The 140,672-nt window shown below is 49.4% G+C and overlaps 6 protein-coding genes across 12 annotated transcripts; 4 read left to right on the top strand and 2 right to left on the bottom strand.

The window, feature by feature from the left end:
• Positions 1-4,861: 4,861 nt before the first annotated feature.
• LOC102265089 (zinc finger protein 555) lies at positions 4,862-17,294 on the top strand. 2 transcript variants are annotated; one of them, XM_070373960.1, is made up of 4 exons: positions 4,862-5,003; positions 11,612-11,738; positions 12,281-12,341; positions 14,341-17,294. In XM_070373960.1, the coding sequence occupies exons 1-4, from the start codon at positions 5,001-5,003 to the stop codon at positions 15,899-15,901; spliced, it is 1,752 nt and encodes a 583-aa protein (XP_070230061.1). In that variant the 5' UTR covers positions 4,862-5,000; the 3' UTR covers positions 15,902-17,294. The 2 variants fall into 2 exon arrangements, with proteins under 2 accessions (XP_070230061.1, XP_005888397.1); XM_005888335.2 differs by having other exon boundaries at positions 12,158-12,341.
• A 1,992-nt stretch (positions 17,295-19,286) lies between these two features.
• LOC102264531 (zinc finger protein 77) lies at positions 19,287-35,523 on the top strand. Its single transcript, XM_005888333.2, has 4 exons — positions 19,287-19,422; positions 24,194-24,320; positions 25,349-25,508; positions 25,924-35,523. Exons 1-4 carry the CDS (start codon positions 19,420-19,422, stop codon positions 27,110-27,112), a joined length of 1,479 nt encoding a protein of 492 aa, XP_005888395.1. The 5' UTR covers positions 19,287-19,419; the 3' UTR covers positions 27,113-35,523.
• Positions 35,524-35,990: 467 nt separating this feature from the next.
• On the top strand, positions 35,991-54,164 carry LOC102278753 (zinc finger protein 77). The gene is made up of 4 exons (XM_005888384.3): positions 35,991-36,120; positions 49,608-49,734; positions 51,331-51,511; positions 51,929-54,164. The coding sequence occupies exons 1-4, from the start codon at positions 36,118-36,120 to the stop codon at positions 53,022-53,024; spliced, it is 1,407 nt and encodes a 468-aa protein (XP_005888446.2). The 5' UTR covers positions 35,991-36,117; the 3' UTR covers positions 53,025-54,164.
• An 18,671-nt stretch (positions 54,165-72,835) lies between these two features.
• Positions 72,836-91,305, top strand: TLE6 (TLE family member 6, subcortical maternal complex member). 6 transcript variants are annotated; one of them, XM_070373953.1, is made up of 17 exons: positions 72,836-72,935; positions 73,505-73,589; positions 74,103-74,176; positions 74,576-74,621; positions 76,358-76,399; positions 80,925-80,987; positions 81,078-81,372; positions 81,485-81,507; positions 81,787-81,847; positions 81,928-82,031; positions 82,122-82,159; positions 82,510-82,762; positions 82,852-83,102; positions 83,525-83,666; positions 84,076-84,226; positions 84,666-84,742; positions 91,148-91,305. In XM_070373953.1, exons 2-17 carry the CDS (start codon positions 73,587-73,589, stop codon positions 91,151-91,153), a joined length of 1,629 nt encoding a protein of 542 aa, XP_070230054.1. In that variant the 5' UTR covers positions 72,836-72,935; positions 73,505-73,586; the 3' UTR covers positions 91,154-91,305. The 6 variants fall into 6 exon arrangements, with proteins under 6 accessions (XP_070230054.1, XP_070230053.1, XP_070230057.1 ...); XM_070373952.1 differs by lacking the exon at positions 91,148-91,305 and adding an exon at positions 84,914-85,102; XM_070373956.1 differs by lacking the exons at positions 74,576-74,621; positions 91,148-91,305 and adding an exon at positions 84,914-85,101.
• Positions 85,916-115,320, bottom strand: TLE2 (TLE family member 2, transcriptional corepressor). The gene is given in 22 exon segments (XM_070373951.1): positions 85,916-86,206; positions 87,963-88,039; positions 89,571-89,681; positions 89,684-89,720; positions 91,313-91,460; positions 91,581-91,828; positions 92,204-92,453; positions 93,229-93,305; positions 94,387-94,547; positions 95,206-95,344; positions 96,808-96,957; positions 97,515-97,559; positions 97,929-98,036; positions 99,157-99,176; positions 99,841-100,024; positions 100,230-100,304; positions 102,560-102,622; positions 104,963-105,007; positions 105,469-105,532; positions 105,872-105,969; positions 106,047-106,117; positions 115,303-115,320. Coding segments are annotated over 21 exon segments (2,232 nt in total). The 5' UTR covers positions 106,071-106,117; positions 115,303-115,320; the 3' UTR covers positions 85,916-86,098.
• Positions 115,321-120,120: 4,800 nt separating this feature from the next.
• TLE5 (TLE family member 5, transcriptional modulator) lies at positions 120,121-128,423 on the bottom strand. Its single transcript, XM_070373958.1, has 7 exons — positions 128,254-128,423; positions 127,021-127,118; positions 124,656-124,719; positions 123,297-123,341; positions 122,610-122,672; positions 121,312-121,386; positions 120,121-121,229 (listed from the first exon to the last, which is right to left on the bottom strand). The coding sequence occupies exons 1-7, from the start codon at positions 128,278-128,280 to the stop codon at positions 121,008-121,010; spliced, it is 594 nt and encodes a 197-aa protein (XP_070230059.1). The 5' UTR covers positions 128,281-128,423; the 3' UTR covers positions 120,121-121,007.
• Positions 128,424-140,672: the final 12,249 nt, after the last annotated feature.

Below are 140,672 nucleotides of genomic sequence, written 5' to 3'. Positions count from 1 at the left end.
GGCTCTTTAGTTGTGGCATGTGAACTCTTATTTGCAGCCTGTGGAACTGTAGTTCCCCAACCAGGAATTGAACCCAGGCCTCCTCAATTGGGAGTGCAGAGTCTTAGCCACTGGACCACCAAGGAAGTTCAGTATAATGGTATTTTAATGAAATTTGAAAATGTTATATATAGTGAATGGATCTATGTGTATGGCATGGCAATAATAAACACCAAATTTGTGATGATGATTTTTCCTGGGAAGAATCAGAGTGTAATTGGGTCTAGGAGGTAATACACAGGGCATCTGAACTCTATCTGCAATGTTTTCTTTCTTTCAAGAAAGCTGATAGAAGGAGTTCCCTGGTGGTCCAGTGGTTAGAACTCTGTGCTTTCACTGCCAAGGGCTGGGATTCAGTCCCTAGTCAGAGAACTAATATCTTGCAAGTTACAGGGTTTGGCAAAAAAAAAAAAAAAAATCTAATAGAATATGTGGTAAGTGTGTAGGATTTAATAGAGCTTAACAGGAGATACATAAGCATTCAAAACATTATTCCCTGCCTATTCTGTATGATTCCATGCTCAATTGTGTCTGACTCTTTGCGACCCCATGGACTGTGGCCCACCAGGCTCCTCTGTCCATGGGATTCTTCAGGCAAGAATACTGGAGTGGGTTGCCACTTCCTTCTCCACTGTATTACTGAAATTTTTCAGAATAGCTTTTAAATGCTCCCCCTTCCCCCTATGTTGTAGTTATTATTAATATGTGCCTTCATGAGGAAGGCAGAAATCAACTATGGATACTTACGGTTTGGGATAAAATTTCTAGTCAGAACATCATCTCTGCAAAAAGTGCTACATTTCAAAAACAAATATGCAAAGATGTTCTCTGCACACTGGTCCCATGACTCAGAGGTACTGTCACGTTAGCAGAGCCACGTTGAAGGAGCACATGGAAGGTTCAAAAATACCTCAGGAAAGATAAACTTGGAAGAGGAGTTATTTGTGCCACTTACTAAGCTACTGTCTCTCCTTCAGACCCATTCTATGACTTACTTGTTGCTGCTGTAACAAATTACCACATAGTTAGTGACTTAAAACAGCCAGTTTATTCTTATCACAGTTCTGGAGGTCAGAAGTCCAAATTCAAAGCGCCAGCAGGGCTGATCCCTCCAGAGGCTCCAGGGGAGCACTGGCTCCTGCATTTTCCAGCTTCTAGAGGCACCGCATCCCTGGCTCATGGCCGGCCCTTCCCTCCATCCTCACAGTCAGCCGCACATCATCTCCAGTCTCTCTCTGCCTCTGACCCTCTCCCTCCCTCTTATAAAGACCCTATAATGACACTGGTGCCCCTGGGGAATCCAGGGTCATCCCCGTCTCAGGGGCCTTAACCTAATCTTTCCTGCAAATTTACAACCTAACATGACATTCACAAGTCCTAGTAGTTAGGATGTGGACATTGTTGGGGACCTTTATCCTGCTGGTTGCACCTACCCTTCAATGAAAGAGGAGAGTGAAAAAAGCTGGTTCAAAACTCAACATTCAAAAAGTAAGATCATAGCATCCGGTCCCATCACTTCATGGCATTAAATGGGGAAACAATGAAAACAGTGACAGACTTTATTTTCTTGGACTCCAAAATCAGTGCAGATGGTGACTGTAGCCACAAAATTAAGATGCTTGCTCCTTGAAAGGAAACCTATGATAAACCTAGACAGCATATAAAAAAGCAGAGACATCACTTTGCAGACCAAAATCCTTATAGTCAAAGCTATGGTTTTTCCAGTAGTCATGTACATACGTGAGAGTTGGACCATAAAGAAGGCTGAGTGCCAAAGAACTGATGCTTTCGAATTGTGGTGCTAAAGAAGGCCCTTGCGAGTTCCTTGGACTGCAAGAAGATCAAACCAGTCTATCCTAAAGCAAATCAAGCTTGAATATTCATTGGAAGGACAGATGCTGAAGCTGAAGCTCTAATACTTTGGCTACCTGATGAGAAGAGCTGACTCACTGGAAAAGACCCTGATGCTGGGAAAGATTGAGGCAGGGGAGAAAGGGAAGACAGAGGATGAGATGGTTGGATGGTATCACCAACTCAATGGATATGAGTCTGAGTAAACTCTGGGAGATAGTGAAGGACAGGGAAGCCTGGCATGCTGCAGTGCATGGGGTCGCAGAGTCAGACACAACTTAGCTGAACACCAAGAGCCCTTCAATTCTTAGCTTTGTGATGTGGGTGGAAATGCTGCAAAGCTGGTTCTGCTTTGCCAGCAGCTTCTGCCAACTGGAGGGAGGGTGGAAGGCTGGAGAGGGGAGAGGGATTTGTCTGCACTGCCCCTTTCACTTCTTGTGTGTTTGAGGAATAATACCTCAGCGTGGCCTGAATATAGCTTGCATCATCTCTAATTTTCCTCAGATAACCACACCTGTTATTTTTCTCTCTTGTGACAATGGGTGTTTTGTGAAGCATTCAGAAGACAGCCTCATTTTTTACCTTAACATGAAATGACATATTCTTTATGTGTGATGCTCACAGAATACATCTCTGAATATGTTATGGCAAACAGGAGTGCTTGAGGAGGGTCATGCCATCACCCATTCTTAAGTGTGTGCATGCTCAGTCATGTCTGACTCTTTGTGACCCGTGGACTGTAGCCCACCAGGCCCTTTTGTCCATGGGATTCTCTAGGTAAGAATACTGGAGTGGGTAGCCATTCCCTTCTCCAGGGGATCTTCCCCACCCAGGGATAGAAGCTGTGTCTCTTGCATTGACAAGATTCTTTACCACTTGAGCCCATTGGGAGGTAGGCTTCTAAATTCATGCCTATTTACTGAAACTCAGCATGCATCATTAATCCATATTTTTAAAAGTATATATTTGTAATAGTTTATAAATTCAGTATTTTTGCCTTGAAGCTTTTTTATGTTAATTTTCTTAACACTCATTTTTATGAAAGCATCTAAAACCTTTTTGAAAACCCTATAAAAAGGAATTTTAATTGTATTTATCTTTTGGCCATGCTGAGACTTACAGGATTTTTAGTTCTTCAACCAGGGAATGAATATGGGCCGGTGGCAATGAGAGTGCAGTCCTAACCACTGGGCTTCCAGGGAATTCCCTAAAAAGGAATTTTAAAAATTCTGTCTGTAAATTAAATGACAAGCAATATCAGAGTTTGGACATACACTTAACATCTAATGAGAGAATGTTTCTGAAAGAAGCAGGCATATTAAATGCATTAGATGTTTAGCACCCATCTAGTAAGGGTATTTAGAGTTTTCAGGTCCATCACAAATTTATAGAAGTATTTTTTATTGCTGGTTTATATTAGTTAAGGTAGGAATTCAATTGCCTCAGGGATATCATAGCCTTAAAAAACCTTTTAAAAAAATATTGTGGCAAAAACCACGTGGGTTTCCCCAGTGGCTCAGCAATAAAGAATAAGCCTGCAATGCAGGAGACAAGGGTTTGATCCCTGGGTCAGGAAGAGCCCCTGGAGGAATAAATGACAACCCACTTCAGTATTCTTGCAGGGAAAATCCCATGGACAGAGGAGCCTGGTCGGCTATAGTCCATAGGGTCACAAAGAGTTTGACAAGACTGAGCAACTGAGCATGCAGGAAGCAATACACACATAACATGAAATTTACCATCTTAACCATTTTAAAATGTCAGCTGCTAACAGAATTGCGTCTCACAGATAGTACATAAAGGTCCAAACAGAGCCAACCCTTCGCTCTTAAACACATGCGTTGTAAAGTTACTTGATGGATATTTATTGTAATTATTTATGGCTGCATTTAACAAACTTTTCATTCTGTTTGATGCTATTTACACTACTGTATAAAGGAAGCGAATGACAGGAAAAGTCCCACCAATAAATAAATAATCTTCATTTAATTGTGATTTACCTTAAGAATTATGTGATCATCCACTCTTCCTGAGAAGATTCAAAGGACAACGTGCTTTTTCGATGGCTCTGATACTTAAGGGTCGCCAAGAGGCTAGGAATGAAAAGTGTTTCTAATGATTAAAAAAAAAAATGTGGTATTAAGTACATTCACACTATTATATAATACCAGACCCTTTTCATTTTCAAAATTCTCTGGGGATACTCTAAAAACCCCATCAGACATAAATTTCCCTGCAGTGCAAAATGTACAGCTGAGAACTGTGATGTCTCACACCTGCGGATATGCTGAGATCAGTCCTGCACGGAGATGGGGCCTGGAAGTCTGACCTTCCACGGGGGATAGTGCCTGGGTTGCTGACCTCAAGGCCCAATAGTGAAGACAAGGATGAAGGGCGGGGCCTCCGCGTGTCAAAAGTCACACGTCAAAATCAAGCAAGACCCCCACTTGCAGAGTGTGATGTTATTTTACACTGAGCGTCTTTGTTCTTAAGTTAAAGGCATGTTTCCACGGTGACCTTAATCCCTACCCCACTTCCGGCCCCAGAGATCACCAGACTCCCTCCTCACCCACGCTGTCCAGTCCTCTCTAGTCCCGGTTCCGGACAGGGACGCCCCTTGTGAAAACTGAGTCAGGACTTCGGGTCCAGGAGGAGGACTTGGGAGGACCCGCCGGCACAGGAGCGAGCTCTGCTCAGAGCTCCGGGATAGTGGACGGTATCCCTAAACCTAATCCCTCTATAAATCAGAGGGCGGGAAAAATCGGAGGCGTTCGGGCGGGGCCGGAGAATTGTCCAATCAGGGGCACAAGGAGGCGGGTCTCGGGAAACCTTCCAGTCAGGAGCCCCGGCAGTAAAAATGTTAGAAGATTGCCCAATCAGACCGGTGAGGTGTGAAGCATCTCCCAATCATAATCCCGGACGAAGAGAGTGTCAGGAGCATCGTCCAATCAGGGCCGAGGGCGGGCACGCTTCCTGCCCGACAGAGTAGTTCTCTGGGGGCCTTGGCGCTGCTGCGCACCTGCCCCGGGGCCCCAGGTGTCAGGTCCCTGTGGCTCTCACCTGCCCGGGCCGCGGGGAGGACTCCCGGGAGAGCCCAGAGCGGGGAAGAGATGGTGAGTGAGCGGGGCCGGGCTCAACATCGGGAAGGGCTGATTTGAACCAGCTGGAAGCGGTCCCGGGGTAGGGTCCTGGCGTCCTGTCCGGTCCGCGCGTGTGTGTCAGCGGTCTCAGAACTACCCGGGTGACCCGATGCTCACAGGTGCCTTCCGCACGGGGCCCCGAGAACACCAGCCCCTGGTCGGTTCCTCCCAGCGGACAGTCTGCAGGGGCGGGCGGGGAGCTTGGGGAGACCTGCTTGGGGACTTTGGACTGGGAAGGGTCACCTGGTAGGTCCTCGGTCCTGAGTGACCCCAACTCCAGCCCTCATTTCTTGGAGGGACACTAGTTGTCAGCTGACCGAACGCCTGAGGGGAAAAGGCAAATAATTCCTGACCCGTGGGTTCTCACAAGGGAAGTGAGAAAAACTAACGCCAAGGTCAAGGAAAGCGCACTATCAGGTGGGGCAGCACCCCTCAAACCGCCACCCCCGCCCAAGCAAAATGCACAGTCGACACAGTGGGGACACTGCTGGTGTCCTTTGTTCAGAGAGCACTTCAGTGAACGATGGGGGAGGGGTGCCCCACGTGATGGCGTGGCTGCACTTGACCCTTGGGTCATCTTTGTCTGGGGACCAGTACAGCCCTGCCCCTCCCTGGGTTTGCTACCTTGAAAAGATGTGTTCGCTTACTGGAACCTCGGATTTTCGGCAACTGTAAAATACATCTAATAAATACAGCGGGAAACAGAAGATAAAATATTTTCAAAGGGGTGAGTTTCAGAAGAAAGGAAAAAAAAGGAAATATCTTGCATTCTGCTTGTTAAAAATAAATCACCTGTCTGTGGTAAGTTTCTGAGGTCTGTTTGAGTTAACAAATGGAATTCTGGGGCATAGCCTCGAAAGTTCTGGGGAAAAACATGTCAGAGTAATAGAGATTTCCCTTCCTGTACAGCTGCAGAGAAGTGAAAGAAATACCACATAGCATGATAGGTAAAGGTGGTGAAGATTCACCCCAAAATATCAGTTGTTTAATTTGTGACAGTTGATGCTACTGTTGTTTATTATTTGCAATATACTTTGCTTAAATCTGCAATAAATTGTTTATTATCCTTGAAACCTGTGGGTATACATGGATCTTACTTAGACACCAGTTTGTCCTGTCCTTTGTGCTGAAGTGTCTGTCATTTCTGCTTGGCTCTCCTTTTAGACACAGGTCTGCTTTGGACTCTGTTCCTCAAGGTAGATCTAATGGCCCATTCCTCTGCCAATTCATCCTTTCGGGAGTGCTGCTGCTTTAAAATCCTTGCAGTGTGCCAGTCAGATTTTCTTCTGGTTCTTCAGAATATTTTGACTGTTTAGGGGCATTTGTTCTCATTAGGTTGGAAAGTTAGTATTTGTTAAATCCTAAAAAAAAAAAAAAAAAAAAAATCTGTTTTGGGATTTCATGGGATTCTATAAAGATCCTAGGTCTGTCTTGGGTGGATCGATATTTTGGTTAAGAATGTGTGTCATCTTGTCATTTATTTCATTTTTCTTTGTTACTATCCTTGCTGCTGCTGCTGCTGCTAAGTCACTTCAGTCGTGTCCAACTCTGTGTGACCCCATAGACGGCAGCCCACCAGGCTCCCCCGTCCCTGGGATTCTCCAGGCAAGAATACTGGAGTGGGTTGCTATTTCCTTCTCCAGTGCTTGGTATTTTTAAATTTTTCTATTTCTTTTTTCTTTTTCTAATGCATTATTTATTTATTTGGCTCCACTGCATCTCAGTTGCAGCATTTGGGATATTTTAGTTGTGGCATGCGGGATCTAGTTCCGTGACCAGGAATTGAACCCAGGCTCCCTGCACTGGGAGCTCAAAGTCTTAGCCACTGGACCACCAGGGTAGTCTAGTTATTAGATTCTTTTTATAGCTTTTATTAAACTTACTTTGTACTACTTCAATTTGGTTTTTACCATGGTGTGTGTTATCTTTTCAAAGTGACCTTTCCTGGGTCTTCCCTGGTGGTCCATTGATTAAGATTCTGCGCTTTCAATGCAGGGGATTGGGTTTGATTCAGGGAAATGAGATCCCACATGTTGCATGGTGTGGTCAAAAAATAAAGCGACCTTTCCAATTTGCTGTTGCTTTTAATTAGAAAGGTAATGAAATTTATATTGAGTTTTTATCCTGAGATCTTGTTCAATATCTTATTCTATGATTATCAGTTTTTTTTTCTGTTGGTGTCATACATGTGCAGTTGTTTTAGTTAGGCACTGAGACAACCTCTTTTCTAGTACTGCACGTTTGTACTGGACTGGATTGCTAGTATAATGTTGACTAAGAGGTCAGCTGGCCACACGTCATTTGTATTTAATTGTCTTGGAGAAAACAGTTAACTTCATACAATTTATATGTTTTTTTCTTTCTTTTTTAGTTTTTGAATTTTTTTCTCATCTGTTTTCCTTTAATCATGCATATTACCATCTGTTTCCTACTGGTAAGAGTGTTTTTTTATGTATGACTGTTGAATATTATAAAATGGCTTTCAACAACACTAAGATGATTAGAAGTAATTCCTATGAGTTGGTAGTGTTTTCTGTTGTATAGATAACATCAGTGCAGGAAAATGTATATGACATATATAGTTGACAAAAATATTGAAAAAAAAAATCCTCTGTGAAATGAGACTCAGCCCTCAATGTAGAACCAGCTTTCATACCAGACTGCAAATGAACCCAAATGACAGGCCCCTCACTCTCCAAATTCAACCAATATGTTGAATATGTTGAATTATATCAAGATATATATGTGTGTGTGTGTGCTTGTGTGCTCAGTCATGTCCAACTCTTTGCGACCCCATGGACTGTAGCCTGCCAGGCTCCACTGTCCATTTCTAGGCAAGAAAACTGGAGTAGATTGCCATTTTCTTTTCCAGGGAATCTTCTGGACCCAGAGAGGGGGGAACCGAAGTCTCCTATGTCTCCTTTATTGTAGGCACTCTAGGGTTCTTTTTATAAGGGCACTAATCCCATCCCTGGTCAGCTCCATAAGGCTCCACCACCAAACACCATTAGGTTTCAACCTGAATTTGGTGGCGGAGGACACAGACCCTCAGCCCACGGTAGTCCCCAAGAGCACCCTGGCTTCACAGATTTACTTAGTGGCTCCCTGGCTTCAGTGTGTAGCCGTGCTCATGGCTCTGATTTCTGACCGCGGGAATAAAGCAGAGTCAGCAGGAGAAAGGTGCCCAGGCCAGTTCCTGAGGAGACTGAGTGCAGGATCCCAAGGGTTCCCCACTCCCCCCCTCAAAATCACACAGGGCAGTCTTCCTCCCTCCACCCCCCACTACTGTGGTGAGAACATGGTTGACATGCCATCCACCCGGAACACTAATGAGAGGCTCAGTTACCAGGATTGTGTTGGGCTGGTCATGTAGACACCTGTGATTAGTCTGAACTGAGATTCCAGACTCCCAGACGGAAAACTGTTCTTCAGCATAAACCATATTATTAGCATAAAAGGGCAGAGGAGCCATGCTGTCAGGGTGGTGAGAATGCCGCCCAGACCCAAGTTCCCACATGCCAGCAGAAGGCCAGCCCTGCATGCCAAGCTGAAGAAAGACTGGACAGCCCCTTGCCCTTCGCTTTGTCTAAACTTTTGCTTCAGCTCTAGGAACTGGTTTAACTTTTTTCCTTCTAATGCAGTACGGTCTTCTAACTCTTTTTTCCCCACCCAAAGCTCACTTTTGGGAACTTGAGGGGCGTTTCACCTCCTGCCCAGAAGAGAGCAAAAATCAGAGGTGTCCCCTGGGCTGGACTTTGATTGTCCTCTCACTTGGCCAGTATGGCCACTGGCAGCTGGTATATTCAGTGAGCTGGCCCTCCTGGAGTTGGATCGCTCATTTTCACCTTGATCAACTTTTAACCTCACAGCAGGCAGTTCAGTCGCCCTTTCATACCCCAGATGACCCCATCGTCATCCGCTCTTCCTTCTTCCTCCACTTCCCAGAGAGTGCTTTTCCCATATTTTAGTGAGTTTGGATTGTTTCAGCAAATCCCACTTCTGATGTGTCTAGTGGCCACAGGACCACCTGTGGTTCTGCAGGTAGGACTCACGTGACTCAGCACAGAGTTGTACTCATGACTAGAATGTATCACAACAAAAGGACAAAGCAGACTCAGCAAAGGGAAAAGGCCCATGAGGAGAAATCTGAAGAAAACCAGGTGCAGGCTTTTAAGAGTCCTTTCCCAGTGGTGTCACACATAACACACCTCACAGCCCAGGTTGTGACAGCACGTGAAATACTATTTCCTGGAGGCTCATTAGGGACTCAGTGCCCTGGGGTTTTTATTGACAGCTGATTGTGTAAGCATACTGTGCCCAGCACGGACCCAAAGCCCAGATGCCCAAACAAAAAGCAGGTGCTCAACATTAAATATCAGTTTAGAGACAGGGAGTAATAATTATGGTGGTGTGAAACTTTCAAATATTAAGTTCCCAGACGCCAGCCAAGGCTACCATTGCCTCCTTGCCAGCAATCATTGCCAGGGATCAATGGTTTGCATTAAGGTTTGCAGTGTCCACTCTTCGTGCATGTTCAGTAGAGGAAACACTACAGGCAACTCTATCACGAGCAACTCACCTGACTCAAGAAGCTCCTGTACAATAGGGATATTCCTGTTATGCTCTGTTGAATAGGTACTAAATTCTGGCATCAGAATTGTTGCAGAAGAGTGTTTTCTTTCCTCTGCTCATGGAATGTCACTGGGTTGATGAACTTTCAAAACAAAACAAAACGTGGCTTAAGGGAGGCATTCAGCTCAGTGGTTCTTGTGCTTAGGAATTGGCCCGACTTGCTCATGTGCCCACCAGGGAGAGGGACGTGGACAGAAGAGAAACTGAGAGTGCAGCCTCTAGGTTGGTTTGTGTGGAATCACTGTCTCCTGGAACTTGAGGCAAGGCAGTGTTTCCTTTGTAGGAAGGCACTGGAATCCTTTATGTATTTTATAGTCAAGGGTAAATTCACTGTCAAATGTTTCTGATGTTAAAGTCCTTTTCAAAGTAGGACTCTTAACCTTTTCCTTAAGGTCATCAAGGGTACTGTTTTATGACTCCTGTAGAAGAGCATCATGGAACATGTGTGTGTGTGTGTGTGTGTGTGTGTGAGAGAGAGAGAGAGCTCAGAACTGCTGAGGAGCAGCACTGGCTCAGGAGTGTAGAGAACGTATGGAGTTCTTACTTCCTATCATCATGAAAATAGAGAAAAAGAGTATAAACTGGGCTGTGATAACTGTTACACAGAAAAGTTAAAATTAATGCTTATTCAAAAGAAATATTTTATTCAGCCAGTTGGACTGTCCTTATGGCCTGGAGTTCTTTAAGACAATATGGCTAGCTGGCCCTTGCAGCACGTTGGGTTCCCACTGGCCATTGGCCTCTCATATTTGGTTGGGGGAAAAGAAGGAAAAATGTCCAGTCCTTCATTGTGCGTTTTCTTAAATTATTTATTTATTTATTTATTTTTGCCCACACCATGTGGCAGTGTGGGATCTTAGTTCCCTGACTAAAAGTCGAACCTGTGCTCTATGAATTGCAAGTGCAGAGTCCTAAGCACTGGACTAGGGAAGTCCCACCTTCATTGTGCTTTTATTCCTTTGAACCTCATTCAGGCTGACCTTGAGCTTCATGTGCTTATGAATGGTGTGCTGTAGGAAGAAGCTATAAAGTCTCTTGTGTCACAAGGGGGTTGACAGTTCTTAAAATGCAAATATTGTAATGGACACATGTATATGTATGGATGGGTCCCTTCACTGTTTACCTGAAATAATCCCACATTGTTAATTAGCTGTGCGTGCATGCTAAATTGCTTCAGTTGTGTCTGATTCTGCAACCCTACAAACTGTAGCCTGCCAGGCTTCTCTGTCCAGGAGATTCTCTAGGTAAGAATACTGGAGTGGGTTGCCATGCCCTCCTCCAGGGGATCTTCCTGACCCAGGGATTGAACCCATGTCTCTCATGTCTCCTGCATTAATAGGTGGGTTCTTTACCATTTGCAGCACCTGGGAAGCCCTTAATTGGCTATACTGCAATATAAAATGTTTTTGATGTTAAGAAGATAAAAGTTTTTAAAAATGGAAATATTGTTTCATTTGTATAGTACTTTCATTTCTCCAACATGATCTGAATCCTTTGGTTAGAGAAGAGTAAGACTTGAAGTGGTCACAGTAGAAATGTCGAGGTAAGTTGAGTGTGTTAGTGGTAGTGGTTTAGTTGCTAGTCGTGTCTGACTCTTGCAACCCCATGGTCTGTAGCCTGCCAGGCGCCTCTGTCCATGAAATTCCCCAGGCAAGAGTACTGGAATGGATTGCCATTTCTTTTTCCATGGGATCTTCCTGACCCAGGGATCAAACCCAGGTTTCCTGCATTGCAGGCAGTCTCCTGCTTTGCAGGCGGATTCTTTACCAACTGAATCACTAATCTATGAGGGCAGGAGTGTGGACATAAAGTTAGGAGGTGTGATGACTGAGTCACAGAGTGAGTATTTGGTGACCACAAAATCTTGTTTGAGCTTCCTGTGACTTGAGCCCAGTTGCTCAGTGTCGTGAATCACATCCAAGCTCCTGCACATTTTTTGGTTGTTTTAGGACTTGGTGGTCTTCGAGGATGTGGCTGTGAACTTCACCCTGGAGGAGTGGGCTTTGCTGGATTCTTCTCAGAAGGAGCTCTACAGAGACGTGATGCTGGAGACCTTCAGAAACCTAGCCTCAGTGGGTAAGAATGATGTCATTCTTTAACTTAGTTATTTAGAGACAAGCATATCTGGCACATCACTGTTCTGAGATGTAGAATGTAAAAAGGAATTATGTTAACTAATAAGATAGATGTGGTCACAACTATCATAGAATCTACCCACAAAAAATGTGAATCTATGTATTAAACTAAGTTTTTCTTTCTGTAAAGAAAGTTCCCTTAGTATCACTAGTAGATACAGGTTTCATGGGGCCTTGGAGGTCCCAGTAAGTTCTGTTTTAGAACCTTGAGAGAATTTTACTGTGTTTATTAAAGTGCTCACCATTTTGACCCCTTGTACTTGTTTTTGATGAAGTCTTGACACAGATAAATGCCTCAGTTTCTTTCTGGGCTAACAGGTACTTTCTTTCTTGTAAAATTTATTCCCTTTTTGCTTTCAGATGGTGAGACTCAATATAAGGCCAATGGGTCAGTTTCTCAGCAGGATATTTATAGGAATAAAATATCCAAAGAACATAAAATATCAAAGTTCACTGGAAATGATTCCTGGCCCTTTGTCTTAGGAAAAATTTGGGAAGAACTCAGCATTGAAGATCAGTACACATACCAGAGTAGACACGCAAGGTGAGTTGCACTCAGAGAACGCAGTATTTCAGGAGGGAATCTTAGCATGTCATGAAGTTTAAAAAGCAAACAAAGCACACATAAGCCTAGGTCAGATTTGTTTGTTCATAGAGATTTTCACGAAGATTTTTTTAAAAATTTGACATTGATGTGTTAGAAACAGTTGAAAACAATCAGCTGGAGAGATCATGTTTAAGAAACACTTGTTTCTGTAATGGTTGCAGTTGAGCCCCCTTTCGTGGCATTGAGTTCATTCCACTTTCAGTTCAGTTCAGTCGCTCAGTTGTGTCCGACTCTTTGCGACCCCATGAATTGCAGCACACCAGGCCTCCCTGTCCATCACCAACTCCTGGAGTTCACCCAGACTTACGTCCATCAAATCAGTGATGCCATCCAGCCATCTCATCCTCTGCCATCCCCTTCTCCTCCTGCCCCCAATCCCTCCCAGCATCAGAGTCTTTTCCAGTGAGTCAACTCTTCGCATGAGGTGGCCAAAGTACTGGAGTTTCAGCTTTAGCATCAGTCCTTCCAAAGAAATCCCAGGGCTGATCTCCTTCAGAATGGACTGGTTGGATCACCTTGTAGTCCAAGGGATTCTCAAGAGTCTTCTCCAACACCACAGTTCAAAGGCATCAATTCTTCGGTGCTCAGCCTTCTTCACAGTCCAACTCTCACATCCATACATGACCACAGGAAAAACCATAGCCTTGACTAGACAAACCTTTATTGGCAAAGTAATGTTTCTGCTTTTGAATATGCTATCTAGGTTGGTCATAACTTTCCTTCCAAGGAGTAAGCGTCTTTTAATTTCATGGCTGCAGTCACCATCTGCAGTGATTTTGGAGCCCAAAAAAATAAAGTCTGACACTGTTTCCACTGTTTCCCCATTTATTTCCCATGAAGTGATGGGACTAGATGCCATAATCTTCGTTTTCTGAATGTTGAGTTTTAAGCCAACTTTTTCACTCTCCTCTTTCACTTTCATCAAGAGGCTTTTTAGTTCCTCTTCACTTTCTGTCATAAGGGTGGTGTCATCTGCATATCTGAGGTTATTGTTATTTCTCCCAGCAATCTTGATTCCAGCTTGTGTTTCTTCCAGTCCAGCATTTCTCATGATGTACTCTGCATAAAAGTTAAATAAGCAGGGTGACAATATACAGCTTTGATGTACTCTTTTTCCTATTTGGAACCAGTCTGTTGTTCCACGTCCAGTTCTAACTGTTGCTTCCTGACCTGCATACAGATTTCTCAAGAGGCAGATCAGTTGGTCTGGTATTCCCATCTCTCTCAGAATTTTCCACAGTTTATTGTGATCCACACAGTCAAAGGCTTTGGCATAGTCAATAAAGCACAAATAGATGTTTTTCTGGAACTCTCTTGCTTTTTCCATGATCCAGTGGATATTGGCAATTTGATCTCTGGTTCCTCTGCCTTTTCTAAAACCAGCTTGAACATCAGGTAGTTCACGGTTCACATATTGCTGAAGCCTGGCTTGGAGAATTTTGAGCATTACTTTACTAGCGTGTGAGATGAGTGCAATTGTGCGGTAGTTTGAGCATTCTTTGGCATTGCCTTTCTTTGGGGTTGGAATGAAAACTGACCTTTTCCAGTCCTGTGGCCACTGCAGAGTTTTCCAAATTAAGAAGTCAAATCAGTGAGAAAATTTACCCATTCAGTGAAATCCGTGAAAGTGTAATCCTTGTATGTATGTGTGTGTGTGTGTGCTCAGTCATGTCTGACTCTTTGCAACCCCATGGACTATAGCCCACCAGGTTTCTCTGTCCATGAAAGTCTCTAGGAAAGAATACTGAAGTGAGTAGCCATTACCTCCTCTAGAGGGTCTTCCCGACCCAGGGATTGAACCCATGTCTCTTGCGTGTCCTGCATTGTCAGGGAAATTCTTTATCACTGCACCACCTGGGAAGCTCTGCAATCCTTGTACTTACTAATAAATCATTATTAGTCAAACCATTTATAACATGCTTCTCATGTTTAACAGAAATCATGTGGTGGAAAGACTCCAGGAAAGTAATGATCAGTATGGGGAAGGCTTCAGTCAGATTCCAAATCTTAACCTGTACCAGAAAACACTCACTGGAGTAAAACAGTATGAATACAGTCCATACAAAAAAGCCTTCATGCATCGTTCACTCAAGAATCACAGCACTGCTTGCACTGGACATAAACCGTATCAATGTCAGGAATGTGGGCAGGCCTACAGTTCTCATTCACACCTAAGGACGCATGTGAGGATCCATAATGGAGAAAGGCCCTTTGTGTGTAAATTATGTGGAAAAACCTTTCCGCGTACTTCTTCCCTCAACCGGCATATCAGGATTCATACTGCTGAGAAAACCTATGAATGTCAGCAATGTGGGAAAGCCTTCATTGATTTTTCAAGTCTTACTAGTCATGTGAGAACTCACACTGGAGAGAAACCATATCAATGTAAGGAGTGTGAGAAAGCTTTCAGCTACTCCTCAACTTTTCGAAGACACATGATAACACACACTGGAGAGAAGCCCTATAAGTGTATGGAATGTGGGGAAGCCTTCAGCTACTCCTCAACTTTTCGAAGACACATGATATCACATACTGGGGAGACACCACATAAATGTAAGGAATGTGGGGAAGCCTTTAGTTATTCCTCAGCTTTTCGAAGGCACATGATAACACACACGGGAGAGAAGCCCTATGAATGTAAACAGTGTGGGAAAACCTTCATTTATCTCCAGTCCTTTCGAAGGCATGAAAGGATTCACACTGGAGAGAAGCCTTACGAATGTAAGCAATGTGGAAAAACCTTCATCTATCCCCAGTCATTTCGAAGACATGAAAGGACGCACGGCGGAGAAAAACCCTATGAATGTGACCAGTGTGGAAAAGCATTCAGCCACCCATCCTCCTTTCGAGGACACATGAGGGTGCACACTGGAGAGAAACCTTACAAGTGCAGTCAGTGTGGGAAAACTTTCAACTGGCCCATATCCTTACGAAAACACTTGCGAACTCACACTAAAGAGAAACCATTTGAATGTAAACAGTGTGGAAAAGCCTTCAATTTGTCTGCTTGCTTTCGGGAGCATGTGAGAATGCATCCTGGAGACAAGTCTTATGAATGCAAGCTATGTGGGAAAGCCTTCTACTGTCACCTCTCCTTACAGAAACACATGAGAAGGCACACCGCTGAGAAGCTTTATGAATGTGAGCAATGCCAGAAAGCTTTCAGTTGGCCTGAACTTTTGCAACAGCATGTGAGAACGCATACTGCAGAGAAACCTTACAAATGCAAGGAGTGTGGTAAAGTTTTCAAGTGGCCCTCGTCCCTACCAATACATATGAGAATGCACACTGGAGAGAAACCATACGAATGTAAGCAGTGTGGGAAGGCCTTCAGTTGTTCCTCATCCTTAAGAAGACATGCGAGGATACATACTGTGGAGAAACACTACATATGTAATGGGGAAAATCCTGCAAATGAACTCATGCACAGTGCTTCAGAAAATTCACACGAGGAGAGAAATCTTATAAAAGTTGCAAATCTGGTATTGCCTTTATGAGTCCCACGTCATGGAAGTGGATCCATATGGAGTGTATTTCTAATTCTTTTTGATGAAAATTAACTGTTAAAGTAGTCTCTTAACTATAGTACATAAATTTTGTAGGTAGTGGGTTTTTTTTTATGTTTTAGGAAATAAAACATTTATCTTTCCAGTTGGACTCATGGTGATTTGCAGTGTATTTTTATATATATATATATATATATATATGTATATGTATATAGTTTAGAGCAACTACCCAATGTGGGGCTCGAACCCATGACCCTGGGATTAAGAGCCTGATGCTCTTCTGACTGAGCTAGCCAGGCAGTTAAATATATAGTTTAACATCTTAGTTGTTTAAATTGTCTTTTAAGGGGTCATTGGAACAATGACATTGTGGTATTTGTTGGAATTTTCCTACTGGCTTAGTGTGGCAGATACTGGATAATCAACCATTACATATTTTCCACCATGGTATTGAGACAGCCTTTATTTATTTAGGCCAGTGGAGCCTTATTCCATTTTTCTTAAACATAGTTGGTAGAAATTTGTAATTATGCAGAGTTCTTCAAAGTGTATAGTCTCATGTGAATTGTTACTTTGAACTTTTATGCTTTGCTTTGTCTTCACTTGTGATTGTAAATTAAAACTAGGTTTTTTATTTAAGAGACACTTGTGATGTGACCATGAGATATCAAGTTCTGGATTGTGTTACATTAGCATGAGTAGTGTTAGGACCTATAGTTCCCCAGATCCCTTCCCTTTATGATTCTGTGTCTAAATATACCAGAAGCCTATTGATGTGAGATTTGGAAGGCAGAAGTGAAGCCATTACTAAGGTCTTGCAGTTTGTTGTTGTTGTTTAGTCACTCAGTTATGTCTGACTTTTTTGCGACCCCATGGACTATAGCCCACCAGACTCCTCTGTCCATGGGATTCTCCAGGCAAGAATACTGGAATAGGTTGCCATTTCCTTCTCCAGGGGATCTTCTTGACCCAGGCCTGGAACCTATGTCTCCTTCATTGGCAGGTGGATTCCTTACACTGAGCAACCAGAGAATCTATAGATACATTTACTTATCACTAAAATAACCATTTTGGTTTCCTAAATATTTTGAGGTATATTGTTGGGGAAAGGTCAAAGAGCTGCTTCTAGAACTGTTCCTTAAGATAATAAGCCTGAGGCAACACTCACTCATGGAGGAATTTCAGAGATTATTGCTGCTTTCAAGTCCTGGGTGATACAAGGATTTTTTTTTTTTAACTAAACTTTTCTTTCAGTTTGGTTGTTATAAAAGCTATCAAAGGGGAGTTTGAAATATCACAATCCTTTTTAAGGTGCTTTTAAAAAACTTGTAGTTGATTTACAATGTTGTGTTAATTTCTGCTGTATAACAGTGATTCATTTATATATGTGTGTATATGTGTGTGTATTCTTTTCATTTTCTTTTCCATTATGGTTTATCACAGTAATCGAATATAGTTTCCTGTGCTCTATAGTAGGACCTGGTTGTTTGTTATTATTGATACATTATATTGACTGAAGTCCTTATAGGCCAGTGCTGAAGTTCCAACTTCAACCCCAGGTATTTTAATTGGCAAACAACCTGATACCCTATGAACCACATACACTCAAATCAGGTCATATGATTTAATTCTATTTGTGGACCTCCCTGACAGTGCAGTGATTAAGACTCTGCACTTCCACTGCAGGGGCACAGGTTCATTCCTGCTTGGGGAACTAAGATCCTTCATGCCACATGGCGCCCCTACACCACCCCCCCCACACACCCCCCCCCGCCCCCGCCAAAAAGTATTTGTAAGTCATGCTACTATGCCCACCTTTGTCTTCAGATTCTGCAAGTGGCTCAGCCTCTATGGCTGTGTCATAGAATCACAAAAATCTGATGCATAGCAACCCAGGTTGGTTTCCACTGGGGTATCACCCCAGGCCACATGGCCCTGAAATCAGGCCCTCCAGAAGCTGCAGGAGTCATCATTTAAGAAATGTATCTAGGGCTTCCCTGCTGGCTCAGTGGTTAAGAATCCACCTGCCAACGCAGGAGACATGGGTTTGCTCCCTGGTCCGGGAAGATCCCACATGCCAGGGAACAACTAAGCCCATGGGCAACAACTACTGAGCAGCAAGTGAAGCCGCTGCAATGAGAAGCCACTGCACTGCAACTGGAGAAAAGCCTGCTGCAGCAAGGAAGACCCAACACAGCCAAAAATAAAGAATTTTTTAAAATGAAAGTGTCTTATAAAAACAAGTATATCTGATTAAAAAAACAATCTATGGACTTATTAAAGAGGAATCTTATTCACAGAGTGCTGCCAGAGGACCGAGGCTCGGGCCTAAGATGGGCCAGCGTCTCCAACCACAGAGCAAAGGGCTTTTCCCATGTGTGTAAAGAGGGGAAGCAGGATGAAAGTTGGGCTAGTGAGGGGCTAAGCGGATTCTGAGACCACCAGGACTGGACAGGGGCCTCCTGGGTACCTTGTCTGGAGAAGCTGACCAGGGGCTTGTTCAGAACCTCACTGTTGCTCAGACAGAGGTAGAAGATGAGGGGCTGCGATCCAGCGTTGCCATTACCTGTAGGGAGGGAGCCTGATACCGTGGGCTATGAAATAGGACTCAAAAAGAATTTAGTCAAGCCCAGATTGGGAGCCGGGTCAGGAGAGCGGGGCCTCCTGGTACCAAAGGCCACACGTCAAACACGGTGGGATCCTGGCTTATACGCGGACGTGAATGTCTTTGTTTTTAAAGAAATGGCACAGACACACAATGACTTCACCCCCGGAGCATTGGCCCCTGAGGTCACCAGGCTCTCCTGTCCCATCTCATCCAGTCCCGACCCTGGACAGGGGGTCTCTCCGCGGGGCAAGTAAGTCAGGACTTCTCGGTACAGGTCCACCTGCCCGCAACAAGTTCTGCTAGGAACCCACGTCCCGGGCTAGCGAGTCCAGGTATCTAGAAGAAGGCCGGGCAAGGATGGGCTGAAGCCGAAAACCACACTTCCGCCCGGCATAAGCACCCGACGAAGGTTCAGACTAAACACTGAAGCCTGGAAGGACAGTAACACTGTCCAGTCAGGGGAGGCGGGGGCAAGCCCAGGAGAATAACCAGAACTGCTGGGAAGGTGTCAGGATAACAGGGTCTGAACAACTGTCCAATCAGGGCTCGGAATCTTGCCTGAGTATTATCCTTTCGGAGTCCTGGGTGAGTGTCAGGAGTACCATCCAATAAGATCGCCACTTCCCGGAGAACTAGTCAATCAAGGGCTGCGGGGGCGGGTGTTACGTACATAAGAAGCATCTGGCGGAGGAGTGCGTGGGACACCGTCCAATTAGACGGCGGAGGCCCAGAACTCCGTCCAATCAGGACCGGCGGCGGTCACCCTCTCATCCCGCGCAGGCGTCGCTCGCTTCAGACCTGAGTGCTCCCGCGTAACTGTGGGTTGCGGCCCCAGGTGTCCTGTTTCCGTGGGCTCGCGGGCTCCGGGAAGGATGCTCTGGAGATCCAGGAACTGGAAGATATGGTGAGTTCTCTGGCCGGAGCCGGAGACCAGCTGGGGCTGATTACGACCCGTTGGGAGCTGAGGCAGGCCCGGGTTCCGGCGCCCGCTCCTCTAGATAGCGACCCAAGTTTCCCCCTCGACCCCGTTGTCCTGTCCCTTCCCGTCCCCTCTTGAGTGGGAGTCTCGGCCTGAGAATGCGCCCCTTGGGGATCCCGGGGAGGACCGGATGACCCGGGCAGTGGTCAGGGGCTAGGGTGAGGGAACTCGTCCTGACCTGACAGATGCAGTCATAGCCCTACCAGGTAGGAAGGTGCTTTATTCCCATTAAAAAACAAAATTCAACGAAGTAAGTTTTCAAGCTCTTCCTGGTTTTATTCAGCCATTCATGAATCTGGCAGCTTCCCATACAGCACTGAAGGGCGCTGCGGGTTAAGTCTCCTGTAGGCAAAAGTGAGCGGGTCGAAGGAAGCAGCGAAAGTGGGTTTTGTCTGTGGCAGGTTCCTTTACCCTAGGGAGGGCGCGGGTCTGCCAGGCAGATCGTCTCCCTGTGCCGACCCGGTAATTCCTGATTGACTGCTTTCAAATTCCATTTCTGGGAGAGGCTGAAACTCTTAAGTTCAACCAGCTCGGTGTCTTGGGACTCAGCATAAGTGACTCCATTTGGGGCTGTGGGCTTGTTTTAATATTCCAGAGATTTGGAGTAGGGACAGGACTCCGATCTCAACATATGTCCCAGGGTCTCAGACGAAACAGAAAACGGCTTTTCTGTTCTGGTTGAGAAGGGTGAGAGCAAGGCTGTTTGATAGCCTGGGGGATTTCTGGGGTCAGTGCATTCTCAGCCCAGATGGGGAGAAGGGGAGCTTTATTCTGCATCTCAGTGCTTCTTGAGGATGGGCAGGGGGAGCTGGTAACCAAAAAGTCAGGGGAAAGTTTGGGTTACAAATGGGCAATTGTGAACACTTGGTCAAATGAAAACTTCAAAATTCCTAATCATGCACTTCCATACTTTCATTAAGGTGTGTTATTGCAGGGTGCGGGAAGGAGTCTGTAAGTGTCTCAAAAGGAGTTTATTTTACACAAAGGAGTAATTTGCTCTAGCAAAATAATGGAACCTGGGACTTCCCTGGTGGTCTAGTGGTTAAGAAACCTCCTTCCAATGCAGGGGATGTGGGTTTGATCCCTGGCCTGGGGATTAAATCCTACATGCCACAGAGCAACTAAGACCCAATTAAGCCAAAAATAATTAAGTTTTAAAAAATAATGGAACCCCAGGAGAGGGGTCATGGGAAACTGATCTACAGCCGGTAGGTTTGAAGAAGCGTAGGTGACAGTCTGATCCTGAGACTGGCATCTGAAGTGTGTGTGTGTGTCTGGGAGTTGGAGGCAGTCTTGAGGGACTGAGCCTTTAACCTGTGGAATCCAATGCCATATCCAGGTAGAGCGTGTCAGACCCCAGTTTCAAGGATAGGAAACCCAGATGGAGTCTCAGAGAATTGCCTGGTATGGGGAGAAACCACGACATACTGGGGACCGGGAGTCTCTGAAGTGATGTGGTCTCCATGAGGGTAAAGAGACACAGAGGGAAGAAACACACAGGAGGGAAAACTGAGTTTTCCCCAAACACGCAAGAAGGAAGAGCTAGTTTTCCCTTTACCAGGCTTCATCACATCACTGACCCAGCCCGTCCTCTGGGAGATTCTCCTTGCTGACTCCGTGTGTCTCCCAGCTCTCAATCTGGGGCTTTTAAAAGTTCTTTCTTATCTTTTTTCCTACTTGATGGGGCCATGTTGGGAGTTTCCACAAGAATGATATAGCTTATGGATGGTTCAGGATGGTGGGCAGACTCTTCTCCAGGCACTGTCCTTGGCTGATGCAAACAGTACACGGTGGTGATGGGTGAGCATGGCTGACCCACTGTGCTTTAAGCCAGCACCTCCATGGTGGAGTCGGGGGCCACGTTTCTATCCAGGAAACCTCTATTAAGGCATCTGTGGGATCGCCATTTTTACTCTGTAGTACTGAAAGCAAATCAGACTGAATTCCCAAAAACTTTCTTTGCATTCCCCTGATGACTCAGGTTGAACATCTTTTCATGAATGTTTGTTTTTTCTTTTTTTTGTTTTCCTTTTCCTGAGCTTATTGACCATTTATATTTCTTCTTTGGAAGAGTGTCTGTTCAAATGTTAGGTATCAGCATCTCCTGGATGCCCTTTAGCATTTCATTCCCTCTATTTCGAGTTTGCTGAGTATTTTTATTAAGAAAAGATGATGTGGGGTTGTTTTTCTTCCCTTTCTTAAAAAGCATTATGATGAGATATTTTGCATTTTTTTTTCAAAAATAATTTTATTTATTTACTTTTGACTGTGCTGGGTCTTCACTGCTGCTGTGACTTTTGTCTAGTTATGGCCAGCTGGGGCTACTCTCTAGTTGTGTGTGGGCTTATCATTGCAGTGGCTTCTCTTGTTGTGATACACAGGCTTATTTGCTCCACAGGATCGAACTAGTGTCTCCTGCATTGGCAAGTGGATTGTTTACCACTGAACCACTAAGGAAGCCATTTCTAATTCCTTTTTTTTTTTAATCTTTTTTTGCCTATCCACATGGCATGTGGGATCTTAGTTCCCCAACTAGGGATCGAACCTGTGCCCCCTGCATTGGCAAAGCAGTATTTTTTTTTTTCCCCTTTGGTTGTGCCGGATCTTTGTGGCTGCTCTTGGGCTTTTTCTAGTCGCGGCGAGCAGGGGCTGCTCTTCATTGCCCAGGCTTCGTATTGCAGTGGCTTTTCTCGTCGTGAAGCACAGGCTCTAGGTACTCAACCTTCAGTAGCTACAGCTCGTAGGCTCCAGAGTGCTGGCTCAGTAGTTGCCCATTGGCTTAGTTGCTTCACAGCATGTGGGATCTTCATGGACCAGGGATTGAACCTGTGTCCCCAGCATTGGCGTGCAGATTCTTTACCCCTGAGCCACCAGGAAAGTCCCAAAGGTGATGTGTTTTCACAGATACCTTTTCTGAGTCTGTTGAGGTGATCATGTGGTTTTTGTTCTTTATTAATAAGGTATATGATACCAGTTTCCTATGGATGGAGGAGCCTGGTAGGCTGCAGTCCATGGGGTTGCGAAGAGTCGGACACGACCGAGTGACTTCACTTTCACTTTTCACTTTCATGCATTGGAGAAGGAAATGGCAATCCATTCCAGTGTTCTTGCCTGGGGAATCCCAGGGATGGCAGAGCCTGGTGGGCTGCCATCTATGGGGTCGCACAGAGTCAGACACGACTGAAGTGACTTAGCAGCAGCACCAGCAGCTTTGTTTCTTTGAACCAAACTTTTTATTCCTGGAATAAATCCCACTTGGTCCTGGTGTTGAATCCTTTTTATATCTCTATGGATTTGGATTGCTAACATTATGTTGAGGAATTTTTTTGTTTGTGTTTATATGGGATACTGCTCTGTAACTTTATGTGTGATGTCTTTTTTTGGTTTTGGTATCAGCATAATGCTAGCCTCCTAGAAGGGGTTGGAAAGTGTCTCCCCACAATTCAATTTTGTATATGGATTCCCAATGATTAATACTAATGGTGTTTAACATGTTTTCGTGTGGTTATTGGCCATTTGTATATCTTCTTTGGAGAATTGTCTTTTCACATTTATTGCCCCATTATTGAGTTGTCTTATTTGTCTTTTATTTTTTATTGTTGTCATGTTGTTTAGTCACTAAGTCATGTCCAACTCTTGCAACCCCATGGACTGTATAGCCCATCAGGCTCCTCTGTTCATGGGATTTCCCAGGCAAGAATACTGGAGCAGGTTGCCATTTCCTTCTCCAGGATTGTTGTTATGGGCGTTCTTCACATATATTTCTGATACAGTGCTCTCATCAAGTATGTGACTAGCAAACTCAGTTGCAACCCTAGTCGAAGTAACTTTGCCTTCTTTGTAGCTGATGTTGTGGGATTTCTTTTTTCTTCACATCTTGAACCCATATTTTTTTTTGCTTAAAAAAACTCTACTTTTTAATTTTGTACTTGTTATCTTTTTATATCATCAATGTAGAGTAATCCCATATTTCTCTAAATATAATAATTAGGTTCTTCATTCTCCCTCTTTGGCTCAATCACCATCAGATTCTTCAACAATTCTTGTTTGCGAGACATCTTCCTTGAATTCCAAGCACTCTGTTATTTATCTGAGAGGCCCTGCTGGCTTGACAGCTTCCTGAGGAACCAGGCCCTTTCTTACCCAACAGATGTGCTGAGCCCTGCATCCTGGATGGCCTGTATACCCTCAGTGTCCACCTCATCACAGGAGGGGTTGGGTCTCTGCCTCTGTCGGATATGAGGGGACCAAACCAGACTGCTTGTTGCTGTTGCCTTCAGGTTCATGGTTATTCAGATCCAGCAGCACTGATGTTCTGATTCTAGTTCTTGAAGGTGACAAGACAGTGATAACTTTCAACCAAGCCAATGTTAATTTCCATGTTATCTGAATGATGGTTTCATTTATCAGTCTTTACCATGCTTCAGAATCTACTATCTCAGTAAGAACAGTTCTTTTTAGTCCTGTCTCCATTAGTCCATGTCTGCTGTTGCTGTCATATTTTGCTTCAGTGTCCAGCACTTTCCATCACTGAGGAACCTGCATTGGATTTGCTGGCGTATGGTCATTTCCCACAAGAGTGTGAGCTCAGGAGTCCTAGGAATTGAATCCAGTTCCCACCTGTTGGCCTCCCCATCCTCCCACACTCAAGGGTGAAAGGGGGGCCTCACTGACACAGAATATATGGCTGTTTCAGGACTCAGTAGTCTTTGAAGATGTGGCTGTGAACTTCACCCTGGAGGAGTGGGCCTTGCTGGACCCTGGTCAGAGGAAACTCTACAGAGATGTGATGCTGGAGACCTGCAGGAACCTGGCCTCTGTGGGTGAGGACAGCTTCCTCCCTGCACTAAGTCTTTAGGGAACAGTTATTTCTTATAATGTCCTTTCTTACGAGGGACAGGGATGGGAATATGTTGGAAAAAAGGCAGACATGGCCCCTGCCATTATAGAACCTACCTATAATCAGGTTGCTTTTCCATGAAAACAGTTTCATGCATTGATTGCCTTTTTGTCATTCTTGAGCAGAATCTCAAGGTTCCCTAATTTGGGGCGTGAGAGAAGCATAATGGTTTTCACCCTGTGAAACTTACACTTATCAATACACATTTGACACGGTGGTCTTGTTGCAGTTAAACCCACACTGACCCATCATCAGTGACATGAGGACTGGAGAATTGGCCCATCTCATGGACAGCTTGCTGTTCTCCACCCTCCCCATGAGGAACTTTCTCCACTAGCAGGAAGGCAGCCACACACTGTCCAACATCCCAAGGGCTGCTGGGTCTATGGACACAGACCATGTCCAGGGCCTCTGTACCTGAGATCACCAGGGAGCTCACCTCTTGGGAGGAGCAGGTTCTGGATCAGGCAGCGATGTTTGGACATACCCATTAGGAACATGACTAGGTCTCTGAGAAGGTGATGGGTATAATTAACCTGGCTTCCCTCTTGGAGTTTTCATCCATCCTTGCCCACTCAAGAAGTCTTTTTGTACCTCCCTGTACAAAGGAAGGATTTGGGAAAGTGTGTTTTGCCCCATTTCTTCCTACTTTCCTTCTTTGATAATATTGATCAGACATCAGCCTCCATTCTTTTTGAAATATCTCTTAGTGGACAAAGCTGCCACTTTGACTCATTTTTCCGGTGATGGCCAAAATTCCAAATAGTCAAGGTCATTTCTTTGTCCCCATGTCTATTTTTCCTTATAAAATTTGTTTACATTTTTGAATCTGTATATGGAAAGTAATCTACATATGATTTCTTTTCTTTCCTTTATCCCACTGTTTCTCTCCTGAGAATTTAGTTACACTACCAATTGTTATAATTGTTACCAATTGTTCTTGCCTTCAAGTTAAAACCAGATCAAGTACTCAGTGTGATATTTTGAAGAATGAACTGTGCAGTGAAGAGAAAAAAGTAAGATTCCCAAGAAATGATTCCTGGTCTGTTTTTGGAGAAAACTGGATGTTTCTTGACATCGGAGGTCACCAGACCCTAGAAAGGGATTGGAGGTGAGTGGCACTGCCATGCGGGCAGGGGGATACCTGCAGCCTGTTAGACTCACTTGAAACTAAAGGAAAGGTGTAAACCTAGCTAACCAAATTTGTACTTAGAAAAATTTCAAAAGAAAATACTTTCCTAAATATGATGTTGAGTATCTAAATCATAATGAGGTTGGAAACAAAATGACAATCAAGATACCCTGTATATAAGAAACACAGAAAATATTGACTCTGTTTTAGCCCTCAGCCATAGCATTAAACTTGTTGCACTTTGTCACAATGCAGAGAGTATAAAAAATATGCTCATTCATTGAAAATGGCAAGTATGTAGTCAAAATAATAATGAGCAATCATCAATAAATCATTAGTGAAGAAATCACTTATAATCATTCATCTCTAATATTGTGCTTCCCATTTTGAACAGAAATCATTTGGTGGAGAAGCTCTGCATAGATAATGAAGGTCATCACTGTCTGGAAGCCCTGAACCAAATTACAGATCTTACTCTGCATAAAGGATATTGGCCTGGAATTCAGCCCTGTAAATGCACTAAGTGTGGAAAAGCCTACAGGGGTTGTTCTTTCCAAAATCAGCAGAGATCTCTCCCTGGATACAGATATTATCCATGTGAGGAATGTGGGGAAGCCTGCAGCTGTGTCTCATGCCTAAGCCCTCCTAGGGGAACAGACATTGTAGAGGAACCCAATAAATGTCAGGATGCTGGGAGAACATGTAAGAGATGTGTGAAGAGTCATGGAAGTAAATGGTCTTCAGATTGTAAGAAATCTGGAAAAGCTCTCACTTTCCCCTCATCCTTTAAGGGACATGAGAGAGGTCAGCATGGACAGAAAACCCACATGTGTAAAGTTTGTGGGAAATCCTTTTCCTATCATTCGTACCTTGCACGGCACGTGAGAACTCACACTGAAGAAAAACACTGTGAGTGTGAGGAATGTGAGCAAGCCCTCCGATATTCCTTATCCCTGGTTGGACACATGACTATACACACCAGTGACAAAGCTTATATGTATAAGAAATGTGGAAAAGCCTTCAGTTGTCCCAAGTACTTCAGAAGACACATGAAAACACACAGCGGCATGAAACCCTACGAATGCACAGAATGCGGCAAAGCCTACAGCTCCTCCTTATCCCTCAGGGAACATGCAGGAACACACAGTCAGGAAAAGCCCTATGAATGCCAGCACTGCGGGAAAGCCTTCAGGCATCAGAGATATTTTAAAAAGCATGTGAAGATGCACAATGGAGCAAAGCCCTATAAATGCACAGAATGCGGCAAAGCCTACAGCTGCTCCATGTCCCTCCAGGAACATGAGAGAACACACACGGGGGAGAAGCCCTTTGGATGTCCATTCTGTGGGAAAGCCTTCATGCGCCAAGCCTCCCTTCGCGGACACCTGAGGACACACAGCAGGGAGAGAGCCTACACATGCACTCAGTGTCAGAAGGCTTTCCGTTGGCCCTCCTCCTTAAGGAAGCATGTGCGAATGCACAGTGAGGAGAAGCCTTACGCATGTCAGCAGTGTGGGAAAGCCTTTTGGTACCCCACAAACCTGCGAGGACATATGAGGACACACACCGGGGAGCAACGCTGAACACCAGGCCTCTGGGAGAGATTTCACTTTCACTTCAGACTTGGAATGTGAGCAGCGCCCTGGAGCAGAACCTTGTGAATGGGACACTGTGGGAAAACCTTCAGGTCTTCACTTATTTCATACACAAAAACTCAGGGCATGACAGAAATCTCTTAATGGATATAAATATGGTTTTCCCTTCCTAAGTGCCTCATCTTCGATAGGGATCCCAGGGTATTCATTTCTAGTTCATGTTGCTAATCTGAACACTTAAGGTAACTATCACACTGTCTCCTTCATCTGTACTAATTATATTTCATTACCTTTGATTTTACATCATCATGCAGTCATATAAAGTTTATCTCATTTCTGTTATAATGTCTTTTGGGTGGGAGGACTATGTCTCTTGGCTTGGGGGAATCTTAGTTTTCTAACTAAGTATGGTATCCATGCCTCTGCAGTGAAAGTGCAGGATCCTAACCATTGGACTGCCAGAGAATTCCTGTTACAATGTCTTTAAAATTTTTATTTATTTATTTATTACTGTTTTGGGTCTTCATTGCTGTGAGAGGGATTTCTCTGGTTGTGCTGAGTGGGGGCTACTCTCTCGTTGCCGAGCGTGGGCTCAGTAGTTGTGATGCACAGGCTTAGTTGCCCCGAGGCATGTAGGATCTTCCCAGACCAAGAAATGAACCCATGTCCCCTGCATTGTCAGCAGGACCCTTAACCATCAGACCACCAGGGAAGTCCCTACAAAGTCTTTTGAACCTAGGGGTGTAAGTTGTTTTCAATTTTCATTTTTTGTGTGTGTGCGCATGTGTGCAACTTGGTATGTTTAGGCGAAAAGTTTTTGATTCTTTCTTTGTTTTATATTCCCAGTATGCGATCATGATGTGAGGTCTGTATTGTTGAAAAGTATTTCCTGGTCCACTGTTAGAGATTTTCTGACTCAGATTTTCTGACAAGAATTTTCTGACTCAGTATTTACTTTCCTAGGGGAGAAGGCAATGGCACCCCACTCCAATACTCTTGCCTGGAAAATCCCACGGATGGAGGAGCCTGGTGGGCTGCAGTCCATTGGGTTGCTAGGAGTCAGACAAGACTGAGCAAATTCACTTTCACTTTTCACTTTCATGCACTGGAGAAGGAAATGGCAGCCCACTTCAGTGTTCTTGCCTGGAGAATCCCAGGGACGGGGGAGCCTGGTGGGCTGCCGTCTATGGGGTCACACAGAGTCGGACACGACTGAAGCAACTTAGCAGCAGCAGCAGCAGCAGAACCTTTATACTGAAAGATGTGTCTTCTATGTTTCTTTGTAGACAGTGGATACCATATCTGTATTCTTCACAGTAATTAGTAATTGTGGAAGGTCTTAAAGGACCTTCTGTCTTGCCTGGTAATGTTTGTAATTTGGCCTCTGCTCATTGTCCTTGACCTTGGTTAGAAATTGGACACAAAACACTGAGTTAAGAAGAATGACTTGTTGACATGGAGATGAAAGCTGCTGTCTAGATGATTCTACTGGACTGTGTTGTCATCTTGGGTAAGGTGGGAAACTATATCCAGAGTCCTTCTGTTAGTGATTCTGAGTTAAAATTTTTGAGAAGAGGAAGATGCATGAAGTCTGGCGCTGGAGTGAGGAAACCATGATTCTCAGCTCTTCTGTACCATCAGGAGACAGAGCTGCAGGGCAGCCTGGTGGCCTGAGCTCCAGCACTGCTTTCTCACTTCTGGCTCTGCCTGTGTGGAACAGCCCCAGTCAGACATATGTTTGATGTTAGTTACCTGCTGGGCAGCAGTGTGGACTCTGCTCAGAAGTGTGGACAAGGCCCCTCATCGTGGGTCCTCTTTGGTTTTCAAGTTCACACAATTCCCTGCATGTTCCTGTGGCTCTTTGAGGTCCATCAGGCCACTTCTTCAGGCTTCCGAAGATCCCTCAGTGATTTTCTCATATCCTGTGACCCTCTTCATGTCCAAGGATTCTCCTAATTACATGATTTCTGTGGGAAACATCTTGTTCTTCTAACAGTGAACGTTTCCTACCTCTACCCATTGCAGATGTAATATGGCAGCCACAGATGCAGGAAACCTGCTTCCCTAGTTGCATCATGAGAGGCTGTAATGACCCTGCATTTCTTGTTCCTCAATACTTCCAAGACTGAGATAAGCTCCTGTGAATACATGTAGCAGTTTGTGGCATTTTCTCTTACAGGGGTCTGCTCTCTAAATGATTAGCCCATAATGTTTAATTAGTCCATTTTTATATGTGATTTCCCATTGCTTTATATGTGATCACCCAGGATGTGATTTAAAACAATGTGCATTGAAAATTCAAGTTCAGGAACTTCTCTGGTGGGCCAGTGGCTGAGATTCTGAGCTCCCAATGCAGGGGGCCTGGGTTTGATCCCTAGTCAGGTAACTAGATCCCACATGTCACAATTAAAGATCCTGTGTGCTGAACTAAGACTTGACACAGCCAAATAAATAATTTTTTTTAAATAATCTGATTTAAAGTGTCAGAGGGGTACCTACTGAATGCTTATTTGGAGGCTGTGAATCTGTACCTGCTTGTTTGGAGGCTGTGAATCTGTACCTGTCTTGTGTGCTTTTAGGGGCTGGCCATGTGTGGCCACAAGAAGGGGATCCTGGAAGGCCCAGGAAAAGCTTACTGTACTCAGGGCCTAGTGACATAATCACTGTGCAACAAGACAGGGGTGTCACTCGGGGAGCACCAAGGCAGCTATCTCACTTGAGCCACAGGGGAGCAGAGCATACAAGGACCCATGGGCAAACATCTGTATTCGTCAGAGGCATAATTGCTTGTTTGAGCCTAGAGTGCATGGCGTAGGAGGGACATTCAATATCTAGCACCAGATTATGATTGTGGGAAATAAAGGCTTAATTGGAGTCAGGACCCTTAGAAAATGGAAGAGAAAAAATGGGTGTTTGGTTTGAGGACTTGCTTGATTGACTGACCAGTGAGGCTCTCAAGCTCCTCACTGGTTGCCCAACAAGCCTCTCTGCACTGGCCCGTCTGTGTGTGATGGCTCCAGACCCTGAGAGTAATTGGTTTCTTCACTCACTCCATGACCTCCATGAAGTTACTCAGTCATGTCCGACTCTTTGCGACCCCATGGACTGTAGCCCACCAGGCTCCCCCATCCGTGGGATTTTCTAGGCAAGAATACTGGAGTGGGTTGCCATTTCCTTCTCCAGGGGATCTTCCCGACCCAGGGATCGAACCCGGGTCTCCCACATTGTGGGCAGACGCTTTACCATCTGAGACACCAGGGAATCCCTCCCTTCCCTCACTAGTACCTTCCAAACATCATACAAGTTAGGCTGTTAGTGAATTCTAGCCTGAAATCATAGAGACGGGGATTCTGGGAAATATACCTCCCGGTCACATACACAATGAAAAAAAAACAATCCAGCACAAACATATCTACCTATTGGTTTCATTGACCTTTTACAATTGTACCAAGAAATGTAGCACAGTGATGGGGTTAGAGGACGTCCCTGGTGGCTCAGACAGTAAAGAATCTGCCTGCAATGCAGAGTTCGATCCCTGAGTCAGGAAGATCCCCTGGAGAAGGAAATGGCAACCCACTCCAGTATTCTTGCCTGGAGAATCCCATGGACAGAGGAACCTGGTGGGCTACAATCTGTGGGGTCACAAAGAGTTGGACATGACTGAGCAACTCAGCATGCACACATGAGGGGATGAGAGGGATATGGAGAAGATTTCACTCATTCATTCATTCAGTCTCTCCAGTGAATATTATAGCAGAAGAGTAAACTATTTCAGCTAACACTGGCAGTTATACCTAAATAGATTATTAAACTATATACAAGGACATGTATGTACTGTGGCCAGCACAGCAGATAGGGATCAAAAGTGGTTGACACAATTTGGAAAAAAGAAACTAGAGACAGAATTAAAGTTTTGAAGATGGGAGTGGGGGACTCAACCTCTAGGATCAAGAGCCTTATTCCTCAGAGCCACATCCCTTTTATTTAGTGTTTTGGCAAGCAGGAAATATCTGTTGTGCTATGATAAAATCAGCCTCCTGTGTCCCTGGTCACATCTCCCATTTTATTGATTACTTTGAACTACCTTTGTTATTTTTTTGTACAAGGGGTTTCACTCAGCTGGAGGTCATAGACCCACATATGTTTGGGAAAACATCTTGGTGTGTGCATAAGCAGCGTTCTGAACTTGCGCTGACCCAGCATTCCAAGGTCCACCCTGTTTTTCCTTAGCTTAGCAGGGCATGATGACTCCGACTAATCAACCCGATGTACTTTTGTTTGGATTATACTTAATTGTTGTATCTTGCTTTTATTCTTTTCCCATGGTGATTTTCTCATGGCTTAGCCAGAGCAACAGTGGCTGACTATTAACCCCTGCATGTATGCATATATACTGAATTCAGTAATGTCTCCTCTCCCCCCTCATCACCACCAATTTCATGTCCACCTGGAATCTCTCATACAACCTGTCAATTTAAAAGATATTCACAACCTAAAAGTTGTGAGTTATGTTTTACCCAGAGGGAATTTTAGGGACTTAAGCCCTGGAGGCAGCATCTCAAGTTAGCCTGAGAGAACTGCTCCAAGGAAGTGGGAGGAGGAGCCAGGTTATATAGAAGTATTGCAACAAAGGGCAGGTAGTCAGAACATCAAAAACTGACTGTTAATTGAAGAAAATAAAATATCCCAAGTTAAGAAATTTAGCACTCTTCTATGTACGGGAAGATGCAAAAGTCTGGGCTCACTGAAATCATTCCTTTGATATGCATCTCAGCTACCTGGGGCCAGTATCCTGTGTTTTCACATCCTGAGTTCCTCAGGGCTCACCGTGGGGAGTGGATGCAGTCTGATGGCTGATAGATGGCAGATACTCTTCTTCCTGATTTACTTCAGGTTCAGTGGCTCTCATAGGTGGGCTGTAATCACTGATGACTGACATCCTTGTTTACTGATATGGTGGGAAATATTCCTTTTCTCAAACCTGATTTGGAAATAAGGTCTGTGCAGATGTAATCAGGGTGTGGCCATAGGGATTGGAGTACGTTGTAATCCAGTGATGTGTATTGGGACACAGACACCTGCCCAGGAGACAGACATGTCTTAACCGTGTAAAATCAGAGCAGAGGTTGATGTGATCTTCCTTTTATTTATTTATTTATTTTTGGCAGCACTGGATCTTTGTTGCTTTTTGCACAGGCTTTCTCCGGTTGAGGTGAGCTGGGTCTGCTCTTCATTGTGGTGCTTGGGCTTCTCATTGCAGTGGCTTTTACTGTTCTGGAGAACACACTTTAGGACCACAGGCTCTAGGTACATGGGCCTCAGTAGTTGCAGCACATGGTCTCAGTAGTTACAGCTCTCAGGCTCTAGAGCATGGGCTCAGTAGCTGTGGCACTCTGGCTTAGTTACTCCAAGGCATGTGGGATCTTCCCAGACCAAGGATCGAACCCATGTCCCCTGCATTGGCAGGCGGATTCTTATACACTGCACCACCAGGGAAGTCCCTGGTGTGATCTCTCTACAAGCCAAGGCATGCAAAGGGTTGTCGGCAGTCTCCAGAAACCTGGAGACATGCCTGGAACAGGTTCCTCCTCAGAGCCTCCAGAAGATCCAGCCCTGCTGACAACTTCTTCGGGTAGGTCCAGCCTCCCAAACCCTGAGAAAATAAATTATTGTTGATTTCAGCCCTGCTGTCTCCAGTGCTTTTTTGGGTGGCCCAAGCAGAGTAATGCAGCTCCTAAGGCGGGAATGGGCCTTGGGTACTTGAGGGACAGGGAGATGCCAATGTTTCTAGAGGAGAGTGAGGTGGGGGTAAGAACAGCAGAGGCAAGAAGAGAGCACTGTGTGTGGGCAGGCACGTCATGCCCTGATGCCTGGCACCGAAGGCACTAACAACACAAGACAAAATAGATAAATTGGACTCCATGAAAATTAAAATGTTTTGTGCATCAAAGGACACTATCAAGAGAATGAAAAGACACCCTACAGAATGAGACAACCCATTTTTGAATCATGTATGTGACAAGGTTTTATTATCCAGAATACCTGAAACAACTTTGTATAACAAAATGCCAACGATTCAGTTTTTAAAAAAACAAAGCGGGAAAAGGAATCTACGTGAAAGTGAAAGTGATAGTCGCTCAGTCATGTCTGACTCTTTGCAACCACATGGACTGTGGCCCACCAGGTTGCTCTGACCATGGGATTCTCCAGGCAAGAATACTGGAGTGGGTTGCCATGCCCTCCTCCAGAGGATCTTCCTGACCCAGGAATCAAACCTACATCTCTCATGTCTCCTGCATTGGCAGGTGGGTTTTTTACCACTAGTGCCACCTGGGAAGTCCCCTACTCATACTACCAGGGAATTCCCAGACAGAATATATTTTAGTGGTGACCAGGAGGTAGGGTTACCAAGGCTACACTGGTCTTATCATTTGTTTTTAAATGAATATACAATTCACATTTTGTAACGGTTACCCTCTTAAGAGTGAAAGTCAGTGGCTTTTTGTACATGGCATAGCTGTACATCCATTGCTATACAATCTTAAAAAGGAAGTGCAGCTGTTCACATTTCAAAATTTACAGAGACTGACTAAACACTGATATGATATGAATTTCCCTGCAGTATAACACACACACCTGAGGATTGTGATATCTCAGTGACACAAGGTTGATAACCTTACATTGGACATACAGCAATTACAAGCCAAAATTATTGGCATGCAACATGCATCTTTAAGCTGTAACCCCAAACCAAAACCTTACAAGGTATAGCTGATGGACTAAAAGCACTGAATCCTTTGGACTGGATAAAACGCATAGGTGGAGGGCTTATAGGCACTCATATATTTTTGCTGCTTTTAAATAATCTTGTGTTTAGTCTTCAGATGCACAAGAAAAGCCCTCAGAAAATTAATGAAGAAAGAAGTGGCCCAGTCAGCCTAACTACTGTTACAAAAACAAAAAGGGGGAAATGTGGGAAACATTCTCCAGATGTCTTCGAAAAACCATGAGAAAAAATAACAGGAAACAGCAATAAAAAATAACCAGAGTACATGGGCTGATTGGCTGGGGTCAGAGTGACCTGCTTGAGCAGATGGAGAGAGAGGAGTGCGGACTTAGCAATGCCCGGTCAGCGCAAGTCAGAAAGCTGCTTGCACACGCACTGATTGTTTCTCTGATGTTCCTGCGGGGATCTTTGCTCCCAGCCATATGGTGGCCTTTGTACAGAAAATAACATCGAAGTTCAAAAGAAAAACATTAACTGGGGACCTGACTGGGAACGTGCGAAACTTATGTTATCTTAAAAAAACAGATACTTTCTGCAAACCAAGAAGTTCGAAAAAAGTGACGCGGCATTGAATGTCGGGGCTCTTGATCCTCAAAGTCTTGAGTTCCCCACTCCCATCTTTCCTTCTATTCTGTCTTTGTGTTTTCTTATGTTCTGTGGCACCCGTCTCTCACCCTATGTTGCTAAGCTGGACTCAGGAATGGTGACCTTAGTCCACGCCGTGTCCTGACACTGAAGGTCGCCAAATTGATGAAACAGATTTTCACCTATTGAGGTCTGGGGAAGTCATTCTGATGCATACCTGATTCAAGTCGAAAATGAAAGTGTTAATTGCTCAGTCCTGTCCAACTCCCTGCGACCCCGTGGACTATAGTCCACCAGGCTTCTGCCTCTGGAATTCTGGATTGGGTAGCCTTTCCCTGCTCTAGGGATCGAACTCTGATCTCCGGTTTTGCAGGTGGATTCTTTACCATCTGAGCCATCAGGGAAGCCCGATTTATGTCGAATTTTATGCTACAACAATCTGTTTGTGGCCTATTGAACATGCATTGTCCATCTACTTTAAATTATTAAAGCACCCACTGACCAAAAGTAAAATGTGTTTTAAAAATAAAGATTAGGGGCTTCCCTGGTGGTCCAGTGGTTAAGACTCTGCCTTGTAATGCAGAGGACACAGGTTCAGTCCCCTGTCTGGGAAGATCCGGCATGCCCAGGGGCAACTAAGCCCAGGGGCCATAATTAATAAGCCAGAGTGCCCTAGAACCCACACTAAACAAGAGATGCCACTGCAATGAGAAGCCCTCGAACTGCAACTCGAGAGTAGACTTCACTCGCGGCAACTAGAGAAAACCTGCAAACTCCAAGGAAGACCTAGCACAAAAATAAAAATACAACAATATTTTTTTTTTTTTTTAAATGAAGATTAGCTGCCTCCCTTCCTGAGGCATCAATGCTGGTCCTCCTTCAATGATAAGACTATTTGCTTTTTGAAATCTTGTAAGAATGTTGCCCTGACTTGTTTGATGTATTATGTTCTGACAAGAGAGGAATCTGTGCAAAAAACCGTGCTTCTGAGCAATTCCTCTGAGATCTGAGAGGCTGTCTTAAGCGCTATGGTCTTCAGTTTGGCTTAAATAAATGTGTTTATTCATTTAATTTTATTTCCATCAACAAAGCGCTATGACCCGTATTTTCTCGTCCACATTCCGTGAACGGAGCAATCTGCAGGGAACCTGAGTCTGGACTTCCAGATGCAGGAGAAGGACACAGGGGAACCGCGGAGCGGACATCATGGGGTTCGCCTTCCCCCAGAACTGGCTGTGCGCGCAGCCCAAGTCCCAGGTGGGCAGATCAGCCAAACGTGTCTCTGTGGCCTGTCACTCGGGGCAAGGGAGGGGTCTGGTTGAACTGCCCAATTAGCAGCGGCTGGGCGGAGTCCAGACAACCAGAATCAGGATAGGATGGGACCAGGAGAACTGTCCATCAAGGCGGGGGCGGGGAAAAATTAACGCCCAATCAGAGCGCGGGCCCTGGAAAGCCGTCCAATCAGGGCACGCTACGGGTGCGCTTCCAGCCCCGGGAAGTTTCTCTCAACCTTTCTAGCACTGGTGTGATCTAGTCCCGGCATTATCTGGTGTCCTGTCTCAGTCGCTCTCACTAACCGAGGTCGCAGGGCACTCTTTAGAGAACCCGGAACGAGGAGAAGATGGTGAGTGCATGGCTCAGGGCCCTAAGAGAGAAAAGTTCCTGTTTGGACGGACCGGAACTTGCCGAAAATGACGGCTGGCCAGGGTCTCCCCGCGTCACACCCACGGGGTTCCAGCCCGAGTTCCCTCCTCGGCCGCGGGTGGGGACCCAGAGTCCTGTCCCGGGGTCTCGACCCTAGTCTCTTTCTCGGCTTCAAGGTGGGGTCCTGACGTCCTGTTGCGCGTCCCGACACAAGTTCTTCCTTGGTTGCGGGGTGGGGACCCAGCGTCCTGTCCAGGGGTCCCGCAAGGAAGGAACCCGACGTCCTGTTCTGGGTCCCGACCCATTTCCCCCTTCGGAGTGGGGGTCGGCGGGGACCTGGCATCTTATCCCGGGGTCCCGACCAGAGTTCCCCATCTCTACCGTGGGTTGGGGACATGGCCCTTTGTCCTGTTATTGCGCGGGGTCCAGGGCGTCCGGACACAGCCTGTGGTCCCGTGGGCGTCGGAGGGAGGACAGAACGGCTTCCAACGGGCCGTTAGACTCAAAGGGAGGCGGGAGCGGGGGTGATCCTCCCTGAACCTCACAGATAAAGTCAAGTCCAGACTAGTCGAGGAGACTGTATGATAAAGAAACACTGTTGCAATGGGGCAGAAGCTCCAACCACACCGCAAAGGGCTTTCGTCTTCAATGAGAGGAGGGGGACCAGGAGGGAAGTTGGGCGAGTGAGGCGCATGGATTACGAGACCAGCGTGGCTGTGCTGAGTCCAGCTCAGCAACATAGAGCGAGAGACGGGTGCCCGCAGGGCATAAGAAAACACAGACAGAATAGAAAGAAAGATGGCACCGGAGAACTCAAGATCTCGAGGATCAAGAGCCCGACATTCAATGCTGCATCACTTTTATCGAGCGTCTTGGTATGCAGAAAGTATCTGTTTTTTTAAGATAACATAAGTTTCGCATGTTCCCAGTCATGTCCCCAGTTAATGTTTTTCTTTTGAACTTCGATGTTATTTTCTGTACAAAGGCCACCATATGGCTGGGAGCAAAGATCCCCGCAGGAACATCAGAGAAACAATCAGTGCGTGTGCAAGCAGCTTTCTGACTTGCGCTGACCGGGCATTGCTAAGTCCGCACTCCTCTCTCTCCATCTGCTCAAGCAGGTCACTCTGACCCCAGCCAATCAGCCCATGTACTCTGGTTATTTTTTATTGCTGTTTCCTGTTATTTTTTCTCATGGTTTTGCAAAGACATCTGGAGAATGTTTTCCCACATGGCTGGACTGGATAGGGCTCCTGTTCTCTGAAGAAGCTGACTAGGGACTTGTTCTGAACCTCAGTGTTGCTCAGATATGGGGGCGACCCAACATTCAGGGACCTGTGGGGAGGAGTGTCCTAATGTGGGGTAAGAAATGGGACACAGAGAACTTGGTCAAGCCCAAATGTGTGGGACTACGGACCTTCTAGTGCCAAAGGTAAAATGTCAAAGTGGGGCTGGCCTCTGCATACCTGCAGGGAGCATCACAGAGTATCTTGTACTCTGGGAACTGATCCACAGTGACTTTCCCCACAAGTTGATTTCTGCCTCAGGAGGTCCTAATGCCCTCCTGTCTCGTGTAGAACAGCAATCAGTATTGAGTCTGCAAAGAAAAAAGAGTTTTATTTGGGGTCTTAAGAATTGCAGTTCGGGGGGACATGGATTTGAGTTGATGGAATACTATTTATGTTTTTGAGGCAAAACAAGAAAATGTAAGCATATTGGGCTCTTCCTAGTGTTGATTTGTGTGGCTCCATTAACCAGCAGACCTTCTCAAAGGCAGGAGTGTCTGTTCCACAAGAAAGATTTTTTAAAAGTATTCCTCCTTCTCCCACCAGCAGTGTAACTCCAAGATAATATTCCTTTCCTAATCCTGTCAGGGGTCAGGCTGATCTCCTGCAGATTTAGACTGTGTATTTCTGGTGAACTTTATGAGAAATGTCATTGTGTCATTTTGATGTATGTTCCTTTGTCTCAGAAATGTATATGACTTAGTGTTCTTGCCTGGAGAATCCCAGGGACGGGGGAGCCCGGTGGGCTGCAGTCTACGGGGTCGCACAGAGTCGGACACGACTGAAGTGACTTAGCAGCAGCAGTAGCAGTAGGCCTTCTTTGGAAGTCCAGTGGTTAATAATCCACCTTTTAATGCAGGGCACTCAGGTTCATCCCTGGTTTGGGGAACCTAAGGTCCCATAAGCAGCAGAGAGCGACCAGAAAAAAAAAGGTATATGACTGCCTTAGACTTTTAGTAAGTGGGACAGTCCTCAGAGTTTTATAAGAAACTTATCTCCTGGGTTATAATCCTCAGGTTGGCTTAAATAAAATTCTCTTTATCTTCTCTATTCGATTCACTGTTAATTTTTCATCAACAGTGTAAAACTGAAAGAGTGTTGTAGAGAGGAGAAAGAGTATCAGGCTTATTAAAGGAAAAGCCACAGGGCTGTTAAAGTTGCCTGGAATGAATTATGGTAGACACTGACACAGGATACCAAATATTTGTCCTTGAGAGACAAGCTGTCATGAGTTATTTAAGGGAAGGGTCCGTTTAAGTATCTTGACTTTCTGAACCACTGGGCAAATGTTCTGGATGCCTGCATTAAAGCAGTAAGTAGTGAAAAGTTCACATTCCATCTGGACTGATTCCTGCCTAAACCCCAGTTCTTCAGTGGCCTCCTGGCTCCAGTTTATAGCGCTACCTTAGTAATACTGACTCCATTTTATTTTTCCTTTCACACCTGTCTCGTCCTGTCCTGGCTCCCGGACTTTGGGGATAGCCCTGGACAGGGAGCACTGAAAGGAACTGAGTGGCACTTTTATGTTCTGGAAAAGGGGACTGCAACCTGTGAACTGCTGCTGTGTCCGTCTGGCCAAGGGTAGATTCGGCTTGGAGTTCACCGGCGCTGCCAAGTCTCCTGGAACATAATTAAGCCAGGCAGTAAAGGGCTGAAGCCGACTACCGGTACTTCCGCCCTGCTTGGCCACGTGGCCTCCAGCCGGCCTGTCCCTCACAATCTAGTCCTTCACCAGTTGTCAATCAAGGCCCGGGAGGGGGTGTTCCCAGAGGCACATCCAATCAGGGACGGGGGAGGGCACGTTCGCTGACGTGTGACGTCGCTGTCAGCTGCCAGGGCGTCCCATCGCACCTACCTCGCGGGACACTTGGTGTCCCCTCCCTGTCGCTCTGACCTGCCTGAGCCATTGGGCTGCAGGGTCACGGAGAGAGCCACCTGAATGCGGGGTGAGAGGCTCAAATGGTGAGTGCGTGGGGCTGGCGCTGAGACTGGCTGGGGCTGGTTCGAACTGGCCGGACGGTAGTCTCCACCGTCCACTTCGTTTCGCGTGCCGGCCTCCTGTCCGGTGCTCGTGGGGCTCCCGGGTCCCAATTCGAGTCTCCGGCCCCCGACCGCGATGTGGAGTCTCGTGAGTTCCGACCGCGTCCTTGGCCTGTTGGATGTCTGGCTGAGGACGAGGCAACGTCCGGAGCGGGTGGTCGGGTTCTGGGGTCCTTCCCGGGACCTGACAGATGAAGTCAAGTCCACAGTTGGTCAGAGAGACTCTATTGCAAATTCTGTTGCCAGAGCGCCGAGGCTCGGATCTCAGGGATGTGCCAGCGTCGCCAACCACACGGAAAAGTACTTTTCTGTGTGAGGAAGGCTCATTGACAGAATCAGAGGTCCTGTGGTCAGGGCATCCTCGGCCCAGGTCAGGGGGGACTTGTTCTGCCGCTCAGTGATCCTCAGTTTGGTAGTTGTAGTGGGGAGTAATCCAGAGTCAGGGGCATTTGGGAAGAGAAGCTTGGAGTAAAGTTTGGGTAAAAAAAATGGATGTTGATCTTAAAAATAACAATTACTTACTAGGAAAAATGGATTTATTGGGGAACAACAAAAAATTGCAATTAGGGACAGACGAGGTATAGCAAAAGCTATAAGCATGTCCAACAAACTTATGTATTGTGGAGAAAGGAGGGAATTGGGAGGGGTTGTATTGATGTAATAAAATCCATGGAGAAAATGGAGAATTCAATTTTTCTCATTGGCTAGTTGCTGAGGTAGCCAGTTTCTTGAGAAGATGCAGTGCATGTACATGTTTTTCTGTTGGGTGCTGTAATTGATGATTCTTGTTTTCCATTTTTCTCTTGGGGTCCGCAGTCCACATTTCTTCCTCTAACTGATGTCAAGTGGTACTGGGTGAGGCTCTCCCTGCTGGCTCCACTCTTGATTCTTTTTAGGTAATTTTCACAGGAGCCATTGAGAACACTTGGTCAAGACTGTGGCATTGAAACAACCCTAACCTTCTAACAAGAGACCTTTATTCAAATGAGTTATTCCAGAGGGAGAAGGATCTGTTCCACCAGACACAGGGGGCCCTGCAGGAGAGAGGACACGTGACCCTAAGATCCGCAAGTGTCTCAAGAGCTGGGCAAGGAGAGTTTTCCTTTTACAGAGAGGAGTGACCAGAACCAGGAAGGGCCAGGCGTGGTGCTTGGACCATAGATCCCTGAGGCCAGCCTGTCACTGGGGATCTGTGTGCTGGCTGGGGTGAAGCAGGCCAAAGTTCAGGGAGAAGTCGAGGGGTTGAACCACAGTTTGGCCAACAAGCACCTGTTCTGCGTGGTCATTGGGGCAAGCAGGTCCCCTAATCACAATGAGGCGGAAATGGGGCTTTGGGGTTGGGGGGCAGTATCTGGCCTTGCCCTGAATAAACAAAGGGTCTCCATGTGAGTCTTTTCTGAATCAAGTGGGGCAGTTTCTTGCAGCTTCCAATTTTCCAGAACACCGAAGTGTGAGGGGTCCTTTCACCTTCCATACATGTTTCCAGGAGCACAGAGCTCACAGAGGGTTCAGCATTGTCCCCTGACATGGGGGAGCAGCCTCCTCTGGTCCAGCTCAGCACGAGTAACTTCCCTTCCTCCAGCTTCTGGTTTCAGCAGGTGTAGAATACTGAATTCTTCTTGCCTGGCTTCTCCTCAGTGACGGTGGTAACATCTCAGGTCTCTGCTCTTTCCTGAAGGCTCAGGTTCTCCTGGGTCTTTGGGACTTAATTAGAGATGCCTCTGGGGAGAAGGGAATGTTCTGTCCTCCATTAGAATTGCCGGAAATGCAGGCATTCCCACCCCTTCATGTAAAGTGGGTGGAGATGTGAATGAAAAAGATTCTTAAGAATCTTAGCAACTCTTCTGTGAAGGGTGTCTGATGCTGGTCCACTTCCTGTTATTAGTCAGCAGACACAGAAATTCTGGAAACAGTGACCTGTGCTATGGGGACTTGCTCACTTCTTTTTAGATGAGTCACAGCTTGTTGTTACGAGGAGTTAGTGAACTGAGGCCTGTCTTCTCAAAGGGATGAGCAGTAACCAGTTTCTTGAACCAGAAACCTGCCCTAAAATTTCCTCCCCTGCGTTATCCAGGAACACAGGAGGAAGCAGCAATTTTGCAGATCCTCATTCACACACGGAGATGGGGCATCATGTCTCCTGTAAATGACCCAAAACCGGTGCATCCCCTGGGGTTGGGGACAAGCTGAGCCTGGGAACGAGGGGAAGGAAGGTGCCCTGGGGTCTTGCTGGTGCCCTTCCCCACATGCGTGGCCTTGAACCATAGAACCACCACAGAAGGAGCTGTTAATGGCAGGAGAGTGGGGGAGGGGATCTACCTGCAGAAGTGCTGGGGGTGATGTGTCCCCTAAGGCTGGCTGTTTCCTGACCTTTGCTTTGGGCCTCATCCAGGGAGTTGGTGGATTGTGAGGTGTGCGCCCTGAGTGAGTGTGATGGTCGGACATGGTGAAGTCTCCTTGGATTCAACTGTTGCTGAGAGACGGTGGATGAACTTGAGGGTTTCCTCCTGGTGAAAATTGAAGCTCAGAGGAGGGGGCTTGTTTTACCTCCATGGGAAAGCTCAGTCCCTCCCTCTGCCCTGGGGGCACCCCTTGATCCCCAGTTCACATAGCTTTGACCTTCTGACTTGGGGTCTCCTGTGCACCATGGGCAGCAGGCTGCTGATCTGAGCGACTCACACTTGGCTGCTCTTCCCTTTTGTTTCCTTGATAGGAGTCTTCTGCCCTGTGGCTCATTGTACAAGTATGTTAAGATATTTTTCTTCCATTATGTGAAGGTGTAGGGTTTTGTTTTTTTCAGATACACTTGCTTATGTGTGTGTACAGTTTTTTTTTAAGAACTATTTACTTATTTTGGAGCTGTGCTGAGTCTTCATTGCTATGTTTGGGCTTTCTCTAGTTGCAGTGAGCAGAGGCTTCTCTTGTGGTTCCCAGACTCTAGAGTGCAGGCTCAGTCATTGTGGCTCACGGGTATAGTTGCCCCTCGGCTTGTGGGATCTTCCCAGACCAGGGATCAAACCCATGTCCCCTTCATTGGCAAATGGATTCTTAACCTCTGGACCACCAGGGAAGTCCTTTAAATCTATTGTTAATTTCCTATTGTATCCTCTTTTCCTTTCTTTCTGGGACTCCAGTGATACTAATGTTTTGTGTTTGTCCCACGGGTCTCTAAGACACTTGTCATTTATTTTTTGTCTATTTTCTCTCTGCTGTTCAGATTGTTGTTGTTGTTCAGTTGCTCGGTCATGTCCGACTCTTTGTGACCCCATGGACTGCAGCACACCAGGGTTCCCTGTCCTTCACCATCTCCTGGAGTTTGCTCAAACTCATGATTATTGAGTAGGTGATGCCATCCAACCATCCCATCCTCTGTCATCCCCTTCTCCTCCTGCCTTCAGTCTTTCCCAGCATCAGAGTCTTCCAGTGAGTCAACTCTTTGCATCAGGTGGCCAAAGTATTGGAGCTTCAGCTTTAGCATTAGTCCTTCCAATGGATATTCAGATTTGATTTCCTTTAGGATTGACTCGTTTGATCTCCTTGCAGCCCAAGGGGACTCTCAAAAGCCTTCTCCAACACCACAGTTCAAAAGCCTCTGTTCTTTAGCGCTCAACCTTATTTATGGTCCAACTCACATCTGTACATGACTACTGGGAAAACCTTAGCTTTGACTAGAAGGACTTTTGTTGGCAAAGTAATGTCTCTGCTTTTTAATACACTGTATAGGTTTGTTGTAGCTTTTCTCCCAAGGAGCAAGGGTCTTTTAATTTCGTGGTGGCAATCACCATCTGCAGTGATTTTGGAGCCCAAGAAAATAAAGCCTGTCACTGTTTCCATTGTCTTCCTATCTATTTGCCATGAAGTGATGGGACCAGATGCCATGATCTTAGTTTTTTGAATGTTGTTTTAAGTCAGCTTTTTCATTTTCCTCTTTCATCTTCATTGAGAGGCTCTTTAGTTCCTCTTCACTTCCTGCTATAAGGGTGGTGTCATCTGCATATCTGAAGTTATTGATATTTCTCCCGGCAATCTTGATTCCAGCTTGTGCTTCATGCAGCCTGGCACTTGGTGTGATGTACTCTGTATGTAAGTTAAATAAAAGGGTGACAATATACAGCTTTTGACATACACCTTTCCCAATTTTGAACCAGTCTGTTGTTCCATGTCTGGTTCTGTTGCTTCTTGACCTGCATACAGGTTTCTCAGGAGGCAGGTAAGGTGGTCTGGTATTCCCATCTCTTTAAGAATTTTCCAGTTTGTTGTGATCCACACAATCAAAGGCTTTGGTGTAGTCAGTGAAACAGAAGTAGATGTGTTTTTGGAACTCTCTTGCTTTTTCTATGATCCAGCAGATATTGGCAATTTGATCTCTGGTTCCTCTGCCTTTTCTAAATCCAGCTTGTATATCTGGAGGTTCTTGGTTCACATACTGTTGAAGCCAGCCTAGCTTAAAGGATTTTGAGCATGACCTTGCTAGCTTGTGAAATGAGTACAACTGTGCAGTAGTTTGAACATTCTTTGGCATTCCCTCCTTTGGGATTGGAATGAAAACTGACCTTCTCCAGTCCTGTGGCCCCTGTTGAGTTTTCCGAATTTGCTGGCATATTGAGTTCAGCACTTTAACAGCATCATCTTTTAGGATTTGAAATAGCTCAGCTGGAATTCCATCACCTCCACTAGCTTTGTTTGTAGTGATGCTTCCTAAGGCCCACTTGACTTCACATTCCAGGATGTCTGGCTCTGGGTGAGTAATCACACCATTATGATTATCCCGGTCATTAAGATCTTTTTTGTATAGTTCTTCTGTGTATTCTTGGCTCCTCTTCTTAATATCTTCTGCTTCTGTTAGGTCTGTACCGTTTCTGTCCTTAATGGTGCCCATCTTTGCATGAAATATTCTTTGGTATCTCTTTTTCTTGAAGAGATCTCTAGTCTTTCCCATTCTGTTGTTTTCCTCTGTTTCTTTGCATTGTTCACTTAGGAAGACTTTCTCCTTGCTATTCTTTGGTACTCTGCATTCTGATGGGTATATCTTTTCTTTTCTTCTTTGCCTTTCGCTGCTCTTTTCTCAGCTATTTCTAAGGCCTCCTAAGACAACCATGCTGCCTCTTTGCCTTTCTTTTTCTTGGGGATGGTTTTGATCACTGCCTCCTGTACTGTGTTATCCTTAGTTCTTCAGGTACTCTATCATATTTAATCCCTTAAATCAGATTGGTTGAATTCTGATGTCCTACCTTCAAGTTGATTGATTCTTTTCTCTGTCATATTCATGCTGAATTTTAAACCATCCAGTTTTTTAGTTCAGTTACTGTATTTCAGTTCTAAATTTTCCATTTGGTTCTTCTTTGTAGCTTTTATTTCTTTGCTGAGACTTTCAATTTTTTATTTGTTTCAAGTGTGTTTGTAATTACTCATTGAAGTATTTTCTATAGCTTTAAAATCCTTGCCAGATAATTCCCTGTGTGATTTTGCTGTTGGTGTCTGTTGGTTGTATTTGAGGTGTAGGTTTTTATTCATTGGTTGGTTGATAGCACCTCCCAGCAGTCAGCCCCCTGGATGACGATTGTCCTGATCTTTTTTTATTCTTTGCAGCTTTGCAGGTGTCCCTCATCATCAGCGGTGTTTTATTTGGTTTTGCTTCTGCTGCATTTGTAGTAAGTGAAGGTGACCAGTTCCACACCAGTAGCGGCACACAGAAGGCTTATCTGTGGTTCTCAGTCCGTTTGTTTCAAACGTGCTCATGTCAGAGGAAGGGCTTCCCCATTTAACTCCTCCATCCAGTCCTCGTGGGGCTTGGGTTGTCTCACATTAAAAAAAAAAAAAACTTATTTGGCAGCTCATGGGGTCTTTAGTTGCAGCATGTGAACTCCTAGTTGCGGTACATGGGACCTAGTTCCCTGACCAGGGCTCGAACCCAGGTCCCCTGCATTGAGAGCATGGAGTTTTAGCCACTACCCCACCAGGGAAGTCCCTCACATTTATTTTTGGTTTGTCAGCAGTGCTGTTATTCTCCTTTTTGTCTCCCAACTCTAAGTGCAAGGTATAAATATTTTATATCTAGGAGAAAAATTGTGGGATTGTAGATTATGGATAAGTTAGAAATACTAGGAAGTGCAGAGGGGTGACTGGAGTTGAGTGTTTATTCCATGCCATTCCTAGTACTTGGAGAATCCAACTTAATTTCGTTCATCTTTTGTGTCCATTTGTGTGAAATGGGGTCTGCTTGTGATTGTAAATTGGTTTTTACTGATAACCGTTGGTGGTGAGCATTTATTTCAATGGGTAATTCATCTTCTGTGAAATAGTTTCCTCACCTTGAACTCATTTGTATGTCTACTGATTTCTTATGTTTTATTTACATACTGTGGACATTCATCTTTTTTCATTTCTAGGTATGGCAAATATGTTCTCCTAGATTGTGAGTTATCATTTCTTTCGATTTTGTACTTTTTTAAATTCATTGTTAATTGGAGAATAATTGCTTTACAATGTTGTGTTGCTTTCTGCCTTACAAGAAAGTGGATCAGCCATAAATATACATATATTCCCTCCCTCTTGAACCTCCCTCCCAGCCCCACCCCAATTCTGGGTAATTCTTAACTTTAATAGACTTGGATTGAATTTATCCATCTTGTCTTTTGTAGCTTACTCTTTTTTCCATATATAAGAAAACTCATCCTACGCTCAAGTCATAAATGTGTTTCCCTGTAGTGTCTCACAGAGTGTCCTACTTTGTTCTTTCACAGTTAAGTCCACAGTGAATTGGTTATTGTACATGTAGTCATAAGAGAAAAGATTTCTTACTCCCCTGGAGATAGCCAGTGGCTGCTGCCCCATGTATCAGTAGCCCCCTCCCAGCAGCACGTGTCCTGGCATAGATCCAGCTGGGCCTGTTTCTGTGCATTGTGATTTTTTCCATAGGTATATCTATTCATCCCTCTGTTAACGCCATCCTGTCATAATCGCTGTAGTTTAAAATGTTTTAATGTGCATTAGGAAACATCCCACCACCTTACTCCATAGAAAATCTTGGTTGTCTTTAGAAATTCGTCTTTTATTTCAGTTTTTAGAAGTGGTTTTTAAGTCAAACAAAGCAGAACAAACCAATCCTAAGAGAAACCTTGTTGTGCACTGGAATGGTACCTTCATAAAATTCTTAAATGTTTGGGAGAAGGTGACATCATAGTCTCTCTGTGGATATGGCTCATCTCTCCATTTCTTTCTTTCTACTATTGTCATTAAATGTTTTGGAATTTATCCACTAAAACATTTTTATAGACATAATTGAGAAAGAAAACTAGTATTAGTAACAATCAGTTTTTAGTTTTAATTAAAAAAAATTTTTTCCCCCTGTGGCATGAGTCTAGCCCTGTTGTTTTAGGTTATTACCCCAGTGCCATTTTGACAGTCTCTAGCCTTCTACCCATTACACTACCAGTGGTAGCCCTGATGCAGTGCTGGGTGGGGTAAGGAGGGGGCCAAGTGAGACTGAGATGTGGGGAAGGCAAGGGTGTCTGGGCTGGGTGGCATTGAGAGAATGGGCTGGATGGCTCATGCTGGGACTCTCACTCATTTGGGGAGCTCATGGGGCAGTGGGGAGGGCTGCCTGGGATGGAGGTGCCAAGTAGGGCACATGGATGTCGGGGGGACACTTGGGCTGAGGGCCAGATGGCAGCCTTCTGCTCCTGGGACACACATACACTCAGACACCACTCTCAGATGAACACTTGGACACACATACCAATACGCTTCTTAACCTGCACCCTGCCCCCAGCTCTCTGTCTCTCACCCTGCTCTCCTTTTCTATCCCATTTATCCAGCATAGCCAGATAACATTTATAGTGTTGTTTATGGTCTGTCTTCCTGCCGGAAGGCAAGCTCCAGGAAGGCAGGGTGCTTGGCCTGCCTTGTCCACTTCTATATGTCCAGCTCCTTAGGCTTAAGTGCTCAGTAGGTAAGAACCTGGTGGCTCAGGTGGTAAAGAATCTGTTTGCAATGCAGGAGAATTGGGTTTGATTCCTGGGTCAGGAAGATTCCTTGGAGAAGGGAATGGCAACCCACTCCAGTATTCATGCCTGGAGAATTCCATGGGTAGGGGAGTCTGGCGGGCTACAGTCCATGGAGTTGCAAAGAATCAAACACCACTGAGCACAGATGCATGCAGATAAGAACTGAGCGAACAAGTGAACCCTGCAAATCACAATCAGGTGTGTGCCACCTGATGCCTACGCAAACACGCCCAGTGGCCCACAATACTGCCACAGATGTTCTCAGACACTGATGTTCTCAGTCAAATGCATGCAGGTGCTTGCTCACCCCCAGACCCACATATCCATGCAACACACAGGTACACGGACCTTGCTGCCACTCACAGGTTCTTTCAGATTCACACCCAGCTGTCCAGGTTCCAAGGCTTGTACTCCTGCAGACACACACACCAACATGTCCCTGCTCCCCACCCTCTCAGCTTTTAAAAGTTGATTATATTTTTAAAGGATCTGTTTAAACATTTACATTTCATTTGCTTGTTTCGCTTGATCAAAATACATTGAGATTTGTTTTTGTGAGTTTGCAGTCTGCAATGATATGATACTGCCAGTGGGCATTTGTGAATTCTGATAATGTTTTTAAAGTTCATTGATTTTTTTGCTATGGATCAGTATTTCCTTCCTCTTGTTGCCAGTAATATTCCATTGTGAGATTAGACTGAATGTGTTTATCCAAGTCAGTTGATGACCTTCTGAGTTATTCCCACATTTTGGCTGTCACAACTCATGTTTGTGGGTGTCTGTGTGTATTCGTTTTTGGGTTGGTGTTTTCCTTTTGCCTCTCTTGGGTAGTTAGATAGCTAGAGTGCAATTGCTGTTATATGGTGCTGTGTTAATAATCTTCAGGATTTGCTGGACTGTTTTCAAAGTGGCTTCGCTATTTTACCTTCTCTCCAGCAGTGGTTGAGGGTTCCAAGTTCCTCACATCCTCACCAACACTTGCTTGTCTGTCTTACAGCTCTCCTAGTGGGTATGAAGAAGTATCTGTGGTTTTTATTTGCATTTCCTTGATGACTAATGTCCCTTTTTTTTTTTCCTTTGGCCACACTGCACAGCTTGTGGGATCTTAGTTTCCTGACTAGGGAGCCAACTGGGCAACCAGGCAGTGAAAGCGCTGAGTCCTAACCCTAGGACCGCTAACAAACTCCCAAGTAGTCCACATTTTCAGGAGTTTGATTAGCAAACCCCAGTTGCAGCCCAAGGTGAGGTAGCCTTGTGTTTGTAGCTGATATAGTAGGAATTTTATCATTTAGATTTCCAGAATATATCTTTGATTAAAATTCTAATTTATAAAAATAATCATTTGCTTTGTATTTCAGGGGTGTGGTGTCAGCCTATGTTGTCCTAAAGACAATAATTAGGTGGTTTTTTTTTCTTTCTGTTCAAGTTACCTTCAACTCTGTTGCCATCAGATCTTCTGCAGCTCTTCTTTGTGGGGCATCTTCCTTGTACTCTGGGCACTTGGTTATTTATCAGACAGACCCTGCTGGCTTGACCAATCCCTCAGGAGCCAGGCCTTCTCTTAACCCGACATTAACTCCACGGGTGTCCCAGGCCCTGGACCCTGACCTGTGTCTGTGCCCTTGGTGTCCACTTCATCCTGGCAGAGCGTTGTGTGTATGTTTCTGTCAGATGTGAGGGGACCAGACCAGGCTTTTATATGCTGTTTCAGTCAAATTGAAAGTTGTTCAGATGCAGCAGTCCTGGAAAATCTGTCCACAACCTCCTGACAGTATGCTCCTATTCTTGGAGAATCAAGGAAATAACTTACAAGCAGGCCCCATATCCATTTCCAAGTCATCTGAATAATGATTTCATTTTCAGTACTTGTCCAGCCTCATGATCTGCTCTGTTTCATTAAAAACAGTTCTTTTTCATTATGTGTGTGTTTATCAGTTACACTTTGCTTCAGTGTCCAGCACTCACCAACACTGAGGAACCTGCATTAGATTTGCTGGCATGTGATCACTGCCTGCAAGAGTATGAGCTCAGGAGTCCTAGGAACTGAGTCCAGTTCCCGCTTGTTGGCCTCCCCATCCTTCCCACTTGGGGGTGAAGGAGGAGTCTCGCTGACACAGAACATGTGGCTGTTTCAGGACTCAGTGGTCTTTGAAGACGTGGCTGTGAACTTCACCCTGGAGGAGTGGGAACTGTTGGACCCTGCTCAGAGGAAGCTCTACAGAGATGTGATGCTGGAGACCTGCAGGAACCTGGCCACTGTGGGTGAGGACGGCTTCCTCCCTGCACTAAGTCTTTAGCGAACAATTACTTCTTACAATGTCCTTTCTTATGAGTGATGAGGATGGGAGTATTTTGAAAAAAATGGCAAACATGGTCCCCACCTTTTTAAAACCTACCTAAAGTAGATAGCTTTTCCATGACAGTGTTACTATACTGAATTGATTTTTATTACTCTTGATCAGAATCCTGAGGCTCCCTAATTTCACAACTGTGAGCATGGTCTCCATTGTCACCTTGGGCCAATGAGAGAAGCATAATGGATTTCACCCTGTGAAAATTATCCTGTGATCAGTACACATTTGAGATGATCTTGCTGCAGTTAAACCTACACTTAACCTGTCCTCCACCCTCCCCATGAGGAGCATTCTCTAGGAGCATTTTGGCAGCTGCACTCTGTCCCACCTCCCAGGGGAGCTGGGTCCATAGACTTCATCCAGGGCCTCTGTACCTGTGATCACCAGGGAGCACACCTGCTCGGGAGGAGCATGCTCTGGGTCAGGGAGGGATATTTGGATGTACCCGTTAGGAGCACAACTCAGGTCTCTGAGAAGGTGATGGGTGTCATTAACTTGGCTTCCTTCTTGGAGTTTTCATCCATTCTTGTTCACTTGAAGTCTTTTTGGAGCTCCTCTGACAAAGGGATCATTTGGGAAAGTGCATTTTGCCCAGTTCCTTTCTACTTTACTTCTGTGAGGTACTTATTAGTGAACAGACTGCCATTTTGACTCATTTTCCCTATGATGGCCATCACTCTCTCCTTGGGTTCAGTTAATATATTAATATAGCTCACAGAACTCAGAGAAACATGCTTCTTACTAGATCACAGGTTCATTATTAAAGGATATAATTCAGGAACAGCTAGATGTAAGAAATGCATCTAGATTTGAAAAGGAGTTTCCCTGCTTCTCCAGGTGCCAGTCTCACCATATCTCTATGTGTTCACCAACCCAGAAGCTCTCCAAACCTTTTTTTCATACCTTCATTACATAGGCATGGTTGATGAAGTCACCAGCCATTGCCAGTTGATTTGATCTCTAGCTGCTCCCCCACCCCCAGAGGTTTTGGGGGTGTTGAGGGATATGGGTGGGACTGAAAGTTTCAAGTATTTAATCACGTGGTTATCTTTATTGGCAATTAGTCCCCATACTCAGGTTCTTTGCAACACTTTCTTTCATTAATATAAACTCAATTGGGATGGAAAAGGCTTGTTATGAATCATAGGAAACCTATTTCACCTTTCTTATCCTGAAGCATTTTCTGGAAATGAGCACAAGAGACCACATATTATTCTGTTGTTTGTATTGCTCAGGAAATTCCAAGGGTTTTGAGATCCCTGAGCAGGAAACTGTGAATAAGGACCCAGTTTGAAAAGTACATGTTGGTCATCTCAGTAACCAAATGTGTGTGTGTGTGTGTGTGTGTGTCTGATAGATCACAATATCACACATCTCCTTTCTTCCTTTATACAATTATTTTACATTTTTGAATGAGTCTATGGAAAGAAATCTAGATATGGTCTCTTTCCTTTCCCCCACCATTTCTTTCCCAATGATTTAATTATGCTTCCAATTATTGCAGGTTCTTGCCCTCAAGTTAAGGTCAGTGTATCAAGTCCTCAGTGGGATATCTTGGAGACTGGACTATGCATTGAACGGGAAGTTGTAAGATTCACAAGAAATGATTCTAGGTCTGTTTTGGGAGAAAACTGGGCATTTCATAACCTGCGAGATCAGCATCTAACTCAGGAGAGGCGTGTGAGGTGAGTGGCACTCCCACAGGGAGAAGGGGGATGAGGGATCTCAGCAGAGTGTTAGACTCATGTGATGGTAAAGAAAGGTGTAAACTTAGCTAAACAATTGTAAAGTTAGCTAATAAACAATTGTGTACTCAGAAATTTTACAAACAATACTTTTATAAGTGTGCTATAGATACTGAGCATCAGAAACTTAATTCAGTAGGAAATGATGATTAGAAAACCTCATGTAAAAAACACTGAAAGTTATGGCTGTCTTTGAGCCCTCAGCCAGAGCATTAACCTTTGTTGCACTTCGTCATGTTGCAGAGAGTGCTGAAAACATGCCCATTCATTGAAAATCACAGATATATAGTCAAAATAATAATGAATAACCATAAACAAATCATTAATCCCTAATAATTCACTTCCTGTTTTGACCAGAAATCATTTGGTGGAAAGTCTCTGTGAAGGTAAAGAAGATCATCAATCTCTAAAAACGCCGAACAGGATTATAGATCTTACTGTGCATGAGAGTTATCAGACTAAAATTCAGCCTCATCAATGCATTACATGTGGAAAAGCCTTCAGGGATCATTCTTTGAAGAAGAATCAGCAAAAGTCCCACATTGGGCAAAAACCTTATACATGTGAGGAATGTGGACAAACCTGCAGTTGTGTCTTGTGCCTCAGCCCTGCTGGGGAAACAGACTTTGTAGAGAAACCTGATAAATGTCAAGATGATGGGCGAGCATCTAAGAGATCCGTGAAGAGTCACAGTAGTAAACATTCCTTAGACTGTAAAAAATCTGGAAAAGCTCTCACTTTTCAGGGACATAAGAGAGGTCAATATGGCCAGAAAATCTATGTGTGTGATGTGTGTGGGAAATCTTTCAGTTATTATTGCCAACTTAAACGGCACGTGAGAACTCACACTGGAGAGAAACCCTATAAGTGCAAAGAATGTGGGAAAGCTTTTACTGGCATCTCACACTTCCGAGAACATGTCCGAATGCACACTGGAGAGAAGCCCTATGAGTGTAAGCAGTGTGGCAAGGCTTTCAGCTGGTGCACTTACCTTCGGGAACACATGCGAACACACAGTGGAGAAAAGCCCTATGAATGTAAGCAGTGTGGCAAAGCTTTTCCCTATCTCAAATCCCTGCAAGGACACGTGAGGATACACACAGGAGAGAAGCCTTATGTGTGTAATGATTGTGGGAAATCCTACAGTTGTCCTAAGTACTTCAGAAAACACGTGAAAACACACAGTGGAGTAAAACCCTATGAATGTACAGAATGCAGGAAAGCATTCATCACTTCTTCGTCCCTTCGAGAACACATGAAAACACACAGTGAAGAGAAGCCTTATCAGTGCCAGCAGTGTGGGAAAGCCTTCAGGTATCCAAGATCTTTGCAAGGACACATGATAACTCACAGTGAAGAGAAACCGTACGAATGTCAGCAGTGTGAAAAAGCCTACAGGTGTCTCATATCCCTGCAGAGACACATGAAGACACATACTGGCGAGAAATTCTGAGTACAAAGATTGGTGGGAAAGCCTTCTCCCTTAAAACCTTATAAATGAAGCAGTCAAGGGGGAGAAACATTATGAATGGAAAGAATGCAGGGAAAGCCTTCAGCACTTCATTTATTTTGTACTTGAAAACTCAGGGTAGGATGAATTTTTTTAATGGAAATAAATATAGTTTTTCCTTAAAAGTGCCTCATCCTGAATAGGGATCCCAGTGTGTTAATTTCTAGTTCATGTTGCTGATCTGAACACTTAAGATAGTAATCATCCCTCTATGTTCTCATCATCTTTACTACTTGTGTTTTGTTACCTTGGACATTAAATACACAATTATATACTACATGTCTCAATGTCATTACAATAGACCCAGAATGAAAGTTTTTTTTTTTTTTGATTTGTGTTTTTTTTAATGTATCAGTTTAGAAGAAAATATTTTTGATCTTTACTTTGCCAAATGTTCATAGTATGTGATCATAATATGATCATAATATCGTTGAAAAGTCTTTTCTCATCCACTGTTATAGGTACTGGAATTTCCTGACTCAGTATTTACCCTCCTCTGGAGTCTTTATACTGAAAGGTATATTTTCCATGTTTCTTTTTGGCTGCTGCTGCTGCTTCTGCTAAGTTGCTTCAGTCGTGTCCGACTCCGTGCAACCCCATAGACGGCAACCCACCAGGCTTCCCCATCCCTGGGATTCTCCAGGCAAGAACACTGGAGTGGGTTGCCATTTCCTTCTCCAATGCATGAAAGTGAAAAGTGAAAGTGAAGTCACTTTCTTTTTTGCTAGTGGATACTATATCTGTGTTCCTCACAGTAGTCAGTAATTGTGGAAGGTCTTGAAAGACCTTTTGTCTTGCCTGGTAATGTTTGTAATTTGGCCTCTGCTCATTGTCCTTGACCTTGGTTAGAAATTGGACACAAAACACAGAGTTAAGAAGAATGACTTGTTCGCATGGAGATGAAAGCTGTTGTCTAGATGATTCTACTGAACTGTGTTGTCATCTTGGGTAAGGTTCAGTTCAGTTTAGTTCAGTCGCTCAGTCGTATCCGACTCTGTGACCCCATGAATTGCAGCACGCCAGGCCTCCCTGTCCATCACCAACTCCCGGAGTTCACTCAAACTCACGTCCATCAAGTCGGTGATGCCATCCAGCCATCTCATCCTTTGTCATCCCCTTCTCTGCCTGCCCCCAATCCCTCCCAGCATCAGAGTCTTTTCCAATGAGTCAACTCTTCGCATGAGGTGGCCAAAGTACTGGAGTTTCAGCTTTAGCATCATTCCTTCCAAAGAACACCCAGGACTGATCTCCTTTAGAATGGACTGGTTGGATCTCCTTGCAGTCCAAGGGACTCTCAAGAGTCTTCTCCAACATTACAGTCCAAAAGCATCAATTCTTCAGCACTCAGCTTTCTTCACAGTCCAACTCTCACATCCATACATGACCACTGGAAAAACCATAGCCTTGACTAGACAGACCTTTGTTGGCAAAGTAATGTCTCTGCTTTTGAATATGCTATCTAGGTTGGTCATAACTTTCCTTCCAAGGAGTAAGTGTCTTTTAATTTCATGGTGGGAAACTGTATATCCAGAGTCCTTCTGTTAGTGATTCTGAGTTAAAGTTCTTGAGAAGAGGAAGATGCATGAAGTCTGGAGCAGAAGTGAGGAAGCCATGATTCTCAGCTCTTCTGTACCATCAGGAGACAGAGCTGCAGGGCAGCCTGGTGGCCTGAGCTCCAGCACTGCTTTCTCACTTCTGGCTCTGCCTGTGTGGAACAGCCCCAGTCAGACACATGTTTGATGTTAGTTACCTGCTGGGCAGCAGTGTGGACTCTGCTCAGCAGTGTGGACAAGGCCCCTTATCCTGGGTCCTCTTTGGTTTTCAGGATCACACAATTCCCTGCATGTTCCTGTGGCTCTTTGGGGTCCATCAGGCCACTTCTTCAGGCTTCAGAAGATCCCTCAGTAATTTTTTTCATATCATGTGGCCCTCTTCATGTCCAAGGAGTCTCCTAATTACATGATTTCTGTGGGAAGCATCTTGTTCCTCTAATAGGGGATGTTTCCTTCCTCCATCATGGCAGATGTAATACAGCAGCCACAGATGTGGGAAACCTCTTCCCTGGTTGCACTATTGAGAGGCTGTAATGACACTGCATTTGTTGTTTTGAATACTTCCATAATTGAGATAAGTACTTTTGCATATATTTGGCCCCTGTAAACGTTTTCTCTTACAGCTGGCTGCTCTAAATGATAAACCTACTATGTTTAATAGCTTTACATTTTTATATGAACTCTGCTATTTTCTGTTGTCACATGTTTTCTTCACGTGTATCCTGCTGAGAAACTGACTCACTAGTTTTAGCCATGTCTCAATTTGAAACAAATGAAAAGGGGAATTTATTCCCAATTATAGATTGAGAAAGGTTTGGACCTGGGCCCCTTTGCTGCAGTGCTTTCACCTGAACAGACATCTCTCTGGAACAACAGGTTACAGAGAAACTATATGGGAAACTAAAAATAACTGCACACATGAGCAGTTGGGGCAAATGACCAACAAGATACAAAATGAACAAAAACTCAGCTGCCACTTCTGAGGTGTTGGGGTCAAAAGCAAGGTCCTATGCATGATCCCTGCCCAGGATCCACAGGAGAGACCCACTAAGCCACTCTTAGGGCTGAACTCATGGACCCGCCCCCACCCTGACCCCTTTTAAGGGACCAGCCCACCACCCCTCCAAGATCCATCAAGGGCACCTGTTACTTGTCTTCACTCCCTCCTTCTGCAGCTGGAGTCCCAGTAATTCAGTCCCTTGCCTGAATTCTTCATCTGGCCTAGCAACTTCTGTTGAAGAGTCCAAGGACCTGAATCAGTAACAAAAATAAAAACATTGAGAAAATTGGTCAGAAAGAATATGGTTAAATATAGCACATACAAAGCAGATGTCAGCAACTAATTACATCTTCAAATATAAACTGGTTCTCCACTAGGAGTAATTCTGCCCCTGGGGGGTGGGGGGGACCTTGGCAGTGTCTAGAGACAATTTTGAACATCATGACTGACTGGGGAGGGGCTGCTACTGGAGCGTGACTAGGGGCTGGGATTGCTGCTCCACACCCTACAGTGCACAGGACACTCCCACCAAAAAGCAATCTGGTACCAAATGTTGAATCTAAGAAACCCTGGTGTATAAAAACTGAATCTTAAAAATAACATTGCAAATACTTTCTTGGCAGTCCAGTGGTTAAGACTCCCCACTTACAGCACTTCCAGTGCAGGGGAATGGGTTTAATACCTGGTTCAGGAACTGAGATCCCACATGCCCCATGCTGCAGAAGAATTTTAAAAAAGCATTGCAGGAAGAGAGGGGGGGAAAGCTGGAGGTGAATATGCACAGTAGGATTGTTAACAGCAGTTTTTAAACACATTTAAAAAGAAATCCTATGTACACATAGACTACAAGACAACATGTCAAATTAGAAATGGTCACCTCTAGGCAGGGAGGAGGAGGAATTATCTGTACTGTTTTACAAATGTGTGTGACAAATATGGCTGAAAGATAAAATGTGTAATACTTCTCTGCACTTCTTTGAGTTGTTTCATTAAAAAGCAAATATGTAAATGGTGTTTCATTGAGATTAAAGAATTACTTTGGATCTGAAAGAAAATCATTTCTCTGAAAATTCACAATAATAAGGGGACTCTCCTGGCGGTCCGACTCCACGCGTCCACTGCAGGTGGCACAAGTTCGATCGCTGGTATGGAAAATAAGGTCCCACGTGCTGTCCGGTGTGGCCACAAGAAAAAATAATATGATACCTAATGAATATCTGGGGTTTTTCTAGCGAGTCAATGGTAAAGAATCCACCTGCCAACGCAGGAGACCTGGATTCGATCCCTGGCTTGGGAAGATGCCCTGGAGAAGGAAATGGCAACCCACTCCAGTAGTCTTGCCTGGAGTATCCCGTGGACAGAGGAGTCTGGTGGGCTACAGTCCAAGGGGTCTCAAAGGGGAGGGACACGACTTAGTGACTAAACAATGAATGTCTGCTCCACATCGTGCATTACTTAAACAGGGTGTCTTGGTATCTGCTGTACTAAGCACTGGGGATAATTCTGAGTGGTAAATGCAGCCCCATTCAGTATAGAGTGTTGAGAAGCACCCCTGGCTTCCACCCACTAGATGGGTGTAGTTAGATGCCAGTAACACCCCACCCCCACCTGTCACGTGGGAGAAAATGTCTCCAGATAGTGTCAAGCCTGTGGGTGCAATGGGAAAAAATTGCCCCAGGGATGAGAAGTCACTGCTCTAGACCATTCATTTGATACTACTCTTTTCTCCAAAATACATGGTCAAAACTGCTGTCCTGCTGCCTGCACTTAAGGGGGTCTAAGACTTTAATATGAGGATGACCACCACGATGACGAACTGACACTATAAAGTGTTATACTTTACATCACACTCAGTACTTCCTAAATGCTGGTACTGTTATGTACGTTAGGCATACAAACTACAAGCATCTTATCTTTGTGGTTCCCAAGGAAATAGGACCTGAGTCCACGATGCCCTCCAGAGCCGACGTTAACACGTTTGCACGTGGCTTGCTTTGCTCTGAGCCAACGGAAACTACGCTGTATTTGCATCTCATCTACACGCACTCCTCCGAAATCCTAAAGTAGGTCCGATCCGGGTCCTACAGAGGATTAAACAGTCTCGCTCCCCCAACCAAAACCACGGGGGTCCACTCCCGTGCTACCAGCCTCCTACCGACCAGGACTCGGCAATTCTAACTTCTAACAACAGTTCTGTCCTTTGAACTGTGCCCCGCCCTTTGACGCATTCCCGGCGCAGCCTGCCATTCTTCCAGACTCGGCCGGAGCAGACACAGGGCCAGCTGGCCGGCGAAATTAAAAGCAGTAGCCGCCGCCGCCGAGTCCCAGAACCTGGCTCCTGCTTCCGGCTCCGGGGCTGCTGGTAGCGGGAAAAAAGGCCAGGCCCAGGGCTTGGGATAGGTGGAGCCTCAAGGGTGGGCGGGCTAACCTCGTCCTCCAATCGCCAAGCAGAGAAACTTGACTTGTGGGCAGTTCCTGACTGTGAGCTGTCATCTCAAATCACAGCTCACTGGGACGCGATAGGGCCCAGTGCCCGGCCCCGCCCCTCTCCGCCGCTGTGGGCGTGGTTATTACCGGAACGGTGCAGGGCGTCCTGCATTATCCCTGAGCGCACAGGTTACTCTGATAAGGAACGGTCACTAACAAAAGCAATAAATGTGTATTTCTCCGAACACTTTCTTCATGCTAACACACCCCTATAGAAAACATTCCCATTGTTGGAATGTTTCTTCCCCGAAAATCTATTTCTTCCAGACATGGGGTCATATTTTATTCGTTTCTCTACCTTTTCAGTTCAGTTCAGTTCAGTCGCTCAGTCGTGTCCAACCGCATGAATCGCAGCACGCCAGGCCTCCCTGTCCATCACCATCTCCCAGAGTTCACTCACACTCACGTCCATCGAGTTGGTGATGCCATCCAGCCATCTCATCCTCTGTTGTCCCCTTTTCCTCCTGCCCCCAATCCCTCCCAGCATCAGAGTCTTTTCCAATAAGTCAACTCTTCGCGTGAGGTAGCCAAAACACTGGAGTTTCAGCTTTAGCATCAATTCCTCCAGGGCTGATCTCCTTTAGAATGGACTGGTTGGATCTCCTTGCAGTCTAAGGGACTCTCAAGAGTCTTCTCCAACACCACAGTTCAAAAGCATCAGTTCTTCTGCGCTCAGCTTTCTTCACAGTCCAACTCTCACATCCATACATTACCACTGGAAAAACCATCAGATCAGATCAGATCAGATCAGTTGCTCAGTCGTGTCCGACTCTTTGCGACCCCATGAATCGCAGCACGCCAGGCCTCCCTGTCCATCACCAACTCCCGGAGTTCACCCAGACTCACGTCCATCGAGTCAGTGATGCCATCCAGCCATCTCATCCTCTGTTGTCCCCTTCTCCTCCTGCCCCCAATCCCTCCCAGCATCAGAGTCTTTTCCAATAAGTCAACTCTTCACATGAGGTGGCCAAAGTACTGGAGTTTCAGCTTTAGCATCATTCCTTCCAAAGAAATCCCAGGGCTGATCTCCTTCAGAATGAACTGGTTGGATCTCCTTGCCTTGACTAAACGGACCTTTGTTGGCAAAGTAATGTCTCTGCTTTTCAATATGCTATCTAGGTTGGTCATAACTTTTCTTCCAAGGAGTAAGCGTCTTTTAATTTCATGGCTGCAGTCACCATCTGTAGTGATTTTGAAGCCCCCCAAAATAAAGTCTGACACTGTTTCCACTGTTTCCCCATGTATTTCCCATGAAGTGATGGGGCCAGATGCCATGATCTTCATTTTCTGAATGTTGAGCTTTAAGCCAACTTTTTCACTCTCCTCTTTCACTTTCATCAAGAGGCTCTTTAGTTCCTCTTCACTTTCTGCCATGAGGGTGGTATCATCTGCATATCTGAGGTTATTGATATTTCTCCCAGCAATCTTGATTCCAGCTTGTGCTTCTTCCAGCCCAGCGTTCCTCATGATGTACTCTGCATAGAAGTTAAATATGCAGGGTGACAATATACAGCCTTGATGTACTCCTTTTCCTATTTGGAACCAGTCTGTTGTTCCATGTCCACTTCTAACTGTTGCCTCCTGACCTGTATATAAGTTTCTCAAGAGGCAGGTCAGGTGGTCTGGTATTCCCATCTCTTTCAGAATCTTCCGCAGTTTACTGTGATCCACACAGTCAAAGGCTTTGGCATAGTCAATAAAGCACAAATAGATGTTTTTCTGGAACTTTCTTGCTTTTTCCATGATTCAGCGGATGTTGGCAATTTGATCTCTGGTTCCTCTGCCTTTTCTGAATCCAGCTTGAACATCTGGAAGTTCACAGTTCATGTATTGCTGAAGCCTGGCTTGGAGAATTTTGAGCATTACTTTACTAGCGTGTGAGATGAGTGCAATTGTGCAGTAGTTTGAACATTCTTTGGCATTGCCTTTCTTTGGGATTGGAATGAAAACTGACCTTTTCCAGTCCTGTGGCCACTGCTGAGTTTTCCAAATGTTCTGGCATATTGAGTGCAGCACTTTCACAGCATCATCTTTTAGGATTTGAAATAGCTCAACTGGAATTCTATCACCTCCACTAGCTTTGTTCGTAGTGATGCTTTCTAAGGCCCACTTGACTTCACATTCCAGGATGTCTGGCTCTAGGTCAGTGATCATACCATCGTGATTATCTTGGTCCTGAAGATCTTTTTTGTACAGTTCTTCTGTATATTCTTGCCACCTCTTCTTAATATCTTCTGCTTCTGTTAGGTCCATAGCATTTCTGTCCTTTATCGAGCCCATCTTTGCATGAAATGTTCCCTTGGTATCTCTAATTTTCTTGAAGAGATCTCTAGTCGTCCCCATTTTGTTGTTTTCCTCTATTTCTTTGCATTGATCACTGAGGAAGGCTTTCTTATCTCTTCTTGCTATTCTTTGGAACTCTACATTCAGATGCTTATATCTTTCCTTTTCTCCTTTACTTTTCGCTTCTTTTCTTTTCACAGCTATTTGTAAGGCCTCCCCAGACAGCCATTTTGCTTTTTGCATTTCTTTTCCATGGGGATGGTCTTGATCCCTGTCTCCTGTACAATGTCACGAACCTCAGTCCATAGTTCATCAGGCACTCTATCTATCAGATCTAGGCCCTTAAATCTATTTCTCACTTCCACTGTACAATCATAAGGGATTTGATTTAGGTCATACCTGAATGGTCTAGTGGTTTTCCCTACTTTCTTCAATTTAAGTCTGAATTTGGCAATAAGGAGCTCATGATCTGAGCCACAGTCAGCTCCTGGTCTTGTTTTTGCTGACTGTATAGAGCGTCTCCATCTTTGGCTGAAAAGAATATAATCAATCTGATTTCGGTGTTGACCATCTGGTGATGTCCATGTGTAGAGTCTTCTCTTGTGTTGTTGGAAGAAGGTGTTTGCTATGACTAGTGCGTTCTCTTGGCAAAATTCTATTAGCCTTTGCCCTGCTTCATTCCGTATTCCAAGGCCAAATTTGCCTGTTACTCCAGGTGTTTCTTGACTTCCTACTTTTGCATTCCAGTCCCCTATAATGACAAGGACATCTTTTTTGGGTGTTAGTTCTAAAAGGTCTTGTAGGTCTTCATACACACACACACTGACAGAAGTCGTTCAGTCGTGTCCGACTCTTTGTGACCCCATGGATTATAGCCTACCAGGATCCTCGTTCCATGGGATTTTCCAGGCATGAATACTGGAGTGGGTTGCCGTTTCCTTCTCCAGGGCATCTTCCTGACCCAGGGATCGAAACTGGGTCTCCCGCATTGTAGGCAGACGCTTTACCGTCTGAGCTACCAGGAAAGTCCTTCAACTTCAGCTTCTTCAGCGTTACTGGTTGGGGCATAGACTTGGATTACTATGATATTGAATGATTTGCCTTGAAACCAACAGAGATCATTCTGTTGTTTTTAAGATTGCATCCAAGTACTGCATTTCTGACTCTTTTGTTGACCATGATGGCTACTCCAGTTCTTCTAAGGGATTCTTGCCCACAGTAGTAGATATAATGGTCATCTGAGTTAAATTCACCCATTCCAGTCCATTTTAGTTAGCTGATTCCTAGAATATCGACATTCACTCTTGCCATCTCCTGTTTGACCACTTCCAATTTGCCTTGATTCATGGACCTGACATTCCAGGTTCCTATGCAATATTGCTCTTTACAGCATCGGACCTTGCTTCTATCACCAGTCACATCCACAACTGGGTGTTGTTTTTGCTTTGGCTCCATCCCTTCATTCTTTCCAGAGTTATTTCTCCAATGATCTCCAGTAGCATATTGGGCATTTACCGACCTGGGGAGTTACTCTTTCAGTATCCTATCATTTTGCCTTTTCATACTGTTCATGGGGTTCTCAAGGCAAGAATACTGAAGTGGTTTGCTTTTGTTAATAACTGCGTTGGTTGTAATAGGCCATCGTGGTCACTGGATGGCGACCTAGCTCGTGTTTTCACATTTGTGACTATTTTATTTTTTGCACTGGGTGTACGCCAGGAAAAAAATAAAGCATGTGGATTCCTCAAAAAATAAAAATAAAAAAATGCTTGGAGAAGGAAATGGCAACCCACTGCAGTATTCTTGCCTGGCAAAGTCCATGGGCAGAGGAGCCTGGAGGGCTGCAGTCCATGGGGTTATATGACTGAGCACACAGACATGAGGGTGGAGGGAGATGGGCTGGTAGCAATAAACTGATAGAACTAAAAAAATTTTTAAAATTTCTCATTGAGCATTTCTGTATTCCAATCTCTGTTCTCTGCATAGGGGAAGAAGAGTAAACAAAGAAAAAAATCCTTGCCCTCATCCTTCTTAGATTCCAGTGGGAAGGGGCAAAAAAACTAACCATATTGATAAAGAGCATATATATAATAGATATATCTCAGTGTCTACAGGAGAGTGGCAGTGAGCACCTGTCTTTTCTGCCTCCCCAGACCCTGCACAGATCTTTGATTCTCATCACACACAAAGAAGCCTCTACTCTGCCCTAACCACCCCTTCTGAGGACCCAACCCTAGCCTTGTTCCATGTTCTAGGCAGAATGCTTCTGGTACTGGAGGGCTGCCAGAATGACTGAGGTGAGGCTGGGACAGGCCTAGGGACTGTAAGGGTAGTTCCTAGCTGTAAGCCTGTCATCTCAGGCACTTAGAGAACTTCAGATGTGTGATGAATGGTGGCCAGTATGTGCTGCAGTTGGTTCAACTTGCATTAAATTAATAGGCCCCCAAGTCTCCCTCCCACCACATGAAAAAAGTAAGTTAACAAGCTCAATTTTGGAAGAATTGGAAATTCTTACAGGTCTTCCTTTTAAGAGCATGTCAGTCTATTCAGAAACAATAACTTCATCATAATATAGCATATATTTATCAGTTCAGAGTGAATCATGGACCTGAATGTAATAGGTAAAACACTGAAACATCTAGAAATATAGGAGACATCTTTATGACCTTGGGTTAGGCAAATATTTCTTAGGTAGGATACAAAATGTGGCAAATATACACAAAGATCGAGTCGGTCATTAAAATTTTAAAGATTTGCCCTTTGAAAACCACTGTGAAAAGAGCAAGCAAGCAAGCTACAGCAAGGCGCTTTCGTGAAACAGATTCTGTCCAAGTATTTGTATCCACAATATACAAAGAATATGGGATTCCCTGGTTGCTCAGATGGTGGAGTCTACCTGCAGAACGGGAGACCTGGGTTCGATCCCTGGATCGGGAAGATCCCCTGGAAAGGGGAATGGCAACCCACTCCAGTATTCTTGCCTGGAGAATCCCGTGGATGGAGGAGCCTGGCAGGCTACAGTCCATGGGGTCGCAGAGTCAGACAGACTGGGCAACTTCACTTTATACGAAGAATATTTTCAATGGAGAAAAACTGTGACCACAAGAGGGCGCCCTTTCACTAGCAAAACCTTCTAGTTGTATGTTTGGGAACAAGACGCCGAAGTACTTTAGGATGAAAGCCTGTTGTCCAACCAAATTGGGTCTGCTCAGCTGCTGGCAGTAAAGCCAATTTACTGACCCAGGTTATAATGCAAGAAAGGGCATCGTTTATTGCAGGCACCAAGCAAGGCGTCCCAGGCAACTAGTGCTGTAAAGACCTGAACTCACTCCCCAATGATTTTCAGGGAAAGATTTTCGGAGACCGGATGAGAGCGGATTTGTGGAGATGTGCGATCGTCTGGTGGACATTCTTCTGATTGGTTGGTGATGAGGTAATCAGGAGTCAATATCATCAGCCTTCTGATTCCAGCCAATCTGGGGTCTACCGGCTTGTGAGTAGCAAGCAGTTAACTTCTTCCACCTGGTGGGGGTTTCAGTCTGAGCAAAACAACTAAAAGGACCTGGCTTAGAATAATAACTATAGCCTTTGAGGAACTTGACCTTTTTTTTTTTAAGTCCTTGACTTTGTTTAATGACTAAGTCGTTGTTATTTTGTCTTACTTGACTGTTTTCCTTTCTTTCTGCATTTTCTCACTTCTCTGAATTTATTCTTGGAATTCAAGGAAACCCTAGGAGGTTAAAGGTTTTTTGTTTTGTTTTTTAACAAACAAGAGGCAGGTGGAGGACCTGGGTGGGGGTGCAGTTGTCCTAGGAGGGTCCCCTTGGGTCCTGCTCTGTTCCAGGAGCACAGAATATACCTCCTGAGTTAAGGGGGAAAATATGCATAATTTTTATATATGTATGTATATATACATAGGCTTCCGAGGTGGCACTACAGGTAAAGAACCTGCCTGCAATACAGGCAGGAGATCTGGGTTCGATCCTTGGGTTGGGAAGATCCCCTGGAGAAGAGAATGGCAACCCATTCCAGTATTTGTGCCTGGAGAATCCCATGTATAGAGGAGCCTAGCAGGCAACAGTCTGTGGGGTCCCAAGAGACAGACACGACTGAGCGACTAACACACACACACATATATACACAGGGAAAATGATAAAGCAAAAGGGACAAGCTATTAACATTGGGGAAAGTGGGTGAAGGGAATATTCAGAGTTCTTCATCTGATCCTGTAACTTTTTCATAAGCTTGAAATTATATCAAAATAAAAAGTTACCAAGTTATGCCCTAGTTCATACTAGAAAGCATAGATAGCCAACCAGTGATCAAAGAACATGAGTGATGGGTTTTAATTGTCTGAGACCATTAGCTTTCATTCGTTTTCCTGTATCTCTGGTTTGATTGCTGTGTTTTCCAAGAATATAACTGGTGATACAAACTCATTAAGGAATTTTATTTTATTTTTTAAAGATTTATTTATTTTATTTTTGGCTGTGCTGGGTCTTCGTTGCTGCTAGTATGAGGGCTTACTATAGTCGCAGGGGGCACAGGCTTCTCATTGCAGTGGTGTCTCCTGCTGCGGAGCACGGGCTCTAGGGGTTCAGGTTTCAGTAGTTGCAGCCCATGGGCTCAGTAGCTGTGATTAGGGGGCTCTAGAGCGCAGACTTAGTTGCTCTTCGTTGTGGTGCACAGGCTTGGTTGCTCTGTAATATGTGGGATCCTCCTAGACCAGGGGTCGAACTGCTGTTCCTGGATTACAAGACAGATTCTTAACCACAGGACCACCAGGGAAGCCCCCTTTAAGGAATTTTATAATAGCTTACTTGCATTGAAAACAGTGGGTCCCAAATGAAGCTGCTACCCCAAGTCACGTGAAAGCTTTTTGTTTTTTTCATCCCAAATTTTCTTCTCACATTTATTTCCATAAAGGATAAATTGACACACAGATTGGGTCAGTGATGGGGAACATTCTCCATCATCACGTGGAATTGTCATGTCCCTCACTGCGAATCCATGGAGAATACAGGTTCTTGCAATGGGATGACCAGATCAGCTGCATCAGCCACCACCCCCCCCCCCCGCCCCCACCCCTGGTCCGGCTAGAAGTGCAGATTCTCCAGCCCTACACCAGACCTTCTCACCAGAATCTTCAATGCTGGAGGCCAGCCATCTGTGTTTTAACAACTCTCCCTGTTGTTAAAATCCCCACCAATGATTCTGATTCACACACAAGTTTAAGAACTATTGACTAGGGCTTCCCTGGTGGCTCAGTGGTAAAGAATCTGCCTGCCAATGCAGGAGACACAGGTTCCATCCCTGATCCGAGAAGATCCCACATGCCAAGAAGCAACTAACCCCATGAGCCACAACTACTGATTCTGTGCCCTAGAGCTGGGGAGCCACACTACTGAAGCCCAACACTCTGTAGAATTCTGCAACAAGAGAAGCTATGGCAATGAGAAGCCCACGCACCACAACTACAGAGTCGCCCCTACTCCTCACAATTAGAGAAAAGCCTGCTGTCAGCAGCGAAGACCCAGCACAGCCTAAAATAAATAAAATTATATTTAAAAAAAAGAGAATCATTAACTCAAAGATATAAAGGTAAGTACTCTAAGAAAATAAAAATAACACAACAGATTCCAAGGAACCCCACCAAGGACCCAGTAGAAGATGCTCATTTGTCATTTGAGATCTTTGAGTTCTCTTTGTTTTGTTTTATTTTGTGTGTATATTTAATTGAAATCTGGTTGATTTACAATATTATATCAGTATCAGGTTACAGCGTTATGCATGATTTAGTGTTTGCAGACAACACACCATTAAAAGTTATTAGAGAAGAATGGATTTATTTCATATTTAGAAGCAATGCATCAGCGTACTTCTTTGTGGAACTTTTTTTTAAAGTATCCTAGATGCTAAATAATAGAAAGATGGATAAACAGATGAACTGAGCGGTCAGGGGTCCACCCACCACAAGAACCCAGACCCATTTGACTCTCTGATTCTGGTGTCCAGCGTCAGAAGATGGGCAGAAATGAGCTTCAACATCAAGGCTGGAGCTGGACACAGCCTGGCAGCTTATGAGGACAAGCTGGCATCTGGCCACCAGATGTCTTTCTGAGAAGGACAAAAATTCCTGCCACCGGGAATCCCCTAATGTAAGAGTTTTTCCCAATGGGAGGATGTGGAGCAACTGGGTCCTCAGGCTCTGCTGGAGGGGAAAGAAGATGGGGCACCCACCTTGGAAAGAACCTGGCAGCTTCTGAAAAAGTTAAGCAGACACCTGATCCTACCATTCCTAGCTCATAGGCATCCCCCAGAGAGAGAGGAAAGCAAATTCCAACACACATACCTGCACACAGATGCTCATAACAGCTTTACTCATGATCACCCCAAACTGGAAACAATGTCCATCTGCAGTTGATTGGATAAACAGAGCAGTCCATTCATGCGGTAGAATAAATAGCACGAGGCCACAAAGAGGAATCAAGTATGGACCCACGCAAAAACATAGATGAACCTTAAAAAAACATGCTCAGTGAAAGAAGCCAGACACAAAAGATTACAACCTTATGACTACATTTAGATGATATTTCCAGAAAAGGAAATATCTACAGAGACAGAAAGCTATGGATGGGAGCGAAGGAGAGAGCAATTCAAGAGGGAGGACTTTTTGGTGGTGCAGTGGTTAAGACACTGCACTTCCAATGCAAGGGGCTCGGTTTCGATTCCTGGTCAGGAGATTAAGACCCCCACATTGCTGTACGGTGCAGCAAAAAAAAAAAAAACTTTTTTTAATTAAAAGAAAAAGTACAAGAGGGAAATTTCTGAGGTGATGGAAATTTGCTGAAATTGGATCGTGGTGATGGTTGTCCAATTGGACAAATTTACTAAAAACCATCGTGGAACCCTATGCTGAAAAACTGGTCAACACACGTTTTCTAAATTACACTTCAATGAAGGTGTAATAAAAAGTTTTGCCAGCAGAGGGTACCAGAGACCACAAATTCAATTCAGAACTGGCCTGGGGAGGGGGTTCTCCTTTACCCGCTGCCTTCTTCTTTTACCACCTCATAGAGGGAGTGAGCGGAGAAGGCAATGGCAACCCACTCCAGTACTCTTGCCTAGAAAATCCCATAGATGGAGGAGCCTGGTAGGCTGCAGTCCATGGGGTCGAGAAGAGTCGGACACGACTGAGCGACTTCACTTTCACTTTTCACTTTCATGCATTGGAGAAGGAAATGGCAACCCACTCCAGTGTTCTTGCCTGGAGAATCCCAAAGACGGAGGAGCTGCCATCTATGGGGTCGCACAGAGTCAGACACGACTGAAGTGACTTAGCAGCAGCAGCAGCAGCAGAGGGAGTGAGGGGACTCCCAGGGAGGTGTTCTGCAGCCTCTCCATGCCGTGGGGGTCTCGCTGGAATAAAGTCACCACCTGCCTTTAGATGAGGCCATGGCAATGAACAACTGGCCATCTAGGGGATTGCCAGGAAGCCCTCAGCAGTCCACCAGCCTTGATCCGGATGAGCCCTAAATTACACCAGGTGGCAGGATGCCCAAGACTCTTAAGCATGTGATGGGGGAAGGAGGTGATGTTGAGACATCCCATGGATCACACCCCTTTACTAAGTCCCAGAGTTAGGGTCCTTACAGGACAAAATATGAATTGGGATGAACTGACACTCTCCGATTGGCTTCCCTGCTGGCTCAGTGGTAAATAACCTGCCTGCCCATGCAGGAGATGCTGGTTTGATCACTGGGTGGGGAAGATCCTCTGAAGGAAGAAATGGCAACCCAATCCAGTATTCTTGCCTGGAGAGTCCCATGGACAGAGGAGCCTGGTAGGCTACAGTCCATGGGGTCGCAAAGAGTTGGACACAACTGAGCGACTGAGCATGCAGGCACAAAGATAGATTTTAGTCCTAACCTGCACCCGCCCCCACCCCCACCAACATACACACATAGCTGGGAATGGGACTGTGTTTGGAAATAGCATCTTAGCAGTGTTGTTAGTTCAGATGAGGTCCTACTAGAGGGGGCCCCTAAATCCAGTGACTGGTGTCCTTATAAGAAGAGGGAAATTTGGGGACTTCCCTGGCTAAGGGGCTAAGGGGCTAAACGTGGCTAAGACTCCACGTTCCCAGTGCAGGGGGCCCAGGTTCTATCACTGGTCAGGGAACTAGATCCCACATGCTACAATTAAGATTGAAGATCCTATGTGATGCAACTAAGATCCGATGCAGTGAAATAAATACTTAAGAAGAAGAGTGAAATTTGCACACAGATGCTGTGTGAAGACAGAAGCAAAGCTCCAGGGGAGATGCTTCTACAAACCAAGGACACAGGAGGCTGGTAAAGCCAGAGGCTGGAGGAGGCAGGAAGGACCCTCCCCTGCAGCTTGCAGAAGGAGCAGGGCCCCAGGCTGCCAAAGCCTTGATTTTGGACTTCCGGCCTCAAGAATGCAAGAGAATACATTTCTGTTGTTTTAAGCCACCCGGTTTGTGGTTATTGGTGACAGCAGCGCCAGGAAACAAATACAAACCTCCTTCCACCAGGTGGCACAAAGCAAACCTCAGTCAATTCTTAGTAATTTGATCAATTCACTTTTCCTGGGGTCAGGCTAAGATCAAGGGGATTCTTGTGGAGGCTGAGAGTGGGGCCAGCTGGGCACATGGGGCTGTGAGCAGACCCTAGCCCAGCCAGTGCCTCGGCTGTTCTGCTGTTCAGTCACTGTTCTGCTGCATCTTGGTCCTTCGTCTGTTGCCTGGACTCGAAGGCTCTTCTACCTGCTCTGGTCACTTGGCCATTGTCTCTGGCCCACAGGGCCCTCTGGGAGGTTCTGGGGATAGCAGAGAGAACATGCAGGGAGGAGGGATTGAAACCTGTCACCACCTCCCTCTGGTCACTCCATCCTGGGCTCTCTCTAGAGCCTTCTGTTGGGTCCGCACCCAACCCAGGTGACCCTGAGGCCTCTGGGCACCCAGGTTGGAGATCTCCAAGGCTCAGGGAATTCCAAAGCTTTGGAAATGCAAACCCGCTTTCTCTCAAATGTTCATCAGACCTTGGTTTTCCAAAGTAAATCACAGCAACTCAGAGCCAAGAAGGAAATCTTTGCTTCCTTCCCTCCTCACTGCTGTGTCATCTGTCCCTTTCCTGAGGGCTCAAGGAGGTTGCGTGCTTGTCAGACAGGCTGGAGCAAGTGGGAACAGTAAAAGGAAGATGCAGGGGTGAGCCCACACCAGCCAAAGGGCCCACCATGACCCCAGCCACGGGTGCAGGGGGCTTTCCACAGGTGAGAATAGAAGTGATGCTATGAAATGCCTCCCATTTCTGCATGGACCTAGGAACTTCTCTCTCTCTTTAAAAAATATTTCTTGGGCTGCGCTGGGTCTTAGCTGTAGCGCTTGGGATTTTTTAGTATGGCATGCAATCTCTTAGTTGCAGCATGTGGGATCTAGTTCCCTGACCAGGGATCAGACTCCGGCCCTCTGCATCGGGCGTGCGGAGTCTTAACCAATGGACCACCAGAGAGCGCCCAGGAATTTCTCTTTTGTTTTTTTAAGAATTTCAGATCTATAAAACTAACACAACATTTAGTAAATTAAATGTTTAGTAAGGAACTAAAGAGCCTCTTGATGAAAGTGAAAGAGGAGAGTGAAAAAGCTGGCTTAAAACTCAACATTCAGAAAACTAAGATCATGGCATCCGGTCCCATCACTTCATGGCACATAGATGGGGAAACAATGGAAACAGTGACCGATTTTATTTTCTTGGGCTCCCAAATCACTGCAGATGGTGACTGCAGCCATGAAATTAAAAGACACTTGCTCCTTGGAAGAAAAACTTTGGCCAACCTAGACAGTATATTAAAAAACAGAGACATTATTTTGCCAACAAAGGTCCATCTAGTCAAAGCTATGGTTTTCCCAGTAGTCATGTATGGATGTGAGAGTTGTATCATGAAGAAAGCTGAGTGCTGAAGAATTGATGCTTTTGAACTGTGGTGTTGGAGAAGACTCTTGAGAGTCCCCTGGACCTCAAGGAGATCAAACCAGTCAATCCTAAAGGCAATCAATCCTGACTATTCATTGGAAGGATTGATGCTGAAGCTGAAGCTCCAATACTTTGGCCACCTGATGCAAAGAACTGACTCATTGGAAAAGACCCTGATGCTGGGATAGATTGAAGGCTGGAGGAGAAGGGGACAACAGAGGATGAGATGGTTGGATGGCATAACCAACTCAATGGACATGGGTTTGAGTAAGCTCTGGGAGTTGGTGATGGACAGGGAAGCCTGGTGTGCTGCAGTCCATGGGGTCGCAAAGAGTCGGACACAACTGAGCAACTGAACTGAACACAACACTGTAAATCAATTATGTGCCTAGTCATTTAGTCATGTCCAACTCTTTGCAACCCCATGGACTGTAGCCCACGAGGCTCCTGTGTGTGTAGGATTTGCCAAGTAAGAATACTGGAGTGTGTTGCCATTTCCTTCTCCAGAGGATCTTCCCCACCCAGGGATCGAACTCATGTCTTCTGAATTGGCAGGCAGGTTCCTAAGCACTAGCGCCACCTGGCAAGCCCCAGTACTGGAGATTTTCTATACTCCAATACAAAATCAAAATGAAAGAGAATCTCAGACCTGCACTAACCAGTGGAACTTTCTGAGATGGTGGGAATGTTATAGATCTGCAGAGCAGCCAGTCGTCCCCAGCCAGGTGCGGCTACTGAGCGGTTGACATCGATTCAGCCCCTGGCCCCAGAGGAACCGAGTTTGAAATTTTATTTCATTTTAATTCATTTAAATAACCACAGGTAGCCAGTGGATATTGTGGGAGACAAGACAGCCCCGGATAATAAACTGGTGTGTCCGGCTGACCCTCTACAACCATGGAGAGGAGTGGAGCACGCAGAGGGAGGCAATTAGCAGGCTGGACCATAAATAAAATACACTTCAATTATGGGCCAGTGAAGGGATGGTGGGCAAAAACCTGTATTTGAGGCTTATACATGGTAGCTCTCACTTTGTCCTCCACAAAAAAGCCACAGAACCCGATTTGTGTGTTTACCTCATAACCTCTGGGGGCTACGCGTCCTAGGATCCGAATCCTCAGTCACCCGTTTCCCTTCCACATCCACCCCATCTCCACGACAAAGCTCGGACTTTGGTGGGGAAGATTTCTCTGGTTTGTGTGAATCCCAAACCTGCCTACCCCCACCCCGCTTCACCACCACTCCCCTGGTCCCTCCTTCCCCACCCTAGTGCCTGTGGCCAGGTGCAGACACATAGGAGAATCAGCATTGTGTGAGTTTTGAACACAGCAGGGTTTAGGGCTACGGAGATTACAAGATTAGCTTCAATATAAACCAGATTTGGAGAAAAATAAGAACTGTGTCCGGGGGATGGATGCCTTCCTGAACTGGTGACCTCTGAGCTAGAGTTGAAGGTGAAGTATCCAAGCGGGGGAACAGCCCAGGAGGGAACAGCCAGGGCGAAGGTTCTGGGGAGGGTACAAACTTGACCTCTCACTCCCACACTCTGCACTGGCCACTTCCCATCTCAAGCAGGCCATTTCACACCAAAAACAGGACTCCTGAACTTCTCCACACACACCCCACCCTTATCTCTGAGGTCACCCCCAAGCTTAGAGTAGAACTAGGCTTCCCCTCTTGGCCTTGAACCTGGAAAAGTGTACCAGTTCCAAGGCCTTCGCAGTTCCTGCCTTTGGTTCTCAGATTTCTCAGAGCCTCAATCCCCGGGCTTGGAGGGTTGCTGGGAAAATTCGCTGATAAAATGCACAGCCCCAGGCTTGCCTCCTAGGAGGCTGGATAAAAGGGAGTCTTTGAATTTTCCCCAAGAAAGGGGACCGAAGCTTCTTTTGCACTGCACGTTATTTAATACTGAGGAGAAGGTGCTTAGTCCATATCTAAGGATCGGAGTGAGAGTGCTTCCATTCCCCGCCCCACCCTCAGCCAGGAGCCGCTCCAGGGCAGGACGAAAAATTGACGAGGCTTCTCAGAAAACAAGAATACACACCTCCCAGTCTCTCCTCAAGCTGCACCTTGTGACCCCAAACCCCTTGCCTTAACTAAATATCCTCATCTCTGCCGGAACCCCAAGTTGCTTACAACTCTGCATGCTGCCCTTCCCCGCCTCGGGACCGCAAGGGTTAAGCGCAGGCGCTGGGCCCGCTGATTGACAGCCCGTCCCGCGGCTGGGGAGAGCCGACCAATAAGAGATAGGAGTCGCGGCACACGTGGGTAGGCGCCCTTACGATTGGTCAGCGCCGCCGGCGGCCGCCTGCGGAGCCCGATCCCACGTGCAGCTGCTGCTAGTTCATTGACCGGCTTCGTGGTGCAAGGGGCGGCGGGGCGGGCGGGGCGGGGCCGGGGTGGGCAGGGGCGGGGGCGGGGCGGGGGCGGGGCGGGGCCCGATGGGTCAATTGGCCTCCGGGGAAGGGGGTGCTTCCTGTCCGCCTGAACTTGGCTGACCCTGGCGGCTTCCTTCTGGGCCACCATCCTAAAAGAGGTGGGTAGGCCTTTGGATCTCTTGGCAGACCCCAGGGTCCCTGGGCTGGGGAAAAGGTTGGAAGGGTGCTGAGGGGCAGAAGTAAAGGAGTTCAGTGCCGCAGAACTGATTAGGTCTCTTTCTTTCTGAGAAATTTCTCATTCACCTAGCCAACTCTTATTCATCCTTCAAAACCCCTTTCCAAATCATGTTCTCCGGTGCTTTAGGAAATTGTTTCAAAACTAAATTGGAGCTTTGATATCTTTCTCTGGGGTTCCTCAAGCCCTGACTGCTCCTAGAAGGAAGTGTATATGTTTGGCACCATACCCTGCGCCCCACCTCATAGAGTGAAGCCCCAGGGGCTCCCCACCAGGAATCAGCACAGCTGGAAGCCCCAGAGAGAGGTGAATGAAGAACATCGGATGTAGAGAATGCAGTGGGGTGCTGGCAGTTAGGGAGGGGATTGGAGGCCCAGGACTCAGTTCTAGAGGGAAGATCAAGGTGGGCCAAGGGTGGGGTGGGGCTAGTTGTGTCTCTGTTCCTGATCAGCCTTCTGCGCTCAAGATCTGTCATCTCCTTGTTAATTTTAGAGTCCTGGCTAAAGTCCTTGTTACTGAAGCCTGAAGAGTGACCTCTTGGGGTCATCTCAGCCCCCACGGGCACCCTCAAAACATGGTAAGGCATAACCCCTGAGGGGAGGGGCGAGGAGCCAGCAGCTCAGCTCAAGTCTCTCTCTCCTGCTTCTAAGGGAGAGACATGGGCTGGCTAGTCAGGCCTTTAAGCTGGGGATACTAAGTCATCATACTTTAAGGCACTTTTGTTTTAAAATTAAACATTTTATCACCCAGGTGATAAACACCTGGCTACATCATCTATTCAGTTAATATTTTACAAGTCCCTTCCCCTTTCCTGCCCTCAACCCCATTACTTCCTAGAGAAAACCACTTCTAACAGTTTAGGCCAGGGGCCGGCAAGCTTCTATAACAGGCCAGAAAGTAAATATTTTCAACTTTAGGCCAAGAATCAAGATGGAAGATACTGTGTGGGCACTTAAGTAATAACAGAGAGAGAGCAAATGACTTTCAGGTCTCAGGAGGTCCCACCATGCCCTCTTTGGGGCTGATGACCTGACAGCAAGTATGCTGGCAGTCTGTGGGTTTTATTCATCCCCCACTTTGACTTCTCCAGGCACATCCTGAGGCCAACCTTCCAGCCCGGAACTATCAGGAAGCCCTGGATCGGCTCAAGCAGCATTTCCCCAGGTGAGGACAATCCCCGGGGGCTAGAGGCACCGCTGTGGCCGGAAGTCCCATAGAGGGAAAGAACCCCAGCTTTGTCTCCATGGCCCAAAATTCAGGACCAGTGTGGGCAGCAATCATGTGGGAGGGTGAAGCAGAAGAAAAGGAAAACCAGTAATACCAATCCTGGCTTTCATTTCAGTTTTTGACTGTGTGTGGTTCAGTGTGAATTTGCTCACATTCAATTATATTTTATAAAATACTGCATTAAAATCATGTTCGTCTTGATGCTACCTTCAGTGTGGCATGTGGAAGGGACTAGCTCCCTTAATGGAACTGCCCTGCTGGGGGACTGAGGGCAGGGCACATTCTGGGGAAGGGTCTTGAGGCCTCCACTTCCAGCAGGTCTGTCTTCCCCGGCAGGTTCCCCACTCACTTGGCGACGCAGGTGGACCTCGCTTACGGCTTGGTGAGCCCCGCCCCCACCTGTCAGCCCGTCTGGAGCCACCTGGAAAGGCTGTTGTGTTTAGTCTCATAATCCGGGTTAGGGGACACTGCCTCTACTTTGCTTGCTTTAGGCAATGCAAAGAATCCACTGAGCCCCAGCTTCATGTGTTTTTCTTCTTTTAAATGGAATTCAGTCATAGACACTTTTATTTTTATTTTTTTGGCTATGCTGGGTCTTTGTTGCTGCTCTCAGGCTTTCTTTAGTTGTGGCGATTGGGGGCTGCGCTCTAGTTAGGGTTGAGAGCTTCTCATTGCAGAGCACAGGACTCAGTAGTTGTGGCTTTCATGCTCTAGAGCACAGGCTCAGAGCTGTGGCACCTGGGCTCAGATGCTCTGAGGCATGTGGGATCTTCCCTGGCCAGGAACTGAACGCATGTCTCCTGCACTGGCAGGTGGATTCCTTACCACTGAACCACCAGGGAAGCCCATGTGAGTTTTTCTTAATAAAAACCTTGCTGTGAAAACAGGCAATTCCATATTTAAATTAAGGAGATGTCTCTTCAGGCCACAGTTGGTCAGTTAGGAGTATATAGCATATGACTAGAGTCCCTGCCCTTCAGCAGTTTGTATTGCAGTGTGTGCTGTCTTCTGGAACTTTCCACGATGTTAGGAATGTTCTCTATCAACAGGGTCCGGTATGGCACCCACCAGCCCCACGTGGCTACTGTGCTCCTGTAAGGAGCTGAATTTTTATTGATTTAAAGAGCCTTATTTGACTGGTGGCACCCTCATTGGACAAAGCAGCTCTAGGGGGAGGAGGGAGACAAATATGTAACTAGAGAAGCAAGATGTCACAAAAATGTAAGTGCTTAAAAGAAAATAGAAGGTGAAGGAGTGAAAATGAGTCAGGGTTTTGAACTCAGGTAGTCAGGAAGGGCTTTTTGGAGGAAGTGACATGCTCAGCGAAACATCAAAGATAAGGAGTTTCTGTCACCCTAGAGAGAACAGGGAAGGTTGTTTCAGTCAGCAAGCATAGCATATGCAGAGGCCCTGGGGAAAGACTGTGCTTGGTGTTGGAGGAACAGTGAGGAGGCCCGTGTGGCTGGAGCAGTGAGTGAGGGGGAAAGAGGGAGGCGGAGACGGCAGGGAGGGGACAGGGCAGGTCACAGCCCCCTTTGGCCTCCTCTTCATATCTAGAATGACAGTCGTTGCTCAGTCACTCAGTCGTGTCTGACTCTTTGTGACACCATGGACTGCAGCATGCCAGGCTTCCCTGTCCTCCACTATCTCTGGAACCTGCTCAAACTCATGTCCACTAAGTGGTGATGCCATCCATCTCATCCTCTGTTGCCCACTTCTCCTGCCCTCAATCTTTCCTGGTGCCAGAATCTTTTCCAATGAGTTGGCTCTTCGCATGAGGTGGCCAAAGTATTGTAGCTTCAGTTTCGATCAGTCCTTCCAATGAATATTCAGGGTTGATTTCCTTTGGTATTGATTGGTTTGATCTCCTTGCAGTACAAGGGACTCTCAAGAGTCTTCTTCAGAACCACAGTTTGAAAGCATAACAGCCAGGGGTCTCCCTAATTACCTCCCACTCTGAGTATGGTTGGCCGTATCCCACTTGATGAGAGCAGAGACCAGAGACGTATCACAACTTGTCCCGGGTCACACAGCTGGGGAGAGGGCCGCACAACACTAAGTCTTGCGCTCTTGCTCATGTCCGTCGACTGCCTCATGTGACTGCTGGTGTCTTTGCAGGTCCTGAAAATCCAGCAGGGGATCCAGGAGCATCTCAAGCAGGTGAATGAGTGACGGGAGCTTGGGTGTCGAGGGAGGGCTGCCCTCCTTGCATGGCAGGAGAAAGGGGGAGAGAGGAGGGCAGGGAGGGACAGGGCAGGTGGTGGAGGGACAGGGCAGGTGGTGCAGGCCCCAGCAGGCTGCAGGGGAAGACTTGGGCTTCCCCCTGCCCCCTGGGAGGTGGGAGGGCTGCAGATAGAGGGGGTGAGGCCTGAAGTGGAACCCCAGGATATGAGGTAGCCCCACATCTCAGGAGTGCATCTCTGATCCTGTGCCTCTCTTTTTGAGCCTGCTCCCAATCCCCATGGGGCTGGAGAAGGCCAGGGGCCTGTCAGCACTTCACAGGTCAGTTACTTCTGCTAGGAAGGGGCCGTTATGTGCCAGGCACAGCCGAATGCAGTCTCCATGTATCTGAGGTTCTCAACGGCCTGGCTCACACTGGCAGGGGAGAGCAGGCCTGCACCAGGCCTCCCCTCCTCCCACATGGGGCGCCTTGCCCAAGCTGAAGCACAGCTTCCACCCCGCCTGTCCTCCCGCCACCTGGCTCCTTTCTCCTGGGCACTGGCAGGACTTTTCCGCCTGTGCCACATGTGACTGGCGGAGGGCCAGGGCCATGTCTGCGACTTAGCAGAGCCTGGGGTGAGAAGCTCAGGGAACAGGGAAAGACAGATCCAGAGTAGAGCGGGGTGGAGGAGGAGGGGCCAGGAAGCAAGCAGAACACGGTTATTCATTCAACAGATATTTATCCATCACCTCCTTGCCAAGTACGGTTGTAGGCGCCAGGGAAATAGCAAAAGAGAACACAGACAAACCGCTGCCCTCGGGGTGAGAGGAACTTGGTAAACAGAAGTGTCAGATGGTGAGGACTGGGCATGGTGGGAGGTGGAATTAAGCAGCCCCAAGGGGATGTGGAGGGAGGGGGGTACCAAGGTGGCAGTAGGTTACAATTCAGGGTGGTCAGGGACGACTCTGGCATTTGAGCAAATTCTTGAAGGAGATCAGAGGAGGCAGGAGGATAGGTATCTGAATGAGGAGTAGCCCTGGCAGAGGCACAGCCTGTGCAAAGGCCCTGCGGCAGGACTGTGCCTGGCCCTCGCGTGTTGGGGGAACAACCAGGAGGGCCCTGTGGCTGGAGCAGAGTGAGCCGGGGGGGTGGGGGGGGGAAGAGGAAGGAGAGGAGGGAGGGAGGGGATGGGGCAGGTCGTGCAGGGCCTTGTGGGCTGCAGGAGGACTTGGGTTTTTGCTCTGGGGAAGGTGGGAGCCCTAGAGGGCTGTGGGCAGAGGAGGGGGCGGGCCCTGACTCAGATGCTCACCAGCACCCTCTGGTGCCTGCTGCGGGGAGGAGGCACAGGAGTTGGGGTCCAGTTAGGACTATCCAGGTGTGGGAGGCTGATCACTGGGAAGGTTTGGTGGTGAGAAACAGGCAGAGTGGGGATGTGTTTGGAGGAGGAAATTCATAGCAGGTGCTGAGCATCGAAGGGTCTGAGGAGGATCCCAGAGGGTCTCCACCAAGCACCTCTCCCCCCACAGAGAGCCCCAGGTAATGCTTACTCCTGGTTCTGCACAGACCACCACCCCCTCTCCTGTTTTCAGTCCCTCCTCTACCAGCTTCCCCCGATGTGCATTTAAAATCCCGAGCAGCAGCAGCAGGGCCCGTGCTCCCCAGCCCGCCTGCACACAGCTCTCCCCAGGGAGGGCCAGCTCGCAGGCAGGAGGGAGCAGCACTTTTCATGCTGAGTGCATTAAAGTGCCAGTAAATTGCGCATTAACGAGCCAGGGCGAATTGGGGAAGGCTCCCCTGGGCCTTGTGCTGCTGGGAGGCCCAGCTGGGGAATCCATCTCTGGCTGCCCTAGGAAGCAGCCGCCTGGAGCTACGAGGGCTCGGGGAGGGGGTCCTCACCCCAGCCTCTCCCTCCCCGATCCTGTCCGCCCCAGTGACAGGCAGGAAATGAGACTAGGCTGAGAGTGGGGACAGGTAAACACAGCCCAGCCACCGCATATCCTGACTTTGGGAAATTGACTTTGAGGCTCTGAGCCTCGTTTTCTCATCTGCAGAATGGGAACCTCAGTGGTGCCCATTCAACAGAACTAAGAGCCATGGTCAGCACCCACGCCACATTCCTTAGCAGTTATTTCTTTCTGTGAATCAGAACATTTCCCCAGGATTTCGGAATTCACCCTGGGCCAAACAGTATCTTGGTATCCACCACGGAGAAGAGGCATGTGCATTGGTAAAGCCCATGGGCACTGCCTCCAAAGCCACAGGCCAAAGACCAAACCCGTGTCCTCCTCTGCAGTAGACATGGGACATGTGTGGCTATTTACATTTTAGTTGGCAATCAAGTGGCACCGTCCACATGTCAAGGACTCAACCTTAGCAGGCAGGTCTAGAACATTGTTAATATCACTATATTTAGTCTTCCTGGACTAAATATAGCTGCATATACGCACATTCTCACAGAGCCTTTTATCAGCCCGAGAAGGTGGGTCTCCACAGCGAATTCCTGGCAGTACTGTAGGGGTGCTTCCTGTCTTGGATGGTTTGTGTCCTCGGCTGGAGGCCAGGAACATTGTAGGAGCTGCTGCCCTTGGTTCTTTTTATTTATTTGACTGTACCAAGTCTTAGTTGAGGCATGTGGGATCTAGTTCCCCTGACCAGGGATCAAACCCAGACCCCTTGCACTGAGAACTTGGAGTCTTAGCCACTGGTCCACCAGGAAGATCCCTGTCCTTGGTTCTTGAGCCTTTGGATGTGGCCGGTGGGCCTCAGGGTTGCATTTTATTTTATTTTTTTGACCACGTCCTACTGCATGTGCACTCTTTGTTCCCTGACTAGGGATAGAACCTGTAACCGCTGGGCCACCAGGGAAGTGCCCGCATTCCTAATTATACTGAACTTTAAATAGCCACCTGCAGCCTGTCTGTGCAAAGGAAGGAGAGGTTAAAATGGAGAGGTTAAAATCGATTCTAGTACTTGGGCCAGAAAAGCTTTGCGGAGAAAAGCAGTAGAATGCACCATAGGAGGGAGCCTGTCCTAAAGGAACAGATGGGCAACCTTCTGGGAGGGAGAAAGAAAATTTAGGGAGCCTTCCGTGACCACAGAAACTATTGACTTAAACCTGGAATCGGTAGCAGTCACATTGCTTGACTTTTTTTTTTTTTTTTTTTAGTATTTATTTGGCTGTACTGAGGTCTTACTTGTGGCATGTGGGATCTAGTTCCCTGACCAGAGATTGAACCCAGGCCCCCTGCATTGGGAGCACAGAGTCAGCCACTGGACCATCAGAGAAGCTTTAAAGAAAGAAAGTTAAGTCACTCAGTCATACCCGACTTTTTATGACCCCATGGACTGTAGCCCACCAGGCTCTTCCGTCCATTGGATTCTCCAGGCAAGAATACTGGAGTGGGTTGCCATTTCCTTCTCCAGGGCGTCTTCCCAACCCAGGGATCGAACCCAGGTCTCCTGCATTGCAGGCAGACGCTTTAACCTCTGAGCCACCAGGGAAGCCCCAGAGAAGCCTTGGCTCCACTTTAAATGTAAAATAAGTGACCAGTCAGGTTCCCTGGCTGCCCTGTTGCCAGCCCTGCTCCTGAAGAGGAAACCATCGATTTCTTAGGATCTTTGCAACATTTCAGCAAATTCAAATGTCAGTCCCCACACGGGGGGACCTGGGTAACAGGGCTTTGCTTCTTGAAGCCATTTTAAGTGGCAGTGGCATTTGGGCCCAAGAAAATGTGAGTTTGATGACTTGACCATCTTAGAGTGGTGACTGGTTGTTAGGGCTCGATTTTTGTCACCTGCGGTCATGGCTGCCTTCTGGGTACCAAGAGCTTGCTTTTTGCTGGGTGACCACAAATCCACCCAAAAACGTTCAAGGGAGGTGGTGTACCCCATATTGTCCACGAGGAAACTGGCTTGTTGAAACGGGTTTGTCCTTAAGGGTTTTTTTTCTTTTTAAATTATTTGTTTGACTGCACTGGGTCCTAGTTGCAGCACACGGGATTTTCAGTCTTGGTTGCAGCATTTGTTGTTGGTGTTCAGTCGCTCAGTCGTGTCTGACTCTTTGCGACCCCATGGACTGCAGCACACCAGGCTTCCCTGTCCTTCACTGTCTCCTGGAGTTTGTTCAAACTCACATCCATTGAGATGGTGATGCCATCCAACCATCTCATCCTCTGTCGTTCCCTTCTCTTCCTGCCTTCAATCTTTCCCAGCATCAGGGTCTTTTCCAATGAGTCGGTTCTTCACATCAGGTGGCCAAACTATTGGAGCTTCATCTTCAGCATCAGTCCTTCCAATTAATATTCAGGTTGATTTCCTTTAAAGGGTTGACTGGTTGCAGCATGCTGGATCTTGAACTGCAGCATTTGAACTTAGTTGGAGCACGTGGGATCTAGTTCCCTGACCAGGGATCGAACCCAGGCCCCTTGCATTGGGAGTGTGGACTCTTAGCCACTGGACCACCAGGGAGGTCCCCCAGGGCTGTCCTTTAATGAAGCTTTAATGGGATGACCTTCTCCCCTCCAGGCAGAAAACTTCCTACAGATGATGGAGACCTGCAGCCAATCCCTAGGCTTCCAGCTCGGAGAGGTAGGTTCCTGGGTCCTCCAGGAGGGTGGGGATGGGCTTAGGGCAAAGGGTGCATCCTTGTGTCCCTCACCCACGACCCTGCGCTTCCAGAACCAGGGGAGCCAGCCCTCCCTCAGTGAGCAACCCAGCCAGGACCCCCAGCACCCAGGGGCCACGCCCCCACAGACCTCCAGTCTCCAGGATCTAGACTTCGAAGACGTCCTGGTCATGAGGTCATCTGACTGGTTCCAGCGATCCCCCAGAGTGAACAGTGACACAGTCCGCCAGCGAGACACGCAGCCGTGCTGGGACTTGGAGCCCCAGTTTTCACAGGATATTCTGACGGAGCAGCTCTGGGAGATTTTTGCTGGGACCCAGGACCAGGGAGAGCACCCAAGACACAGGAGTAAGCCTCCCTGGGGGTGAGGGGACAGGGGGGCTCAGGCCACATGGAGAGGCAGCATCTGTTGAACTTGCTTGCCCTGCCTTCTCTCCCTTATCCCTTCCTGTCATCCTAGTGACAGACCAGGTGCCAGGCCATGTAAGTAACTGGAATCCTCAGTACCCAGAGGAGAGGGCTTTGTCTTGACTGGGCTCCCTGGTAGGGACCTCTGGGTGCCTGTGGGATTGGCCTGCCCACCCCCTTACCCCTTGGAGACCCTCAGAGAATACCTGCAGCTCGGCCTCAATGGAAGGATGGGACTTCTGGCAGCTAGAGCATCTTGTCTACACTGCCTGGACCCTCCCACCGTGTTCCGCTTCTCAGACTAACCCCGGCACATCTTTGGTCTGAACTGATTTCCCCAATTCCCATGGGCAGGAGAGCCAGGAGCCAGGACCACGATACTTGGGAGTGAAAATGCTTCCCAAGGACACTCTGGGTAATCCAGGGGGAGAAGGGCAGTCCGCCCTGGGAGGGAGGGGGCATGCTTGCCACTGATTCAGTCTTGTCTCTGCCCAGTTTTCCTCCCACCCACGCCCTCTCCCAGCTCCTCTGAGGGCTCCCGAGAGGGAAGCCCAAGCCTGGGTGCTGTAGGACAGGAGATGCTCTCCCACATGGCCCAGGTAAGACCTTGCACTCCACACAAAAGCTAGGGGGGAGGTGGTCAAGACAGGAGGAGGATGTGGCTCAGGTGTGACCTCATCCACCCACAGGAGCTTGCCAGGAAGACCTATCAATTTCTGAAGCCCATGTAAGTATGTCCCAACCTGTGGTCTGAGGCTAGCGAAGCCCAGATGTAGGGATGAGAAGACTTTCTGGAGGAAGGGGCAAAATGCTTAGGATCTTGAAGGATGAATAGGAGTTTGGGATAGGACAAAGCATTCAGGGCAGAGGGGAGCAGTGTTCCATTACAGGAGACAGAGAATACCTGGAGGAATGTGTGTAGGACCTTGGGGGATGTAGAGTGTGCTGGAGAAATGAGGCTTGAGAGAATCCATAAACCTGAAGAGGAAGGAAGCCCTTTTGGGGTTTGCTGGGTGCCCTACTCCAGGCAGAGAAGCTCTCAGGCAGGCTGCTGATTCTGAGGCCTTCTCTCTCAAGATGCTGGGACCTCGAGGACTTTGAAAACACATGGAATAGGCCTGATGCCTTGCTTTGGCAGTCCAGGAAGCTGGCGGTTCCACACAGAGTGGAGAAGATGCGGAGACTAGAACATGGGGAGCCCGTGCTGGCCACAGCTATCAGCAGCTTCACCCGGCACGCCTTCACCTGCAGCAGGGGTGGCGTCAAGGTGTGGAGCCTGGTGGGCCAGGTGATGAAGGCCAGGTTTCCAGAGAGCTTCTTGAGAGTAGAGGTGAGGGCTCTGGGGCGGGGCTTGTGGGAACTGGGAGTGCCCTGCCCCCTGCAGGGGAGGAAGCTCACCTCAGACTCTGCCCACCCCAGACACCAGGGGCCTACCTGCGCACCTGCCTGCTGTTCTCAAACAGCACAACCCTGCTCACGGGCGGCCACAACCTGGCTGGTGTGAGCCTGTGGGACCTGACGGCGCCTTCCCTGCGTGTGAGAGCCGAACTGCCCTGCGCGGGCCTTACCTGCCAGGCCCTGGCTGCCAGCCCCGAGGACAGCCTGGCTTTTGCTGGCTTCACCAATGGCAGCGTCAGGATCTGGGACCTGCGGGACTGGAGTGTGGTCAGGTGTGGCCCAGGGGAGAGCCTCTTCCTGTCTCGGCCCCTGAGCAGGAACCCAGCAGTTTCAAGGCCAAAGCCCCTCTCCTTTGGGAACTCTTACGTTGGAGAGTTGAAGACCTGGGTTCATGTCATGGCTGGGCTATTTGTTTGAAGCCCTGTTGTGGGACTTCTTGTCTGCCTTCGTTTCCCCATCTGTCACCCCGATGTGATTGGGCAACATAATTCCCAGTTGGGGAGCTGTGCCAGGCCCTGTGGGGTGCTGAGCAGCACCCCAGCCCTCACCCACTCAATGCTAGGAGCACAGATATCCCCAGGCATGGTCCCCTGGGGCTTAGACTCACCCCTGGGGAGTGTGATTGGGTGTCCCCGGGGGTGCAGAGCTTAAAGTCTGAGCTCTGACCTCCCACCCTATGCCTCTCCTGGGCCAGGGACCTGCCTGGACATCCGAACGGTGCCAAGAGCATTGCTGTTAAAGACCAGCACGTCTGGACGGGGGGTCTGGATGCCTGCCTGCGGTGCTGGGATCTGAGGGCCACTGGGGAGCCCCAAGAATACCAGTTTGAATCTCAGGTGTGCAGCTGGGATGGGTCCTGCTTGGTCAGTAGCAGCTGGGCCTGGGACTGAAGGAGGTTGATGCTGGGGGAAGGGCAGGGGGAGTGGTACCTCAAGTCTCCGTGATGCTGTGAAGAGAGGGTTGCTTAGCTACATCCCCCTCCATTGCCCAGATAACATTGGATGCTTTTGTACTCTGTATCAAGGGATCATATTCTGAGTCTCTGTGATAATCTGGTAAGGTAGAGAGGACCACACTCATATTGTAGATGACCCAACCTAGGCCGGAAATGTGAAGTTGCTTGTTGGTGCCTCCCAGCCAGGAAGCGGGCAGGTGGTCAGGCCCCCAGGGTGGGTTCCTGGGCTCCTGCCACCTCTTGACCTGGCTAGGACCTGACCAATGTTTTCCTTGCTGTCTTCTCCCCAGATAATGAGCCTGTCCCCCAGCCCCCATGAGGACTGGGTGCTGGTGGGCACGGCCAATGGCCAGCAGTGGCTGCAGCCCAGCCTCGGGGGCCAGAAGCGCATGGTGGGGTGTAAGGACGGCACCATCCTTGAACTCAAGTTCTCCCCTGTGGGTGAGTGGCCAGGAAGGACCCGGGAGTCCCCCGTGGGCCCCAGTGGTCCTCAGCCTCCCACAGGGCGCTGCCTCACTCAGACCCATTCCACCCAGCCCTTTCTTCTCTTTTTTTAATATTTATGTATTTGACTGCACTGGGTCTTAGTTGCGGCATAAAAGATCTTTAGCTGCAGCATGTGGGATCTAGTTCCCTGACCAGGGATCAAACCTGGGGCCCCTGCATTGGGAGCATGGAGTGTTACCCCCTGGACCACCAGGAAAGTCTCCTTCTCAGCCCTTTCTGACCCCTCCTGACCAACCCCCCTGACCATGCCCTTCATCAGCAGGAACTCCCCTGAGAGATGCTATCTGCAGGGGCTCACTCTGGGAGGTGTGAGGGGTCCAGTCCTCAGCTGCCAGCTTTCTCTGTGACTGGGCCCCCCTCTGCCTCTTCCCAGGCCAGTGGTGGGTGAGTGTGGGGACAGACAACCTGGTCAGCATCTTCAGCATGCCCGCGGGGACCCTGGCGCTCCAGGTACAAGGGTAGGGCAGGAGGGTGGCGCATGCGTGTCCTGGGTGCTGAGGGGCCAGGTCTGGGGGTCCAAATGCAGAGGCCCCCCACCAAAAGGGACCACGTTTGAATGGACGGGCAGATGTTAAGAACAAGAATGGGCGAGTCCCTCGCTCTGCCCCCCAACCCTCCCAGGTGCCCGAGAGATCCTCTGTCATGTGCTGTGACGTGTCCTCCAGCAACCACCTGATCGTCACAGGGTGCAGGGACCACGCCTCAGTGTACCAGCTCACATACTGAGGGCTCGCCGGGGTGGGCGGGCTTGCACGATGAGCGATCTTTGTCATGTGTAATAAAGCAATTGGAAAAAGCACTGGTCCAGTGCTGTGTCCTGTCCCCTGGCACCTCATGGAGGTTTGAAGGGACTTTGTCCAGCCCAGGTCTCTACATTTGAGTCCACCTCTCCTGAGAGTCAGGTCAGAGCCACTGACCCTTGCCGTCAAGAGAACTGGACATGGAGCCCCCTGCCTTATTTTTTTCCCTGAGTGTGTGGAGGAAATGGCAACCCCCTCCAGTATTTTTGCCTGGAGGATTCCATGGACAGAGGAGCCTGGCAGGCTACAGTACATGGGATTGCAAAAAGACTGAAGCGGCTTAGCACGTGTAGCATGAGGGATCTTAGTTCCCCAACCAGGCATGGAACCCATGCCCCCTGCAGTGGAAAAGTGGAGTCTTAACCTGTGGACTGCCAGGGAAGTCTCTGGAGCCCTTCTTCCTGCTCCACTGAGCTCTTGTGATCTCATGGAGAGATGCTCCCAGCCCTGCCTGCACAGCCCGGGAGTGGCTCCTCAGTCCTTCCCAAGATACCCGTGTCCATATAGACCAGGGCTTCTACTCCCCAGGGGTGAGTCTAAGCCCAGGGGACCATGTCTGGGGACATCTGTGCTCCTGGCATTGAGTGGGTAGGGGCTGGGATGCTGCTCAGCACCCCACAGGGCCTGGCACAGCTCCCCAACCGGGAATTATGCAGCCCCAATGTCAGCTGTGCCGAGGAGGAGAGACTGGTTTACTGGGGGTGGCTCTTGCTGGCCAGCACTTTTCCACCCACTAAGTAAGGTTCTGAAATCACCATTTGCTCACCCTGTCCCTCCAGAATGAGCAATGTCCCCAGTTCCCCAACCCAAAACAAAAAGGCAGTTCTGATAAATACATTTATTTCCCCAAGGTCCTCCTGTGTATCTGGCCCCACATTCAGCAGGGGAGGACACGAGGGGTCAGCCAGAGCATGGATGAGATTTAGGGCTCATGGTAGGAGTAGGGGGGAGGTTCGGAATGACCCTCCCCTGGGAGTCAGGCCAGGGATGCAGGAAGAAGGGGGTCTCAGTAGACCACCTCATACACAGTGGCCTTCTTGTCCCCAGAGCCTGTCACGATGTACTTGTTGTTCCCGGAGATGTCACAACTGAGCACGGAGGAGGACTCCTTGGACTGTGGACAGGAGAGGGCGGGGGAGGGGAGAGTGAGGCGCGGCCAAGGCCAGCACGGTCTGGCTCGTGCTCCTGACCACCTGCACATTCAGAGGGAAGACACAAGGCAACTGGGGCAGCGCCTGTCCCCAGGGGTGAGCTATGGTCAAGGCCGGAGCTGAGACAGGACTTGGGGCCCAACACGGGGAGCCTAGCCATGAGGACAGAAGGAGGGTAACAGTTCTTCCAGAGAACAGTGATGATGCTCCTGGGAAGAGCAGGACCTCAGTTCCCTAGAACAGGAGAACCACCATCTCCTGGGAAGCTCAGAGAGGGTGTGTACCAGACATGAGGTCACACAGCACAGAAGACAGCTAAGGCTTAAAGTAGGATGACCTACACCAGCACTCTGCAAACTGTTTTTTTTTTTTTTTTTGAACTGTTTCTTTTTTTGTCCATGCAGCTTAAGGGATCTTAGTTCCCTGACTAGGGATTGAACCTAAGCTCTGGGCAGTGAGAGCACAAAGTCCTAACCACTGGACCACCAGGGAATTCCCTCAGCAATCTACTTCTGAAAAGGGCCCAGTGGTAAATTTTCAGGCTTTTACCTGAAAGCTCATTTAAGTCCAATGAGCTCTGGCCCGTAAGTGCAAGGACGAAATCAGTCAGTGTTACATCATCTACTATTTTTTTTTCCCTAACAACCCTTTAAAAAATGTAAAAACTGTTCCTCATCGAGCAGGATGGCTCTAAGAAAGATGCCAGAGTAAGTGTTGTGGAGGATGGAGAGAAATCGGAACCCTTCCATATTGCCAGTGGGAATGAAAAATTTGGGAAAGATTCTGGCAGTTCCTCCAAAGATTAAACAACTCTCAGCAATTCCATTCCAAGATATCTGCCCAGGAGAAATGAAAACAAGCATGCACAGGAGAATGTACATGAATGTTCACAGCAGCGCAATTCACAGCAGCCCAGAAGTGGAGACAACCCTAGTACCCACCAACAGGTGATGGATGAACACAGTATGGCCCATCCACACAGTAGAATATTAGCCTCTATATATTCCTTAAAACAGAAGGAAGCTCTGACACCTGCTACATCATGGATGGACCTTGGGGATGTGATGCTCAGTGAGAGAAGCGAGACACAGAAGAATAAATTTTGTGTGATCCCACTTACATGAGTCATCAAATCCACAGAGACAGGAAGTAGATGGTGGGGCCAGGGGATGGGAAGTCAGTGTCTCATGGGGACAGAGTTTCAGTATGGGAAGATGAGAAAGTTCTGGAGATGATGGTAGGGATGGTTGTAGGACAGTGTGGATGTACTTAATGCCACTGAGCCCTGCATGTAAAAATGGTCGAGATGGTGAATTTTATATGGATTTATCACAACACTTCCCTGGTGGCTCAGATGGTAAAGCGTCTGCCTACAATGCGGGAGACCTGGGTTCAATCCCTGGGTCAGGAAGATCCCTTAGAGAAGGAAATGGCAACCCACTCCAGTATTCTTGCCTGGAAAATCCCATGGACAGAGGAGCCTGGTAGACTACAGTCCATGGGGTTGCAGAGTCGGACATGACTGAGCAACTTCACTTCACTTCACAACTAATAACACAGTTTGTGCACAGATGTGGCCTTCAGGCTGACCGCCTGCTTTAGTAGCTCCAGGCTGTTGAGGACGCTCCCCTGTTCAACCCCCACCCCTCTCTGGGTCCTGGGGCACCTGGCGTCCTGCAGTGGTGGTGGTGGGGGGCGGAAACCTCAGACATGCAGTACCTGGAAGATGCTGGCCCCGTACGGCGTCCTCCAGGCGTTGAGCAGGTTGTCCTTCCCCGTGCTCACGAACCACCGCCCTGAGGGAGGAGGGTGAGGAGTTCAGGAGCGAGGTGGACTGGAAGAAGCCAGGGCTAGGGGTGGCGGACAGAGACAGAGCAACCTGGTCTGCCTCTCCCTCCCCTTCCTGCACCTCTGCCCTCCCCTGGTGGACAGGAAGCCCCTTTGCTGAGGCTCCAGCCTTACCCCCGAGTGCCAGACAGTGAACCCAAGGTCCCAAAGAGCTCCAACTGACCTTCAAGAAGGGGGAGCCCCAAGAGAGGCTGGCCAGATAAAAATAGGGTGCCCAGGGAGTTCCCTACTTGTCCAGTGATTAGACCGTGCTTTCACTGCTGAGGGACCAGGTTCAATCCCTGCTCGGGGAACTAAAATCCCAAAAGCTATGTGGCGTGGCCAAAATGCAGGGAAAGAAGCAAAACAAAAAGAAAAACCAGGGTGCTCAGTTACATTTGAACCTAAGATCAACCACGCATCATTTTTAGTACAGGTAGGTCCCAAATAGTTCATTATCTATTTTTTAACACATATTTATTTATTTGGCTGTGCCAGGTCTTAGTTAGGGCATGTGGGATCTAGTTCCCGGACCAGGGATTAAACCCAGGCTCCCTGTATTGGAAGCCACTGGGCCACCAGGGAAGTCCCTCTGTTTGTTTTTTTTAAGTATATGTAAGTTCCATGAACTACTTGGGATATATCAATACTGAAAACAACAAAAAAATTAGTGTAAGTATATCCCATGCAATATTTGAGATCTATCTGCACTAAAATAGTATAAATTATAGCTCATGCATTTTGGGGATATACTTATGCTAATAAATTATGTGCTGTTTAGTGTACAAGTATATCCCACAAGGTGCTTGAGACATGCTAACAAATTCTTTGTCCATTAGAGCAGTGATCCCCAACCTTTTTGGCACGAGGGACCGGTTTCATGGAAGACAATTTTTCCATGGGGAACAAGATAAGAGGGGGTGGCTTCAGGGTGATTCCAGCGCATGACATTTATTGTGCACTATTCCTATTATTGGAGAAGGCAATGGCACCCCACTCCAGTACTGTTGCCTGGAGAATCCCATGGATGGAGAAGCCTGGTAGGCTGCAGTCCATGGGGTCGCTAAGAGTTGGACACGACTGAGCCACTTCACTTTCACTTTCCACTTTCATGCATTAGAGAAGGAAATGGCAACCCACTCCAGTGTTCTTGCCTGGAGAATCCCAGGGACAGGGGAGCCTGGTGGCTGCCGTCTATGGGGTCACACAGAGTCAGACACGACTGAAGCGACTTAGCAGCAGCAGCATTCCTATTATTATTACATCGGCTCTACCTTAGATCATCAGGCAATAGATCCCGAGGTTTGGGACCTCTAGTTAGAGTATGTCCCATGCAGTAGGGACATACTTCTATTAAGCAGTGATGTGCTGTTTATCTAAGATGCAAATGTAATCGGGCATTCTCGTTTTCTGTTGTGAGTTTTTGTCGTCGTTATGTTTTGGCAACCCTGCCCCAGCGCCCCAGCTCCCAGAGGCCCCACCCAAGCCCCAGAGACACACCACAGGAGGCGAACTTGAGGGACAGAACGCAGCTCTCGTGGAGATGCAGCTGGTATTTCTCGGGCTTCCGGACATGTAGGAGCTCCACACTACTGCTCTCCATGCCAACGCCAGCCAGTCCTGGTTAGGGCAGTGGCCCAGGGAAAAAATCTAGGGGTGAAGAGAGGAGACAGAAAACCCCTTGGCATGTGGTGGGGGGTGCCCAGAGCTTGGGGGGCCCGGGGAGGAAGGGAGCGGTCCAACGTTCTGCCACTGCAGCTCCTGCATGGAGAGGCAGCTGGCCCTGGGCCTGGAGCAGAGCGCAGCAGGCAACTGCGTGTCGAATCATTAATATTAATCAGAATTACATGGAGCCCCGGGGCCTCACATCCATTATCTTCTCTGAACGCACAACAGCTCTGGGAGGGAGGGAGGGAAGGGGTGAAGCCAGCGAGCACCGCAGCTCCCCTTGAGCAGATGGTGGAAGGGAAGCTGAGGCCATGTCCAGCTCAAGGTCACAGAGCAAGTCCGAGAAAGACCAGGCCTCCCGACACCCAGCCTGGAACGTTCCCTACTTGCCAACACCTCTTTTTACTTTGATTTGAAAGGATGCAGTGGCCTCGTTGGTCTGTGCGCCACGTCAAGCACAGCACAGAGAGCAGTAAGGCCCTCTTCACTCCTAAGCCTTTCTAAGTCTTCCTGATAAATGAGACACATGTGGAAAGAACCATACATTCACAACAGAGAGAAGAGTAGAAGGTTTTGCATGTTCCCGGCCATATAGAAGCATCCCTGTATAAAGAAGAGGGTGGGCTGGGGGGATGGGAGATATTCACCATGGGATCACCAGATATGAAGCCACCCATCTAAGTGTTGGGGACAGGGGATGGACAACTGTATCCACCTGCACTCCTGATGTCCTTATCAAAGGAAACTTTAAGCTAAACAGAAGGTAAAATGAGTTTGGAAGCTAGTTCCCAGCAGGCTTCAAGGAGACAAATTGTTGATGGGTTTTGAAGGATGGGTAGGAGTTTACCAGTTGGAGGAAGGAAGGGAAAGGCAGGTCAGTCAGAGGGAACAATAAGTGGGAAGATCTAGAGGGGTCACAGGGCACGGTGTGTGTAAGACTAGAGCACAAAGGCCTTAAAAAAACATGCCGAGGAGCTCACAACCTGCCCCCAAAGCAGCAGGAGACAGGATCTGAGTCCAAGGTACCTGAAGACTTGTCCTTGGCTCAGCCCCTGAAGGCTCAGCCCCGGGAGCCCCATGATTCTGTCCAGCTCCTTTACTACATCCTTCAGTCTCGATTTTCAGAGCACCCCTAACAGAGACCTCTCTGTGTCCAGCTCCTACATCAGCTTCTATCTATCCCCTGGGATCAGCAGCTTCTCCGTGATGAGTCCTGGGGTGGGGGTAGGTCAGGAGCTCTCAGTAGGGTCAAGAGGTTGAAGGCTGGGAGGAGAAACCGCTACACAGAAGACAAAGGAACAGGGGAATGGCTTGGCAGGATCATCTAGGAAGATGATCTGAGGGTCTTAGTAGCCTCACAGCTTGGTATGAATCATCTCCTTTGTGTTTCCCTGTGTCTGTCTTTGAAGGACTGATTAAAGAGGAATGACTGTGGATGTGTCTCAAGGACAAGAAAGATGGACACAGAGGGTAGGTGTTTGGTCCTGTCTGGCATCTGGGTGCCTCAGGGGGAGAGGAAGGGAGGCTGGCTTCCTGGAGCTTGTGTCCCACTTCTGCCAGACCCTGTGTGGCACCTGGGAGCTGAAGTCATGCTGCTGCAGCTGGCGCCCCTCCCGCAGGTCCCAGCAGCGCACGGTGTTGTCCAGGCCCCCTGTCCAGAGCCGAGTGCCATAATCCGAAATGTCGATGCAGCTGGCCCCATCCGTGTGGCCCTGGAACTGCCTGGAGAAAGGAGGGCCCAAGTGTCAACCCTGGAGGTGGTGCTGCTTTAGCGTCTTCCCAGGCAGCACCAACAGAAGAGGGCAGGAGCTTGCCCGAGGTCACAGGGCACCGGCCACCCACCTGACCATGGTCTGGTTCTGCAGGTCCCAGACCACGATGTTGCCATCGCTGCAGCAGGAGAAGCAGACCTTGGCGTCAGGACTGACGGCCAGGGCATAGCAGGCGGGCGCTGAGGAGGTCAGCTCTGCCTTGATGCGAGGAGTGGGTGCCGCCAGGTCCCAGATGGACAAGGTGCTGGCTTCACCGCCCACAATCAGACTCCGGCCGTCAGGCAGCAACTTGCAAGAACGAATGTAGTTGTCCCGGTTCTGGGAGGGGAGAGAAACGAGGACAGTAGGTGGGACCTCCAGCCAAGCCTGCAGGAACCCAGCTGAAGAAATCATCCCACTGGTCTATAAGCTCTGCCCCTGGTTGGCCCTTGAATTCCACCCATTGGCCCATAAACCCCATCCCTGTTGGGCTATAATCACCTGTCGGTGCCCTAAGAGCTCTGCCCCTAACTGGCCAAAAGCCCAACCCTGGTTGGCTTATAAACTCCACCCATTGACCTATAGCGCCACCCCTAGGTGGCCTATAAGCCCTGCCCCTCTGGCCTGCAAGGTCCCCATCCCTTGTCTGCAGGCCCCGCCCCATGTGTCTACAGGCCCTGCCTCGTGTATCTGCAGGCCCCGCCCCACCCTCACCAGGCAGTCCAGCTGGGCCACTGGCATCTTGGCGCCGGGCTGGCCCACGTCCCACACCTTCACGCAGCCCTTGCCACCCGTGTACACGTGCTGTGTGGAGCCGCTGATGGTGACTGCGCAGACCACCTCGCCGTGCGCCAGCGTGTGCAGCTGCCGCGCGTGCCGTGGGATGCCCGCGCCTACCAGTGCATCGGAAGGGAAGGGCACCGGCTGCATCTGCCCGTCCGCAGACACGTGGAAGGAGTAGGCCCTGGACGGGAGGTGGGGCATGAGGCACAAGGAGCCGGGACACTCCTTACCCTCAACCCCCAGGGCAGGGAGGGGTCTTCCCCTGCCTGTGCCTCCATGTGTTTAGGGACAGGGCCCCAGGATCAAAGGTTGACGTGGCATGGTCAGCGCGATACAAAAGAGGAAGTGGTCCGGCTGTGGCCTGGCGCGTGGGAAGCAAGCACTTAGTAGGAGTTGGTGAAACAGAAGATCCAGGAAGATGCCTTGTGAATTTCAGACAACACAGTCCAATAGCAGCCACACAGGGCCAGTTAAATTTAAAGAAATGTAAAATTTCAGTTCCTCAGTTGCAGTGACCACATTTGAAGTGCTCAATAGCCACAGATGGCAGATGGCTCTCAGATCAGACAGCCCTAAGTATAGAATGTTCTCCTCATGGCAAAAAGTTCTACCGATCTTGGGGCCAGCTCATTCTCTGGGGTGGGATGCATTATTGGGTATGGAGCAGCATCCTTGGGTCCCATGCTTCTAGAGGCTAGAAGCATTGGGGTGTGACAACCAAACATATCACCAGACTTCACCAAATGTCCTGGGGGAGGGGCAGCACAAAATCTATGCCCTGCTGAGAACCCCTGTCTAGATCTTGCTTGTTACATATCTCTTTATCCAGACAGCAACTCTGGGAGCCCCAATTATCTTACAGAAGAGACTTTTGCGACAGGCAGAGGGAGAGCCCAATCCCCACCCCACTATATAAGCACCTCAGAGGAGGCAGGGAGTGCCACCCTGGTACTCACGGCTTTCCCCCAGGGATGGTGGGCAGGGAGGAAGAGATGGATGACCCTCGGAGATGTGGGTGAGACTCAAATGCCATCTGCCAAAACACCAATGGGGGTGTCATGGGGAGGGTGACTAAAACCCGTGTCTGCCTCTCCCGCACTCACTTGCCACATCCCTCTATGTTTATCAGAGGACCCCTCCCCACCAATTTGTTTATCAGCCCCTCCCCAAAAAGGGAAGGTGCCCTCTTCTCTACCTATCCTACAGATGGGAAAGTGCAGGCTTTCACATGAGGGAACCCCAAGTTCTCTAGCTGGAGAATCCTAGCACCCCAGAGTTGGAGGGATCCTGATGAATCTCCTGTCCAATGCTCAGAACAGGGGTCAGCAGACCATGGCCCCCTGCTTGTATTTGTAAATAAAGTTTTATTGGCACACACAGCCATACCCATTCCTGTATTTTTGTCTAGGATGGTTTTGAGCTATGAAAGCAGAGTCAGGTAGTTGTGATAGGAACCAACTGGTCTGCCAAGCCAAAAATGCTCACTATCTGGCCCTTTACAGAAAACATTGCTGACCTCTGTTTTAGAGAGTCACTTGCAAGTGCCCATCCAGCCTCTGGCCTGGGATAACTCTAGTGACAGACATTTTATTCCCTCTGGAGGCATCTACACCCACTTCAGGATGGCTCACTCTAGCCAGCATGCACCCCAGTACTGGGGCCCACATAGACCTTGTCTCCTCCCCTTGCTGCAGCTCAGGGCTCTCATGCCTCTCCTTTAGCTCCTCCTCATGGATATCACTTCTGTCCTCTCCCTGGGCTAGTTCTTTCTCTGCAATCTATCATAATCATTGAAGTCCCTCAAAAATCAGGGCAAACTACTATACACCATCTGCCAGAAGGCTGAAGGGGACCCTCACATTCCATGTCTGGGGTTTTGTTTCTCTTAATGCAGCATGATCACAGTTGTCTTTTCCATAGTCACAGGTGCTTATCTGTACTAAGCTTGTGGGGCTACTGAGACCGTCAGATCATCTTCTCACATGCACTCACCAAGTCAGGACGCCCCTCACTTTCCCCATTCCCTGGTCTTTCTACGTGTAACTGGTTTCTCCTCCCAGCCCCCAGCCTCTGGGTCCTGCTGACACCTGGCATCTCTCACCCTGAGGACTCACCATGGGAGAGCGTCCGTACACCACAGAGCCGCTGGCCTGGGGGGACAGGTGGAGGCTGACGTAGGAGCTGGGCACGGAGAGGTCCCCGTTAAGGACACTGTGGGAGCCCAGGCTGAAGGATGTGCTGAAGGGACTGGACAGGGTCAGGGAACTCCTCAGGGCTGAGTAAGAAGAGACAAAGACAGGTTTTCAAACATGTTGGGCTCAGGTCCAACTGCCTTAGGGGAGTTCCAAGGCTCTCATGTTCTAGCACAGCATCCAGCATACCCTGTCCTATCTCTAGACACTTAACAGATGCTGTTCACTCTGGCCAACAAGCCTTTCCCTTTCCTTTTTCAGTTACTGAACTCCTACTCACCCTTCAAAACCCAGACTCAATTGTCCAGCAACATCTCAGGAACATACTCAAACCTCCCCCACTCTACCCCTAACCTCCAACCTTGCCCATCTTGAGTCCCTCCCTCTACCCCAACCCCCATAATAATGATGGGGAAAGTGAAGCTCAGAGAAGTCAGGTCACTTGCCCAAAGTCACACAGCCAGTAAGTGTCCAAAGCTGACCTCAAATGCAAGCATGTGTAACTCCAAAACTTGTCTTTCTAGGGTACTGGAGCCCCCAAGAAAGTTACTTCCCCTCTCTGGGCCTCAGCTGACCCCTGCCACCATCAAGCCAAGACAATGAAGAAACAAGAGGCCCAGCGTGAGGCAGTGTCTAGCTCAGAGTCATGGAAAGTGCAAGGTAATGCCAGGGCTGTAAGCCAGACCTCCTGCCTCCCCACCCCCATTGTCAAGAGCTCCCCAGCAGGGAGCAGGGACTTACCAATACTGTCTGTGGAAGGGGCAGGCTTGGCTGCTAGCTGGCGGAGGTGACTGACCGAGCTGGGCCCAGGGGTGGATGCGTCCTGGGGCGGGGAGGAGTCGCAGGATTTGGAGGCAGGAGTGCTGGCTGGAAGATCGTTCTGGGGGAAAGGGAAAGACTGAACACCACCAGACACCTGGTGCCTTGCAGCCCAAGGATCTGGGCGGAAGGTGAGAGCAGGTACACTTGGGGCAGACCAGGGCTCATGGCAGGTATACACAGACACCTGGGGACAGGCCCCACAGGTGACCCCCTGAGCACAGGGCCCATGTGAGCATCCGTGCACATCCGAATGCCAGATGGACATCTGAGCATCGGCCCTCGGGGTGCACACACAGGAACCCACACAGTCTTGGGAGAATCGCACGTGTGTGATAAGGTATACGATGCAGCCACAGGGTAAAAAAGGCGGTGAACATTCACACACTTGGGGCAAGTTGGGCCCGTGGGGATCATGAGAGAAGGCAGTACACAGACTTAGAGAGTGTTACATCCTTTAGGGTAGAGGACCAAACTCTAGGATGGGCTCTGCAAGCAGGAGACCACAGCGTGTTCCCAAGGCAAGACCCTAGTACTGCTGGTCACCCACTTGCTCCCCATGAGGAGGGGATGTCTCCCACTGCTGTCCCTCCCCATGGGGACCCTGGAAGAGAGGGGAAGCTGAACCTCCATGTAGGAATAAGCTCCATCTCAGCTTTCTGTCATCGCTTTCTTTGCCTTTCAAGAAACTTCACATCCTCATCTTGTGTGGGCTGCACCCTATCTTTCCTTCACAGGATCACACGTTTTGTGACAACCACATTCACACACCCATGGCAGGGAGTAGTTGGGGCCAACATGGGGACAGGGGGGCTACTGGGGGCTTCTCCATTAAAACAGCACTGCCCCTCCCCCTCTGCATCTCCTTGGCATGGGAAGAGGGCACAGGAGATGCCATGGGAGCCCCAACCTTGGCAGTTGCCATAGCAACCTGCTGGGAGGGGAAGCCTAGAAACCGACAGTCTCCCTGGTAAGTGCAGGGCAGGGGTCTGGGGAAGAATTGGGGGCAGGGACAAATCGAGCTGAATTGAGAATGCCCGGGGGGGTTGGGAGGGTGGGGAGTGCTTTCAGGTGGTCCCCTACACCAGGCATCAAACATCAGGAGAAGCAAGGAGAAAGTTTTTCTGGTATGAATCATCTTTCCTTACAGTTGGGGCTGGTGTGTGTGTCCCCAAGGCCTTAACACTCCCAGGGCTGGAGTCAGCCTGGCCAGTTGCCAATTCTATAGTTTCACTCACTGTGTTTATTTTCACTGACTTCCTATCTATTGCTAGAGACACTTGTTTTCCACATAAGATGGTGAGTTATCTTTTAATATTATTTACAAAGTTGCGGAATGAGTCCACTTAGGAAAAATTACTGGGCTAAGGCAGAGGTGGATTTTTAGGGACATAATAATCAGGAAGGGAATGCTGGAGCACACCAGCCTGGCTCATTTCTCTCATCCCACATCTAACACGGCAGTCTGTTTTCAGGTCCCTGGGATGAATAAAATGAGTTTCAAGGCCCCCCCCCGCCACTTACCAGGACGAGTTCCTTGGCTCTGGGGAGCGGTGAGCCAAGGCTGGAGGCCAAGGAGGCTGGACTGTCCACAAGGTCCCGACGAGCAGGGATGCAGGTAGGTGCCTTTCCACATGGGGTGGTTGCTGGGCTGGGGGGCTCGGAGGGTTGGTCCTGGGTTTGAGGAGGTGACGATGAATGGGGAGGGCACTGAAGTGGCAGAGGAAGGAGAGCTCCTCTCTATACCCTACCTGTGTCCCACCCCGACCTCTAGAATGGACATCTAGGACCCACCTTGGGAGGATTATGAAACCTCCCTGTGCCTCAGTTGATTCATCTGTACAATGGGTTTAAGGACATAAGCTACACAGAGCAACAACTCTATATGGGCTTAGTTTTGTTTCCCCCCATCGAATAGATGAGGAAAAGTGAGGCCAAGGAAGGGGTGTCACTGCCCTGAAGTCACGCAGAGAACCAGGGCATGAAGCCACTTCCATTGCCTGCCTCTGGGTTCCTCTGGGCCTCAGTTTCCCCACCTATGCTATGGACAGGAGGTCAGCCTGGGATGTCCTGGTTTTCCCTACTGCCCCTGGCCCCATAGCATCCCCATCCCAGCCATCCCACAGAGAGGGGAACACAAGGCCCCCCAACTCTCCCAGATAACCCACTGCCTGCTCTGCGCCCAGATCAGACCTGAGGTCAGAGCGGGAAGAGCCTGGACCCTGACTCACCTCGTCCACCACCAGGTTGTAATCGCTCTTGTCCTCGTCACTTTCCTGGGGGGACACGGGGGGAAGAGAGCTCACCCTGGCCCTACCCCTGCCTCCACACCCCCTTACATCTCCTTGGGAGGGTCTGATTGGGATTCTGGGGCTTGTTTCATTTGTTCAAGTACAAAGGAGGCCAGTGGGGGAAATCTCTCAAGGGAGAAGAATGGAGAAGATGAATATGAGCACCCAAGAGGTGCTGTGTGGCCTCAGTTTACCACTCTGTGCAGTGGGGTGAGAGCCAGAGGCCAGGAGCCTTACCTCCTTACCTCCTTCCCAGCTCTCGACCCACAGAGGCAATCAACCTCTCAGGCTGGTCGGCCTCACCCCACCCCCATCTGCCCACCCAAGTCCATGCGCGCCTCCCCCTCTACTCACATAAGGTCCTGACAGATCCTTCTCCTCAGCTCTCTGCTTTCCATTTCCACCCAGGCCACTGGGCCGCTCCTCTTCCACCACACTCTCCGGGGGTGAGGGAGACACACTCTGCAGAGCCACATGGGCCAGGTGGGAGAAAGAGTCAGAGCCCTGAGCCCAAGACTGGGTCCTGGCCCAGCCAGAACCGAGAAGCCTCATCACTGTTATTAGGATCTGTGCCCCAAGCTTCTCATCTGGAAAAAAGGACCTTCCAAGGGCCGATTCAGTGGAATTGTGACAATCACAAATGTCCCCAGATATCACCCAAGGGCCTCTGGGGGGCACCCATGCAAACTGAAATAAGCTCTGAGTGCAAAATGCATTCGGAGCTTGGAGACAGAAAAGATCCCATTAAGACTGTTTTATGTTGTGCATTTGGGTTCTGAGGGAGGCATGAGCCAACCTTGCAGGTCTCTTTGCATGGCCCTGCAATAAACCTTTCTCTGCTCAAAAACAAAAAAAAACCAAAACAACCTTTTATGTTGATTACAGGTTGAAATATTGTAGATGCATTGTGTTAAATAAAATTTACTGTTGAAATTCATTTCACCTGCTTGACTTTCCTAATGTGGCTACTGGAAAATTCATAGTGATGTTTACAGAAAGTTAAATGTGTGATTGAAAATGCATGGGAACACACACACACTCGAGTGCGTGTAAAACCATGAAGTGGGAATAAGCCCTGTGGGGTGCACCCATGTCCATTTTCTGACTGTGACACTGTATTTTAGTTCTGAAAGATGTTATCACTGGGTGAGGGGTACAAGGGACCTCCTTATACATTTCTTTGCAACCTCCCTGCACATCTGTAATGATTTCAAAACTAAACAATTTTTAAAAACTACTTACAGGGCTCACGTGATATTTCTGTTGTGCAGCCCTCTTGTAGATGATAAAAATGGAGAGGATGAGGGATAAATTAATGACAGAGGAATGGATGGAATGCTACCCAGGCATGCATTCATTTATTCTATTGCAAAAATTGCTAGAGATGGAAAATTTGAAATAAATAAAACTCTAGTCTTATGGGCAGCCCCCTACCCCCCCCCCAAAAAAGGCTACACAGTGTGAAAGCGGGATGTGGTCTCCTTCTGAGGCCCTAACAGCTCAGAACAAGCAGCTTCAGCCACATGTGAATACAAAGCAAATGTTAGGTAAGAGGGCAAGTCCCCGGAGCCCCTCAACTTACCCTGCTAGGGACTCTCTCCACTGGCAGGCGGGGGTGAGGTAAAGAGAGAGAAAGGAAAAGAAGTGGGGGGTTATATCCCATGGTGCCAGAGTGCTCAGCCGTCCACAGCACATAAAGCCCTCTTCCCAACTCAGAAACTCCCTCCTCCTTCTAACACCCTGGCAAGGAGTGGACTATCCCTTCCCTGCACCATTCAGATAGATGCCCAGAGAGGTTTATAACTTGCCCAAAGACACATAGCCCATGGAGAACAGAATTGAACCTGCAACTCTGCAGCCCCCTCCGTTCCCTCACATTTATTTTTTTATTTTATTTATTATTTCTTTTAAGGCTGTGCTGGGTTTTCGCTGCTGTGTGGGCTACTCTCTAGTTGAGTTACGCGAGCTTCTCATTGCAGTGGCTTCTTCTTGTGGAGCACGGGCTCTAAGGAGCGCAGGCTTCAGTAGTTGTGGCTCCTTGGCTCTAGAGCACAGGTTCAATTATTGTGGCACACAGGCTTAGTTGCTGCACAGCACGTGGTATCATCCTGGACCAGGGATTGATCCCGTGTCTCCTGCATTAGCAGGCAGCTTCTTTACCACTGAGCCACCTGGGAAATCCCATCCCTCTCATTTAGATGAGTTTAGTGGTCCTGCTACCCTCTCCCCACTCCCCCAGCCCCTTCCATCGGGGATGTCCACTCACCTCTGGACCCCTCCGCCTCCACGCCTGCCCGCTCCTCCTTGGTGACTGCGGCCAGCTGAGCCTGGGCAGCCAGGGCTCCCGACAGGGCCAGCAGCCCCGTGGCACTGCCGCCCACCAGCCCCGCTGGGCGAGGGGTGAGGGGCACAGGGGGGGCGTGGTGGGCCAGTGGCTGGAGCTGCTGCTGCTGGAGAGGAGGGGGGTGGGCCAGGGGCGGGCGGGGGCGGGCCCTGGGAGCCCCCGCTTCCCCTAGCCGAAGCCGGAGAGGCTGTGTCTGGGCAGACAGGGCCTGCCTTGGGGTCTCCAAGGCTACCGGAGCCCAGGTCAGCTAGCTGCCCACCCAGCACCCCCAGCTTCACCACCAAGGGCGGGGTGGGCGCCAGATGACTCACCCCAATGAGGCTGTTCAGCTCCCCGACTGTCACCTGCTTGGCCCGCTCCACGGCCTGCAGGACCTGCTGTTGGTGCTGGAGGTAGGGGTGGGGTCAGGGACACTCAGGAGAGCACCCTTATCTGATCAGAGACCCTACCTTTCAGACAACACCCTCTGGGACCCCCCCTTTATTTATCAGTCACACCCTGCAGGCATATGGGATCTTAGTTCCCTGACCAGGAATCCAACCCGCGCCCCCTCCAGTGGGAGCACTGGACCATCAGGAAAGCACCCGCCCCTCTTCTTCTCTCACTTGCTCTATTTTCTTTCTCTCCTTTCAAAATCAGGAAACAAACAAAGCAATGCAGTGCAGTTCAAACCAATACTTAGAAAGCGGAGTTTATACATCAGAGTCCCCGCCTTCGGCACTGCTGACGTCGTGGCTGGGTCACCCTGTATGGGGACCGTCCCGGACACTGTGGTGTGGAGCCCCGTCCCTGCCCCCAACACTCACTGGATGCCAGAAACACCCCCAGTAGTGACAAGCACAAAGGTCCCCACCATCACCCAGTGTCCCCTGAGGACAGAATCACCGCCAGTAAAGAACCACTGTACAAATAAGCAGCCATGGACCAATCACCCAGGTCACAAAATACAAACTGGCAGTCTCTAAAGGCCCCCCATGCACCCCACCCTCATCCCGCCCTCCTTCCTTCCTTCCTCTCCCCTCTTTCACACAGTGATAAAACATCCTCAACTGCACTGTTGGATACAGAAGCCATTTGCAGCCACTGAGCACTTGAAATGTGGCTGGTGCAACTGAGGAACGAGATGCCTCCTTTAATCAATTTGACAGAAATTTACATATTAATTTAATGTAATATATTATAAAAGAAATAAAAATTAATACAGATGTAAATGGCCACACATAGCTAGTGGCTCCTATGTTCTCTCTAAGGCCACTTTTGCACCCAAACTACCCAGGATGGAGATTGGGGCTGTTCCCACTAAGGAGGTGTCAGGATACTGATGGGGTGTCCTGTATGGGGCACACCTGAAAGGGTGTGTCCAGGCCAGGGGTTGGTATGTTTTGACTGCAAAGGGCCAGAGAGTCAATAATTTTGGTTTTGTAGGCCAGAGGGTCTCTATGGAAACTACTCAGCTCTGCCATTTTATGGTGAAAGCTGCCATAGACAATAAGAACATGAATGGGCATGGCTGTGTGCCAATAAAACTTTATTTACAAAACAAGGGAAGGGCCAGTGATTTAGCCCTCAGGTTGTTGTATGCTGACTTCTGGTCTAGAAGCATGGAATTTCCTGGGACACATGTGTGTCTTAATTCACTCTTTCCCGAAGTCCTTTTACCCCATTTCCTACTATAGTTTGGCCTCTGTCACGTTGGGCCACCTTGTTCAGACACCATCTCTAAATCCGAGACCAGACAGAATGAATCTCACTCCATCTCAAGAGCCCAGAAACCTTGATGGGGTTTTGATGGGGTCCAAACCAAAAGGAGCATCTTCCCCTTTTGTGGTCTCCAACACAGTAAGGGCCCCCTGTGTAGCCACCTTGTGTCAGAATCTGTCCTCTCATCTCTCTGGAGATAGAATGTTCCAGATGGAAGCAGGAATGGGGGTTGCAAAGGTCCCGAAGAGCTTAGGGCATTTGCACAAGGGCTAACTTTATTTTTTAAGTTTCAATGAAGTGCTCACACTCTCTTGCCTTATCTGTCCCTTTCCACATTTTTGTATTATTGTGATTACAAGTACATAAGAGTTACCCTTTAACCATGTTTAAGTGGCATTAAGCATATTCACATTGTCCTGCAACCATTCCCACAATCATCTCCAGAGCTTTTTCATCTTCCCAAATGGAAACTCTGTCCCCATGAAGTATTGACTCCCTGTTCCCTCCCCCAGCCCTTGGCCCCACCACCTACTTCCTGTCTCTGTGGATCTGACTCCTCCAGGGACCTCCTGTGAATGGAATCACATAGTATATGTCCTTTTGGGACTGGCTGATTTCCATCAGCATAATGTAGGGACTAAGTACCAGGGACAGACTTTTATTAGGTGTTTACTAAACACCAGCATCATCTTCACCACCTTGTATGTAGCCGCTGTTCTAAATTTTATGACGGAGGCACAGAGAGGGCAAGCCACTAGTCCAAGGCCACGTGGCCAGGATTTGGACCGAGGCAGCCTGGCTGCAGGTTTGAGCACCAACCCCCTTCCCTCTCAGCCAACACCTGCCTCCATCCCGAAAGTCCCAGCCCAGCCAGTGCCTAGACCCCCAGGCCAAATCCTTCTTCCAGTTCCCCTCCCCCACCCCCACGAAACCCACTTACCTCTTGAGTCAGGAAGGGGATAATCTGAGCACAGATCCCACTGAGACGCTTCACAATCTCGGCCTGGCAGGAAGCAACGGGGAGGAGGCTTGGAGGGCAGGCTGTCAATCCACAACCTCAACTCCAGGGCACAACAAGCCTTGCAAAGCTTGGGGTGAGGGGCCTATCACCCACAGGTGCAAATATGGGACACAGGCTGAGAGTCTGGCAGAGAGGCTGTTCACCTGATGTCCAGTGCAGCCTTGAGCTGGGAGACAGGACGGATATACCACCTGCCAGACCCACTCAACAGAGATTCCCAGAAAGCAGGTGCAGCCGCCCAGTGCAGACTGGGACCTACCCCCGCTCCCCCAGGAGCTTTGAGTTCAGCATAAACAGAGGGAGTGGAGCCCCCGCCTGAAGTCCCAAGTTCAAGCCCTGCCTGGACCCAGGTCTTTCCCAGGCATGGCCCCTCTCTAGGTTGCCCCTGTGCCCTGTGGCTGCAGTCAGCAGGCCATCCCAGTATACCACACTCAGGAGTGTGATGCTATAAGAAATACACATTGTAGGGGAAAGAATTTGAAAAAGAATAGCTACATGTATATGTATAGCTGTCCCTTTGCTGCATACCTGAAATTAACACAACATTGTTAATCAACTCTAACCCAAATAAAACAAAAAGTTAAAATATATGTATATACATTTGCTCTTTGCCCTGAGCTCCTACAACCCTAGGGATTTCAGAATAGCAGCAGCGAGAGGAGCATCTTTTGTCATTCACAATAAGTCCATGTCACCCACACTTGAGTGACACTTAGGGATGGAACTTCTCTCAGTCCTACCCCCAACCCCCGACCTCCAAGGAGGGGAGAGGGGCTGGGGGTGGCAGAGAGCTTCCTGGTGGGTGGATGCATGTTTGTGCTGGGAGACAGTGCCCGGAGAGGGCATAGAAGCTCCAGGCCCTTCTCCATAACCTTGTCCTGTGTATCTCTTCCATCAGGCTGTTTCTAAGTCATATCTTTTATCATAAATGGGTAATGTAAGTAAGAGCTTTCCTGAGTTCTGCGAGCCATTCTGGCAAAACATCAGACCAGGGAGTGGGTTATGGGAACTCTGATTTATAGCTGGTGGGTCAGAGGCCCAGGAGGCAGGGGCAGTCCTGTGGGGCCCTAATCCTAACCCTGAACCACTGGGGTTTGCACTGACTCTGGGTAGGTGTGTTAGGGTTGAATTGAAGCATAGGGACACCCAGCTGGTGTCAGATTTCCAGAACTGTTCTGTGTAGCGAAAACACACACATTTGGTGTCAGAGAGTGGGTTAGAAATAGTGTGGTTTTACTTGTAGGTTTCATCTGGGACCGGGGCTGGGCAGGGAGTGCCCCATAGAGGCTGAACAGAGGGGAAATATGTGAGTGGGTGGGGAAGGGGGTTTTCTGTCAGTCTGTGCTTTGCCTCTGCCTGAGTTACAGAGCTGCTGGATGCACCTGGGTGAGGCTGTGTCTTCCATCTCATACCAGGAGGGTGGACCCAGGCTCCCGGAGCTGGGATCCACCCCATAAAGAGGTCTAGTTCATGCATCCATAGGACCACACCATGCTGCAGGCAAACAAGCCCCCTCCTACCCACACCAGACCCAGCAGAACCCACAGAGACCCAGAAAAGCATGCCAAGGCAGGCTCCCTCCATGCACTCCCGGCTCACCCTCACTTCTTCCCACTCACCAGAAAGACCCTAGGCTCTGCCGATTTATTCTAATATTCTGATGGACAGAACCCAAGATTCCATCAACCTTAGAATCTCCGGGTCCCTCTCGTCCTCTTAGAAAACTTTATCTTGGGTGCATGGGTGATTCTATGATAAAATTCTCCCCTCCCCTTTAGAAACCATCAAAAAATCTTGAGATCAGCCTCAGGATCTGGGGGTTAATCTCGGGCAAATGGAGCCAATTTCAGAACCTTCAGGTATGACTCAGAACCCTGAGATCACTCTCAGACATAGAAGACAGTCTCAGAACCTTGGATCATTAGCATTAATCTTAGAACCTTCAAAACGGTATCAGAACCTAGGGGTTCCATCTCAGACCCTAAGGATCCATCTCCATATGTCAGATACATTGAGCTGAAAGGGACCTCTAAGACTGTCCGTTTGTCTCCTTCTTAGGACAGAAGTCCCTCCCCACGCTCTGTGACCTGGCTGCTGGCCTCTGCTACAAGGAAGCCTGGCCCCCGTCTGCTGCCCACATCTCTCCTGAACAAGATCTCCAGAAATTCATTTTCAAGGCTGAAATCTGGCCCCTGGTCCCAGAGGTTTCAGGATAAGACGTCTGCTCCCTGGGCCTGTGACTGCTGGAGATCTGGGTCCCTCTCATAGCTTCCAGACCCCTCTCCTCCCTACTGGACACCCTTACCCCCAACACACTGTTACCTGCTTATGCATTTCGATGTTGAGCCCGTAGGACATTTCATAGTACTGCAAAGAAAAGGCCATCTGGCAGTGTCCATCGTAGCCATGGATGTCCAACTGCACTGGGTGACTGGGTCTTCCAACAGCCCCCAGACTCAGGGCATCACAGCAGGACCCAGAGCCTCCCAGCTCCTTGGGGGCCCAGAGAGGGAGCCCAGAGGAGAAAGCAGGACTCTCTTCCCTCCATTCTCTCTAGGGGGTGGGGTAGATGAGCAGTGCCCAGAGACCCCAGCCCCTCAGAGATGCCCAGGAGGAGAGGAGGTATCCTCGATTTATTGTTCCAAGAGCTAGGAGACAGCCTGGAACCCCAAGCAGCCCATTTTACAGATGAGGGAAATTGAGGCCTACAGCCGGCTGGGGACATGTCCCAGAGGGGTACTGGAGTTGGGGTTCATGCCCGTCGTATTTCAACTCACAGACAAGCCATCTTCCCCACTGCCTCCCACCCAGTATGACGACCCCCTCACCATGACATAATGTCGCTGCATTTCTGTCTTCTCACTGGCCAACTTCTCACACTCCAGCTTGAGGCTGGGAAGGGGACGGAACATTGGGATTCCACTCTCCTTGCCCCCCAGCAGAGACACCCACGGACCCCTTCTGGGCCAGTTTCCACAGTGATGAGATTGGCTCTCCCCCATCCCACCTCCACACACCCACCCCTCAACTCCCGCTCCCAGGCCGGCCCCATCCCTTGCCAGGCTCCAAGTGTCCCAGCACTGGACGGGCTGTCCTCCTCACCTACGCTTCTACCTGGAAGCCCTCCTCTCGGCCCTGGGGTCCCTCCGTCCTCCCAGCACGCTGGTGACCCCGCCCCTCTCCCCCAGGCGAGCCCCCTGGGGAGGGGCGCCCCGGTCCCCCACCCCTTACCTGTGGTACTGAGCCTGAAGAAACTGGAATTCTTCTTTGATGCGGTCGCAGATCTCCAAGATCGAGAACTTGAAGGGCTGGCCGGACTGAAGCGGGGTCTTGGGGGGGACGCCCAGGTCTGAGTTCCTGGACGCCCGGCGCCCGCCACCTCCCCGCAGCCCGAGCCCCCACTCACCGGGTGCCTTCCCTGGGGGTACATCCTGCCGATCCAGGAGGCCCTCAGCCACGACTCCGGAGCTTGACGATCTGGGGGGGCCAGGCGAAGGCGGGGTGGGGGAGAGGCTGGGGTGGGGGGTCTGCCCGAGAAAGAAGGGGCAGCGGCGTGGGGCAGGGGACCCTGGAGTTCCCCCGCCCCCCGAGCGAGCGCGCGGTGTCGCGGGGACCAAGGGGCGCCGAGGCCCCCGCCGGGCGTGGGGCGCGCGACCGGCGCAGAAGGTCGGGCGAGCGGCGGCCGGTTTCCGAGGCGCGGGCGGCGGGCCCCGCGCGGAGCCGCCTCCCTCCGGCGGGGCTCGGCCGGGAGCCGCGGGCAGAGCCGCCTTAAGGTGGCGCCGCCGCCCCCGGCCCGCCCACCCGGCCCGCCCGCCCCGCGCGCCGCGGCCCCGGGACCACCCCCTCCCTTCCACCCGGGAGCAGCAGGGAAACTGAGGCTAGCGTCCAGCCTCGCAAAAGTCGCCACTCCCCACTCTCCCGAGGACCCAAGAGAGAAAAACCAGTTGAACACCTAGTGACCCACTGTGAGGGTAACTTGGTGCGGGGAGGACAGGAGGGGGCCAGAAATGGTCTTTCTGAGGAAATGGGCTTAGACTTAAGGATGGGGAAAACAGCCTGCCAAGCGCTGGCTGGAGAACCTGCCCGCAGGGACAGGGTCTAACCTGTAAAAACATCAGAGGAGGGTCGAGCTGGGGGGCAGAGCCAGGCCCCTCCACCCTCACTGGGCCTCGGTATTCGGTATTCTCACCTGTAAAATGGTCAAAGCAGGGGCTATTTTTCCACTACGCGCACAAGAACAGCCCTCAGCCTGCCCTGGAGGGGAGTAAACTTCCAGAGGTGGGAGTTGGGTTCCCATGGCCACACCAGTGGACCTGGCTGTCTCCCCTCTCAGACCATGAGCTCCTAGAAAACAGAGGTCCCACTGAGGACAAATATGAATCTCTGCCATCAGACTGAGATCTCCCTGAGGGTGGGGCTCCATCTCCCATTGCAGACTGCACATATCCAGTAACGTGGGAGGTGGGACATTCTTATTCCCATCATGCTCATGAGAAACTTCAGAGTCGTTTGTTAAATCAATCAACAAACATGTGTGGAAAGCCTAGTGTGGACCAGACACTGCTCCAGGCCCAGAAGTTCAACAGGGAACCAAACAGAGAAAACCCCTGGCCTTGTGTTAATATCTGCACCCATGTCTGTAGATGAGTGAGCAGAAGCATACAAAAGCCCTGTTAAATTTATTGAGCACCTATGACATGCCAGGCCTCCTCCTCAGCAGAAGGAATACAGGATGGAGAACAGATTTCTTGGCTTCTCTGAGATCAGTGGATAAAACGAGATTGTAGCTTGAAAATCATGAAATTGTGTGTGTACAAAGAGGCTTTGCGGGGGGCAATTATGGAGATTAGAGGGAATCTACTTATTTGGGGTGTCTGAGAGAAACCTCTTGGAGGAGGTTGACACACGAAGGATAAAGATGGGGAGTCATGGGAAGAGGAAGGGAGATTCTAAGGATAAAGGATAAAGATACATGTGTATGTTGTGAAAATGTTAGTTGCTCAGTCATGTCTGACTCTTTGCAACCCCATGGGCTGTAGCTCACTGACTCCTCTGACCATGGAATTCTCCAAGCCAGAATATTGGAGTGGGTTGCCATTCCCTTCTCCAGGGGAATCTTCCTGACCCAGGATCGAACCCAGGTCTTCCGCACTGCAGGCAGATTCTTACTGTCTGAGCCACCAGGGAAGCTGGGGTATAAGTATACTATGGTTCCCTATTGCCATCAAGAAAAAACCCAAATTCCTTCCTCTTCCCGCAAAGCCCTGCACAAACCCCTCCCCACCCTCCCATCCCTCATCCCAACTCACATCACTTTCACCCTCTTTCATTCCCCTCCAGCTACAAGGGCTTCTCCTGCTGTTCTCCAAGGAACCCAGTAGGATCCTACCCCAGGGCCTTTGCACTTCCTGCTCCCTTTCCCTGGAATGCTGTTCCCTTGCTTCTCATTATTCAGGTCTCAGCACCAACATCAACTCCTTGGAAAGGCCCTTCCTAGCCACCCACTTAAGCAATATTCACCCACCCACTCCACCATGTTATTCTCGAACACTGCATCTTGTACTCTCTCTTGCTCTCTTGGCCCTATCAGAGTTTGTTTTGACATGATTGTGTTTCTTTGTGGGTTGTTCCACTCATTCTTCTCCCTCACTCGGCCATGTTGGGACAGAACCTGTCTTAGTGCCTGCAGAACCTGGCACACAGTAAGTACTCAATAAATGAACAGGCAGGGGCGTGAGAAGAAAGAGTGGATCCAGCTAAAGGCAGACATCACTGACCGCACTCCTGCTGGGGAATTCTAAAAAACAGAGAGTGCCAGCATTCCATGACGCCAAAAGTTCATCAGTCCAAGTTTGGGGGCATCTGTGCAGTCCTAATTCCAAAACCTTTCCAGGAGGTAGCTTACCTCCCTGGGAAGACAAAAGCTCCCCACTCTGGGCCACTTCTTCATTCTCTACTGCTTCCACCTCCTGAAGTCCAACGGCTCCTTCTTGACCCTCACCTCGGACCTATGCACAGAGTGGACTTCACCCTCCCAGCCCCCATGCCCTCCCGACATGCTGGACCTCCTTCTTCTCTGAGGCTGGTCTCTTTCCTCCTAGCCTAGTCATCTGAATGTCACCTTCGCCCACACCTCTGGCTGCCCAGGCTCTGAGCCACCATGTTCTCTTAGAGGCTTCAGGCTTCACCTTCATGAAGATGGCTCTAAGCTCTGGCCCCACCCCGGTCCCTACCCTGAGGCCCAGCCCTGTGGGTAGAGTCCCCACTAATGGATGTCCCCCAGGCCACTAGATGCAGCAGCTTTCCCCAGACCTGTCTGTCACCTGGTCAGACCCCAATCACCTTGATCCTCCAAGATCCTAGAGCATCATCCTAGTCTCTTCTCATCTCTTCACCTACCACGCAACCTTGCTTCCCATCCCCGCACCCCTTGCCTGCATCAGCCCTCCTTCTTCTCCCGTCTGGACCTCAAGCCACCTTCTCACTCTGAGTACGTTTCACTCTTGTCACTTTCTGAGTCTGGCCTGCCCTCACTTAAAGCTACCCCATGGCTTCCTATTGCCCTTGGGACAAAGTCCCAGATCTTCAGGCTAGCATCAGATGCCCTGCACCACCTGGTCTAAGCCAGCTTTACCTCCCCCTCCATCAGTTGAAACACTCTGCTCAGGCCACACCAGCCAGATTACCTCATCTGTGCTCTTTCTTACCTCTAGGCCTTTGTTTTGTTATTATCTCTTTCTGAAATCCCCTCCCACTCCTTTTCTGCCTGGAGAAAATCCATTCCTTCAAAGTTCAACCCAAAAGGCACCTCCTCCAGGCAGCTTCTCCAAAAGGCATCTCCCACTACACACAAAATTGGCAGGTTCATATTTATTCTCTAACCACCTCCTCATGGGGAAGATGCTGGGGCCTTGGTGAGGGCCAGCCCCAGGCTTGCTTAGGAAGCTCCAAGGGGCAGAGGGCATGAGACAGAGCTGAGGACACCCTGCAAGTCCACATGAGCAGTGCCAGGACAAAGGAGTACCCAGAGGAGGAACAGGAGCTTTGCCTGGTGAGTTCAGAGAAGGCTTCCTGGAGGAAGGAACCTTTACCCATCAGTCTTCAGATCCCTCAGCCAGGCACACTCCACATGGGAGGGTAAATACAGATTTGTGGATTGCCTGAGAAGCCACAAAACCACACACACACACACACACACACACTACAAGTCAGTGTGTATAATTTGCCAGGAAGGAGGAGATGGTTTGTTCTGAGAAGAAGCAACCCCAGCTTTGGGAGCAGCAGCTTTGAGAGTTTGGGGAGGCTCAGCAGAGAGCAGTCTGTGACCTGGGTGGAGAAGACGGTGGGGGGGACCCCTAGGCGGCCGATTACTTGATAACTCGCTGAAATGCCACATCCGGCCAGACAGGGAGGCAGGGAAAGGACTGCCAGGCATGAGTTACAGCCTGGGCAGTCTAGCACAACCTTCTCACTTCACTAGAAAGGCTTTCCTCATCTAACTCATTTGCCATCCAGGGCTTCACGCCCCACCCCTCTGGGTCTCAGTTTCCCCATCTACAAAACCCTGGGAGAAAGGCAACGTTGGGGAATGGGACTTAGCTTTTGACCTCTTCCCTCCCACTGCACAGAAAGACTCAGCCCCGGTTCCTGGCTGGGTTTTTATGATGTGGATGTGGTGTGTTTTTTTTTTTTTTAAAGGAAAAAGCTGAGAAGCAGCACTGGGACCCGGTATTGCTCAGACCACCTTAAATCAGCCTCGCCGCCCCAGCTACTGTGGAAATTCCTTTCTCTGCGGTGGTTGGCTGGGCGCGCCAGCCAATCCGCCTGCGGCGCTCCCACATGGGTCCGTGACGTCACAATGGGAAACGACCAATGGGGATCAGAGATCTGGCAACCAATGGCAGAAAGTGCTAGGATTGGCTGGGCCAATCGGAAGGCGGCAAGGCGCTCCCAGCAGGGTATGGAGAGTGTGCCTCCCCTCCCTGAGAGAAGCCTGAGATCCTTGTGGACGCCTGATTCTAGCCCCGGTTTGGCTTTCGGGGGGGTACTCCAGCTCGGTTAGTATCCAAAAAGCGCGGGGAGAAGCGAGCCACCTCCTAAGCCTGGCTGGTCTTCCCTTAAAAAGAAGAGTTCCGTAGTCCAACATACTACCTTGCAAAAAGCCTGGCCAGCTGGCTGGGCCGACTAGCGCTTTTAGCCCTATTTCACAGATGGGTAAACTGAGGTAGAGATGTCAAGTCACTCCAGACGCCTAGGGAAGAACTGAGACTCTCACCCAAGCCCGGAGTCTCCCAGCGCGGCTCAGTTTCTCCCATCAGGTCGGATGGGAAGGGATGGGCCCAGGTGTAGGCGAAGGGAGAGGGTCGCTGGTCCCCATGACTCGGTTTCCCCGGGCGCGAATGGGAGAGGAGACGGGAGCAGGGATTCTCAGAAAGACTACGAGCCCCAGAAGCTCCTGCGCGGCGCCCGCCCGGGCTGTCAATCAAAGTAACGTGGGTCCCTCTCCGGCCCGCGCTCCCCCGCCCGCCGCCTCTCTCCTGCCAGCTCCTGCTCCCTCCCCGCCGGCTCCGGGCCCGGCGCGGTATAATTACAGCCCATTGATCCGACCCGGGCCGGGAAAGCGGCTCCCTCGGGGAGGCCAAGCCTTTGGCTTCCGACTTCGCCAACCTCTGCCTACCGCCCCCCTAGCCGAGCTGCTGGGCCACCAGCCAGGCCTGCCCCCTCCCGCTGGCCAGGGCTTTCGGGTGACCTCTGAGCCTCCGTTCCCGCCACGGTTGGCTGTGAGCCCCCCTCAGAAAAATTACACACGTTTCCTTCCACCCATGAACACAGAGAGCCTTCATGCCCTGTTCTAGCGCCCTGCCCTCTACCTCCTCATGTGACCTAGGGACATTTGAGCGCCTCTCTCTAGGCCAGTTTTCTCACCTGTATAGTGAGACGGTTGCACAAGATTTATTCTTGAAACCAATGCTTTTTGCTGCTCCCAAGCTTGCAGCCAGGGCTAGGCCATGCAGGAGGGGTTCCCAAGTTTGGAGAAGTGGGAGGAGACCAAGCACAAGACTCAGCCCCCTGAGAGTGGTCTGGGCTGAGGAGAAGGGAGGACCTGGGGTGGAGATGGGGGTGAAGGCAGAGCCAGGAGTGAGGTGCCTACATGGAAAGTTGGAAAGGCATGCTAGGTGTCTGGTGGGGTGTTTAAGCTGAGGTTCTGCAGGGTACATAGGAGTTGCCTCATTTGAACTGTGCCTTTATATAACCCTAACCCAACATGGAAGAGGAAAGATGGGGCAACTTTAAACCCTGCCCTGGGATTGAGGAGCCTTGAGGTCTGACCTCTTGCCTTACTGAGTGGGCCTCTGAACACTCTCTGGCTGTGAAGCTGAAACAGGGAGTGAACGCAGCATGAGTATATCACTCTGCCTACTTTCACAAGGGTCTGTAAAATCCCCTTCGGCCCTGGTTAATGGGAGACAGGGGAGACAGCAGCCAGTGGCAGGAGGCACTGCTATTGGCTGAGGGCTCCAAACTCCAGCCTCCCCCTGGGCAAGAACTGGACTGCAAAGGGGAAAAAGAAGAAAGGACTTTTGGGAGTCCAGGATGGACCTGGACTCAGTGGGTATTCTCATCTGGAAAAGGAGATTGATAACAGAATCTTCAAATAAGTTCAGGCCTATAAAGTACTTAAAATGCTTCATAGTAGGGACTTCCCTGGTGGTCCAGTGGCTAAGACTCCAGGTGCCCAATGCAGGGGGCCTGAGTTTGATCCCGTTCAGGGAACTAGACTCCATGTGCTGCAACTAAAGATCCCATATGCCTCAACTAACACCTGGCACAACCAAAGAAATAAATATTTTTTAAAAATTCATAGTAAATGCTCTAAACAGGGTAGCCATTTACACTTCCTTTATGCCCCAAAGGGCCCTTCTCTACCCAGCCTCATTTCACACCCAACAGCTGGGCTATGCACTCATTTTTCACTTTTCCCACATCTTTGATCACCCATGAAAATGTGAATCCAATCTCACCCTTCCCTCTGCTCAAGAATCTTCCCTAGCTCCCCATCACCCTCAGAATGAAATGCAAACTCCCCACCTCTGTCTACAAGATCTGATCCCCCATCACTTTTCTTCTCTCCTCATCACTCACTCCCCTCAGGCCTCCTCCCTGTTCTCCAACACTGCAGGCATGATGATCCTGCCTCAGGGCCTTTGCACAAACTGTTTCTTTTGCCTGGACCATGACTGGCTCATCTCAAGCTTAGATTAAACATCACCACTGAGGGAGGCCTGGCCTGGCCAGCCTGGCTCTAGCTGGCCCCAACCCCCCTACCTGGTCAGCTTCTCTCATTTTATTTCCTTTGGAAGCCTAGTCACTCTCTGAACATTTACAGCTTCTTCTTTAAAAAAAAAAATTTTGGCCATCTCTCTTGGCATGTGGGATCTCAGTTCCCCAGCCAGGGATTGAACCCATGCCCCTGCAGTGGAAGCGCGGAGTCTTAACCTCTGCACTGCCAGAGAAGTCCTGAATGCTCACAATTTATTTGTTTAATGTTTATGGTCTGTCCAGGCCCAACCGCACCTGTTCCACATGTGTTGGGAAGCTTAGGGGTAGAGCCTCTCCCAGGTCATTTGACATGTGGGACAGAGTCCCAGAGCCCCTGCCAACCTATCCAGTGCTAACCCTGCCAGTAAGGCACCTCTGCAACCTGAAGGTCTGGGTTCAAATCCTACCTTGGCTACTTACTCCTGTGACTCTGTAAAATGGGGATAATGCCAGATATTTTCTCATCAGTGTCACAGAATCAAAGTTTGACAGATGAAACAGCTTCAGTTATTATGATGTCAGGGTGTGCAACTGGGGCAAACAGGGTTGGAGCTCACACTCAAAAGGTATCCCCCCCCTTTTTTTTTTTTTTTGCCAAACCTCAGGGCATATGAAACTTCCCTGGCTAGGGACCAAACCCGTGGCCCCTGCAGTGGAAGTGGAGTCTTAACCATTAGACCATCAGGGAAGCCCAAGGCATCCCCTATTTTTAAAACCCAGGGGTTTCCTGGTCAATGTATCTATCCTAGACCCCACATCACCAAACTCACCCTCCTACCCCACCCCATGCCAAGCCTTGACCTCACCCTCTGGACTTTGCCACGTGGCATCTCTGTGAATTCTACTTCCATCTCTCCCCTGGGGAGGGTGCTCCTTGCTGGACCTGAGACTCCCCCAGCCCCCCTGCACTGCACAGGTGTGAGTGGAACACTGTGTCCAATATGTATCTCCCTCTCCAACTTCTGATGTGCAGCGAGTCGTTTTATCCTCCCTGGGCCTCAGTTTGCTTATCTGGAAAAGGGGGTTTGTCCTTGGTAATGGTTCTCAAGACATTGATTACTCTGGGCTAGCTGCTTTATTCACTTGACCTTGTGTCTGATGCTCACAGCTGCCCTGCAAAGTAGGGGATGAGACCCTGCAGTTGACCAGGCTGAACTGCCTCCAGGCTTCTGCCCTGGACTCCCTTTACCTGGAACACCTCCCCCCACCCCATCCCCTGTATGCAGGCTCCTGTAGTTATCCAGGTCTCAGCTCAAATGTCACCTCCTTGGAGAGACCTCCCCCCATCTCCTGGCTTAAGTAGCCTCCTGTCATTCTCTGTCCCCTACTGGATTTTTCTCCCCAGCACCTGACTGTTCTCGGAAATTATCTTATTCACGGGTTTATTTGTTGTCTGTCTTCTCTACATGCTGTAGGTTCCACTAGGGGCAAAGAGGGGTGCTGTCCTGAGTCCAGGGCAGCCACCACAGAGTCTAGCACACAGCAGGTGCCCAATAAATCCCGGTTGCCGGTGGGTGGTGGGTCTCGCTTGGGAGTGGGGAGGAAAGAGATGGAGGCGGCCAGGCCCAGAGACGCCGAGGGACCTGTCCAAGGTCACACAGTAGGCGGCGCTCGGGGTGAGCGCTCGGTGGCTGTGGTCCTGGGTCCCTGGAGCCAGCCCTCCTGCGTGCTGGGTGGCCGCCCGCTTGTCCCCCCGCGCCGCCGCGGCCGAGGAACCACGGGTAACCCCGCAGGCCGGACCGACGCGTCACCCAACTGGCCAGGTCAGGCCCAGCAGGGGACGCGGAGCGAGGGTACCGCCCCTCCCCCGCCTGGGAGGCGGGAAGCCCAGAGGGGAGGGGGAGGAGGAAACGGAGGGGACAAAGCGGGAGGAGGGGCGGGGGAAGAGGAGAGGGTGAAGGGGGCGGAGGGGCGGAGGGGCGGAGGGGCGGAGGGGGAGGAGGACGCGAAGAGGCGGAGGGTCAAGGGCGGGGAGAGGCGGGCTTCTTGGCCTGGCAGGCGCCCAGCAACCGGGCCCAGGGGCCCTGGGTGGGTGGGAGAGGTTTGTAGGGGGAGCTGGAGGCGGGGAGGACCAGCGAGGTCGACTGAGAGGCGGGGATGGCTGTGAAAGAGCACAGTAGGAGGGAGTGTTCGAGGGGGAGGAGAGAGAGATCAAGAAAGACCTTGAAGGACCGCGGAAGAGAGAGACCTAGACCCGGAGGTACCCGGAGGCAGAGGAGGTGCAGAGATAGTCGGAGAAGGGCAGACCCCGCGAGAGCTCTGCAGAGCAGAGTGCTTGGGCGTTTGGCAGGGCCTTGGGGTACAGGCAGCTCCCTCCTGCAGCCCCTAAAGTCAGAAAATACCTAAATTCCATGCGGGCCTCGTCCTGGGGTCCTGCCTCTGTCTCCCCTCCAGACTGGCCCCTCTGCGACAACAGTAGATCCTACTCATCATGGGTGTGGCTGCACCCCTCCTCTGCTCCAACACCTTCCATGGCTCCCGGAAGCCCTGGCTGTCCGACAGGACGCATCCTGCAGGGCTGGCCTAGGCCCGCCCATCCCGCTGGCTCCTTTGCCATCTCACTTTCTTCCTACATCTTCCCTGAACACCTGCTGTGCGCCAGGCAGGAGTCCAAGCCCTAGGGATTCAGGAGTGACCCAAACAGACCCAGTCCCTCTTGTTGAACTCATCTCCGGTGTGGGGAAAAGCAGAGGACGGAATATTTGTTGACCTAAGTTGTTCACAGCGATCAATGCTGTAAAGATAAAGCCAGCGAGCAGGAGAGAGGGGGTGGTGGTGATGGCCGGAGTGCAGTGGCTGTGGGGACAGTGTGTCCCACCATGCAGAGGGTTGCCCAGAGGTGGCACCGGGCTCAGTCACCCTCAGACTGGAAAACGATGCCGATTAGAATGAAGGCCCCGAGCAAGGGGAAGGGCCAGAGCTCTGCCCACCTGCGCTGGGTCCAGGCTAAGATGTGTGTCTTTCAGCATCCTGGTTCTCTGCTATGTGCCCCTACTTGACGCCTCAGTAGGGGTGTCACTTGACGCCTCCGGCCTCAGTTTCTTTATCTGTAAAATGGTTCTTCCTTCACCGGGCATGTTCAAGAATTGTTTGAGAACTGCAGCTGAAGCCCTGAGCCAAGGTCAGAGCATAATAGATGTTCAGTGGATGGCAGCCATCCATGATTTCTGTTATCCTTATGATCTGCATTGCTTTCCCAATTCTTTCTGGTACTGCCTAGTGGGGCCGAGAGCTCTGCCAGCCAGCCAGCAAAGGGCAGGAGACCGGCTGTGGCCCTGTCTTGTCTTGTGACTTTTGACAACTTCCTGCCCTTCCTCAGGCATCAGTTTTCCTGTCTGTACAATGGGGTGAGCATGTGGGGTGGTCATGCCCAGGTCCCTGATTCCACATCACTGCAGGTGCTTTTTGTTTCTCCCCCAAGTCTAATCTAAGTTCAAGGTGCAAACTCCAGACTCTGGAAGGAAGAAGGCCACGTAAATATTTCAGGCAGCAGATGTACCTGGCCAGCCTGGAATGTGAATGTTTAATGTCACATCCTCATTTACAGGATGCTTTTTTTCCTGGGCTGGCTGGAAAATCTGTTAGCCCTTGACCCCTCCTCAGCCTGGGAGGCCGAATCAGGAGGAGGAGGTGAGCCTGGCTCTGGGAGACTGGGGTGCAGGAGGGTACTGGGTCAGCCTCTTGTTACTGGGGCCTGTGGGAGGACATGATTGTATGCACAGGAACATCATGGTTTAGACAGAGTCAGGGACTTGCATACCTTGAAGCACAGGGATCCTCGCTGCTGGAAAGACCCTTAAAAGGGGGAGAGGGTAGAAAAGGGGAGTCCCAGAAGGGCCTAGGGTCTGGGGGTGGGGTGGGGTAGTCAGAACAGTTGGGTTTACCAAAACTTGTGCCCCCGCAGCCCCCTCTGGGGTCTCTCTGCCCCTCCCCCTTGCCTCCCTCCCCCTCTTCTGATGCTCCTTCACTCCCCGCCTTCCTCCCCTCCCCCACATCCCCACTTCTTTCCTTCTCCCTCCTTTCCCTAACCCCCCTCCTTCCTCCTGCCTCTCCCTTCTCTCCCCTTCCCCCCTCCCTCTCTTCATCCTCCCTCCCCCCCCTCCCCGCCTTCCTTCCTCCCTCCTTTCCCCCTCCTCCCCTCCACCCTCCCCACCGCCCCCTCCTCTCCTTCCTCCCGCCTCATTAGGCGCGGCCGCGGCGCGGGGCCCATTAGCAGATCAATTAGCCGAGGTCGCCGGCGGCGCGGTCGTTAAGCGCGGGAGGCCGCGGCGGGGAGGGGGCCCTGGAGACCGCACCTCCGTCCGCTCCGGCTTCCCGGCTGCGATTGCCTCTCCTCTCCCGCCCCAAGACCCTCTGGTCACGCGCCCCACAGCAGACTCCAGGGCCCTCGCTTTACCGTTCCCAGCCCTATGGGCGGGATGGGGGAGCTTCAAGGCCCAGAGGGACACCCCAGGTCACAACCGTGGTGTCCGTGACTGGGCAAGGCCCCTTTTTCTTTGGAGCAGACCCTCCCCCCCCCCCAAAAAACGCCCTTCATCTGCCAGCAACATCAGTAATAGTACTAATAATATCAGCTGACTTCTCTTGAGCCCTTGCAGGCTTTCTGCTAATCCTCGGAACAATTTCCCAGAAGCAGATCAGACAAGTGACTTCACTTTCCTCCCTGCCTCGGTTTCTATCCACACACCCGCTGACCCATTTTGTGTTTTCCCAACACATGTGTCTATCTGGCCACAAGGGTGGGGACTTAAGTCTTTCCTTTTCCTTCCCTGCTGTCCACAGGGCTCAGAGTAGGAGCTCAATATGTTTTTTTTTTTTTTTTAAAGGAAGAATGAATGAATGGGTGAGGCTGTGCTAAAGCACTTTCTCCGGAGTCCATGATAGGATCTTCATGACAGCCGTGTGATTAAACCCATTTCACAGATAGGGAAAACCAAGACCCAGAGCAGTGAAGCTGCTTGCTTGCTCGAATCACCTTGCTGTGAGAGGAAGCCCAGGCTGGAGACTCTCTGTCCAGAACCATTATGGGATGTATTAGTAACAGCTGCTTTTCCCATCCCAATTGAAATTTTCATAGTACCAGGGAAACTTGCTTTGTGAGGGAAGGTCAGAAAAATGACTTCTGGAGGTTTTGGGGGATTAGAACCCAGGGGAGGGGGGAAAAATAATCACTGTTCCAGAACAGCATGTGCAATGGTCTCTATTCAAGGAAAGGCAAAATGTTTCAACCTGGCTCCAGCCTGCTGAGGAGGAATAATTAGAATGGTGGGTAGCAGATCCTCAGGGTGTCCTGGGCCTAGAATTTATTCCTAGGGTCACAGAGGCCAAAGATAATCTATTCTTTAAAACATTTTTTAAAATTTTGAGGAAAAAAAAAAAAAAAAGATAGCCCCCTGCCGGGATTTACCTGGCAGTCCAGTGGTTAAGACTCCATACTCCTAATGCAGGGGTTCCATCCCACTGCCTGGGAACTAGATCCTGCCTGCCACATGGCAAAAAGATAAAAATTGTGAAGTAGAACACACAGAAGAGTGCCCAGATTATAAATGCCCAGATTATCATTTGATCACTTATCACAAAATGAATACACTTGTGTAATCAGCCCCCAAGCTTGCATAGTGGGTAGAGTCTGCTTGGGTAGCCCCATGACATGTGCAACTATATAGGTCACTTGGGGCTGTTCTTGATATAAATGGAATCACGTAGCATCTCTCTTTTGTACTTGGCTCCTTCAGTGTTGTGTGTGTGTGCTGCAGGTGTTGAGTGAGGTGGTTTCTGGTTCTTTTTCTGACTGCATAGTATTCCATGGGCAGCTGGCATCACAAAGTACCCTTCTGCCCTTTGATGGACAGCTGGTGGTTTCCAGTTTGGGGCAATAATGATTTGTTACAGCTGCTCTAAACACTCTGGTGGCATGTCTGTTGCATGGATCTAACATTGAAATCCAGGGGGATTGCTGGGTGCTAAGCAGTCTTTTGGAGGCAGATGTTAACAGTTTATATTCTCCAAGTCACAGAGATGAGTTTTGGGTTTTTCTGCTGTTGTTGTTGCAGCATGTGGGATATAGTTTCCCGACCAAGGATTGAACCCTGGCCCCCTGCATTGGGAACACAGAGTCTTAACCACTGGATGACTGGGGAAGTCCCTGCATTAACATATGAGGATACATGTTAACCAGGGAGTGAGTGGCTATGAGGATACGTGTTAACCAGGGAGTGAGTGGTCTCATTACATTGATTTTTGCACGTGATTTCACTGTAGTGGGGGAGGAGGTGGGGTACAGAAGGAGGGTCCCCCTGTCCCCTCTACACCTTCTTTCTCTCCTGAGGGACAGAAGACATTTTCTCTGAAGTTGGCTGTCCATCACCACCCCTTCCCTCGTTCCCTGTGCCCTTGGCTGCCTGGAAAGCCACTGGATCAGGCAGATAGTTGAGAATTCCTTGGTCTCCTCATGCTCCCAGTCCCTTGAGAGTGAGAGCTCTATGCCAAGAAGCCCTGACAAGATCTTGCAAGATGGAAGATATTGCAGTCAAAATGACAGCTCTCACTCTCCAACCGGCTCCCTGCCCTCAGCCCCATATCCTGGCTGGGGAGACTGATGTTCTCTTGAAGTTCCAGGTGCCCCAGGGAACCACCTTTCCTCCTGGCTCCCCCTCCCCAGGTGGTCCAGCTTGGATGCAGGGGCATGAAGGCAGGCTCCAAGTGGTCCTTGGAGAGTTGAGGTCCAGCCAGGAATCAGTTCCCTGATTTGGAAGAAGCCATGTGTGTGTGCGTGCAGTGACTGCTTGTGGTCTTAACATGTCTCTTAAGGGTAAAGAATTTCACTTAGGAACCATCTGGCCTGAGGCTCAGAAACCAGTCCCACCACTTATGCTCAGTGACCCCTTAGCTTTTTTGAGTCCTTTTGCCTACCTGTCAAAACAGCTGACCAGACCTCAAACACCTAGGCTTTGCTGTGTGAACTCGAGCCTCCATCTGACCATCTCTGGGCTAGAGACTGCGTTCAGGAGCTAAATTATATTTACAAGCTGGACTCAGGACTTTTCATATCCAGTCCCATAACAGAAGAGGGGGCTCAGGCTTGAAGGAGGCCCCCCTCCTCCCCTGGGAAGGGGGTCACCGCAGGGCAGCCCACAACACAGAGGCAGAAACACAGCAACCAACCTTCTCACGTCTTTATTTGAAAGGCACAGCTAAGCCCACCCTCGATACAGCATTTTCACTTCTCTCCGTAGAGATCAAACGACTGAACACAACAAAAGCTGACAGTCTAAAAGGCTATATACAGACACAGGTGTGGGTGTTGTTTTTTTTTTTTTTTTTTTACATTTTTGTCTTTTTCCTTTTTTTAATATCCCTTTTCTTAAAAGACAAGCTAGTATACTGGAAAAGGGGGGGAAAATAAAAACCAAGACAACTTGAGTACCCTCATCTTTATTCAGGAAGGGGAGAAAGGGAATTCTGAGTTGCTGGCCCCACTCTGTTGCCCTGGGGCTAAGCTCGCTGTCGGTGGCCCCTCTTTCTTTTGTGGGTGCAGGCATCAGGAACTCATGGAGGGTGAGTGGGTGGGAAGGGCAGACATGGGGTGCCCAGGGTGGGGAGGGCAGCTAGCATTGTGTTTGCATGCAGTGCCAGAATGGGAGGCTGGGTGACCCCTGGGGTGGGGCCCCCCCCCTGGCGGGCAGACTGTCAGTTACATGTGTGTGAATCAGGGAAATGCAGGGGGTGTTGGACCTCTTGAGGTTTTGCTCCCTTAGGACCTGGCCTCCCACCTGTCTCCAGGCCTCAGCTTGCCTCATCTGTGGTATGAGTGGGTACTGACCCATTCAGGCTACAGGGGAGGAGGAGGGAGGCCAGAAATTGGGGGTAGGAGCCAAGCCAGGGTAGGGCACAGAAGCAGGGCGACAGCCCCAGTAGGCAGCTACCATAAATACTACCAGAGTTTGGCCAATCCCAAGCTATTACTGTGTCTCGTGTGCTGAACCTTCCTCTCTCAGTGTTTGTCTCCCCTCTGTCCCACCCCCACCCTCCCCATCCCAGCCGCCCACTAATCCGACTTCTCGCCGTCGTCCTCCTGGTGGGTGTCACCATCATGCCCGTTTTTGTCTTCCTTGGAGAGGTGGGCCTGGGAGCCCAGCGCCGACAGCGAGAGGAGGCCGGTACCTGCGCTGACCGCCGGCAGAGAAGGGGGCTGCAGCCCCACAGGCAGGGGGGTCAGGGGCAGGGCCAGAGCCTGCAGCTGAGACAGCTGGTGGGCTTGGAGCTGCTGCTGCAGTACAGAAACAGGGGAGCATTAGCCCCCTTGAGCCCACCTGTCCCTCCCCCATCCCCCCACAAGACCCTAGACGTACTCGGATGATGGAGTTCAGCTCAGGAGCAGTGACCTGCTTAGCCCTCTCAATGGCTCCCAAGACCTGCTGCTGGTGCTGGAAAGTGGGGGGGGGGTGGGGGATGGAGAGGTGTCAGATGATTCACCCCATCTAGTTGGGATTTGTGGCACAGAGCCCAGAAGAAGCCCCACTCCCATCTCCACTATTCGAGCCCTCCCTCTCTATGATTTCCCATCTCTCCCCTCAGGAAACGCCCCTCTCTCCAGTTGATTCCTTTCACCAAGCCTCAGTCTCTTCATCTGGAAAATGGGATACATACAGACACACAGAAGACCCAAAGGGCTTCGTACCAGAATCTTAGGAAACTGTGGACTATGACCGATGCCACAAGCAAAGAAGTCAAAACTTGTAAGAGCTCAGAACAGGACTGCTAATGGAAAAAATCTGAGGTCTGCTAACCCAAGCTCCTCTTCCTCCACAGCTGGGAAGGCCCAGTGAATTCTGGCAGGGCTGGGGTGTGAGTCAAGGTTTGGGGCAATCCCCCAGCTTTCACTGAAAATTTGTCTCTCTGGCTATCAGATGCTAAAATCTGCCAAGCTCCTTTGTGCCTTGGCTACCAGGGAGCCCCTGCTATGAAAGGAAACCAAAAGCTAGATCTTCAGGGTCCTAAGAATCCCCCTCTCTGGGGCTTCCATGGTGTCCTCTTGAATTGTCCCTGGGCATCATCCCCTGTGGGACCCCAAGGTACCAGCAGAATTTAAAAAGAAAATGATGAACTATCAGCAGTAAATCTGGCAGAGAGCAGAGGGGCCTTAGGTGACCCAGATGTGTGTGTGCGCGCGTACAGTGGGCTTCAGACCGAGAATCCAGGAAACAGAAAAGACTTGGGTACATAGTCCCTTTGTGTGTCCATGTGCTGTGTGTCTATGTTTTGCATCTGTGCGTATGTCTGTTGCATCTGTGTCTGTTTGTATGTCTGCCTGTGTGTGTGGAGTGTCTTCCTGTACACCCGGCGGCCAGCAGGACCAGGCAGATGAATCTCAGGAAGGTGAAAGGCAGAAACAAAATTCTTGGTGCAGTGTTCAGCAGTGTAGCTGACATTTTTACGGTGCAATGACTCACGCAGACTGGGAATTCCACAGCAGGGTGAGGTCCTTCCCTTCACCCCTGGGGTTTCTCCTGCACAGACTGGCTGATGGCTGGGAGGTCCAGAGAAGGCAGGCGTGTGCCCTGGGGCACGCAGATGGCTACAGAGGGGTGGGGCTAAGGGAAGTTCAGGGTCTATCTCCTCCCAGCAGACCCCCAGGGGCTCCACTCACCTCTTGGGACAGGTAGGGCAGGACCTGGGCACATATCCCATTTAGCCTCTTGACGATTTCAGCCTGGAACAGACAGACACTTCAGCCCTGGGCAGCAGCCAGCCAGGGCAGGTGCAGACCAGCCCTGGGAGGCCCAGTGGTTCTGTCTAATCCAAGAGGAGGCCGGCTTGTCCCAGGATCATATCAACTCATCAGGCCCATGGGCACCCGATCAGCAGCAAAAGTGGCCCCGGGGGCTGAGTCTCTGAGGGTAGTTAAGAGCCCAGGACAGAGCGAAATCCAGGCCCAGTGGCTTGGGATCTGGGTGGCCCTGGAAAGATGCCCGATGCCTCGTAGGTAGTGAGCATTCCGTGGGAGGGAGGAAGAGGTGGGGGCAGCTGGCATCAGAATTCTCTAACCTGAGATAGGGTTTGGAGGGTGGGTTGGCATGTCACATCACCCTGCTCCCCCAGGACTGTCACAAAAGAGAGACAATGGGGTGGGGGTGGCAGGTCCTAGGAAAGCCTCTGCCCCTCCCCCTCAGGGAGAAAAACCTCCCAGGGAGGCCTGAGAAAGAACAGAAGTGGGGAGGGGGGGCTCTGGAGGTAACAGGATACCAAGGCAGACTTGGTGCTCAGCCAAGGGGTGGCGGGTTCCTACCTGCCTGGGCCGGAGCGGGAAAGGGGGAGGAGGGGGAAGGGGGCATACCTGCTTGTGCATCTCGATGTTCAAGCCATACGACATCTCGTAGTACTGTGTAGGGGGGAGACAGAAATGGGGGCGGGTGAAGGATGTGGAGCTCCAGAGACAAAAGACACAGGGGAAGTGACAGAGACAAAGAGGGGGAGAAAGGGAAAGGTGGGAGGAGGGGAGGGCAGGCAAGAGAGATGGAGGCGGAAACAGGGAGACACCCACACCTGGACCTGGAGCCCAGGTGCCTGGTGAGGATGCTAGGGACGCCAGTGGGGCACTCAGTGCCCCATTTCTGGAATAATGACCTCACCCCCTCCACACACACACACACACACACACACGCACACACACACACACACAGGCACACACACATTCCAAGGCTCCTAATCTTTTATCTTTATGTGTCTTGTCTGCGGGTGGCCCCGGACTCCAGGGAAGTTTGTCTTCCTGGGTATAAATAATCGAGGATAAACAAATCCTGTTGGGTCTGCCTCTGGGGCCAGCGGCACCCCCCTCACGCCCCACATCTGACCCTGCCCCTCCCCTGCTCTAAACCCTCCTATGACTCCCCATCACCCCCAAGGGAAGATAGGGGGAGAAAGCCAGGTTTGTGCGGCCTCTCCTTCTCTGCCCAGCTGGCTCCTATCCATTCATCAGGACCCCAGCTGCAATGCCTCCTTCTCCATGCAGTCTTTCTCCAAACGGGAGCACACCCTTCTGGAGTTCCCCAGCCCCATCCCTCTGAATCCAGAGGTTCCTTGTCCAGCTCTGCCCCCATGGCCTGGGGGAAGTGGGCTCTGGGCTGGACTTAGGCAGGGTTTTGATGCAGAAATCACCACACCTAGTGAATATGAAGCAAAGCAAGTGATTCCGGCAGTATGCAGGGGCAGGGTCTCCAATGTCAGGCCCAAGAAGGCAGTGCCGCCCCCTCCCTCCCTTCCACCCACCCTCCTCAAAAGAGTGTCAGCCTCCTGCCTGGGGAGGGGGGCCCTCCAGGAGTCCTCCTCCAAAGCTCGGACTAGGAGGGGTTAAGCCTGGGATGCTCAGACCATGGGGGTGGGGAGGGGAGGGATCAACAACCTCCCCGCCCAGTTCCTGGCTTTCACAGCCACTGGCTCCTCCGCTGCCAAGGACAGCCAGGGACCTGGCAGGCCCAGGCCGCAACCCGGTGGCTTGGCACCTCGGCCACTGCCCGGGCCGGCAGCCAGGCCAACAAGATTAACTCAGCCCGGCCAGGGGCTGGCTGAGCGGAGAGCAGACCCTGACTCCTTGCACATCCCAGAGGAGATGGCCAGGGTTCAGACAGCAGCTGCCAGTGCTGGAGGGGGACCTGGGGTCCTCTGGCCCTGCCCACCAGACCCCGGGCTGGCTTACCATCACGTAATGACGCTGCATTTCTGACTTCTCGCTGGCCAGCTTGTCACATTCGAGTTTCAGACTGAGGAAAAAGAGGGGGAGGGCTGGGGCTGGGATGAGGTCCCCCCCATTGTGCAAGGGAGCCCCAAACTTTGGTGGGGGTCAGAGAAAAGAAGAGGGAAGGGGAGCCACAGGTGCCTTAGCTGGAAACTGGGGATGATGAAACCCACCTTGAAGATGTGGGGGTGGAGAAAGCAATGAAAATAATAAAAACAGAAGTCAGAGCAAATACCCTGACTGTAGGTCAGACAGGGATTCAAAGAAACTTTTTCCTATCGTGAAATCCAACGAGGTCAGGGCTGTTAACGTCAGTCTCCTTTATAAAGATGATGCAATGGATGCTCAGAGAGGTTGAGTGAACAGGCTCAAGGTCACACAGCCAGGAAGTGGGCTTCAAAGGCCATACTCCCACCCACTGGGCAAAACTCTCCAGCAAAGAAGGAATAGACAGACATTGCTGAGAGGTTACAAGGGCCCGGAGCCCACTGGCAGGGCTCTGGACTGAATTCAGTAAGGAATCTTCAAAGGCACCCAGCCTCTCTTGTGACCTCTGATTTCCCTGGTTGGGGGGAGGGGTATAAATTTCTATCACTGGGTAATAGAGTTGGTGATCCCCCTCCTGTCTTGGGTTGCCCCAGCAAGGATGAGCTTTGGATACTTCTCAAAGGCCCCCAAGGGGGTGTCAGGGTGACAGGTAGAGAGCTGAGGTCACAAACTCAACTAGATAGACTGGGTCCAAAGTTCAGCCCCGCCACTCTGATGCTGTGTGACTCTGGGCAAACGCCTCTACCTCTCTAGGCCTTGGTTGCTGAGTCTGCTGAGCTCCAGCCTCCCAGGGTGGGGTGGTGAGGACAAGATGAATTAAGACCAGAAATGTTCTTAATGCTGGCATACAGTAAGTACCCAATAAATACTTTGTTGATCTTGTGGTCACCCCAGGGGACTTAGCGTTTTGTTCCGCCAGACTGATCACGACTTGTATACCTCAGTTCACAGGTGAGCCACACTTAATCTAATTCTCTTTAAAAATGTCCACGTGTGACCACCGTTAAAAATAAACTCAGGCAATTTCATTCCAAATTCGGCATTTCTGGCCTTTCCTGAGGGACTGGTAGATATTGTGACAGCCCCAACACGGTGGAAGCCCTCAGTGTACACCAGGAAGCCTAAGCCCAGTGAACGGAGACTGTGAAGCTCAGAGAGGGGGTGTGACCTATCTGAGGTCACACAGCGCTCTGGCAACATCTCTAGAACTGGATAGGCTCCAGTGGTCACCGTGATGTGGGCATGGGCCAGGCAGGGAGAGGGGACCCCCTGGAGAGGCTCAGAAAGGCCAGATCTGTTGGGTGAAGCCCCTAAACCCTCCATATCACAGGATCAGAACAAAGTCCCTAGGCCTGCCCTTCATCATCTATACCTCTGATTCCTCATCTTTGAAATGGGCACAATGATAAGACAGCAGGGAAGACGAAACAAAAGGAAGTATGTTCATTCTTCAGCAAATGGGGAGAAGGGGCAGTACCCCCTAAAGAACAAATATATCACTCTTTCCAATTTCTTCTTGGAGAAATCCCAGGATCCTTCAAAAAATACTTCTGTGTGGGTAAACAGATCCAGGGAGGCCCCAAACCCCACTGGTATATAGACTCCCCATCTGATTTCCAGGCAAAGCCCCCCTCTGTAGCAGAGCCTTGAGGATCTGCTTCCTTCAATCCAGAGATGGGATATAAATCTTGCTACTTTCTTGCTGTGCAACCTCAGAAAATCTCTGGGCTTAAGTTTTTCCAAGTGTAAAATGAAAAATAAATAGTTCCTTTCTCTTTAGATCAGGCACATGGCAAAATCCTTTAGCAATGTCAGATTCAATTCTGGAGGGAGAATCACCTTACTGCTGGGTGGCAGGAACCCTTTCTCCAAAACCAGGCTACAGATTTGGGGATGGTGGTGGAGGGCTTTGGGGAGGTGGAGAATCAATCACCAATTCTAGATGCTGGGGAGTCTTTTATCCATTGGTGTTGGGGTGGGGAGAGGGGCTCTAAAACCAGACAACTGAGTCTGGACAAATTATTGACATTTTTGATGCCTCAGATTTCTCATCTACAAAATGGGACTGTTTTAAAGACTAAATGAATGAATGTCATATCCCTGAAGTGGTAAAGACAGCGCCTGCCACCTAAGACCTTCAAGGCCTCTACTTTTTGGAGTCTGTATATAAAGCAGAGGCCACAATCTCCGCTCCAGGCCTCAGTCTGAAGCAAGGGGCTCCATCTGAGCAAGGGGCTCCACCTTCTCCCGAGTCGGGGACCACCAGCCCCCAGCTCACCTGTGGTACTGAGCCTGCAGCAGTTGAAACTCATCTTTGATGCGATCGCAGGAGTCCGAAGTAGTGAATTTGAGTTGCTGGGGGAGGTGCGACGAGCCCTGTGGGGAGGGGGCGGCGGCCCGGGTCAGGACCCCACAGGGCGGACATCCACCTCTCCCCCGCCACAGAGGCCCCAAGGCGGCAGGCGCAGCTGCAGCGCCCCCCCCTACCCCTGCCCCACTTCCCGGGCCCGTGTTTACAGCTCCTGGCGCGGCCCCCGCCCTCGCTTCCTGCCCCCGCCTCTCCCAGCGAAGCCGAGGGGGGTGGGTGCGCCCGGAGTCGCTCGTCCCCCGCCACCCCCAGGCTGTGGGGGTGCGTCTGAAGGCCCGCCCTTGGAGGGGGGCAGGGTGCGCCCTCTACCGCGCCTCCAAAGCGCCGGGAGGGGGTGCACTCTGAGCGTCCAGTTGCCTCTGGGGGGAGGGTAACGCGTCCTAGAGAGACCCCCCCCCAGTTGGGGGGGAATGAGGTTTCCTAGCCTAGTCCCCTTGGGGGAGGGGCCTCTCTCACCATCTGAAATTTCCGAGTGGGGGCACCCCTGATTCTGAGCACCCTTCCTCCAGGCCGCGCTCTTCCGGGAGGGGTGCGCCTTGGGTCTCTCCCCCACTCCCGGACCCCGAAAGCACCCCCAGCCTTAGAGGTGCCTGGTGGGGCTTCCGGGGCGCCCTAGGCCTGAGGCCAAGGCCGCCGAGGCCCAGCCTGGCTTGGGGGGTAGGGGGCAGGGCCCGGGCTGGCGCGGGGTGGAGGGATCTAAGCGGGGAGCTGGAGGGGACCTGGCTTGGAACCTAGCGGGGTACTCTGGTCCCGGAAGCCGGGAGGGGGGCCAGGAGCTACGGGGGATGGGACGGAGTCCGGGAGCTGGCGGCGGGGGTGGGGAGTAGCGCTGGGCCCAGAGCTAGAGGGGACTGGGCCCAGGAGTTGGGGGGGAAGATGCCGAGCTGGGGGGTGGGGGTGGCCCGGCTGGGATCTGGAGCTGGGGGCGCAGGGCTTGGACCTGGAGAGGGGCGCTGAGTTTGGACCTGAGGGGGGGGGGGCAGGGCCCGAACCTGGGGGAGGGAATGGTTCGGCTGGGAACTGGGGGGACCGGGCCGGGACCTGGGGGGACGCAGGGCCCAGAGCTTGGGGGATGGCCCGGCCAGGAACTGGGGGGTGCCGGACCCGGATGGGGTGGGCGCCGGGCCGGCGGGCCCCGCTTACCGAATGCCTGCTTTGTGGAAACATCATGTCAGTCGCGGCGGGGGGCGCGGGCTGCGCCCCGGCTGTGCGCCCCGGCTCGGGCTGCTCGGGGCGCCGGCGGCCGCGCCTTTGTCCCGGCGCCGATCGGCAGCTCCCGGGGCCGCCGCCGCCGCCTCCCGCGCCCGGCCTCGCCCGCTTCCTGCGCCCCCTCCCCGCGCGCCCGGCCCCGGCGCGCCCCGGGCCCCGCTTCCTGCGCGCCCGGCGCCCCTCCCCGCCCCTCCCCGCCGCCCGCCTCCCCGCACGCCCGGCCGCCGCTCCTATTGTCTAATGGCGGCGACGCCGGCAGTGGCCGCGGCCTCGGCTGCGCGGAGGCTCCGGCTCCACCTGCTGCTGCTGCCGCCGCCGCCGCTTCTGCTTCCCGGGCCCCGTGCGCGCCGCCGAGGGGGGGTGGCGCGCGCCCGGGGAGGCCCGCGGATCCCCACCCATCCGCCTCCCCCGGGCAGGCCGGCGCGGTGACCTTGGGCCCGGCGCGCCCCCGCCGCGCCGGGGCCCCTGCTGGCCTGGTGGCCTGGACGGCAGCGCCTGGGCCTCGGTTTCCCCATGTGTCAGAGCCGGGGGGCCCGGCTGCTCCCATCGAAACCTCCGGCGCAGTCATGGCGCGACCCAGACGCGTGCCATGGACATGCTCTGTAACCTTGGCTCACGGGATGTTTTCTGAGCCTCGATTTCCTCTTCTGTAGAAAGGAGGTGGTGATAACCACCGAGTTTCTGGGAGCCATGGCTTCCACACACATTTATGGGGTGCCTACTGTGTGCCAATCCTCGCTCCACGATGTCGGGGTGGGAGGGGATACAAAGTCCAGGCCCTGGTGGCCCTGGTGGAGATGACACGAGACATAGAGACAAAACCATGAACCACATCCCTAGCAGGTCAGACAGTGGTAACAGCTATGGAGAAAACAAACCAGGAGGGAGGGCCGGAAGGTGCGATTTTAAACAAAGGGGGTCAGAGGGCCTCCTTGGCCTCTAAGAGGACCCAAAGGTGAGAGAAGGAGCTGGCAGGCTATGGGGGTAGTGGCTTAGTCAAGGAGGCAGAGACAGCCAGCGCAAAGGTACTGAGGCAGCACTGCCTGGCACGGGGTGGAGGTGGAGTTCTTGGGAGGAAATGAGGGCAGGGAGGCAGGGCCAGCAACTTCATGCATTCACACAGGGCCCTAGCTCCCAGAAGGGCTGTGCTCTGGTTAACGATCTGCCCTTGTGGTCTCTGGAAATTCCTAAATAATTTTTGAACAGGGGTCCTCACAGTTTAGTTTTGCATTGAGCCCCGCAGCTCTGTAGCTGGTGATAGGGAGGGACAGATGCTGCAGGGCCTGGTGGGCGGTGGGGAGGACGTGGGCTTTTACTCTCAAGAGTGGTGGGAGCCCTGGAGGGCTGTGGGCAGAGGTGGGGCCAGGCCTGACTCAGGCCTGGAAGAAGCTGTGGAAATAATGCACGGTGAACCCAGTGCAAGTGCTAAAATACACAAGCTTTTAATAATCACCATCACCAGCATCATCAACTGTGCACCTACCTCCTGGATGAGTTTGACTTCTTTGGGCCTTGAATTTTCCCATCTAAAATGGAGTTAGGACCCTTGTCACCTTTCCTGGGCAGATGAGGGGTTAGGACTAGGTGGAGATGAATAAGCAAAACTGAAGCTTCTTCTGCCCCCAAAGCACCTGAAGATAAAACAGCATTTTAACACCATATTTTTTCAGTTCAGTTCAGTTGCTCAGTTGTGTCCAATTCTTTGCAACCCCATGAACTGCAGCACACCAGGCTTTCCTGTTCATCACCAGCTCCTGGAATTTGCTCAGACTCATGTCCATCGAGTCGTTGATGCCACCCAACCATCTCATACTCTGTCGTCCCCTTCTCCTGCCTTCAAGCTTTCCCAGCATCATATTTTTAATTTCTTTCCTTAGTTTTCAGTTCAACTGAGTCGCTCAGTCATGTCTGACTCTTTGCAACCCCATGGACTGTAGCACGCCAGGCTTCCCTATGCATCACCAACCTTTTTTAGTTTAGTTCTTTTTGTTTTTTCCCTGGCTATACCATGGAGCTTGTGGGATCTCAGTTGTCTGACCAGGGATTGAACCTGGGTCACGTCAGTGAAAGCCCATAACACCATATTTTTTTAAATAAAAATTAATGCCAAAAAATTCACCATGAAAAAATATCAATATATTAAATAAGGTAGGATCCAATGGGACCAGAGATGAATTAGTAAAATGTGGGGTTTCCTTAATTCCGTTGCTGGAAGAGGAAAGTCGAAAATTTTTAGTAAGTTTACTGTTCCTGGACTAGTAACCCTGGCAGTCCAGTGGTTAGGACTCGTTGCTTCCACTGCTTTGGTTGGGGAACCAAGTGGCATAGACCACAAACAAAAAATAGTTATAGAAAGTTTTCTGTTGCTAACTGTCCTGGAATATGTGTACCCCACAAATTGTATTGGAATCCTAGGTGGGAATGGGCTACAGAGTTTTCATGGCCCTGGGCAAAATGAACACACAGGGCCTCTGATTCAGAAAAGATCAGGAATTTCAGGATGGTGACTACAGAGCATCAAGCTAAGGGCAAGTCCTTTCCTTTTTTTTTTAAAGGGTTTGATTTGGCTGCATTCGTTGGGCTGGTCATGTGGGTGCCCCGAGGCATGTAGGAGCTTAGTTCCCCAACCAGGGATTGAACCCTAGTCCCCTGTATTGCAAGGCAGATTCTTAACCCCTGAACCACCAGGGAAGTCCCAGGCCTTCCTTTGAAGACAGAGTCCTGTAGGGCTGCCTGAGTCACAGGCCCAAGAAACCAGCCTTACTGCCAGTCCTCCCCACCTGCCATGGGGACCAGATGCCCTTTCTCCTGGGAGACCACCTGCATCCAGGCAGGCAGTTCCCTGTATTCGGGTGCCTCAGTACAGTGGGATAAGGGCTGGGCCTTTCAGCATGTAGAGAAGCCCAGAACTGTAACCCAGACTATGAATAAACCAACCCACCTGTTTTACATTTTTACCAGTCTCTGTTTTAGCATTTTAACCCTGCCATTATACCCATTTTAAGAATGAAGAAATGAAGGCACCAAGAGGTTAAGAGACTTGGGCAAAATCACATAGATGGTGGGTGGCAGTGCCAGGAGGTCAACCCAGGTCCTTGGGCCCTTGATGTCTATGTGATCCTGACCCTCTGTTCATTGTTCAGTTGCTAAGTCATGTCAGACTCTTCGTGACCCCACGGACTACAGCACGCCAGGCTTCCCTGTCCTTCACTATCTCCTGCAGTTTGCTCAAACTCATGTCCATTGAGTTGGTGATGCCATCCAACCACCTCAACTTCTGTCACCCTCTTCTCCTTCTGCCCTTAATCTTTCCCAGCATCAGGGTCTTTTCCAATGAGTCAGCTCTTCGCATCAGGTGGCCAAAATATTGGAGCTTCAGCTTCGGCATCAGTCTTTTCAATGGGTGTTCAGGATTGATATCCTTTAGGATTGACTGGTTTGATCTTCTTGCTGTCCAAGGGACTCTCAAGAGTCTTCTCCAACAATACAATTCAAAAGCATCAATTCTTTGGCGCTCAGAAGAACCTCATGCTGCTGCTGCTGCTAAGTCGCTTCAGTCGTGTCCGACTCTGTGCGACCCCATAGACAGCAGCCCACCAGGCTCCCCCATCCCTGGGATTCTCCAGGCAAGAACACTGGAATGGGTTGCCATTTCCTTCTCCAATGCATGAAAGTGAAAAGTGAAAGTGAAGTCATTCAGTCGTGTCTGATTCTTCGCGACCCCATGGACTGCAGGCTCCTCCGTCCATGGGATTTTCCAGGCAAGAGTACTGGAGTGGGGTGCCATTGTCTTCTCCCGAAGAACCTCATGGACAGTATGAAAAGGCCTTTTTAGGTGGGGCATAAAGGCAGAGCATGGCAGGGAGACTAACTGGAGAGGGCCAGGACTCTAGATGATGAAGGACCCTGCGTTCTGATCTGAGGAGTTGTGGTAGTACCTGGAGGGCACTTGGGAGCCGTGGAAGACTTCAGAACAGGGTTTTTCAGTACCACTCTTAACATTCTGGCCTGGATCATTCTCTGGGGTTGGCTGTCCTGGGCCCTGTGGGTTGTGGAGCAGCATCCCTGGCCCTCACCTATTCAATGCCAGGAGCCCCCCAGCCCCAAATTCCCTGTGGCAAAATTGCCCCCAGCTGAGGAGCACTGACATAAAGCAGCAGAGAGAGACCACCACGGCTGGTGGCAGAAGACGCTTGCCGGTAGTGGGAATGGATATAGGCAAGTCAGGAAGCCAGGAGACCACAGCGGATACCTAAACTAAGGTTCAGGAGAGGCCCAGGCTGGCCCAGGCCCGCTGTCTGGAGGAGCTTTGGGGGTAGAAAGAACAGAATGCTAGGGACTTCCCTGGTGGTCCAAAGGCTAAGATTCTACATTTCCAATCCAGAAGGCCCAGGTTCGATCTAGTAGTGAGTCTCGACCTAGAAAAAGCAACTATGGGGGTTCATTGTCATCGTCTTACAACTTCTGTAGGCCTGAAATATTTTCAAAGTCAAAAGATGAGTGAAAAAAATGTGGATTTCCTAACTTTATGGTCAGATGCTGGTCTCTAAATGTCAAGAAGAAGCAGGGGGACTTCCTTGGTGGCCCAATGGATAAGACTCTACGTTCCCAATGCAGGGGGCCCAGGTTCCATCCCTGATCAGCAACTAGATCCCTTGTGCCGCAGCTAAGACCCCACGCAGCCAAATAAATAAATAGTTAAAAAAAAAAAAAGAACTATGCCAGTGGGTGGGAGAAAGACAGGGCAGAAGGCTGCAGCAGAGAGGGAACAGTCTTCATCATATAATTAATTTGGGGAGGGGGGGAAACTGGGGCTTTTGAAGACCTTACTGTCTGAGTAGCTGTCATCCACACCCCTCAGCTCCTACCCATCCCCAGCTCCTTTCCCCTCCCTGGGGTTCTCTGGCCACATCTGGGGCCAAGTTGGGGCGGGGATCTGTCTCGTATATCCAACAGCCTGAGACTAGCCTCTCGGCCTGCTTACAAATGAGCACTGGGCCCCGAGGCCTCAGGGCAGAGCCAGGCGCTGGCTGGCCTTTGATGGATGGGGCTGCGGGGCCATTAATCAGAGGCGGGGGAGGAAACAGGTGGCCGCCGGGCAGGCACGGGGGACCTCCCTGTGATAGGCCTGGTGGAGCGGGGGCCTCAGCTGTCCGGCCTAGGCTTGAGATCCTGGCTGCAGTAACCTGGCTAGGTGACCCTGGGACAGTATAACTTTACTGCTCTGTGCCCTAGTCCCCCCTCCCCAAATGAAGCTGTTATTCATTCATTCCCTCGGTCACATCATCAACATCGATCGCACCTCCTGTGTGCCTAGCATGGTTGTGAGTGGAGGTTTACAGCAGCGATTAAGGAGGACAAAAATCCTTTCCCTTGCAGAGCAGACGGGCTTTAAAAACTTGACTCAGGTCCCGCCCCTCCTCTGCCCACAGCCCTCCAGGGCTCCCACCTCCCTTGGGATAAAAGCCAAGACCTCTCTCCAGCCCACAAGCCCCACTTGACCTGCCCAGTCCCCTCCCCGCCCTCCCCTCCTCCCTCTCTCCTCCTTGCTCACTCTGCTCCAGACACTCAGGCCTCCTCCTCCTCCTCAGTGTTCCTCCAACATGCCAGGCACGGTCCCGCCCAGGGCCTTTACACTGACTGGCCCTATCTGAAAAGCTCATCCCCGCATCCCACTTTGGCTAATTCCTTTGTCTCCTTCCAATCTTGACTTAAATGTCACCTTCTCAATGGGGCTGTGTTGTGACTTTCCTGTTTAATTCTGGTAGGGCTGGCAGAGGATGTGTAGGGAGATACTTTCTTCAGGCATAAAACTTAAGAAGGCACCAAATCTCAGTCAACAAGAAACGTACTATTTTAATGCGCTTAGTACAGTTTTAAAATTGTGGTAAAACACACATAAGATTAGGCTTCCCGGTGGCTCAGGGGTAAAGAATATGCCTGCAATGCAAGAGACCTGAGTTCAACCCCTGGGTTGGGAACATCCCCTGGAGAAGGGAATGGCAACCCACTCCAGTATTTTTGCCTTGTAAATCCCCTGGACAGAGGAGCCTGGAGGGCTACAGTCCACGGGGTGGCAAAGAGTCGGACCCGACTGTGCATGAGCCACCATGTGAAGGTATTATTTTATTTCCCTTGGGTGTATACCCAGAAATGTAATTGCTGAGTCAGAGGGTAAGCTTATGTTTAATTTTTGAGGAATCGCCAAACTATTTTCTACAGGGGCTGTACCATTTTACATTCCCAATTGCAATGTACAAGGATTCTAGTTTCTCCACATCTTTGCTAATAACTGTTATTGTCCTTTAAAATATATATAAATACATATTTTATACATATATATGTGTTTTATCCACCCATTCTAGGAGATGTGAAGTTATATCTCAATGTGGTTGTGATTTGCATAAGGCAATATTTGAACAAATCAAAAGTAAATGACAATATTTCCATGATGAACAAAATTTCAAAATTTTAAATAAAAACAGGATGCAGGGACTTCCCTGGTGGTCCAGTGACTAAGAGTCTCCACTCCTAATGCAGGGGGCCTGGGCTCAATCCCTGGTCAGGGAACTAGAACCCACATGCCACCACTAAAGATCCCGTGTGCTGCAACCAAGACCTGGAGCAGACAAATAAATATAATATTTTTAAAAATACAAACTGGATCCAGCTCTGCACTTGCCTATCACCCACTTTACTTGATTCCCTCTTCCCAGCCCTGTGGCAGCTGCTGCTTGTCCTTCATCCTTCTAATCCAGTAATGAGTTTAATGTTCCCCCTCTCCTCCCCATGCAGCATGCAGGATCTTTGTTCCCCAACCAGGGATCAAACCCATGCCTCCTGCAATGGAAGCTCGGAGTCCTAGCCACTGGACTGCCAGGGAAGTCCTGAGGTCAATGCTTTCTTTACTGCATATGACTTACCATCATTTGATATATGATGTCTTTATGTATTTATTTGTTGGTTTTCTCCACCACTAGAATGTTAGTTTCAGAAGGGAGGGATTTTAAAAATGTAGTTATTGTAGTTGATTCCCAACGTTGTGTTAATTTCTGTTGTGCCAGCCTGTTAAGTCACTTGAGTCGAGTCCGACTCTTTGCGACCATATGGACTGTAGCCCACCAGGCTCCTCTGTCCGTGGGATTCTCCAGGCAAGGATACTAGAGTGGGTTGTCATTTTCTTTTCCAGGGGATCTTTCCAGCCCAGAGATGGAACCTGTGTCTCCTCCATCTCCTGCATTGGCAGGTGGGTTCTTTACCACTAACGCCACCTGGGAAGCCCCAATTTCTATTGTACAGAAAAGTAAATGTTATATATATATATATATATTTTTAATTCTTTTTCATTATGGTATATCACAGGATGTGAATATAGTTTCCTGTGCTATGCAGTAGGACTTGTTGTTTATCCATCTTATATATGATAATTTGCATCTGCTTATACCAAACTTCCCATCTTTCTCTCAGAAAAAAGAAATTTTTGTCTGCCGCAGATATAGTTGTACCTCCAGCTCATAGAACAGTGACTGGCTCACTGTAAATACTGAAAATATGATGAAGGTGTGTGTTGTTATGATCCACTGGGTTGTTGGGAAGATTAAATAAGATAGGTCCCAGAAAGCATTTAGCACTCATGGCTGATACATGACGTCTGGGACTTAAGGTTTATGGCCTGATAGAATCCTCTGATTGACCAGGCTTGGGTCACATGATTACCATAATTCAATATTTATTGTGTGAATAGATGCTCTGATTGGCCAGATTTACTTCACATGACTTTTCCAAATCCATTAAAAGAGGAAATGAGTGATTATTATTACAAATTACCGTTTTCCTTCTCCCACCTTCCTTTGTTTAACAAATATCTCCTATTTGCTGTGAGAAAAGGGTAGGGAATAAACTGACATTAATCAGGCCAACAACAACAAAAAAGATGACTTTATTCTTTATTATATAGCTCCCATGGAACTTGACAGGGAAGGCCTCTCTGAGGAGCGGCTGTTCAAGCTGACAAAAAGGAATGAGTCCATGGGAAGATCTCGGGAAGGGCATTCTAGGCAGAGGGAGCAGCAAGTGCAAAGGCTCTGTGGTCAGACCGACCTTCCTTCCGTGTTTATGTGCTTTGCACTGTAATGTTCATGCGTGCGTGCGTGCTCACGTCCGACTCTTTGTTACCCCAGGGACTGCAACCCCCCCAGGCTCTTCTGTCCCTGAAATTGTCCAGGCAAGAGTACTGGAGTCAGCTGCCATTTCCTCCTTCAGATTCTTCAGCTGTCAACATCATTTCCCTCAGTTCTGAGTGCAAGTGACCAAAAAAGAACAAAAAATGAAATGGCTTATTTATTGATTTTATTTTTGGCTGCACTGGGTCTTCACTGTTGCACGTGGGCTTTCTCTAGTTGCAACGCGTTGTGGCTATTCTCTAGTTGCGGTGTTTGGGCTTCTCACTGGGATGGCTTCTCTTGTAGTGGAGCACTGGCTCTAGAGTACTCGGGCTCAGAAGCTGTGGCACACGGACTTAGTCACCCCGTGGCATGTGGGATCTTCCAAGACCAGGGATCGAACCCATGTCCCCTGCATTTGCAGGCGGATTCTTAACCACTGGACCAGCAGGGAGGTCCCGAATGTAACTTTTGAAGGAGATAAATCCCTCACTCCTGTCTCGCGAGTCCAGCCCTGCAGAGAGCATGTTCTGTCCACAACTCATAAAACCCGGGAAAGAAAAACAGACAACAGTACTGATGCTGTGGATGGCCCAGGCCTCCTGAAGGCTGGAAACCTATCTAAGTCTTCGCACGTTCGTTTGTTTACTAGTAACCCATTTTGCAAATGGGGACAAGAGAGACTCAGTGAGAGTGCGGCCCATCTGGAGGCCACTCAGCCTGGCAGAGGCTGGGAACCCAGGCCTCTAGGCCTTGACACCGCATCCCCAGGGCCCAGCTTGACAATGAGTGTGTTTTGTTTCTGTGCTTTTCCTTCTCCCTGGAGCTTCTGGTTGCACCCTTGGGAGCCTGGCGTTGGCAGGTCCGGGAGCGGCTGTTGGGGTGTTTAAAGACCTTTAAAAGGTCTTTCGCAGCCTTTCCCCGGGGCTGGGTAGTAATTAGGTGCTGAGATTAGGGGCTACCCCCAATGGGTGTGTCTCTGGGGACACCTGGGGACATTTGGGGATTATGGGGAGCAGGGAGGTGTGGCTGCCCACCTGGCCTGCCCTTCAGAGGGCCCCACAGCCTCTCCTGAGACACCTAATGGCTAAGTGCCAGCAGCTGCTTTGCAGCCGGTGGGCTGTGTGACTCTGGGCAACTCTCTATCCCTCTCTGGGCCTCTGCTTTCCCATCTATGTCATGGTTGAGGGTATAGTGCAGACCCCACAGGACCTGTACTGCTGTCCTCGCTCCCTGGTGCCTAGAGCCTTCCACCCTCCCCCTAACAAAATCAGTCGCCCCTTCATTGGAAGAGGCCAGGGTCTACCAAGCTCTCGCATAACTCCAGTGCTGTTCTGAGCCCTTGAGGTGGGCAGGATGATCACTCCCACTTGACTGCTGAGGAAAGTGAGGCCCAAAGAATTTGAGAAACAGACCCAGGAGCACACAGCCTGTGAATGGAACAGCCAGGATTTGAACCTCAGTCACCATCCTAGGCTTCTTTGGTGGCTCAGATGGTAAAGAATTTGCCTGCAATGCAAGAGACCCAGCTTCGATCCCTGGGTTGGGAAGACCCCCTGGAGAAGGGAATGGCCACCCACTCCAGTATTCTTGCCTAGGAAATCCCGTGGACAGAGGAGCCTGGTGGGTTATAGTCCATGGGGTTGCAAAGAGTCAGACATGACTGAGTGACTAACACTTTCGCTTCACCATTCTAAGACTACCAGCAAATATTTCCTGACATGATACTGAATATGGGCAACACTTTTAGTGTTTTGCATGACTGCTGTGGAATAAATGGTGTCCGCCCACCCCCTGCCACATCACAGGCTTGCGATGAAGCCCTGACCCTCAGTGGGAGAGTATTTGGAGGTGGGGTCTCTGGGAGGGGGTTCAGGTTAGATGAGGTCTTGAAGGTGGGGCCTTCATGGTGGGATTAATGCCCTTCCAAGAAGAGGAGGAGGGGTGAATTCCCTGACAGTCCAGTGGTTAGGGGTCCGTGCTTTCATTCCTGAGGGCCCAGGTTCAATCTTTGGTTGGGGAACTAAGCCTCCCACAAACTGCTCCACCCTCCCTCCCCCCCCAAAAAGAGGAGACCAGAGCTCTCTCTCTCTCTGCTGTGAGAACACAGCAAGAGGTGTCTATCTGCTATCCAAGGAGAGAGCTATCACCAGACTCTGACCATTCTGTCACCTTGATCTTAGACTTCCAGTCTCCAGAATGGTGAGAAAATAAATTTCATTGTTTAAGTCATTCAGTCTATGCTATAGTACCCCAAGCAGACTAAGGTAATGAGTTACATAATTTAATCCCCAGAATAATCCCAGGAGGAAATGGTTATAGCCAAGGAGACCCAGAGGCTCAGAGAGAGCAAGACACACCTCTAAGGTCACACAGCCAGGAATCCACCGACAGAGATGAGATCACAACTCTAGTCTGGCTAGTTTTCAGTCCCACATACGTCTCCCTAAACTTTCCTGTTGTTGTTCAGTCAATAAGTTGTGTCTGACTCTTTGCAGCCCCATGGACTACAGTATATGCCAGGCTTCTGGTTCCACTGAGCGCTTGATAGACAATAAGTTTTTTCTTTGGTATGCAGTGGGTTTTCCTTGTAGGACATGGGCTCCCTGTGTGGGTTTAGCTGCCTGGCGGCATGTGGGATCTTAGTTCCCCAACCAGGGATCAAACCCCATGTCCCTTGCATTGGAAGGTGGATTCATTTTTTTTTTTTGGAAGGTGGATTCTTAATCACTGGACCACTAGGGAAGTCCCAATAATTTCTTTTAAAAGTTCATAAATTCAAACACGTTCACCAGTTCACCAATGTGGAGACACACAACACGCACAGACACACATACTCACACACACCGGGACTCCATCTGCTCAGGGATGAGTGGATAAGTAGCTCCTTTCTCTACCAACTGGACTGCCCACCTTGGTCAGCACAGAGCTCCCATGCCTTTTTGCATTAAATGTAAATTAATTGAAAGGAAATTTTAAAATTGAGTCCCTCATTTGCACAGGCCACACCTCAGGTCCTCATCACTGGGGGCTGGTGGCCACCACACGGGAAAGTACAGGTGGCTGTCATCAATCACCATGGTGGGACATTCTACGGAGAGCGTTCAAAAGCAGGATGGAATGTTCAAAAGCAGTGGTTTTCATCTGGGGGTGATTCTGTCTCTAGGGGACACTGGGTGATGTCTGGAGACATTTGTGGTTGTCAAGAATTGAGGGGATCCTGGCATCAAGTGTGAGGGGAGCAGAGAGGCTGCTCCACACCCCACATGGCCCAGGACAGTCCCCAACAGGGAATGATCCAGACCCCATGTCAGCAGTTCTGGAGGGACCCTGGGATAGGGCAATGAATCTCAAACAGGTCCCCAGACCGGCATCCCCTGGGAGCTTGGAGGAAAGGCAAAAATCTCCATCCCCATCCCCCAACCAAGACTACTGCTCACACCCTACAATGCAGAGGACAGCCGCCATGGACCAGACCTGGTGTTGAGTGTTGTGCTCAGTCATGTCTGACTCTTTGCATGCCCGTGTACTATAGCCCACTAGGCTTCTCTGTCCATGGAATTTTCCAGGCAACAATACTGGAATGGGTTGCCATTTCCTACTCCAGAGGACCTTCCCCACCGGGGGATGGAAACAGCATCTCCTGCTATAAAGTGAAGTGAAGTCACTCAGTCGTGTCCGACCCTTTGTGACCCCATGGACTGTAGCCTGCCAGGTTCCTCCACCCATGGGATTTCCCAGGCAAGAATACTGGAGTGGGTTGCCATTTCCTTCTCCAAGGGATTTTCCTGACCCAGGGATCGAACCCAAGTCTCCCGCATTGCAGGCGGATTCTTTACCATCTGAGCCACCACAAGCCCCTAATCTTACACGGTTATATACTTTTACACTGAAATTGATGGAAATGAGGTGAAAGACGCCATGTCCCCAGTTGCCCTGGTTACATCTCAGGGGCTCAGTGGCCACAGCGACGAGCATGCCGGGCAACACCAAATTTGAATACTGCCGTCCTGGACGGAAAGTGCTGGTGGGCAGCGTCGCGTGAGACCCTCCTCAAAGTCAGGCCAGGCTGCCAGCGCGCTCCAGCCCCATGACTAGGGCGCGGAGGCTGCTATTCCACGGCTGTCCACAGGGGGGCAGCGTGTCCCAGGACCCGCGCCTGGGGCGGAGGCAGAGCTGGGCGCTGGCAGC

The sequence above is a fragment of the Bos mutus genome, chromosome 7 (genome assembly GCF_027580195.1).
Source record: "Bos mutus isolate GX-2022 chromosome 7, NWIPB_WYAK_1.1, whole genome shotgun sequence".
NCBI lineage: Eukaryota > Metazoa > Chordata > Mammalia > Artiodactyla > Bovidae > Bos > Bos mutus.
The sequence above is the reverse complement of the archived record's forward strand: the minus strand, read 5'-3'. Positions and strand labels throughout refer to the sequence as shown.

Excerpts from the sequence above, each read along its gene's own strand:
- LOC102265089 (XM_005888335.2), top strand. Across the intron at positions 11,739-12,157 it reads CAGAAACCTAGCCTCAGTGG|ATGGTGAGACTCAATATAAG; the intron begins GTAAGAATGATG and ends TTTTGCTTTCAG. Across the intron at positions 12,342-14,340 it reads TACCAGAGTAGACACGCAAG|AAATCATGTGGTGGAAAGAC; the intron begins GTGAGTTGCACT and ends CATGTTTAACAG.
- LOC102264531 (XM_005888333.2), top strand. Across the intron at positions 24,321-25,348 it reads CAGGAACCTGGCCTCTGTGG|TTAAAACCAGATCAAGTACT; the intron begins GTGAGGACAGCT and ends CTTGCCTTCAAG. Across the intron at positions 25,509-25,923 it reads ACCCTAGAAAGGGATTGGAG|AAATCATTTGGTGGAGAAGC; the intron begins GTGAGTGGCACT and ends CATTTTGAACAG.
- TLE6 (XM_070373952.1), top strand. Across the intron at positions 74,177-74,575 it reads CTCAAGCAGCATTTCCCCAG|GTTCCCCACTCACTTGGCGA; the intron begins GTGAGGACAATC and ends CTTCCCCGGCAG. Across the intron at positions 82,763-82,851 it reads AGAGCTTCTTGAGAGTAGAG|ACACCAGGGGCCTACCTGCG; the intron begins GTGAGGGCTCTG and ends TGCCCACCCCAG.
- TLE5 (XM_070373958.1), bottom strand. The coding sequence starts at position 128,280 with ATGATGTTTCCACAAAGCAGGCATTCG. Across the intron at positions 124,720-127,020 it reads CTGCAGGCTCAGTACCACAG|TCTGAAACTCGAATGTGACA; the intron begins GTGAGCTGGGGG and ends CTTTTTCCTCAG. Across the intron at positions 122,673-123,296 it reads ACATCGAGATGCACAAGCAG|GCTGAAATCGTCAAGAGGCT; the intron begins GTATGCCCCCTT and ends TGTCTGTTCCAG.
- LOC102278753 (XM_005888384.3), top strand. Across the intron at positions 49,735-51,330 it reads CAGGAACCTGGCCACTGTGG|GTTCTTGCCCTCAAGTTAAG; the intron begins GTGAGGACGGCT and ends CAATTATTGCAG. Across the intron at positions 51,512-51,928 it reads ACTCAGGAGAGGCGTGTGAG|AAATCATTTGGTGGAAAGTC; the intron begins GTGAGTGGCACT and ends TGTTTTGACCAG.